Source organism: Felis catus, chromosome X, assembly GCF_018350175.1.
Source record: "Felis catus isolate Fca126 chromosome X, F.catus_Fca126_mat1.0, whole genome shotgun sequence".
Lineage (NCBI taxonomy): Eukaryota > Metazoa > Chordata > Mammalia > Carnivora > Felidae > Felis > Felis catus.
In genome coordinates, this window is record NC_058386.1 from 127,262,494 (window position 1) to 127,406,672 (window position 144,179).

The 144,179-nt window shown below is 38.0% G+C and overlaps 3 protein-coding genes and 1 long non-coding RNA gene across 8 annotated transcripts; 1 reads left to right on the forward strand and 3 right to left on the reverse strand.

The window, feature by feature from the left end:
• Positions 1–4,103: 4,103 nt before the first annotated feature.
• Positions 4,104–6,240, reverse strand: LOC101095239 (40-kDa huntingtin-associated protein). The gene has a single exon (XM_004001258.6). It carries the CDS (start codon positions 5,973–5,975, stop codon positions 4,848–4,850), a length of 1,128 nt encoding a protein of 375 aa, XP_004001307.3. The 5' UTR covers positions 5,976–6,240; the 3' UTR covers positions 4,104–4,847.
• Positions 6,241–6,542: 302 nt separating this feature from the next.
• LOC101098042 (histone H2A-Bbd type 2/3-like) lies at positions 6,543–6,999 on the reverse strand. The gene has a single exon (XM_004001071.5). It carries the CDS (start codon positions 6,997–6,999, stop codon positions 6,658–6,660), a length of 342 nt encoding a protein of 113 aa, XP_004001120.3. The 3' UTR covers positions 6,543–6,657.
• A 10,288-nt stretch (positions 7,000–17,287) lies between these two features.
• On the reverse strand, positions 17,288–92,099 carry TMLHE (trimethyllysine hydroxylase, epsilon). Of its 5 annotated transcripts, XM_045050599.1 has the most exons (9): positions 91,960–92,097; positions 87,666–87,857; positions 74,641–74,831; positions 54,988–55,164; positions 49,374–49,653; positions 39,453–39,572; positions 35,606–35,842; positions 20,020–20,158; positions 17,288–19,622 (listed from the first exon to the last, which is right to left on the reverse strand). In XM_045050599.1, the coding sequence occupies exons 3-9, from the start codon at positions 74,819–74,821 to the stop codon at positions 19,491–19,493; spliced, it is 1,266 nt and encodes a 421-aa protein (XP_044906534.1). In that variant the 5' UTR covers positions 74,822–74,831; positions 87,666–87,857; positions 91,960–92,097; the 3' UTR covers positions 17,288–19,490. The 5 variants fall into 5 exon arrangements, with proteins under 5 accessions (XP_044906534.1, XP_023105160.1, XP_019680085.2 ...); XM_023249392.2 differs by lacking the exon at positions 87,666–87,857 and having other exon boundaries at positions 91,960–92,099; XM_019824526.3 differs by lacking the exons at positions 87,666–87,857; positions 91,960–92,097 and adding an exon at positions 89,915–90,054.
• Positions 90,940–98,542, forward strand: LOC111558765. The gene is made up of 2 exons (XR_002739906.2): positions 90,940–91,807; positions 96,046–98,542. It is a non-coding gene; the product is annotated as an uncharacterized LOC111558765 (long non-coding RNA).
• The last annotated feature ends 45,637 nt before the right edge of the window (positions 98,543–144,179 follow it).

Below are 144,179 nucleotides of genomic sequence, written 5' to 3' on the forward strand. Positions count from 1 at the left end.
TATTACGAAAAGACCTACTATAAATATGTGTGTTAAAGTTTTTGTGTGCTAATATGCTTTCATTTCCCTTGGATAATTCCTAAAAGTGGAAGTGTTAGGTAATAGGTTAGGTGTATATCTAGCTTTATAAGAAACTGCTTAACTGTTTTCCAAAGAGTTTGTACCCTTTTATACTCCCACTATGTGTGAGGGTCCCAGTTCCATATCCTTGCCAACATTTGATGTTGCCAGCTGGTTAGTTTTGGCCATTCTACATCAGGTAGATAAATAGTGATATCTCATCGTGGCTTTATTTTGCAATTAACTAATGATAAAAGATCATTGAGCACATTTCAATTTGCCACAAGAGTGATGCTAAAATCTCTAACATGATTGGAATTTTTCTAATATCTGAATAACCATTCTAGCTTTCTATGCCTTCTGTTTTTATAATATATATTTATATATTCTACTTTTTAAAATATTGTTCTACTTTTAATCTTTGTGTCTTTATATTTAAGAGTATCTCTTTATAAAATTTTATTCTATTTAGGATAGACCTAAAAGATCTACCCCCTTGATAAATTTCTTTAGTGTATAATACATTACTATGGATTATAGGTACAATGTTATATGACAGATCTCTAGAACTTATTAATCTTGCTGACTTGAAGCTTTATGCCCATTGATTAGTAACTCTCCATTTCCCCCTCCCTTCAGGCCCTGGTAACTACCATTGATCAATTTGACTATTTTAGATTATTCATGTCAGTGTAATTGTGCATTATGAATACCAGCTATGATTATGTGATCAGTTACAGAAACAGGGATTGTAATTGACATGAATATTTTCCCTTCTCTTGTTATCAATGTTTGTAAGTTTGTATGCCTAAAATGTGCTTTCTTACCTCACTTATCCTCCTATAATATGGAGTGCATTGAATTTATATCATAGTATTTAAGTATTAACTTTACATCATAGTACTGAAGTTCCAGGATGTCAAGGAGAAGAGCAAATATTACTGAAGGACTGTGCATCCTCTACTGGGGAAAGAGGTATTGTAGTTTTGGTTGTACACAGGATCGTTGTACCACATTAGGTCTAAGTAGAATCTTGTTATTATCTTTATTAAGAGTTTAAGAATGTTTTAAGGAGATGGGTCTTGGTGCCAAGTTGATAAAGGGTGTACCTGTGATGGTTAATTTTATGTGTCAACTTGACTAGGCCACTGTACCCAGACATTTGGTCAAACATTACTTTTGATGTTTCTGTGAGGGTATTTTGTAGTTGACATTAACATTTAATAAGTGGACCTTGGGGTGCCTGGGTGGCTCAGTCGGTTATGCACCCGACTTTGGCTCAGGTCATGATCTCATGGTCTGTGAGTTGGAGCCCCGCGTCAGGCTGTGTGCCGACAGCTCAGAGCCTGGAGCCTGCTTTGGATTCTGTGTTTCCCTCGCTCTCTGCCCCTCCCCCACTCTCTCTCTCTCTCTCTCAAAATTTAAAAAATTAAAAAAAAATAAGTGGACCTTGAGTAAAGCAGATTACCCCCCCACATGACAATGGGCCTCATCCAATCAATTAAAAGCCTTAACAGAGGGGGCACCTGGGTAGCTCAGTTGTTGGGCATCCAACTTTGGCTCAGGTCATGATCCAGTGGTTCATGAGTTCAAGCCCCACATCAGGCTCTGTGCTGACAGAGCAGAGCCTGGGGTCTGCTTTTGATTCTGTGTCTCCCTCTCTCTCCCACCCTCCCCTGCTTGTGCTCTCTCTCTCTCTCATAAATAAACATTTTTTTAAAAAAGCCTTTGGGCGCCTGGGTGGTGCAGTCGGTTAAGCGTCCGACTTCAGCCAGGTCACGATCTTGCGGTCTGTGAGTTCGAGCCCCGCGTCAGGCTCTGGGCTGATGGCTCAGAGCCTGAAGCCTGTTTCCGATTCTGTGTCTCCCTCTCTCTCTGCCCCTCCCCCGTTCATGCTCTGTCTCTCTCTGTCCCCCCCAAAAATAAATAAATGTTGAAAAAAAAAAGCCTTAACAGAAAAAGACTGACTTCCTTGGAAGAGAGGAATTCAGCCATTAAGCCTGCAAACTGCCTTGGGACTCCAAATGCACCTCTTTTCTGGGTCTCCAGGCTACTGGCCTATCCTGAAGATTTGGGGCTTTTCAAGCCTCCACAGTCTTGTGAACCAATACCTTAAAATCAATCTTTCTGTTTGTACATACAAACATATATATATGTGTATATGTGTGTGTATATAAACATATGTAAGTATCCACACACATATACATAGAGAGATTCTATTCATTTTATTTCTCTGGAGAACTCTAATGTTGTTCATACATCCAACACTAAGCTTTCTAGTAATCCTCCCCTGCCACTTCCTCAAGGCAAGGAGTTAGACCAGAAGCCTAAGGAGGCTTTTCCTGGAGCCCAAATCCAAATACTATCACCAGACACATTCCATAACTCCTAAACATTTTTGTCATAAAACAGTAAGGCAGCCAGCCAGGCCCGTAGCACAGATGGAGAGGAATACACCAGGAAAAGCAAAAGCAGGAAAGAGCATGCAACCTAACAACTTTCTTTGTAAATTCCAGTTTAAGACTGGCTTATTTCACAGAGCATTATACCTTCTAGATGCATCCATGTTGTTGGAAATGTCAAGATTTCATTCTTTTTATGGCTAATATTCCAGTGTGTGTGTGTGTGTGTGTGCATATGTGTGCTTCTATACATAGATCTTTTTTTCCCATTCATCTATGGATGGACACTTGGATTGCTTCCATATTTTGACTATTATAAATAATGCCACAATAAACATAGGAGTGCATATATCTATTCAAATTAGTATTTTCATTTTCTTTGTGCAAATACCTACTAGCACAATTGCTGGGTTGAAGGGCAGCTCTACTTTTAACTTTTTGAGGAAACTCCACAGTTTTCCAGAGTGGCTGCACTAGTTTTTATTCCCACCAACAGTGCAAGAGGGTTCCCTTTTCTCTACATCCTCGCCAACATGTTGTTTCTTGTGCTCTTGATTTTAACCATTCTGACAGGTGTGAGGGGCTATCTCACTGTGGTTTTGACTTGCATTTCCCTGATGATGAGCGATGTTGAGCATCTTGCCATGTGTCTGATACCCTAGCCACGTTTGCAAAAAATTGGATGAGGTTTTTAGGGCTCCGAAAGACCCTTCCTGGCAGACAAGTGAGAGCACAGGAATGCTGGCTGAGTCTGTCTCGATGGGCCTGTCCCACATTTCCTTACCTATTGCTCCCACATTGTTGAAACAGAAGTAGGAAAGAATACGCTAAAAGTCCCGCCCCTTTTGCGGCACTTAACTCATGGTGACAACCTGTACACATCCCCTGCAATGCACACAAAATAAGGCAAATCTACCGCCAAGCTGTGCCCTTAAATCTCACTCCAAAATATTAGTACCGTACACAACTTCAGCGTAAAGGATGCATTTTCCCAAACCTGAATGATTGAGAAGATTCCATTCTGAAGACTTCTCGTTATCACTCCCAACACCGTGAAGAAAATAAAATGGAATTGAAAAAGCCCCCAGACTGTAATGTCTGCATGTAACATTCGGGCCAAAAAGCTTTGGAAATGTAGTATTTTGAGATGGGATACCACCCTGCTCTTGCGGAACAAAGACACTGTCTTTCACATACATGACCACACAATACCAAAGAACCGTGCAGGTTTTACACATTGGAGTTAAAGAAGAGGTACAGAAAGGTCCCTACTACAAATACAGGATTGTCACATGGATTTGGCATACCTCTCAGAATAGAACCTGGAACCAGAACTGTGAATTCCAATGCACACCGACACATTTGCTAAACACATTTGTTAGAACATTCCCGCCCCACCCCCAACCCTGCACCAGACACATTTGCATGGTAGCTCTCTTAAGTAAGGACCACTTAAGCACCACATCGCAAATGATCTCTGTAGATTCACTGCGGGGCACAGCCTGAATCCCAGGCACACTGTCCATTTCAAATGAATGAATGCATCATGGACCTGAAGGAGAACTGTTTTTCTACCTCCTGCTTCTGGATGGGCAGAGAAGCTATTCCCATGTTATAGATGAAGTAAAGCTAAACCACAGGTTAGGGGCATCAGGATGGCTTTATTGTGGATTTAGGGCTGGAGCAACAACAATGTACTAATCAAATGATTCTCACAAATATGCATGGGGCAGATGAAACTACTTGGGTGATCCCACAGATAGCCGTCAATATACGCTAAGAAATGAGATCACAATAAAAAAAAAATCCTATAGCTTAAGTATTTAGGCAGAACTGTGAAACATGAAATCCTCTGCCACAAAGATGTAGGGGGAGTTGGGTGGAAGAAGTAAGGGATAAACGGGGTTCTTTTTATTTCTACTGAGACAGAGAGCATGGGTGCAGCAGGGGAGGGGCAGAGAGGGAGACAGAGAATCCCAAGCAGGCTCCCAGCTGTCAGCGCAGGGCCCCAAGGTGGTGGGGGGAGGTCTCGGACTCACTAACAGCGAGATCATGACCTGAGCAGAAATCAGACTCCGGACTGAGCCACCCCAGGCGCCACAAGAGGGTTCTCATTCTTATGTTGCAGCCTTGGGGAAGAGAGCCCTGTCTTCCACTCTGATTCTATCACGTTGTCCTGGTTGTTTTTCCCTCCCTCCGTTATGGAAGTCAGTCTTTGGGACACAGGTACTTCCCAGTGAACTATATTGCTACAGTGGCCAGAGGAGTACGAGAAACCAAGGTAGAACTTTGCCGGCATCCACGACTTGTATTTCCCCCCGAAACGCCAAGGGAGACGCACGACGTTTGGTAGCAAGCAACGAGTGCCTTCGTTCACGTGAGTCCTCAGATGCCCTGTCCCGAGGGGGAGACGGTTTCTTGCAGAACCAGGTGAAGGAGGTGGTTCTGCTCGGCACTCAACAGTGGCCACATCTCCACTTGCAGCGACTTGACGGCTTCCGTGTCCTTTTCGTGGGTGGCCATGACCAAGGACTGCAGCAGCAGGAACAGCTCGTCAGGAAGCTGGCCGCCGCTCTCCTGCCCGTGGCCGTCGAAAGCCTCCCAGGAGTACTTCTCCAGAGTGTGGGCGTGCTCCGGCAGGAGCTTGGCGGGCGGCGGTTGCAGCAGCAGCAGCAGCAGCACGCGGGACACCTCGCAGCGGACCAGCACGTCGGAGAAGGCGCCCAGCGTGGCGGGAGAGGGCGCGGGCGCAGGGCCGCCGTTCGCAGGGAGCAGCGCGGCGGGCAGGGCCGGGGCCGCGCCGGGCCCGACCTGTGGCCCCGGAGGCGGCGGCGGCGGGGGCGGCGGGGGCGGCGGCGGCACCGGGTGGCTGCCGTGCTCCCGCGCCAGGCGCTGCATGCGCGTGAAGACCGCCAGGGCGCCGTTGTAGTCGCGCGCCAGCAGCTGGCAGGAGGCGGCGTCGCCAAGCGCCTGCAGCGCGGCCAGGGGCAGCTGCGGGAGCTGCAGGTGGGCGGCGCGCTGGAAGTGGCCGGCGGCGGCGGCCGGCTGGCCCAGGTCGCGCAGGGCGGCGGCCAGCTCCAGGCAGAGGGCGGCGGCGGCGGCCGGCTGGCCCAGCTCGAGGTGCAGGCGCACGGCGGCGCCCAGGGCGTTGGCGGCGGCCTGCAGCGGCTCCCCGTAGGCCGCCGGGCAGGCGAGTCGCTGGCGCGCGTCGCGCTCCTGCCGCAGGAAGAGGCGGGCGGCCTCGGTGAGCGCCAGCGCCTCCCCAGGCCCGTGGAAGAGCGCCTGCTGGCAGCGCGCCACCGCCAGCTGGCACCAGGCCGCGTAGGGCAGGCACTCCTGGGCGCGCAGCTCCCGGCCCAGCTGCCCGAACTGCTCGCCCGCCTCCGCCACGTTGGGCTTCCGCAGGAACCGCTTCTTCAGCTTGCTCGACACCTGGCGGTACCGCGCCAAGAAGTCCCCGGCCTCGGGGCCCGGGCCCGCAGCGCCGCCCAGGCCGGGCGCGGACGCCGCCATGTTCGCCGCCACACGCAGACGCAGACGCGGACGCCGACGGTCGGACGTGCGGGCGCCCGGCGGCGACGTGCCCTGCGTCCGCGCTCGGGCAGCCAGGCGCCCCGTTGCCCCGGTGATACGCAAGCGACGGGCCCCGCAGGAGAGGCCTCGCCCCGCGCGGGTCGTGTGTGCAAATTGTGGACCCTGGGGCGGGGCCTGGCCAGGTGCCCCCTGTGGCTGGGTGACGGCCTGTTTACCCGCGTGGCCGAAGGCGTCTCCCAGAATCTGTAACCGAACCGGCCCGAAACCCAGCTCGCCGTCCCGCGTGACCCCAATTCCAACCTGGCAGGGTTCTCGCTCGCCAGGTCCCCCCGCCCCGGTCACTCGTCACCCCTCCCGTCAAAGCCTCCACCCGAGCCAGCCTCTCCCGCCCAGGGCCACCGCCTGCATGATCCCGGAGACAAGCTGCTCTGCTGGGTCTTCCCCGACCACACCCCCCGCCCCACGCCCCCACCCCACCCCCCACCCCCGACGAGGGACGTCCCACGACCACGCCCCACACACCAGCAACAGAAGCACTCACACGGGTTCCTCCAAACACTTTATTGGCTTTCAGTGACTGCCTGAGGCACCAGGCCGGCCGGGGCCCACCCCGGCCATGAGTAGGCCTGGCGCCTGCCGGACCCCACGTCGCGTGGGACAGCTAGTACCAGCCCGGGACCGCCTGGGAGATGATGGTGGACTGGAAGAAGGCGCTGAGCAGCGGGTGGTTGTGGACCACCATGTCCAGGACATCCGGGGTGATGAGCCTCCTGCCGCTGTTCCGGGCCTCGATGCCGGCCAGCTCCAGGACCTTGGCCGTCAGGGACTGGATGACGGCCGCTAGGAAGATCGGGGCGGACGCGCCCAGGCGCTGCGAGTAGCGGCCCTCCCGCAGGAGGCGCTCCATGTGGCTCACGGAGAACGTCAACTCGGCTCGGGCAGTGCGGGAGCGGACCCGGCTCTGGCCACTGGACGACCCTCGACGGCTCCTCCTCACAGGCATGCTGGGCCTCGGCTGCGCTTTCTCGGACGGGCCTCGGTCTGGCGTGCGCTGCGGGAAGCGGTCGGGTGCGGCTGGATGCGGTCGGGTGCGGCTGGATGCGGTCGGATAGGGCTGGATGCGGTCGGATGTGGCTGGATGCGGTCGGGTGTGGCTGGATGCGGTCGGATAGGGCTGGATATGGTGCGATGTGGCGGGAAGCGGTGTAAAAAGCCAGTTGGCCCGAAGTTTCCGACCGGCAGGGTTCCAAAGCCGCTACTCTATATCCTAGAGATCACAGACCGACCCCATCATTGGTCGGGTGCGCGTTTTGGGACACGTACATCCGGTGAAGTCACTGCTTTCCCATGGGCCCCCGCTGTAGAGAAACAGTGCTGGACGGGAGCCTGCTCCCTGGAACCCCTGTTTGAAGGAACGCTGGCTTTTGGCTGGGCGGGCGCATTGTGCACACCCAACACCCGTGTAGGAGCCAGCGGCCCCGAGTATACACTAGAGGGGTCGGGCGACCACCACGACCGTCTAGTTCCAAACCGTGGCAGCACCCCTCAAAGAAACCCCTGTACGTGTCAGGCAGCCAGTCCTCACCGCACCCCCCCCCCACCCCCGTCCTCGGGAGCCCTCAGGCAACCGCTAGTCGGCTTGCTGCCCATAGGGGTTCGCCTGTCCCGGACACTTACTTCTTTCTGCACGCGGGATCGGGATCGCTGGGCGAATAGGCAGCTTTCTGTGCCTGGTTGCTTTCCCGTAGCACAGCGTTGTCACTAGGGTTCGTTCGTCCGTGTGGGAGCGTGAGTCAGCGCTTCAAGCCTTTTCACGGCTGAGTAATATTCCACCGCAGGGACACACCGTGTGTGGCGGCCTATCCCAGTTCATGGGTTGACAGGCAGCTCCGCCATTCTCACCTTGCGGCAGATGTGAACAGCGCTGCGCCGAACATTTCCTGCACAGGGTTCTGTTTGAGCACCTGTTTCTGATTCCCTAGGGTAGGAAATTGCACTGGGCGACTGAGGGGTCGGGTGCTAATTCTGCCGGTAACTGACTGAGGAGCCGCCCAGCGGATTCCCACAGCAGCTTTGCGTTCCCAGCAGCAGTGTGTGAGTCCCAGTCCTTGCGCACCCTCGCCCCAACTCGTCTTTTTGCCTTTGTTTTGCTTTCTTGTGCCTAGAAGAGCCAGCCTACTGGCTGCGAAGTGGTGCCTCATGGCGGTTGTGATTTGCATCGCCCTGTTGGCGCATGATGTTGAGCGTCTTTTCGTGTGCCTCTTGGCCATTTGCACATCCACTTTGGAGGAACGTCTGTTCAAGTCCTTTCCCATTTTTTAACTGGGTTGTTCGTTCGTGCTTTCATTGTTGACTTGTAGGTGTTCTTTATGCATTCTGGAAAATACACCCTTATCCCATGTGTGATTTGCAAATGCTTCTCCCATCCTGTGCGTTTTGTCCTTTCACCTTCTAGACAGAGTCCTTTCATGCACAAAAGTTGTTGGTTTGGATGGTGTACAACTTATCCTCTTTCCACCACCCCCCTTCTTTTGTGGCCGCACTTTTGCTGCCATATGTAAGGAACTGTTGTGTAGTTAAAGCCAGGGGGGTTTATATCTATGTTTTATTCCAAGAGTTTCATAGTTTCATCGCTTACGTTTGGGTTTGTGATCCGTTTTGGAATTCATTTTCATACGTGGTGTGAAACTGGAGCCCACGTTCATTCTTTTTTCTGTCAACATTCAGTTTTCCCAGCACCGTTTGTTGAAGAGATTGCTCATTCCTCCATTGAACGGTCTGGGCCCCCTTGTTGAATATCAACTATTCATAAATCTATGGGTTTATTTCTCACTGTAAATTCAAAAACATTGACCTACATGTCTACCCCTATGCCAGTACTACAGTTTACGATTGCTGTAGTTTTGAAGTAAGTTTTGAAAGTGGCACGTGTGGATCGCACAGCTTTGTTCTTCTTTCCGGATTGTTTTGGCTGTCTCTGTCCCTTGCATTTCCATATAAATTTAGGATTGGCTTTCATGTCTGCAAAAGATCACTGAAAAGGGTTTTAAAACGTTTTAAATGTTTATTTACTTTTGAGAGTGATAGACAGAGTTCAAGTGGGGTAGCAGCCGAGAGAGAGGGAGACACAGACTCTGAAGCAGGGTCCAGGGTCCGAACTGTCAGCACAGAGCCTGATGCAGGGCTCAAACCCACAAACTGTGAGATCCTGATCTGAGCTGAGGTTTGCCACCTAACCAACTAAACCACCCAGGCTCCCCGATCATTGAAATTTTGATAGAGACTGTATTGAATCTATATATTGCCTTCGAGATTATGGCCATCTTAACAATATTAAGTATTCATATCACTAAAACAGAATGGCTTTTCATTGATTTAGGCCCTCTTTAATTTCTTTCAGCAATGTTTTCCTTTTAGCAAATATAATCTTGCACATCTATTGTTAAATTTATTCCCCAGTATTTTATTATTTTCGATGATATTGTAAAAGGGATTCCTTTCGCTTTTTGGTAAGTTTTTATTTAAATGTCAGTTAACATATGATGTATAATTAGTTTCAGGTGTGCAATATAGAGATTCAACACTTCCATAAAACATCTGGTGTTCATCACTTGTGCACTCCTTAATCCCCATCACCTATTTAACCCATCCCCCCACCCATCTTCCCTCTGGTAACCATCAGTGTATTCTCCTTAGTTAAGAATTTGTTTCTTGGTTTCCCTCTCTTTTCCCCTTCTATGCTTGTTTATTTTTTCTTTTTTTTAAACGTTTATTTATTTTTGAGACAGAGAGAGATTGAGCATGAATGGGGGAAGGTCAGAGAGAGAAGGAGACACAGAATCCGAAACAGGCTCCAGGCTCTGAGCTGTCAGCACAGAGCCCGATGCAGGGCTCGAACTTATGGGCCACGAGACCATGACCTGAGCTGAAGTCGGATGCTCAACTGACTGAGCCACCCAGGTGCCCCTATTTTTTTTCTTAAATTCCACATAAAAGCGAAATCATATGGTATTTATCTTTCTCTGACTAATTTTGCTTAGGATATTATTCTCTAGCTCCTTCCATGTCATTGCAAATGGCAAGATTTCATTCTTTTTTATGGCTCAGTAATGTTCCATTGTATTTATGTGCAAACCCCATCTTCATAATCCATTCACCAGTCGATGGACATTTGGGCTCTTTCCATAACTTGGCTATTGCAAAGAATGCTGCTATAAATATCAGGGTGCATGTATCCCTTGAAATCAGTATTTTTGTATTCTTTGGGTAAGTACGTAGTAGTGCAATTGTGAGATGTAGGGTAGTTCTACTTTTATTTTTTGAGGATCCTCCACAATGTTTTCTAGAGTGGCCTCTCTGTTACCCCCATCAACAGTGCAAGAGGGTTTCCCTTTCTCTGCATCCTCTCCAACACCTGATGTTACTTCTGTTGTTAATTTTAGCCTTTCTGAGAGGTGTGAGTTGATCTCTCATTGTAGTTTGATTTGTATTTCCCTGATGATGAGTAATGTTGATCCTTTTTTCATGTAGCCATCTGTATGTCTTCTTTGGAAAAACATCTATTCATGTTTTCTGCCAATTTTTTAATTGGATGATTTGCTTTTTGGGTATTGAGATTTATAACTTCTTTATAGATTTTGGATACTAACCCTATATCAGGTATGTCGTTTGCAAGTATCTTCTCCTATTCTGAACACTTGCTTTTAGTTTTGTTGATGGTGGCCTTCACTGTGCAGAAGATTTTATTTTGATGAGGTCCCAGTAGTTTATTTTTGCTTTTGTTTCCCTTGCCTCAGGAAACATATCTAGTAAGAAGTTGCTATGGCCAGGGGCACCTGGGTGGCTCAGTTAGTTAAGCGTTCGGTCTTTGGTTTTGGCTCAGGTCATGATCTTGTGGTTCGTGAGTTTGAGCCCCACGGTGGATTCCATGCTGGCAGCATGGGGCCTGCTTAGGAGTCTCTCTCTCTCTCCCTTTCTCTCTGCCCCTCCTCTCATCATGTTCTCTTCCTCTTTTAAAATAAATGAATAAACTTAAAAAAAAAAGAAGTTACTATAGCCAATAAAAGTAGTTATTGCCAGTGTTCTCCTCTCAGATTTTGATGGTTTCCTGTCTCATATTTAGGTTGTTAAACCATTTGAATTTATTTTTGTGTATGGTGTAAGAAAGTGGTCCAGTTTCATTCTTTTGCATGTTGCTGTCCAGTTTACCCAACACTGTTGAAGAGATTGTCTTTTTCCCCTTGGATATTCTTTCTTGCTTTGTCAAAGATTAATTGACTATAGAGTGGTGGGTTGACTTCTGGGGTTTCTAATGTCTTCTATTGATCTATGTGTCTATTTTTGTCACAGTACCACATTGTTTTGATTACTACAGTTTTGTAATATTACTTGAAGTCAGGAATTATGGTGCCTCCAGCTTTTCTTTTCTTTTGAAAGGTTGCATTGATTATTTGGGGTCTTTTGTGGTTCCATACATGTTTTAGGATTGTTTGTTCTAGCTCTGTGAAAAGTGCTTTTAGTATTTTGATAGGGATTGCACTGAATGTGTAGATTGCTTTGGGTAGTATTGACATTTTACCAATATTTTTTCTTCCAATCAATGAGCATAGAGTGTTTTGCATTTCTTTGTGTCTTCTTCAATTCCTTTCATAAACTTTCTATAATTTTCAGAGTACAGATCTTTCACCCCTTTGGTTAGGTTTATTCCTAGGTATCTTATGGTTTTTGGTTAATTTGTGAATGGGATTGATTCCTTGAGTTCTCTTTCTCAGAAAGAGAGAGAGTTCATTATGAACTGCAACAGATTTCTGTGTGTTGATTTTATATCCTTTGACTTTACCGAATTCATGTATCAGCAGTTCTAGCAACTTTTTTGGTGGAATCTTTTGGGTTTTCTATGTAGAGTACCATGACATCTGCAAAGAGTAACAGTTTGACTTCCTCCTTGCATTTTTGATGCCTTTTATTTCTTTCTGTTGTTTGATTGTTGTGGCTAGGACTTCTAGAACTATATTAAATAACAGTGGAGGAGCCAACATTCCTGTCTTGTCCCTGAACATAGAGAAAAAGCTCTCAGGTTTTCTCCATTGAGGATGATATTACCTGTGGGTTTTTCATATTTGGACTTTATTATTTTGAGGTACGTTCCCTCCAGACCTACTTTCTTGACAGCTTCTATCATGAATGGATGTTGTACTTTGTCAAATGCCTTTTCTACATTCACTGGAACGATCATATGGTTCTTATCCTTTCTGTTACTGATGTGATGTACCACATTGATTGATTTGCAAATACTGGACCAACCTTGCCTCCTAAGCAAATCCCAGTTGATTGTGGTGAATGATCTTTTAAAATGTATTCTTGGATTTGGTTTGCTAGTAGGATTTTTGCATCTATGTTCATCTGGGAAATGGGCCTGTAGTTTTCTTTTTTAGTGGAGTCTTTGGTTTGGGTATCAGGGTAATTCTGGCCTCCTAGAATTAATTTGGAAGTTTCCCTTCCATTTCTATTCTCTAGAATGGTTTGAGAAGAATAGGTATTAACTCTTCTTTAAATATTTGGTAGAATTCACCTGTGAAGCTATCTGGCCCTGGGCTTTTGTTTTTTGGGAGATTTATTACTGATTGAATTTCTTTTCTGGTTACCAATCTGTTCAAGTTTTCTAATTCTTCCTGTTTCAGTTTTGGTTGTTTATATGTTTCTAGGAATTAATCCATTTTTTCCAGGTTCTCCAAGTTGTTGGCATAGATTTTCATGATATATTCTTATAATTGTATTTCTGTGGTGTTGGTTGTTATTTCTTCTCTCTCATTTGTGATTTTATTTATTTTGGGTCCTTTCACTTTCCTTTTCAATAAGTATGGCTAGGGGGTTACCAATTTCATTATTTTTTTTTCAAGGAACCAGCTCCTGGCCTCATTGATCTGTTCTAGTGCTTTTTTATTTTCTATATCCTTTATTTCTTCTCTAATCTTTATTATTTCCCTTCTGCTGGCTTTAGGCTTCATTTGTTGTTCTTTTTCTAGCTCCTTTAGGTATAAGGTTACATTGTTTATTTGAAGTTTTTCTTGCTTTTTAAGGTAGGCCAGTATTGTTATATACTTCCCATCTTGGGACTGCTTTTGCTGCATCCTTAAGGTTTTGGATTGTTATGTTTTTTCATTAGTTTCCATGTATTTTTTTAATTTCTTTGATTTCCTGGTTGACCCATTCATTCTTTAGTACTATATTATTTAACCTCCATGTATTTGTGGTCTTTCCATTTTATTTTCTTGTGGTTGAATTCAAGTTTCACAGCATTTTGGTCAGAAAAATGGTATTATCTCAATCTTTTTGTAGTTTTTGAGGTCTGATTTGTGACCTAGTGTGTGATGTATTTTGGCAAGTGTCCCATGTGCACTTGAAAAGAATGTGTATTCTGCTGTTTTAGGATGGAATGTTCTGAATATATGTTAAGTCCATCTTGTCCAGTGTGTCATTCAAAGTCATTGTTTTCTTGTTGATTTTCTGCTTAGATGATCTGTCCATTGATGTAAGTGGGGTGTTAAAGTCTCCTACTATTATTGTATTATTATCAATGAGTTTATTTATGTTTGTTATTAATTGTTTTATATGTTTGGGACCTTCCAAATTGGGTGTATAAATATTTACAATTATTAGGTCTTCTTGTTGGATTGTCCCCTTTATTGTGATATAGTGCCCCCTTCATCTCTGTTACAGTCTTGGTTTAAAGTGTAATTTATCTAAGTATTGCTACTCTGGCTTTCTTTTGATGTCCATTTGTATGATATATGTTTCTCCATCCCCTAATTTCAATCTGCAGATGTCTTTAGGTCTAAAATTTATCTCTTGTAGGCAGCATTTGGATGGGTCTTATTTTTTTTAATCCATTCTGACACCCTATGTCTATTGATTGGGGCATTTACATTCAGAGTAATTTTGATAGATATGTACTTAGTGCCATTTTATTACATGTTTTGCCATTGTTTCTGGAGATTTTCTCTGATCTTTCCTTGTCTTTGTCACTTTTGGTTTCTCCTTTGCATTCAGAGAATCTCCTTTTTGCAGGGCTGGTTGAGTGTTCATGATCTCTTTTAGTTTTTGTTTGTCTGGGAAAGTGTTAATCTCTCCTATTCTGTAAGATAGCCTTACTTGATAGAGTTTCTTGGCTGTGGATTTTTCCCATTCAGCACGTTAAATGTATCATGTTAAGTCCTTCCTGGCTTGCTGAGTTTCATTGTGAAATCTCCAGCTAGTCTTATGGGTTTTTCGTTGTAAGTTAAGGAATTATTTTGTCTTGCTGCCTTTAGGATTTTTCTTTATTGCTATATTTTTGCAAATTTAATTACAATATGTCTTGATGTTGGTCTGCTTTTGTTGATTTTGATAGGAATTCTCTGTGCCTCCTGGATCTGGATGTCTGTTTCTTTCCCCAGATTAGGGAGGGTTTCAGCTATTATTTCCTCAAATAAATGTTCTGCTCCATTTTCTCTCTATTCTTCTTCTGGGACTCCTATAATATGAATGTTATTATGCTTGGTTGAGTCTCTGAGATTCCTAAATCTATTCTCATGTTCCATAATTCTCTCTTTTGTTCAGATTCATCATGTTCCATTATTTTATCTCTTATATCACTTCTTAATTCCTCTGCTTCTTCCATCTTGTGTTCATTGCATCAAGTCTGTTTTGAATCTCATTTATTGCATTTTTCAGTTCTGTTTTTTGCTCAAATGATATTGGTGATGATGATAAACAATTACTAAGTACTATTTATTGTGTACTGCTCACTATGGTACTCACTTTATACACATGACCTCATTTCATTCATCACAGCTTTATTAAGTAGATGACATTTTTAGCCCCACTTTGCAGATGAAGAAACATAGGCTCAAGGAAGGAAAGTGGCTTCCCCAAATTTACCAGGTTAGTCAGAGGCAAAGATAGAATTCAAACCCAGTTTGGTTCAAGTCCATGCTCTTCCTATGACACTACTCTGCCTCAGTCAAGGCATCAGAGAGGGATCTAGAAAGCAGAAGCTGAGAAGATACTGAATACCTGAATTGGATGGAGTGGCCATCATCAATGGGACAAAGGATCAACCATGGAGAAAGGTGGGGCTAGCAGAGAAACACCTTCACTGACTTCACAGGTTCACCATAGCATTGACCCTTGTGATCTTCACTTGTGCATAGGATAAATTACTATGTTTATCTACCTATAAAAAAGTAGGTTAGAACACCACTATGAAACTAACATGGCTTACCTAACTTAAGCCACCAACATGGCTTAAGATGATTTTTACAATTGTTAAAGATGCCTTCCAGGAAGGAAGCTTGGATTCCACTAATCAAGCTAATACTTTATATTCTGGTGCAGAAGTGCTCTGAGCAAGATGGAAGACAAAAGCCAGACTCACTGCTTAAAGCCAAGGAGTAGGATAGAACTACCCACAAACCCACCAACCCCTGAATGTAAATCTGACAACAACAATGAAAGAGAACCAAAAAATAAACTACTACCATATCTGCCAGGGTCTTTGGCTGTGGTGAGCTGTAGGCTTAAGGAGGTGAGGGCACAGACATGGACCAACTTTACAACTAAGCCACCAGCTGGTCCTGTGAGTAGATCTTCAATATGCCCTAGAGTTCCCTGGGGCAGTGATGGGAATATTTCCTGTAAAATGGTTTTGACCTAACAACTGACATATTTTGCACAGTGTAGAAAGAAGGAAAAAGTACTGAATGGATTGATTTCCTTCTATCATCAACCTTCTACCTTTGGAAGAAGTAAAATTAGAGAATGTGAAAAACACTTCTTTTTAAAAAGTGGGGGGGGGGTTGGATGTTTACAAACTATTTGTAAAACATCTAGATATTCTTATGGTTCTCTTAAGATTCTGTTGGAAGGAACTTAATAATGAAGATGATGATTACTATCTATGAATGATCAGCTAGACTGTAAATAAGCACAGGGGGAAGTAATTAATATTTATTTTGGAATATGGAATATTTTTTTTTGCTTTTTAAAACTCACTTTTATTTATTTTTTATATTAAATATAATTTATTGTCAAATTGGTTTCCATGCAACACCCAGTGCTCATCCCAACGGGTGCCCTCCTCAATGCCCATCACCCACTTTCATGAATTAAAAGCAGTTTCTGTGGCCAGATTTTCGAGGTTCTAACAACCTCTGACACTTATTTAGCCATGTGATCTTGGGTAAACCACTTAATCTCTCATTGCCTCTATTTATTCATTTATAAAATAGGTTGCTATGGGGATTAAAAGCAGTTATAACAGTGTCTGGCACACGGAAAGCACTATGAAAGAGTTAGCTATTATTATTGGTCATCATTATATGCTGTAAACATATTATTTAATAATTACAAATTTGTTAGAAAAACCTGTGAGGTAGGTATTTTCCTTACTCTACTCATATGAGAAAACTTAAGCTATGAGAGGTCAAACAAAATTACAGAGTGACAGAGCCTTTAGATGTTGCCTAGTCCAAGGCCTCCCTCCATTTTAAAGTGAAGAAAAGGGGGTGTCCAGGTGGCTCAGTCAGTTGAGTATCCAGCTCTTGGTTTTGGCTCATGTCATGATCTCACGGTTTGTGGGCTCAAGCCCTGTGTTGGGCTCTGTGCTGGGTTGGATCCTGCTTTGGATTCTCTCTTTCTCCCTCTCCCCTGTCCTCTCTAAAAATAAATAAATAAAGTAAAAAAATAAAGTGAAGAAGAGAAAACTGAAAAGCAAACTATAGCTAAAATAGAGCCTAGAACTCAACAACAAGGCTCTTCCCTTCAGTGATTCTCAAACTTTGATGGGCACCAGAATGCCCCAGAGGGCTTTCCAAAACGCAAACTGCTGGATTCTACCCCCACAGTTTTTGATTTAGTAAGTCCAGGGTGGGGGCTGAGAATTTTCATTTCTAACAAGTGCTCAAATGATGCTGATGCTGCTGGTCTATTTTGGGAACCACTATAACACACCATAGTTTATCCATCTTTTTTCCTTTTCATCAAGGACTACACAGGTTGTGAGGGCACAGAGCACTCATACAGAAATGGGAACCAGTGATGAACCTAAGAAAAAGACATAGCTAGCAGCAAGAGGGTAGAGAGAACAATAGTCCTGGTTTGTGTGGTACTTTCCCAGTTTTAACACTAAGTTCTGAAGCCCAGGAAACCCCTCAGTCCTGAACCCTCCTTAATAGTTTGTTACTCTAGATGAAGGTAAACAAAAGTGCTGGTTAACTGCCAAACACAAAAGGACATATTTACTAAGAACATGGTAATTTCTGGTGAATTTATTTGAAAATGATTTATTAATTTATTCTTATTCCAACAAATTTGTATTATGTAGTGATTATGTTAGGTGCTATGGAACACTATGATAGGCGCAGTGCTCCTGACCCACGGATCCCATCCCACCTTAGCAAAAGGTAAAAGTAACTTTACACTGAGCTTGGTAGACAGAGACTCCATGCTTACATATTCAGGGACACAAGAAAGAGATGTAAAAAAGAAACATCTCACAAAGAAAGTTTTCAATGCACCATGGGCAATACTCAAATGATTACCTTCCTTCTTTCTTCCTGTGAAAAGAGTACATTGTAGAAAAGTATGGATTGAAAATTTAGGCAAGCGAGGGTGAAATAATTAATGAATCAAGGTCCTAGGTGAGACAGAAGGTAAAGGAAATCCTTTAGCGAGAAAGACTGATCTGTATCCCTGTCTCTCCAGAGCCCTGAATATGTGATTTGCTTGTTATAAATCAATGCTGACTGTAGTTAAAATATAATTTTCAAGGCTAAGTTAAGCAAGACTTCAAAAAAGGTAAATATCCTGATGAATACTAATGGTGACATATTTCAGGAGTATATAACAGTAGGGAGAATAGACTGCATGTTAAAGTGTTACTTCTGCTCTGATTGCTAACGGGTATATTCTTTAAAACCTAGACTTAATTATCAATCTTTTGACCTAAGGATGACAAATTTCATGAAGACCCTTAAAGATTCCTATATACTACAAATAAAATGGAGAAATATTTTGAGAACATACTTTAGGACACTGGATGAGTCAATAAGATAATGCATAAATTACTAAATGTGAACTAGGGACTCTTTGTGAATATTAGATTAGACTCTACTCTCTATCAGAATATTGGTTTTGATTTGTGACTTCTATCCTCACTAATAATGCTTTTTTTCCTCTTGTGCACATAGTAGCCTGGATTCTCTTTCATCATTCTATAGTGGTCAATGAAGTTATTGTACAGCTTCACTTTCAATGAAACCTAGGGGAAAATAAGCCTCATACCCATCTCTCTGTCTCTCTACCTATATGTAAAGGAAGCCATTAAAAAAATAAAAGAAACAAGGTATTAAACTTAACCCTGTCAAATCTTAGCAATTAAAACGTGTAATATTTTAAGAGAAGAAAAAAAAGATCAGCAGAAATGGAGAAAACAGATTGCATCCTAAATTCCGTCAAAAGAAAAAATGCAAGTTTGGATAGTGATGTCCAATTCTTTGGAAGCACATTATCTATCATGATGAGTTCACTGAACAGTCTTACAGACTAACCCTCTGTACTCTCTTGTGGCGTATGTGTGTATATATGCATTATCATATGGAACCTCAGAAGTCTCTAAAAACTTTCTGTAATTATCCCTCACACAATTATTGAACTGATGGTTTTGTTCCACAGGAGCTATTGTGACTTCATAGTTTAACTCCTCAAGAGATGACGTGGATGGAGATAACTCTTCTTGTAAGATACAAACACGTGTTTGTATTTAGTTACTCCCTTATCACAGAGCTTGTGTTATGAAGCAATTTCTGTAGTATCTGTAGTTATAGGACACTGTAGGTATAAATGTAGGGTTTCAGTTAAACTCTTTAATCCACAGGTCTACGTAAAGGACTGTCCTAAGGTATCCTCCAGCTCACGGGTTCTTAAAGAGTGGTCTGAAAACACCTGTAAGGATCCTTGAGACCCTTTTAGTGGGCCTGTAGTTTAAAAACTATTTTTATGATAACACTAAGGTGATATTTGCCTTTTTAACTCCCATTATCTCATAAATGTACAGAGGCTTTTCCAAAGGCTACCTGATGTGTGATGATGTCATCTCTCTGATACTGAGAGGGATGTGTGATTTTGTGTTCTTGAATTTTAAACATTTTCAGTCTTAATATCTAATACAGTTAGTATCAATAGATATAATCCACATCCAAGAACTTTTTGGGGTCCTCAATGACTTTTAATAGTGTTAACGTGTCCTAAGACCAAACATTTTGCTTTATCCTGCTTTATAAAGGCTTTGATATTCCTAAAATGCTTTCCTTTCTAGCTGATCTAGTTGCAACTTCTGTTTTGTGTGATGAGATAAAGAGACAATTTGAAGTAGATATTGACACAATATTATTCTGCTGATATGAAATTCTGGTAGGCAGGGTGTCGGGTGTGTTCATAATCCTAATGCTGTCAATTTTAAGCCTGAAGCCCCAAGAGACGAGCAGTGTTTAATACATCATCCCTTGTTAAATAGCAGCCACAGAGTTGGCGATAGCCAGTGAAGGATTCCCTGCCATGTAGGACACGCCAGTTGTCTATAAATAGAACCTGTGAATGGGCAAAAACAGAGAATAAAACACCATCAGAACAAGGGCAGACCAAAGGAACTCTAAATCAGAAGAGATCACTTAAAAAAAGCTTTAGGTTGTTCTCTGATTACATTTGATGACATATTTTTCTTTTTGAGATTCAACAAACATTTGGAACTTAGGATGTGCATGGCCCTGCAGCAGGCTGGGTGGAAGTTACAAAGATAAGTTACAGTAGGTAATAGGTCCTGCACTTGACAAACTTGTTTCTTGAGTATTCTTTTACTCAAGAATACTTGAGTATCTATTGAGTATCTACACTGGCTTCATTTTATTGTTATTTGACATCTTTAAATCAAAATTATTTGACATCTTTAAATCAAAATTATTTGACATCTTTAGAGTTTGGCACCCACCCTGCCAGGCTTTAGTTTGACCCAAAACTCATTCTCAGGTCTCCTCAACTCTACTGTCAGAGTCCGGTGTGCTGTATACCAACGATGGACAACATCATAAGGCACAGTATTGATGACAGCTCTGTCATAGTTGTTGTATCTAAGATGAAATCACAAGAAGAAAAGATATCCTCAAACACATGTTAAAGACACCTTTTGCTTATTGAACAACTCTATATAAGGCCTTTTCTATATTCATTACTTGTCCTAGATAAGGTGAGAATAAGTCAACGTTTTCTTAGGAATATAGGACTGTAGAGAGGAGCTCCACTGCCTATTGACCATATATATATTTTTTCTTTGGAGAATCTGGGGGTAGGAGATAGAAGTAAGTTCTAGCTGGTTTCTCTTCTTAGGATATGATGTTTTAGCTAAAGTACATTCTCTTGGCCAAATTTTACAGAAGCACTGGGGAAATATCTGAGCTTTCTATTCATCAAGCTGAGGTGGGCAAGAGAGGTGATACTAACATGGCTTTATTTTTAACAGAATGACTTAGAACTTCTAAGTGTTTCCCTTTGGGGGGAAAAGCCAAGCTATAGCTTAGTGGACAGTTTACCCAGGGATCTTTATTAATTCATTCATGTAAGTCTAACATTTATATGAGCAGCTCCTATGTGCTAGGCGATGTCAGGTGTTAAAGACACAATGATGAACATAGCAGATGTGACCCCAGCCTTTGGGGAGCTTGCATTCTATTAAGAAAGACAAATGAAGAACAAGTAATAAATACATAGATAGTTACAGATGCTATAAAGAAAAAATACCGTAATGTAATAAAAAGTGATTGGGAAGTCTATTTCAGATGGAGTGTTAAGTGAGGACTTTTTTGAAGAAGTGATATTTAAGCTGGTACCTGTATGATAAGAAACCAACAACATGACATGCTGAGGGAAGAGTGTTCCAGGAAAGAGGAATAGCAAGTAAAAAGCATTAGGATGGAAAGGAGTTTTATTATGTTTGCAGAACAGCAAGAAGGCCATGTGGCTGGAGCTAAGTAAGCAAGGGGAATAATAGGAAGGAATAATGTGGAGGAGATGGCCATAGGCCAGATCATGTATAACCTTTTAGGCCATGGTAAGGACTTTGGGTTTTATTCTGAGTACTATGGGAAGCCACTGAAAAGCCTTTGCTAAAAATATTGGATTTTTTTCTTTTTTTTTTTTACTTAAGTCAAATTAACCTTTTACTGAAGTATCGTACATATACATAAAAGTACATAAATCATAAGCCTGATGAATTTTCATGATGTGAACACATTCCTTCCCCTAGCATCCAACTCAATAAACAGATCATTACCCATATCCCAGAACACTCCCTTGTCCCCCTTTCCCATCTTGTCTCTCCCCTAACTCAAGGATAACTACCATCATGACTTCTGTCACCAAAGATTAGTTTTGCTTGTTTATAAACTTTATATAACAAAAAATACTACAGAATGTACTCTGCTGTGTCTGGCTTATTTCATTTAATATATTTGGGAGATTTATCATTGTTGTGTTATAGAGAAGTAGATCATTTATCCTTCATGCTGTATAGAATTTTATTTTGTGACTATACCATAATTTATTCATACATTCTACTGTTGATCGATATTTGAGTAGTTTCCAGTTTGGCACTTTACAAATAGTGCTGGTGGTGCTGATCCTTGATGGCAACATAGGAAACTCCCAAACTCACCTCCCCCCATGCACATACCAAATCTATAGCTACACATGGCGAAACTTCCTCTGAAAGAAATCCAGAAACTAGCTGAGTGACTCCTAAACATTGGGCAAATGAAAAAAAAAAAACCTCACATCAAAATGGGTGGAAGATGCTGAGACACAATCTTACTATAAACCCCACCCCTGGTGCAGTAATTAGGAGGGAACTCAATTCCAAGCTTCTCTCTGAGGACTGAAGAGTTAAAAGTTTCTTAATTGGCTGTCTACCCAAGGCTTAGTGCAAGGGAGCATACAGATATGCTCAGATCCTGGTCTTGCCTAGAAAGAAATCTACTTGTATACTTTAAAAGCTGCTAACCAAGAGTCTGGCTTCTAATTAGTTTGCATCTAGGTGCTGACTGAGATCCTCCCTTTTGGGAGACTGACAGGTCTTGACACGCCATCAACTACTGGGAGGCACTAAGAACAAAAAAAAGTGGCTAAGACAATCATATAAGTTTGAGGAACAACCAAGAGCTAAGGCTGAGCTGATTTATGAGATCCATATCCTACACAAGACCACTCTGTCAAGAGTGGGAGAGGTGGCTGTTTTATCTAATATGCAGGAACCAACACAGAGTGAAAAAAATGAAGAAACAGAAGAATATGTTCTAACAAAAGAACAAGGTAAAACTCCAGAAACAGACCTTAATAAAATGGAGATAAATGGTATATTTGACAAAGGGTTTTTAAAAATGGCCAAAAGATGCTCACCAAGGTCAGGGGACCAATGCATGACAAAGTGAGAATTTTAACAAAGAGATAGAAAATGTTAAAAAGTAACAAACACAAATACACGCTGAAAAATACAATAACTGAATTTACAAAGTTAATAGAGCAGACTAGATAAAGTGGAAGAAAATATCAGCAAACTCAAAGGCAGAAAAGTAGAATTCATTCAGAGGCACAGAGACCCCTTCCCCCTCCAAATCAACTCAAGGAAGTCCACACCAAGATACATAGTAATTAAAATGGCAAAAAAAAGTGATAAAGAAATTTTAAAGCAGCAAGAGAAAAAAGACAGTTAAATACAAAAGAAACTCCATAAGACTATCAGCTGATTTTTCAGGAGAAACTTTGCAGGAAAGAGGGAGTGGAACGATATATTCAAAGTGTGAAAAGGAAGAAATCTGCAGCCAAGAATACTCTATCCAGCAAGGCTGTCATTCAGAATAGAAGGAGAGAGAAAGTTTCCCAGATAGACAAAAACAAAAGGGGTTCATGACCACTAAATCAGCCCTACAAGAAACATTAAAAGGGGCTTTTTGAACAGAAAGGAAAGACCAAAAGTGAGAGTACGAAAGTAAAAAACAAAAGCATTAAAAATAAGTATTTCTCTAAAAATCAGTCAAGGGATTCATAAAAGAATGTAAAATATGACACCATATATCCAAAACATGGGGAAAAGAGGGGTAAAGAATTGGTTCAAACATAGATGGCCATCAACTTAATATAGACTTCAATATGCAGAAAATGTTATATACAACAAAATCATAACCACAAATAAAAAACCAGTAATAAATATGCAAAGAATAAAGAGAAAGGAATACAAGTGTATCATGAAAGAAAACCAATAAAGCATGAAAGATTGTTGTCTGATTGCTGAGGCTAAGACTTCCAGTACTATATTAAATAGTAATGGTAAGAGTGGATATCACTGTCTTCTTCATGACCATAGAGGAAAAGTTTAATTAGTTCTTCCCCATTGAGGATGATACTATCTGTGAGTATTTCATATATGGCCTTTATGATGTTGAGTTATGTTCCCTCTCAACCTACTTTGTTGAGGGTTTTTATCAATAATGGATGCTGTATTTTGTCAAAGGATTTTTCTGTATCTATTGAGAGGATCATATGGTTCTTATCCTTTCTTTCATTAATGTGGTATATCACATTGATTGCTTTACAAATATTTAACCACTCCTGCAGCCCAGGAATAAATCCCACTTGGTCGTGGTGAAGAAGTCTTTTAATATACTGTTGGATTCAATTTGCTAGTATCTTGTTGAGAATTTTTGCATCCATGTTCATCAAGGATATTGGCCTATAATTCTCCTTTTTAGTGGGGTCTTTGGCTTTGGAATCAAGGTAATGCTGGCCTTGTAGAATGAGTTTGGAAGTTTTCCATCCATTTTTTTTTTGGACCAGGTTGAAAAGAATAGGTATTAATTCTTTATTTTTAAAAAAAATTTTTAATGTTGGGGCGCCTGGGTGGCGCAGTTGGTTAAGCGTCCGACTTCAGCCAGGTCACGATCTCGCGGTCCGTGAGTTCGAGCCCCGCGTCAGGCTCTGGGCTGATGGCTCAGAGCCTGGAGCCTGTTTCTGATTCTGTGTCTCCCTCTCTCTTCCCCTCCCCCGTTCATGCTCTGTCTCTCTCTGTCCTATAAATAAATAAACGTTGAAAAAAAAATTAAAAAAAATTTTAATGTTTATTTTATTTTTGAGAGAGAGAGAGAGAGAGAGAGAGAGAGCAAGCAGGGAGAGGCAGAGAGAGAGGGAGACACAGAATCCAAAGCAGGCTCCAGGCTCTGAGCTGTCAGCACAGAGCCCAACGTGGGACACGAACCCACAAACTGCAAGATCATGATCTGAGCCGAAGTTGGACGCTTAACTGAATGAGTCACCCAGGCCCCCTTAACTCTTCTTTAAATATTTGATAGAATTCACCTGTGAAGCTATCTGGCCCTGGACTTTTGTTTTTTGGGAGATTTATATATATATAAAATTATAAAAAATTTTTATAACTTATATAATTTTATAAAAATTATAAAAATATATAAAATTATATATAATAATTTTATAAAATTTTTAAAATAAAATTTATATAATTTTATAAACAATTATAAAAATATAATTATATATAATATAATATATATATGTAAAATTTATTGTCAAATTGGTTACCATACAACACCCAGTGCTCATCCCAACAGGCACCCCCCTCAATGCCCATCACCCACTTTCCCCTCTCCCCCACCCCCATCAACCCTCAGTTTGTTCTCAGTATTTAAGAGTCTCTTATGGTGTGCCTCCTTCCCTCTCTATAACTTTTTCCCCCTTCCCCTCCCCCATCATCTTCTGCTAAGTTTCTCAGGATCCACATATGAGTGAAAACATATGGTATCTGTCTTTCTCTGCCTGACTTATTTCACTTAGCATAATACCCTCCAGTTCCATCCACCTTGCTGCAAATGGCCAGATTTCATTGTTTCTCATTGCCAAGTAGTATTCCATTGTATATATAAACCACAACTTCTTTATACATTTGTCAGTTGATGGACATTTAGGCTCTTTCCAAAATTTGGCTGTTGTTGAAAGTGCTGCTATAAACATTGGGGTACAAGTGCCCCTATGCATCAGCACTCCTGTATCCCTTGGGTAAATTCCTAGCAGTGCTATTGCTGGGTCATAAGGTAGATCTATTTTTAATTTTTTGAGGAACCTCCACACTGTTTTCCAGGGTGGCTTTTTGGGAGATTTTTGATTACTGACTCAGTTTCTTTGCTGGTTATGGGTCTGTTCAAATTATCTATTTCTTCCTGTTTTAATTTCAGTAGTTTGTTATGTTTCTAGGAATTTGTCCATTTCTTCCAGATAGCCCAGTTTGTTGGCATATAATTTTTCATAATATTATCTTATAACTCTTTGTATTTCTGTGGTGTTGATTGTGATCTCTCCTCTTTCATTCATGATTTTATTTTTTGAAACTGTTCTCTTTTATTTTTGATAAATCTGGTTAGGGGTTTATACATTTTATTAATTCTTTTGAAGAACCAGCTTTTAGTTTTGTTGATCTGTTCTGTTTTTTGTTTGTTTGTTTCCATATCATTTATTTCTGCTCCAATCTTTATTATTTACCTTCTTCTGATGGTTTTAGGCTTTATTTGGTGTTCCTTTTCTAGATGCTTTAGGCATAAAGTTAGGTTGTATATTCGAGATTTTTCTTGCTCCTTAAGGTTGGCTTGTATTGCAACTTCCTTCTTAGGATGGCCTTTGCTGCATCCCAAAAGTTTTGGACTGTTGTGTTTTCATTTTCATTTGCTTCCATGTACTTTTTAAAATTTCTTCTTTAATTTCCTGATTAACCCATTCATTCTCTTTTTTGAATTTAAAATTTTTTTTTCAACGTTTATTTATTTTTGGGACAGAGAGAGACAGAGCATGAACGGGGGAAGGGCAGAGAGAGAGGGAGACACAGAATCGGAAACAGGCTCCAGGCTCTGAGCCATCAGCCCAGAGCCCGATGCGGGGCTCGAACTCACGGACTGCGAGATCGTGACCTGGCTGAAGTCGGACGCTTAACTGACTGCGCCACCCAGGCGCCCCTCTTTTTTGAATTTAAATTCAAGTTAGTTAACAGGCAGTGCAGTATTGGTTTCAGGAGTAGAACCCAGTGATTCATCACTTCCATAATACACCCAGTGCTCATCCCAACAAGTGCCCTCCTAATGCCCATCATCCATTTATTCTTTAGTAGGATGTTCTTTAACCTCCATGTATTTGCAATCTTTCCAATTTTTTTTTCTTGTGATTGACTTCAAGCTTCATACAATTGTGGTCCTAAAATATGCATGGTATGATCTCAGTCTTTTTTGGTACTTGTTGAGGGCTGACTTGTGACCCAGTATGTGGTCTATTCCGGTGAATGTTCCATGTGCACTAGAAAAGAACGTGTATTCTGCTGCTTTAGGATGAAATGTTCTGAATATATCTGTTAAGTCCATCCGATTGAGTATGTCTTTCAAAGCCATTGTTTCCTTGTTGATTTTCTTAGATGATCTGTCCATTGATGTAAGTGGGGTGTTAAAGTCCCCTACTAGTATTGTATTATTATCAGTGAGTTTTTTTTATGTTTGTTATTCATTGATTTATATATTTGGGTTCTTTCAAGTTTGAGGCATAAATATTTACAATTGTTAGATCTCTTGAAGGATAGATGCCTTAATTATGATGTAATGCCCTTCTTCATATCTTGTGACAGTCTTTAGTTTAAAATACAGTTTTTTTCTGAAAAAAGTTATGGCTATTATGGCTTTCTTTGACATCCATTAGCAAGATAGATGGCTCTCCATCCCTTCATTTTCAATCTGCAGGTGTCTTTAGGTCTAAAATGAGTCTCGTGTAGGCAGCATATAGATGGATCTTTTTTAATCCTTTCTGACACCCTATATCTTTTGATTGGAGCATTTAGTCTATTTATACTCAGAGTGATTACTGAAAGATAGTAATTTAGTGCCTTTGTGTTACCTGTAAAGTTGGGTATTTCTGGTGATGTTCTCTGTTCCTTTCTAGTCTTTGTTGCTTTTGGTCCTTTTTTCCCCACTCAAAGAGGCTCTTATAATATTTCTTGTAGGGCTGGTCTAGTGGTCATGAACTCCTTTAGTTTTTGTTTTCCTGAGAAACTATCTTTCCTTCTATTCTGATTGACAGCCTTCCTGGATAAAGTATTCCTGACTGCATATTTTTCCCATTCAGCACATTGAATATATCCTGCCACTCCCTTCTGGCCTGCCACATTTCTGTGGACAGGTCTGCTGTGAACCTGATCTGTCTTCCCTCATAGTTTAAGGACTTTTTTTCCCCTTGCTGCTTTCACACCTCTTTGTGTATTTTGTGAATTTGACTATGATATGTCTTGGTGATGGCTGGCTTTTGTTGAATTTAACAGAAGTCCTCTGTGCTTCTTGTATTTCGATGTCTTCTGTTCCCTTCCCCAGGTTAGGTAAGTTTTCAGCTATAATTTACTCAAATAATCCTTCTGCTCCTTTTCCTCTCTCTTCATCTTCTGGGACTCCCATTATATGAATGTTATTATACTTTAAGGAGTTGCTGAATTCCCTAAGTCTAAATTTGTGATCCAATACCTTTTATTCCCTCTTCTTTTCAGTTTCATTATTTTCCATAATTTTATCTTCTATATCATGCATACATTCCTCTGCTTTGTCCACACTTGTTGTCTTGGCATACATCTGGGTTTGCATCTTGGTTATAGCATTTTTAACTTTGGACTGACTAGTTTTTGGTTCTTTTATCTCTTCAGTAAGTGATTCTCTAGTGTCTTCTATGCTTTATTCAAGTCCAGCTAGTATCCTTATAATTATTGTTTTATATTCTAGTTCAGACATCTTACTTATATCTGTATTGATTAAATCCATGGCCATTGCTTCTTCCTGTTCTTTATTTTAGGGTGAATTCCTCTGTCTTACCATACTTTCAAGATATAAAAAGGAAACTAGATTATAGATGTGCTTTGGTATGCTTGTTAAAAGAAACTAGATTAAAAAAAGGTTTTTCTAATTGCTTTTTTTGTATCCCAAGGGCAGGGGGAACCAAAGGAAGCTAGATCGTATTCCCCCTAGAACTGATGCTTTGTAGCACTCTATGATCAGTACACCTGGTGCCTGTGAGGGTTTGTGCTGGTCTGCTGGGGGTGGGGCCTTCTGTGCTAATTCTTAGATGGATTTGCCCTAGTGAGGATGTACCTGTAGGTTGCAGGGGGGCGGGGCTTGGTGTAAGTGGCTCTGGCCTCCATTTGGTGGCACTGTTTTGCTCATTGAAGTAGGTCAGTGCTGATGGGTGTGGTGAAAATGGCATCGCCCTGTTTTCATCCCTGGATTGGGGAATTCACACCCACCTCTCTTCAGGAGGCCCTCACAGAAGAACAATCACCTCTCTTGTGTCTCTGGCTTCCACCAGATCTCCGCATTAACCCTGCTTGCATCTGAGCTGTCTGCCTACCAGGCAGCACAGCACTCCTGTGTTTTATCTCAGGCACACAGCTGGGTTTCAAAACTCCGTATTTTAGGGGCACCTGGGTGGCTCAGTTGGTTAAGCGGCCGACTTCCGCTCAGGTCATGATCTCGTGGTCCGTGAGTTCCAGCCCCGCGTGGGGCTCTGTGCTGACAGCTGGGAGCCTGGAGCCTGTTTCAAATTCTGTGTCTCTCTCTCTCTGACCCTCCCCCGTTCATGCTCTGTCTCTCTCTGTCTCAAAAATAAATAAACGTTAAAAAAAAACAACTCCGTATTTTAGAGATCTGCATGGCGGGGACCCATGCTGACCCTCTGGGGGAGGTTCTTGCTGTGCTGTGGCCAGTGCTGGCTTGTCCCAGAAACCGGTTGCACAACCATGCAGTAGTGCAGAGTTTTTGGTAAAGCGTAGCAGAAAGCCAGCACAAAGGCTTGTTGCCCTCAGCCAGTGTTCCTGTTCCTATGTTAGTGAACAGGGTAGGTCAGTGGCATCTGCCAGGTCTTTTGCCCCTAAAGAGGCTGTGCAATCTCTCCCAAATGCGCTCCAAGCAGGGTAACTGCTTCTCCCTGTGATACCCAGGAGATCCTCAGACCACGAATTTTTACTCTCAGTCCTTAGATTTATTTCTTCAGTGTTCAAAATGATTTGATATTTATCAGCTGTATTTGAGGGAAAGGGCAAGCCTAGGGTCTCCCGACACCTCTGCCATCTTAACTCCCCCCAACATTTTTTCCTATTTTTTTAGTTTTTATTTAAATTCCAGTTAGTCAACATACAGTATAATATCAGTTTTGGGTGTACAATTTAGTGATTCAATTCCATACAATACCTGGTTCTCATCACAAGTGCCCTCCTTAATCCCCATCAACTATTTAACCCATCTCTCCACCAACCTATTATCTGGTATCCATCAGTGTGTTCTCTATAGTTAAGAGTCTGTTTCTTGGTTTTCCTCTCTCTTTTTCCCTGCTATGATTGTTTGTTTTGTTTCTTTAAATCACATATGAGTGAAATCATATGCTATTTGTCTTTCCTGACTTGTTTCACTTAGCATAATACTCTTAACTCCATCCACATCACTGCAAATGGCAAGATTTCATTATTTCTTATGGCTGAGTAATATTCTGTCTTCTTTATCCATTCATCAGTCAATGGATGAACATTTGGGCTCTTTCCATAATTTAGCTATTGTAAACAATGCTGCTATAAACATCGGGGTGTATGTGTCCCTTCGAGTTAGTATTTTTGTATTCTTTGGGTAAATACCTAGTCATGAAATTGCTAAATCACAGGATGATTCTATTTCTTTTTTTGAGGAACCTCTCTACTGTTTTCCAGAGTGGCTGCACCACTTTGCATTCCCACCAACAGTGCATGAGGGTTTCCCTTTCTCTGTATCCTCACCAACATCTTCTGTTGCTTCCTGTGTTGTTAATTTTAGCCATACTGACAGATGTGACGAGATATCTCATTGTAGTTTTGATTTGTATTTCCCTGATGACAAGTGATGTTGAGCATCTTTTCATGTGTCTGTTGGTCATCTGTATGTTTTCCTTGGAAAAATGTCTACTCATGTCTTCTGCCCACTTTTTTCTTTCCAATTTTTAACTGGATTATTTGTTTTTTGGGTGTTGTGTTTTATAAGTTCTTTAGCAACATTTTTCCAGATATGTCTCCTGAGGCAGGGGAAGCAACAAGAAAAGTAAACTATTGGGACTACATCAAAATAAAAGCTTTTGCACAGTGAAGAAACAATCAACAAAGCTAAAAGGCCACTTAGGGAATCAGAGAAGATATTTGCAAATGACATATCTGATAAAGGGTTAGTATCCAAAAATATATAAGGAACTTATGCAAGGAAGAGATACACGCATGCCTAGCCAAATTATGGAAGCAGCTCAAGTGTTCATCAATTGATGAATGGATAGAGAAGATGTGGTGTGTGTGTGTGTGTATGTACATATATATATATATATATATATATATATATAAATGGAATATTATTCAGCCATATATAAGAATGAATCTTACCATTTGCAACAACATGGATGGAGCTAGAGAGTATAATGCTACGTGAACTGGTCAGTCAGAGAAAGAAAAATTGCATATGATTTCACTCATATTGGAATTTAAGACACAAAACAAGCAGAGGGAAAAAAGAAGAGAGACAGACAAACCATGAAACAGATTCTTAACTATAGAGAACAAACTGATGGTTACCAGAGGGGAGGTGGGTGGGTGGGGATGGGAGAAGTAGGTGATGGGGATTAAGGAGTATACTTGTCATGATGAGTACTTAGTAATGTATAAAATTGTTGAATCACTATATTGTACACCTGAAATTAATATTGTATATTAACTGCTCATTAATTAAAATAGAAAAAAAACAACAAAAAGAAACTAATGTGTGGTATTTATTTCTTGATTGAACCCATAGTATTAAATATACACACGCAGACATGCACACACACACATACACGTTGTGTGTGTATAGTAATAAATTGTGACCAAGCATAGTTTATCCTTGGAGTACAAGGCTGGTTTCACATTTGAAATTAATATAACTTACAATATTAACAGAATAAAGAAGAAAAATCACATAGTTATTTTCATTGATGACTGACATGAATATAAAGGATTTATTAAAATTTAATACCCATTTATGATGTAAAAAAATCTCAGGAAACTTGGAAGTGAAATTCATCCAGAATATAAAAGACATCACCAGCACTTAAAAAAATTTTTTTAAACATTTATTTATTTTTGAGAGTGAGAGAGACAGTGTGAGCAGGAAAAGGGCAGAGTGAGAGAGAGGGAGACACAGAATCTGAAGCAGGCTCCAGGCCCTGAGCTGTCAGCACAGAACCCGACATGGGGCTTGAACCCATGGACCGTGAGATCATGACCCAAGCTGAAGCTGGACGCCTAACCGACTGAGCCACCCAAGTGCCCCTAGACATCACCAACACTCTTATAGCTAATATCATACCGGGCAAAACACTGAACACTTTCATCCTAAGGATGTCTGCTCTTGCCACCCTTATTTAACATAGTGCTGGAGTTGCTAGCCAGTGCAATAAGGTAAGAAAAACAAATGAATAAGCATATAAATTGCAAAGGAAGAAATAAAACTATCCCTACAACATGATTTTGCATATAGAAAAATTTTAAGAAACCCCAAAAAACACAAACTTAGAAATAATGAATTACTTTAGCAAGGATATAGAATAAAAGGCTAATTTAAAAAGAAATCAATTTTTAATATAATGCAGCAGATAATTTGAAAATAATATTAAAATTTTATTTTATAATACCATGAAAATATAAAAATACTTAGGAATAAAATTAACAAAAGAAATATAAGATCTGTATATTCAATACTACACAACACTGCTAAGAGAAATTAAAGAAGACCTAAATAAATAGAAAGATACATCAGGTTCATGGATTGGGAGACTCAAAACTGTTAGTTTGTTAGTTATCGCCAAAATGATCTATAGATTCAAAGCAATCCCAATCATAACCCTAACAGGCTTTTTCCTAGAAATTGACAGGCTGATTTAAAAATCTGTATGGAAATATAAAGAATCTAGAACGAGGGTTGGCAAACTATGGTCTGTGGGCCAAATCCAGACCACTGACCACTTTTGTAAATAATATTTATTAGAACAGTCACACTCATTCATTTATATGTTGTTTATGGCTGCTGTTGTACATCCACAACAGTATTGAGTAGTTGCAATAAAGACCATATATGTCACAAGCCTAAAATATTTACTATCTAGCCCTTTACAAAAAAAATCTGTAGACCCCCGATCTAAAATATCCACAATAATGTTAAAAAAGAACAAAGATAAACATATTATCTGACTTCAAGAATTACTGTAAACTTAAAATGAAGTACTGGGACCTCATCAAAATAAAAAGCTTCTGCACAGTGAAGGAAACAATCAGCAAAACTAAAAGGCAACCAACGGAATGGGAGAAGATATTTGCAAATGACATATCAGGCAAAGGGTTAGTTTCCAAAATCGATAAAGAACTTATCAAACTCAACACCCAAAAAACAAATAATACAGTGAAGAAATGGGCAAAAGATATGAATAGACACTTCTCCAAAGAAGACATCCAGATGGCCAACCGACACGTGAAAAACTGCTCAACATCACTCATCATCAGGGAAACACAAATCAAAACTACAATGAGATACTACCTCACACCTGTCAGAATGGCTGACATTAACAACTCAGGCAACAACAGATGTTGGCGAGGATGGGGAGAAAGAGGATCTCTTTTGCACTGCTGGTGGGAATGCAAACTGGTGCAGCTACTCTGGAAAACAGTATGGAGGTTCCTCAAAAAAATTAAAAATAGAACTACCTCATGACACAGCAATTGCATTACTAGATATTTATCCAAGGGATCCAGGTATGCTGTTTTGAAGGGGCACATGCACTCTGATGTTTATAGCAGCACTATCAACAATAGCCAAAGTATGGAAGGAGCCCAAATGTTCAACGATGGATGAATGGATAAAGAAGATGTGGTATGTGTATATATATATACACACACACAATGCAGTATTATTCGACAATCAAAAAGAATAAAATCTTGCCATTTGCAACTATGTGGATGGAACTAGAGGGTAGTATGCTAAGCGAAATGAGACAGAGAAAGACAAATATATAACTTCACTCATATGAGGACTTTAAGATATAAAACAGATGAACATAAGGGAAGGGAAGCAAAAATAATATAAAAACAGGGAAGGGGACAAAACATAAGAGACTCTTAAATATGGAAAAAAAACAGAGGGTTACTGGAAAGGTTCTGGGAGGGGGGATGGACTAAATGGGTAAGGGGCATTAAGGGATCTACTCCTGAAATCATTGCTGCACTATATGCTAGCTAACTTGGATGTAAATTTAAAAAAAATAAAGAAAAAAATTAGTATAAACTTGCACTAGCTGAGACAGTGTGGAACTGTCATAAGGATCCACCAATACATAATGGAATCAAATAGAGGTCCCAGAGACAAACCCCCATTTACATGGCCATTTGATTTTTGACAGAGTTGCAAAGGCAATTCAATGAGGCTACAACACCTGGATACCTATATGTAAAAACTATGAACTTCTACCTATACCTCACCACATAGAAAAAATTAATTTGAGATAGATCACAGATTTAAATGTAAAAATAAAACTATAATACTTTTAGAAAGCATAGGAGAATGTCATCATGTCATAGGGGTAGTTAAAGATTTCTTATGCAGGTCATAGAAACAATGACTGTTAAAGAAAAAAATAATCAATTATATTTTATTAAAATTAAAATTCTCTCCCCATTAAAAGACACTGTTAAAAAATAAATAGGTAAGTTACAGCATAGAAAATAATATTCCTAAAACATATATTCAGTAAGTTACAGCATAGAAAATAATATTCCTAAAACATATATTCAGTAAGAAATAGTGACCAGCATATATAAAGAACTCCTACAGCTCAATAATGAAAAGACAACTCAATGAAAAAATGGGCAAAAGATTTAACCAGGTATTTCAGAAGATATATAAATGGCCAATAAGCACATGGAAAGATGCTCAACATCATCAGTCATCAAAAAAATGCAAATTAAATCCCAAAGAGATAACCACCATAATGGCTAAAACTAATGGGACTGACAACAGCAAGTAGTGGCAAGGGTGTGGAGCAGCTACAATCCTCATACACTGCTGATGACAATATAAAATCAAACAACTACTTTAGTAAAAGTTCTGGCAGTTACTTATGAAACTAAACACTCACCTACTCTATGACGCAGTATTCCACTTGTAGCTATTGACCTGAGTGGAATGAAGACACATATCTACAAAAATACTTTTCTATGAATGCTCATGGCAGTTTTATTCATAATAACCCCAAATTAGAAACAGCCCAGGTGTTTGTTAATAAAAGCATTTATTCTATGGTATGAATTTCTATAACAGGCCAAACTAATCATTGGTGGCAAAAATCAAAACCATGATCTCCTCTGGGGTGGCTGTGCAGTGTTGGACTAGGAAAGAGTATAAGGGACTTTCTGCAGTGACAGGAACATTCTATATCTTGATAGGTGTTTGGTTTACATAGGTATATGCATTTGCCCAAATTCAGCAAGTGTATATTTGATATTTTAAAACATAATTTTATGTAAGTTTTATTTCAAAATTAAAAATTTGTAAACAAATATTGAACTTTACTTAAAGATATAAATGCTGAAGCATTTAGGGGGATATGTAGTCATATCTGCAATGTACTTTGAGATGCATCAAAAATGAGATTAATAGATAGACAGGCAGGCAGATAGGCAGATAGATAAGAAAACAAGCATATAGCAATACCTTCCTGGTAGAATCTAGGTGGTGGGCCTATGGGTTTTACTGTAAATGCTTACAACTTTTCTATATGTTTAAAAATGTTTCTCGTCAAATGTTGGAAAAAAAAATGTTGGAAAAAATACCTGCTCACTGTTCTAAGCAACGGGGATACAAGAGATGACTAAGAGAGAGTTTTCTAGAGGAGGTTATCCGATGGCAGTGAATTAGTATTTATGCAGTTCCTATTAAAATCCAGGGACAAAGGCAGGAGAAACAGTTTATTTTTATATTTACAACTGAGTGTGGAGGAGCAGACTGAAATGAGTGGAGATGATGGGTTCAATTTTGAATATGATGTGCTTTATGATGCTATAAGATACCTAAGTGGCACTATCTAGTAGACTGTTGGATATACAGGTCAGGGGATTTGCATAAATGTGGGCTACAGACAAGTGTGGTCATGATGCCTTTGGGTACTCTAGCTGTTTGGTCACTGAGCACAATTTAATCACTTTTTTGATTTTAATAATGTTTTCATTTTAAAATCTAGTATTCTTTACCTGTTGGCCTATTTATTATTCCATGGGAAGTATAATAACAGAAATTGTTAATAAAGAGACTTAAAATAGCAAGATTAAAATGTGGTCAGTATAAGGATTTTAGGGATTTTCATTACATTTGAAGGCTAATAATGGGTAAGTACATTACAGTGGGGGATAGTTCTTTGGTGCTCACCTGATCAAATACAGCTCTTTATTCCATGGGTAGGTATTTAAGACTGGCCCAACCCCAATCATGTGGTTGTGACATTCGCCAACATTTTCAATATATTCATGCCTCAGTGGCACTTTGGTGAGGAGTTCAAATTCCTCAGGTGCCTTTTGAAGTACCTGATCTGCTGCATAGAATCCATCTACCAGCAGTGTCCTGCCACCTGTTCCTTCATGCTTAAGACAGTGAAACACTTGAATGCTGAAAAGGGAAAAATTAAAGTCTTCTGTTCAGTGGAAAAAAGAGAACATATCAAAATTTTAGAAAATTATATATGAAATAATTACTGAATCTACTTGTGTCATTTTCATTTCCTAACTATCTTTCCATATAGCCAGTTGTACTTTTTTGTGCTTTGAAATACTAATACTATTACAGGTTTCTTCTAAACATATTCAATATGAATTAAAGCCTATATGTGACAGACCCTGGAAATACAGACATGAATAAGATATAGTCTCTGTTTTAAAGAAGCCCGAAATTAAAAAAAATATGTATCAAAAATAAACATTAAAAATTATAAAAACTCAAAAATAAACATTAAAAGAATTTTTTAAAAATCTCAAAAATAAACATTAAAAAGTTTTTTATCTCAAAAAATAAACATTAAAAAAATTTAAAAAATAAAAAAATAAAGAAGCTTGTAGTTTAGTAGGAAAAGATGAAGCATAGAAATATCAATAAGATTATGATAGGAACTATAATACAGTTATATACAAGATATAGAGGGGCCACAAAGAAAGGACATTTTTTACAAGGTATATTCAAGGAAGAGAGCAAGAAGTGTTTATCAGCATAGAACAGAGAATCACAAAAGGCTTTTAAACTGGGAAGCTCTATGGTCACATTAACATTTTTAAGACTTGATTAGGATGATAGTATGGGAGATGGACTTGTGGGAAGCAAGATGACAAAAAATGTAGAGAACAACTTGATGACTGAAATAGACAAAAATACTGAGGGCTTGAGCTTAAAGAAAGGTGTAGAAAAGACACACCAAAGAGATACTATAGTAGATTTGATGACTAATTAAATGTGGTGGACAAAGAACAAGCAAAAATCTAGAATGACTTCAGGTTTTTCACTTGAGTAACTTGTCATATGCAAAGATGGAGAATTGTAATTGGATTATAATGAGGGAGTATGAGGGGTTGAAGTTAAGTTAGGGGCCATGTTGAAATAGTTGAGTCATTTGTGGCTGAAAATGTTAACAGGGAAAGGAAAAGTGACTTAATGGGCTAGAAAACTCAACTAGAATTCCCAAATTAACAAGGGGAAGATAAAATTAATAAAAATTTAGTAAAATAATAAACATAAAAGTAAATAACAAAGTAAAATAAGTAATAAATATGAATGCAGATAGAAGGAATAAAATCAAGGAGAATCTAATATAAACACAATTAAAATGAGAAAGGTCAGGGGTGCCTGGGTGGCTCAGTCGGATAAGGGTCCAACTTCGGCTCAGGTCATGATCTCACAGTTCATGAGTTCGAGCCCTGCGTCAGGCTCTGTGCTGATGGCTCAGAGCCTGGAGCCTGCTTCAGATTCTGTGTCTCCTCTCTCTCTGTGCCTTCTCCACTCATTCTCTCTCTCTCTCTCTCTCTCTCTCTCTCTCTCTCTCTCTCTCCCTCTCTCAAAAATAAATAAATATTAAAAAAATCAAATGAGAGAGTTCAGTTCTGGTTTTTGAGCTTTCTGTGAAACATCTAGGTCAAGATTGTTTAGTAGCTAGTTGAAGTTATTTAACTCAGAAGAGAGGTGGATTTTGTAGTTGTCGGTAGGTGATAGCCAAAGCCAAGATCATGGAAGAAGTCATTTAGAGAGATCATTTCAAGTAAGAAATGGACCGAGGAAAAAAGGCAGCACAGGATGCTGAGGAAAAGTGGTCAGATGTAGGAGGAAAACTAAAAAAAGAAAGGATATTTAAGAAGAGGTAGTGGTTAATGGCATTCGCCAGGGGTCAAGTAAGATGTAGACTGAAAGGTACACACTGGGTATGGCAATAAGTTTCTGGTGACTTTGGAGAGAGTAATTTTAATTGGGAGGGGGTTGGATGAACTAGCTGACTATGAATTTGAGGAATGAATGGGAAATGAAAATAAAAAGATATTGAAGGTAGATGATTCTTTTAATAAGTTTAGATGTGAAGGGGAGGAATAAGGCAGGGCTGTAACTAGAGGGAGACAGAGTCCAAAGAAGATATGAGAAGCTGATAGGAAGGATTCAATAGGTATGAAAAGGGTGAATATGTAGGAGAGAGAAATCTCCAAGGAGGCCGGAAAATATGAGATCCAGAGCAAAGGTAGCTTCAAAAAGGACAAGGCATATAACAATGTTGATGATGATGATGACAATGGCTAAAGTGATAATAATCATAGCTAGCATTTCATGACCACTTAATATGTTTCAGGCAGTATGCCAAGTGCTTTAAATACATTATGTAATTTAATCCCTGAGCAATACTAATGAATAGGTTTTATTACTAGTTTCATTTTACCAACGAGGAAACTGAGGCACAGAGAAGTTATTTGTCCAAAATCACAAAGCTAACATATGTGCCAGCTGGGATGCAGATCCAGATCTGTTGATGACATGGCCTGAACTCTCAACCACTCTTACTATACTGCTAATGTACTTGGTCCTTGTCATTGAATAGAAAGGGTTAAATTAAAGGCACAGACAACTAACTGCTTATCTTTGGTAGTGAGTTGCTCAAATTTGAGAAAAGGGTTTTTCAGTATTTGAATGTCAACCTCTGTCTAGTTGTTTCTCATCCCATTTCCTCTTTCTTCCTTCTGCACCCCCTAGAATGAGGATGCAGGCTGTTGGGATCTTCATATATTGATAACATTGACAAGGACCCTCTAAAAGCTGCTTTATTCTTCCTCTCCTGAACCAAATATTCTTAAGTTCCAAACTCTTTACGAAAATCTATGTAGCCACAATCAATTGCATATTATCACCCGCTCATATGCTCTTTATAAATGCATATGTACACTCACTTTAGTAGTATCTTTGTGCCTCAGGCTTATCATCTATATATGCAGGAGCAAGATCAATAACAACAAAATAACAACTACAAAGTTACCTCTAATAAGTGGCAAATAGTAGATAAGTTCAGTATGGTATTTATTCATCATGTCACATAATTATCATTTTATTTTTGTGGTGAGAACATTTAAGATCTACTCTCTGTTAGCTACAATGATAATCAGATTACAATATATAACCACTATACACTTTAAATGTATATAATGTTTTATATCAGCTATTAATTTATATAATGTTTTATGTCAACTATATATCAATAAAGGGGAAAAAGTATGGTATATCTTTAGCTCAGCAACTTCTGGTTCTATGTGAAAAAATTTTCATTAATTCCTCCTCTGCACCTTCTTATAAATTGAATTCAAATTCCTGTTAACACCACCCAAAGCAGCTGTGTATAGAATATTGACCTCTTTGCAATATAACTAAATATAAGAAAACTGTGCAATTCCAAAATTAATGGTTAGGCAATACTTTTTTATGTTATTTGTAATTACTTTGACAAAATGTAAATTAAGCAAAATTAAGATCCACTTATGTAGTAAGGTGTATTTTCAATCATTTCAAAAAACTTATTCTTGTAAGTTCTAAGACTGAGCAAGGGTATTTAAAAATGACCATGTTGCTAAGAGAATAAAAAGAAATAGTCATAAACGTCAGCAGCAGATATGATATTGGTTCAAATAGAATGGAAAATGATTAAGAAATTATTCAAGACCATCACATGTAAAGATCCTAATATGGAAAATTCGAATCCACTTACCCACAGGGCTCCTGAAAATAGGCAGTGTCAGTGTGCCGATCCAAAGCCAGCTTGGTGTATGCAGTGTCACCCCTGGAGAAGTCTGAAGTGAAATACCACATCCTCCCATAGATGGTTTCTCTGTCAAATGAAATGAAGAAAGATTTTTAACTATTTGAAATTTTTAATTTTGTCTTTTACAACTCTAATAACTTCTTTAGTTATTCACAAATAACATTAGTTTTTTGGCTCCAGATTTCTGTCCGTAAGGTGTAGATGACCTTTGAACACACCACCAGTCTTAACAATTCTGTAACTGATTAATATTTTAGGAAGTTGGGGGGAAAACTGAAAGAACAGTTGATCCTTGACCAACACAGGTTTGAACTGCATGGATCCACTCGTACATGGATGTTTTTTCAATAAATACATTATTGTAAATATATTTTCTCTTCCTTATGGTTTTCTTTTTTTTTCAAAAAATTTCTTAATGTTTATTTATTTTTGAGAAAGAGAGAGTGCAAGTGGGGAAGGAGCAGACAGAGAGGGAGACACAGAATCTGAAGCAGGCTCCAGGCTCTGAGCTGTCAGCATAGAGCCTGACGCGGGGCTCAAACCCATGAACGGTGAGATCATGACCTGAGCCAAAGTCGGATGCTTAACCAAATGAGCCACCCAAGCTCCCCATGATTGTCTTATTAACATTTTATTTTCTCTAGCTTCCTTTATTGTAAGAATACAGTATATAATACGTATAACATATAGAATACATGTTAATTGTTATTGGTAAAGCTTCGGGTCAACAGTAGGCTATTAGCAGTTAAGTTTTGGGGGAGTCAAAAAGTTATACATGAATTTTCAACATGTGGTGTGGGTGGGGGGGTCAGTTCCCCTAAGCCCCCGCATTGTTCAAGGGTCAACTGTATATTGTTGTTTCAAAGCTTAGGGAACCATTCCTCTTTGTTTATATGCCTACTTTTAATAGCTTTCACATTCAAGGTTCTTTCCTATGCTCACTTTCCTTACATAGAAAAAGATGTCTTTATGCAGATGCTTTTAGAAGTGGTTAATGTAGGTCCTCACCCATCTTTTGGACAGGGAGGAATAAGAAAAAGAGAAGATAGTTTCTGTTAGCAAGTATTTAGTGAGATGCTGTATCACTGTTGCTGTATCTTTCCTTGAGATATACATCATGGGTTTTGATTTTACAATTATTTTCCTGGTGGCTCACATCTGACCAAAGGTCACTTTAATTCTTTACTTTTCAGTGTTCATCTTATTTTCTGAACCCTCAAAGGCCAAACAGGAAACATCCTTTCTCATGGACTATAATCCCTAAAGCCCTCTCAATTTATTTGCAGCACAGGTTCATTACTTGAAAGTTCTTAAAATGTGTTTATAACTAAATGGTTCAAAATGTTGATTATGCTGTACAAGGATAGGGCAAATGACCCAGCACACTATCTGCTACATAATGAGCTATATCTAGCCCTTATCAAGTAAAAGGAAAGTACTAATTATAACAAAGTATGTTTACATCACATTTAATACTACACAAGATCAATCCAAGTACTACATAGAAATGCAGACTGGCAAGTGGAAACAACACTGTATTTAGGATCAGGAAGCCTGACCTATCTGAATTCTAGTATTTTTTAATTAATTACTGAATTGTTATTAGTGAACATATTCTGGTAGCACTGTTATATATACATCACACTATTTTTTTAATTTTTAAATTAAAAATTAAATTAAAAATTTAAATTTAAATTTAAATTCCAGTTGGTTAACATACAGTGTAATATTAGTTTTAGGTGTACACTAGAGTGATTCAACACTTCCATACAACACCCACAGCTCATCATGACAAGTGAACTCCTTAATTGCCACCACCTATTTAACCCTTCCCCCTTCACCTCCTGTCTGGTAACCATCAGTTTGTTCTCTAGAGTTTTTTTCTTCGTTTGCCTCTCTCTCTTTTTACACCTTTGCTCATTCGTCTTGTTTCTTAAATTCCACATATAAGTAAAGTCATATGGCATTTGTCTTTCTCTGACTGACTTATGTAGCTTAGTATTACACTCTCTAATTCCATGCATGTCATTACAAATGGCAGGATTTCATTCTTTTTTTTAATTTAAATTCAAGTTAACATACAGTGTAGTCTTGGCTTCAGGAGTAGAACCCAGTGATTCATCACTTGCATATGACACCCAGTGCTCATCCCAAAAAGGGCCCTCCTTAATGCCCATCATCCATTTAACCCATCCCTCCACCCACCTCCCCTCCACCAACCCTCAGTTTGTTCTCTATAGTTAAGCGTGTATTTCTTGGTTTGCCTATCTTTTCCCCCTATGTTCACCTGTTTTGTTTCTTAAATTCCACGTATGAGTTAAATCATATGGTATCTTTCTCTGACTTATTTTGTTTAGCATAAAACACTCTAGCCCCATCCATGTCATTGCAAATGGCAAGATTTCATTCTTTCTGATGGCTGAGTAATATCCCATTGTATGTACATACCACATCGTTATCCATTCATAAGTTGATGGACATTTGGGGTCTTTCCATAATTTGGCTATATTGGTAATGCTGTTATAAACATCAGGGTGCATGTGTCCCTTTGAGTCAGTGTTTTTTATCCTTTGGGTAAATACCTAGCAGTGCAATTGCTGGGTCATAGGGTAGTTCTATTTTTAATTTTTTTGAGGAACCTCCATACTGTTTTCCAGAGTGCCTGTACCAGTTTGCATTCCCACCAACAGTGCAAAAGGGTTCTCCTTTCTCTGTATTCTCACCAACATTTGTTGTTTCGTGTGTTGTTAGTTTCATCCATTCATTCCAACAGATGTGAGGTGATATCTCATTGTAGTTTTGATTTGCATTTCCCTGTTGATGAGTGATGTTGAGCAACTTTTCAAGTCTCTGTTAGCCAGCTGCACGTTTGCTTTGGAAAAATGTCTACTCATGTCTTCTGCCCATTTCTTGACAAGATTATTTGGTTTTTGTGTGTTGAGTTTGATAAGTTCTTTCTACATTTTTGATACTAACCCCTGATCAGAAATGCCATTTGCAAATATCTTGTCCCATTCTGAACACTGCCTTTTAGTTTTGTTGATCATTTCCTTCACTGTGCAGAAGCTTTTTATCTTGATGAAGTCACAATAGTTCATTTTTGCTTTCATTTCCCTTGCCTCTGGAGACATGTCTAGTAAGAAGTTCCTAAGGCTGAAGTCAAAGAAGTTGCTGCCTCTGTTCTTCTGTAGGATTTTGATGGTTTTCCTGTCTTACATTGAAATCTTTCATCTATTTTGAATTTATTTTTGTGTATGGTATAAGAAAGTGGTCCAGTTTTATTCTTCTGCATGTTGCCGTCCAGTTTGCCCAACACTATTTGTTGAAGAGACTTTTTCTCATCTTTCCTGCTTTGTTGAAGATTAATTGACCATAGAGATGTGGGTTACTTTCTGGGTTTTGTATTCTGTTCTATTGATCTATGTGTTTGTTTTTGTGCCATTACTATACTGTCATGATCACCACAGCTTTGTAATAGAACTTGAAGCCCAGAATTATGATGCCTCCAGCTTTGCTTTTCTTTTTTAAGATTGCTTTCTAATCCCAATAGCTTTGGCTATTTGGGATCTTTTGTGGTTCCATAAAAATTTTAGGATTGTTTGTTCTAGCTCTGTGAAAGATGCTAGTGGTATTTTGATAGGGATTGCATTAAAGGTGTATAATATAGACATTTTAACAATATTTGTTCTTCCAATCCTTAAGCATGGAATGTTTTTCCATTTCTTTGTGTCATCTTCAATTTCTTTCACCAGTGTTTCCTAGTTTTCAGAATAGAGATCTTTTACCTCTTTGGGTAGGCTTATTCCTAGGTATCTTACCTTTTTTGTGTGCAATTTTGTGTGATTCCTTGATTTCTCTTTCTGTTGCTTCATTATTGGAGTATAGAAATGTAACACATTTCTGTATGTTGATTTTATATCCTGTCACTTTACTGAACTTGTGTATCAGTTTTAGCAAATTTTTTGGTGGAATCTTCTGGGTTTTCTATAATAGAGTATCAGGTCATCTGCAAATAGTGAAAGTTTGACTTCTTCCTTGTCTATTTGGATGCCTTTTATTTTTTTATGTTTTCTGATTGCTGAAGCTAAGACTTCCAGTATTATGTTAAGTAACAGTGGTGAGATTGGACATACCTATCTTGTTCCTGACCATAGAGGAAAAGCTCTCAGTTTTTCCCTATTGACGATATTTGCTCTGGGTTTTTCATATATGGCTTTTATTATGTTGAGGTATGTTCCCTCTATCCCTACTTTGTTGAGGGTTTTTTTTTTATTTATCACGAATGGATGTTGTATTTTGTCAAATGCTTTCTCTGCATCTAATGAGAGGGTCATATGGTTCTTATCCTATCTTTTATTAATGTGGTGTCATGTTCATTTATTTGTAAACATTGAACCACCCCTGAAGCCTAGGCATAAATCCCACTTGACCATGGTGAATGATTCTTTTAATGTACTGTAGGATTCGATTTGCTAGTAGTTTGTTGAGAATTTTTGCATCCATATTCATCAGGGAAATTTGCCTGTAGTTCTGTTTTTTAGTGGAGTCTTTGGTTTTGGAATCAGGGTAATGCTGGTCTTATAGAATGAGTTTGGAAGTTTCCCTTCCATTGCTATCTCTTGGAACAGTTTGAAAAGAATAGGTTTTAACCCTTCTTTAAATGAATGTTAGATTTCACCCGTGAAGCCATCTGGCCCTGGACTTTTGTTTGTTGGGAGATTTATTACTGATTCAATTTCTTTTCTGATTATCAGTATGTTCAAGTTTTCTATTTCTTCCTGTTTCAGTTTTGGTTGTTTATGTTTCTAGGAATTAATCCATTTCTTACAGGTTGTCCAATTTGTTGGCATATGGTTTTTCATAATATTTTCTTATAATTGTATTTATGTGGTGTTGGTTGTTATTTCTCCTCCCTAATTTTGATTTAATTTATTTGAGACCAATCTATTTTTTTTTGATAAGACTTGCTAAGTGTGGGGAATAAGTTTTGGAATTCCCTGAGCTTGTACCAATGGGTTAACAAGGCTTACAATGAAAGCATCCAAGATTAGGCAAATAGGGCGAAAGTGCTCCCAGCATAGAACAAGACAGAAAGCTGCTGTCACAGGACTTAAGGTCCAGAATAGGTAAACAGGTAAACAGGGCTATAGACTGCAGCACGGTGAAATTGCCCAGAGCGGAGCTAATTAGCAAAAGAAAAGTGCCTTGTTGATCCTAAGGTAGCCTGCTCTATCTCTCTTATCCTGTAGGCAAGCTAAGATATACAGACGTGGTGCCTTGTGCCTGCTGTAAACCATCTGCTTGGCACCGTGAGTTTGTTTTGTATGGACCCAAACCCCTAACACTGCACATCTTCGAAACCCCTTTTCTATCACACACGGGTTAATGTTACTGTTTCATTGTCTCTTTCTGCACATCCATCACGTTTGTAAGCCTTCTGATCCTAATAAAAACTGAGCAAGGACCCTTATTCGAGGCTCTTGTCACCTCCCGGACATTAACCTCTCTCATATTCAATTCTGCATCCACTCTCTTGCTGGACAAGAGAGAACTCCAGACTCAAAGTCTGCAACAGCTAGGGGGTTATCAATTTTATTAATTTTTTCAAAAAATCAGCTCCTGGTTTCACTGATCTGTTCTACTGTTTTGTTTTGTTTTTTAGTTTCTATATCATTTATTTCTGGTCTAATATTTATTATGTCCCTTTATCTGCTGGCTTTAGGCTTCATCTGTTGTTGTTTTATTGCTGCTTTAGGTGTAAGTTTAGGTTGTTTGAGATTTTTCTTGCTTCTTGATGTAGGCTTGTATTGCTATATATTTCCTTCTTAGGACCACTTTTGCTGAGTTCCAAAGATATTAGAGCATCATGTTTTCATTTTTCATTTGTTTCCATGTATTTTTATATTTCTTCTTTGATTTCCTGGTTAACTCACTCATTGTTTAGTAGCATGCTGTTTAACCCTCATGTGTTTGTGGTCTTTCCAATTTTTTTCTTGTGGCTGACTTCAAGTTTCATAGTGTTGTGGTCATAAAACATACATGGTATGATAAAAGTCTTTTTGTACTTGTTGAGGTCTGTTTTTTGACCTAGTAAGTGGTCTATTCTGGAGAATGTCCCATGTGCATTTGAAAAAACTGTATTGTGCTGCTTTGGGATGAAATGTTCTGAATATATCTATTAAGTCCATCTGGTCCAGTGTATCATTCAAAGCCATTGTTTCCTTGTTGATTTTTTGCTTAATTTGTCCATTGGTGTAAGTGGGGTGTTAAAGTCCCCTACTATTATTGTATTCTTATCAATTAGTTCCTTTATATATGCTATTGTTTATATATTTGCATGCTTCAAGTTGGGGGCATAAATATTTATGATTGTTATATCTTTCTATGGGATAGTCACCTTTATTTTGATATAGTGCCCTTCTTCATTTCTTCTTACAAAGACTTGTTTAAAATCAAGTTTGTCTCATACAAGTTTGGCTATTATGGCTTTCTTTTGATGTCCATTTGCATGATAAATATTTCTCATGTTCAATCTGCAGATGTCTTTAGGTCTAAAATGAATCTCTTATATGTAGCATGCAGATGTGTCTTCTTTTTTTATCCATTCTGACACCCTATGTCTTTTGATTGGAGTGTTTAGTCCACTTACATTCAGAGTGATTACTTATAGATCTGTACTCAATACCATTTTATTACTTGCTTTGTCATTGTGGAGATTTTCTTTGATCCTTTGTTGTCCTTGTCAATTTTGTTCTCTCCTTTCCACTCAAAGAGCCCCCTTTAATATTTCTTGCAGGGTTGGTTTAATGATCACAAACTCCTTTAGTTTTTGTTTTTCTGGGAAAGTCTTTATCTCTCCTCGTATTCTGAATTATAGCCTTGCTGGATAGAGTATTCTTGGCTGCAGGTTTTTCCCATTCAGTACTTTGAACAAATCATGCCATTCTCTCTGGCCTGCCAAATTTCTGTTGAGAAATCTCCAGCTAGCCTTATGGATCTTCCCTTATAAGTTAGGGACTTCTTTTGTCTTGCTGCTTTTGGGATTTTTTTCTTTATCACTATGTTTTGCAAATTTAACTACAATATATCTTGCTGGCCTGCTTTTTTTTCATTTTTATGGGAGTTCTCCGTGCCTCCTGATTCTGGATGTCTCTTTCCTTCTCCAGATTAGGGAAGTGTTCAGCCATTATTTCCTCAAATAAATCTTCCCCCTTTCTCTCTCTTCTTCTGGGACCCCTATGATACAAATATTATTACATTTAATGGAGTCACTGAGTTCCCTAAGTCTATTCTTGTGATCCATCACTCTTCTCTCTTTTGTTCAGATTCATTATTTTCCATAATTCTATCTTGTATATTACTCATTCATTCTTCTGCTTCTTCCATCCTTGTGGTCATTACAACCAGTTGGTTTTGAATCTCAGTTATCACATTTTTCATTTCTGATGGATTGTTTTTTAACTCTTTTATTTTGTGGTAAGGGTCTCCCTGATGTCTCCCATACTTTTCCAACCAGCAAGTATCTTTATGATTGTTGCTTTAAATTCTCCATCAGGCATATTAAATTATGTCTGTCTGTTTCAATTAGACCCCTGGCCATGACCTCTTCTTATTCTTTCTTTGGAGATGAATTCTTGTCTTGGCATTCTGTCTAGGTCTCTGTCTTCTTCTTTGTGTTAGAAAAGTCTGTTAGTTTCTGCTCCTGAGTGTAAATGGCTGTATGAAGAGGTCATATAGCATCCAGAGCCTGGTGCTTTAGGGAGTGTCTTTGATGTGTGTTGTGTGATTCTGCTGCTGTGTTTTGGCTGCTCTCTCCCTCAGGTCAGTTCCTGCAGAGGCTCTTCTTGCATGCAGTGGGGAGTGTTTGCACCTTAGCCAAAGTGTGGTGCATTTTAACTAGGTGTGCTCTGGTCTCCTTGTTAAAAGGGGCCTGATGCTACTTCCACTAGAACTGAAGCCTTGAACAACTCTCTGGTTGGGAGACATGGTGTGGGCAGGGGTTTGTGCTGATCTTCTGGGGGAAGGGGCCTGCTGTGCTGATCCTAGGCACGCTTGCCTGAGAAAAGCAGTACCAGCAGCACAAAGTGTAACTTCGTGTAAGCAGGTTAGTCAGTTTGTGTTGGCACTGTGCTGTTTTCCTGAAGTTGGCTTATGCTGAGGGGCGAGGGAGGAAAATTGTGCCAGCCTGCTCCTTTGTCCCTGTAGAAGGGAGTCCATGCTTCCTGCTCTGAGAAAAGCACCCCCAGAGGAGCAAATAATTTTCCGTTGTGTGTCCTATGTGTTTTTCAGATCACCGTTTTAACACTGTCTCTGAGTCATATGCCTGCTTGGAGCAGCACAGTATACTCTGGGATCTATCTCAGCCAAGCCTGCTGACTTTTAGAACTCCAAAATTTGGGGACCTGCTGTGGCAGGGGCCTGTGCTGGTCCTCTGGGAAAGGGTTTTGCCACACTGAAATGGATACAGTTTGACATGGAAGGGTAGGTGTACCAGAGCACGTGGGTGTGGGATTTGGAGCAAGAAGGCTAAACAGCTAATTTCCCGGTTAGCTACCCTCTGCAGGTATCTCTATGCCTATGCCGAGGGGCGGGAGAGGAAAATGGTGTCATCTTTTGTCCTCAGAAAGGCAATGTCACCTCTCACAGATGTGCTCCAAGAAGAGCGAATAGTCTCTTCTCGTGTGCCTTACTTAGTAGTTCCTCATATCGAGCCATCTATCCCCAGGTTGTTTGCCTGCCTTCTCTCTAGGAGTCAGGCAGTGTCCTCAGGTTTCTATCCCAGTCAAGTCTGGGGACCTCTAAAATTCCAGTCTTTGAGCCCCATTGGTTGCAAAAACTCATGAAAATCAGCCCCTCTTGTTTTCCCGGCCAATGGCTGTGCAGAAGTGATCTCCTTGTGCTTATCCCTGTGTGCTCCACTCTCTCTCACATTTCTCTGCAACCAGGGCCCTCTTCCTCCCACAGCACCTACAGTACGTTTCTCCCCCAAATTGCGTCTCTGCACTTCCTACCTTCCTTGATGTGGCCTCTTCTCTCCCTCTAGTTGTGGTTTGTTCTATCACTCCTCAGGTCAATTTCTTGGGTATTAAGAATGATTTGATAGTTATCTATCTGTGTTTGAGGGACAAGGCAAAGATAGGGTCCTCCTAGTACACCACCATCTCAGCTCTACCCCAAATCCCAGTTCTACTACCTACTAGCAGAACAATACTGGGCAAGCCACCTACTTAATATATGTGGGTCTCAAGTGGCTCAGCAGAACAGGAGATAAAATATACACTTATCATGATTTCTATAATGACCAAAAGAAAATAATGGTGTAAATTTGTTGGTTACGTGCTATATTGTGTAAGGCAGTATTATTAACAACTAGTCTCTGAATCAAGCCTTAGCAATCATAGTAGGTCAAAACTGGATGATCTTTAGACACCATTTTATTCAATCCTCTAATTGTTCAGATGGGAAAATCAAGGCCAAGGGGGTAGAGGTGGAGGTGGAGGGTACAGGTGTGAGTGTAATGGAGTTGCCTATGTTCACACAATCCCCTGATGGTGGAACTCAGAATACTACCTGATTCTCTTTATTCAAAGTTAGTCCTCCTCCTAGTGTACAATGGTACCTGTCACTTTGAGGACCACTAAGCTGAAAAATTTTACAGTGACTTTGAAGTCTTCATCATATTTAACATGTAAGTGTCTTTAGAGATTAGAAATCTGGGCCTCAAATAAAGCACTATAAATGGGAATCACTTTATTCAGACCACAAAATATTCATGATTAAAAACAAGGTGACCATACCCTGTTGTTATTTTACTGGTATTAATGCTCTGGAAATTATTACTATAGATATTAGAAACTAATAAGTTACCTGATCAAGCTGATCCTTTCAGCCAACTTCTCTGTGTGTTCTTGAGTGGGAGGGACATTTTCTACAAATGCAATTCCATACAGCAGAAAATTTTGCAGAAAGTTCTTTAATCCATCATTTGTTTCTAGGAAGCTCTGGAAATCTACAGATGGAACTTGGGCTTGCTGGTAGATTTCAGCATTCCATAAGATTCTAGGCTGGATGACCTTTTGTTTCTGCCCTTCATAGCTGTTTTTCACCAGCCAATCCAAATCATATTTAGTCACATGACCATCTGGCCCTTTTAAGGGAAAAATAAAAGACATTAAAATAATAGTTATAAGTACTGCCAATAATTTACTGGTTAAGAATGTTATTTTTAGCAACCAATTACCCAGTGCTATATTGTTTATGGAACAAAATTAAAACAAGTGCCTAGAATTTTCCTGAGAACAGAAATATTTGTAGGTTGAGTAGTATGAATTAATAAGTGAATGAATGAACAAATACATCTTACCAACTAGAATGGACTAAATGAATTAGGGTAGTTTGACCTAATGATATGACATCAATATAACAGGATAATGATTTCATAAGTGACTTTGCCCACTGTGCCAAAAAAAAAACCCAAAAAGTAAAAAAAAAATCCCCCCCCCCAAATGCTTTAGAAAATCTTCAGTATATGCAAAGGGTATAGCAAGGGGAGTAAAAGGCTTTGCTGGCATCTTATCTTTTCTCTTACTTCTTTTTACTTCTCTTTCTCTGTCTCTGTTTCTCTCTGTTTGGCTTCCCACCCCATGGCAATAAAAGTATCATAAAGAATTTGTAAAGCATAAAACATATGAGAAAGATTTTAAAAATTACCTATATTTACCATTCTACCATGCAGATGAAACCACTGTTAACAGCCTGGCATCATTCCTTCCACTTTTTTCCCATGTACCCTGCCTTTGTAACTTAATATTTTAAGAGTGATTTTATCAATAAAAATTTAAATCTTTGGGACACCTGGGTAGCTCAGTCAGTTGAGCATCCAGCTCTTGATTTTGGCTCAGGACATGATCTCATTCATGCTAATGGGATCGATCCCACGACAGACTCTGTGCTGGCAGTGTGCAGACTACTTGGGATTCTCTCTCTCTTCCCCTCCTTTGCTTGTGCTCGCTCTCACAAAATAAATGAATAAACATTTTAAAATTTTTAAATCTTCATCCTATGATTGTTTCATAAATTCATAGACTCTTAACTATAGAGAAGAAACTGATGGTTCCCAGAAGGGAGGTGGGTGGAGGGATGGGTGAAATAGGTCATGGGGATTAAGAGGGCACTTGTGATGAGCACCGGGTGTTTTATGGAAGCGCTGAATCACTAAATTCTACACCAGAAACTAATATTACACTTTTATGTGAACTAACTGGGATAAAAATAAAACTTAAAAAATGAAATCTTCAAAAAAATTCTTATAATTTGCAGAATATGGACTACCAAGATTTACCTAACCAATTTTCTCTGGAGCATGTAGGGTTTTTTTCTTTCATTTCCTTATTATTTAATAGTGACATCCTTGTTTATAATTCTGATAATTTTCTTAAAATAGGAACACAGAAGGTGGAATTGTTAAATCTGAAGATCTAAACTTTTACGAGTCTTGATGCATTTAAGTTACTTTATTAGAAAGTCTACCAATTTCAGAGTGCCTGGGTGGCTTAGTCAGTTAAGCGTCCAACTCTTTATTTTGGCTCAGGTTATGATCTTACAGTTTGTGAAATTAAGCCCTGCATTTGGCCCTGCACTGACAGTGTGGTGCCTGCTTGTGATTCTCTCTCTCTCTGTCTCTCTCTGCCCCTGCCCTGCTCCTGCTCTTTCTTTCTCAAAATAAATATTTAAAAAATGTTCCCACAGTATTTTTAAAAAGTATACCAATTTCCATTCTCTACAGCAATATATATGTACCTATCAAAATAGAGTATGCTTATTTTTTAAAGATAGTTTTTCCAATTTGGTAGGTAAAGCTCTTATTGTAATAATTTTAATTTATTCATTTACTAATAAGGCCAATAAGAACATTTGTTAGACATTTATATTTGTTAGACATACATCTTTTATTTTTATTTTTAAATTATTATTACTTTATTTCAAGTTTTTATTTAAATTCCAGTTAATTAACATATAATGTAATATTGGTTTCAGGAGTAGAATTTAGTGATCCATCACTTACATACAACACCCAGTGCTCATTGCAATAAGTGCTCTCCTTAATGTCCATTACCCATTTAACCTATCCCCCCATCCACCTCCCCTCCAGCAACCCTCAGTTTGTTGTCTATAGTTAACAATCTAGCTCTTGGTTTGTTTTTCTCTCTCTTTTTCCCTTTGCTTATTTATTTTGTTTCTTAATTTTCACATATGAGTGAAATCATATGGTATTTGTCTTTCTCTGTCTACTTATTTCATTTAGCATAATACTCTCTAGCTCCATCTGTATCATTGCAAATGGCAAGATTTCATTCTTTCTGATGGCTGAGTAATATTCCAGTATGTGTGTGTGTGTGTGTGTGTGTGTGTGTGTGTGTGTATATACATCTTCTTTGTCCATTCATCAGTCAATGGACATTTGAGGTCTTTCTATAATTTGGCTATTGTTGATAGTGCTGCTGTAAACACTGGGATGCATGTGTCCCTTCAAGTCAGTATTTTTGTGTCCTTTGGGTAAATTCCTAAGTGCAAATGCTGGGTCATAGGATAGTTCTATTTTTAATTTTTTTGAGGAACCTCCATACTGTTTTCCAGAGTGGCTGCACCAGTTTGCATTCCCACCAACAGTGTAAGAAGATTCCTCTTTCTCCACATCCTCGCCAGTACCTGTTGTTTCTTGTGTTGTTGATTTTAGCCATTCTGACAGGTGTGAGGTGGTATCTCATTGTAGTCTTGATTTGCATCTCCCTGATGATGAGTGATGTTCAGCATCTTTTCATGTGTCTGTTAGCCATCTGTATAGACATATTTTTTAAATGCAAGGGTTACCAAACTATGGCCCACAGGCCAAATCTGCCTGGCAGTTGTCTTTATCACACCTGTTTTGGAACACATGATACTCACTTGGTTACATATTGAGTATGTCTGCTTTCACCCTACTGCTGAAGAATTGAATAGCTGAACAGTTGTGACAGAGACTGTACAGCTAGCAAAACCTAAAAGTTTTTACTATCTGGCCTTTTACAGAATATTTGCTGACTCATGCTTTAACGATCTGCCTGTTCACTTCTTTCTCACATTTTTCTATTGAAATACTAGTGCTTTTCTTTACAAACTGGCAATAAAATACCTTATACATTAATAGGTTTTCAGTCTCTGTAATGCATGTTGCAAATGTTTTGCATAGAAATAAACCTTTCTATGGCATGGGTTTTTTTTTACTATAGAGAAATCAGTAGTCAAAAGTATTGATTGTAAATATTGTTTCCTCCAAAGCTTTTTTCTTTTCACTTTTTATTTTGAAATAATTATAGATTCACAGGAAGTTGCAAAGAAATGCTTTTATTCAGTAAATAAATTCAGTAGTTGCAGGATACAAAATTAATATACAGAAATCTATTGTGTATCTATACATTAATAATAAAGTAGCAGAAAGAAAAGTTAAGAAAACAATCCCATTTACAATTGAACTGAAAAGAATTAAATACTTAGGAATCAATTTATCCAATGAGATGAAAGGCCTATACTGTGAAAAGTATGAGACATGAATGAAAGAAATTGAACAACAACAACAAAAACCAGAAAGTAATCCAATACTCATGGATTGGAAGAATTAATATTGTTAAAATGTGGATACTACCCAAACCAATCTACAGATTCAATGTAATCCCTATCAAAATACCAACAGTATTTTTCACAGAACTAGAACAAATAATCCTAAAGTTTGTATGAAACCACAAAAGACCCTGAATAGCCAAAGTAATCCTGAGAAAGAAGAGCAAAACTGGAGGTATCACAATCCCAGATTTCAAGATATACCACAAAGTTGTAATAATCAAAACAGTGTGGTACTGGCACAAAATAGACATTTAGATCAATGGAACAGAATAGAGAGCCCAGAAATAAGCTCATGAATATATGGTTAATTAATCTTCAACAAAGGAGGCAAGAATATGCAATGGGAAAAAGACAGTTTCTTTAACAAATGATGTTGGGAAAATTGGAGAGCAACGTGCAAAAAAATGAAACTGGACCACTTTCTTACACCATACACACACACACACACACACACACACACACACACACCAAACTCAGGATGGATTAAAGACCTAAATGTAAGACCTGAAACCATAAAAATCCTAGAAGAGAACAGAGGGAGTAACTTCTTTGTCATCGGCCATAGCAACCTTCTTCTAGATATGTCTCCCAAGGCAAAGGAAATAAAAGCAAAAGTAAACTATTGGGACTACATAAAAATAAAGAGCTTCTGCACAGCAAAGGAAACCATCATCAAAACAAAAAGGCAATCTGGTGAATAGAAGATATTTGCAAATGATATGTCCTATAAGGGGTTAATATCCAAAATATATTAAGAACTAACAAAATTCAACATCAAAAAGCAAATAATCTGATTAAAAACAGAGAACTTGAATAAACATTTTTCCAAGAAGACATCCAGATGGTCAAAAGACACATGAAAAGATGCTCAAAACCTCTCATCATCAAGGAAATGCAAATGAAAACCACAATGAGATATCACCTACACATGTCAGAATGGCTAGCATCAAAAAGATAAGAAATAACAAGTGTTGTCGAAGATGTGGAGAAAAGGGATCACTTATGCAGTGTTGGCAGGAATGTAAATTGATGCAGCCACTGTGGAAAACAGCTTTGTGGTTCCTCAAAAAATTAAAAATAGAAATACCATCCCACCTAATAATTCCACTGTTGGGTATTTACTCAAAGAAAACACTAATTTGAAAAGATACATGCACCCCTATGTTTGTTGCAGCATTATTTACAATAGCCAGGATAGGGAGGCAGCCCAAGTGACCACTGACAGATGAATGGATAAAGAAGATGAGATATATATACACACAATAGAATGTTATTCAGCCATAAAAAATGAGATCTTGCCATTTGCAAGAACATGGATGGACCCAGAAGGTATTTGTTAAGTGGAATAAGTCAGACAGAAAAAGACAAATACCATATAATTTCACTTATATGTGGAATCTAAAAAACAAAACAAACGAACAAAAAACCAGTTTCTCAAATACAAGATAGCAAATACAAACTGGTGGCTGCCAAGGGGGAGGAGGAGGGGCAAAGTAGGTGAAGGGGATTAAGAGGTACAAACTTCAGTTATAAAGTCAACAAGCCACAGAGATGAAAGGTATGGCGTAGGGAATATACAGTCAATAATACGGTAATAATGTTGTATGGTCTTGGATGGTGATTACATGTATGGTGAGCACTGAGTAATGTACAGAATTGTCAAATCAATGTTATACACCTGAAACTAAGAAGATATTTTATGTTAATTATACGTCAATAAAAAAATAGAATTCTCTGTTTTGGAATGAGGCAAACCAGTTTTTGCAAATAATTGTTCCTTAGAAGAATACTCCAATGAAGGCAAAGTCTGTTGTCTACTCACAAGTGAAAAAGAGTGTGGTCTCATCCAGACGAATGGTCTTTGGCTTGATGCATAAATCTACACTGGCAGTGTCCAGGCTGCGCTGGTGGGTCTTGGAGTTGTAGCAAGATGCTGAGCGGCAGTGGTCTCGAAGCCACACATAATCAAAGCGCATCACGGTGTTTGCATACTGCAGTTCTAGGGGAAAGCATTCTTTCAGATTATTTAATGTATTATTTTACAAAAAGAGATAATTATTTATTGAGGAAAACTTAAAAACAATCAATAGTCAGAAAACTTCCTTCAAAAAGTTTTCTACCAAGAAACAAGCAAGAGCAATGAGAGGAACACGAGCCTCTCAGAAAACATCCTATACAATCTCTAGAATTAAAACAGTGACGTTGGGATAGGCAGAGCAGATAAAACAACACATGCATATAAAATGTCCAAAAATACACCTAAATATAGGAACTTGGTATCTAATAAACTGATAGTTATACACTAGGGAAATAATGACTTTTAAAATAAATGGCGTTTGGACAACTAGGTAGCCATTTGGAAAAAAAGACAATATTGGGTCCATAACCATATTGTCACCAGTCTCCAAGATAAACTCAAAACATATCAGAGTTCTAAATTTGGAAAAGGAGGAGAGGAGAGAAGATGGTGGCATAGGAGGACGCTGGGCCCATCTCCTCCTGCTGATCCCTTAGATTCCACCCACATCTGCCTAAATAACCCAGAAAACTGCCGGAAGACTAGCAGAACGGACTCTATGGAGCCAAGCGTAGACGAGAGGCCCACGGAAGAGGGTAGGAAGGGTGGAGAGGCGGTGCGTGCTACAGGGACTGGCGGAGGGAGCCAGGAGGTGGAGGGGCAGCCCCCCCCTCCCCGGGCAAGGCAGAGCCCCCAAGTCTGGCTTGCAAAAGCAGAGGGACCGGAATCTGTGAGTTCTGACAGCCAGCGGGACTTAACATGTGGAATGTTAAAAGTCAGCAGCTCTGCTCGGAGAGCGGGAGAGCGAGAGGACACGGGGAGGGAGAGTTGTTGAGCCCCGGAAGACAGAGCTCAGCTCGGCAGGGAACAAAGGTTCTGGCAAGCGCTATATCCCTCTCCCATCCCCCAGCCAAAATTCCAAAGGGAACCAGTTCCTGTCACCAAACTTGCTGGCACTGCGCAAATGCCCATTGCTGTGCTTCTCTGGACCCATCCCTCCGACAGGTCTGCCTCCCTCCCGGTGCTGCAGGGCCTCTCCCACAGGGGACCACCTATGGAAAAGTAAGCTAAGCCTGCCCCTCCTGCCCCTGTGAACCTTGTGGATCCACCCCGGCTAATACGCCAGATCCCATCAAAGCAGCACCACAAGCCTGGCCGTGTGCAAATAGCCCAGACAGGGGCCACACCACTCCACAGTGAATCCTGCCCCTGGGAGAGGGGAAGATAAGGTACACACCAGTCTGATTGTGGCCCCACTGGTGGGCTGGGGCCAGATATGGGGTCTGACTGCAGCCCTGCCCACCAACACAAGTTTCTCAGGACAGACAGCACACGGGAGGTGACCTGCAGTTTGGAGCCACCCCAGGGACTACACAAAATGACAAATGGAAGAATTCTCCTCAAAAGAAACTAGAGGAAGTAGCCACAGCTAACTAATTGATCAAAAACGATTTAAGCAATACAATGGAACAAGAATTTAGAATAATAGTCATAAAATTAATCGCTGGGCTTGAAAAAAGCATAGAGGACAACAGAGAATCTATTGCTACAGAGATCAAGGGACTAAGGAATAGTCATGAGGAGCTAAATATTGCTCTAAATGAGGTGCAAAATTAAATGCAGGCGACCACAGCATGGATTGAAGAGGCAGAGAGAATAGGTAAATTAGAAGATAAAATTATGGAAAAAGAGGAAGCTGACAAAAAAAGAGATAAAAAAAATTCAGGAGTATGAGGAGAGATTCAGAGAAATAAGTGATGCAATCAAGCAGAACAATATTCGTATAATAGGAATTCCAGAAGAGGAAGAGAGAGAGAAAGGGGCTGAAGATGTACTGGAACAAATCATAGCTGAGAACTTCCTTGATCTGGGGAAGGAAAAGGCATTGAAATCCAATAGGCACAGAGAACTCCCTTGAGGCATAGCTTGAATCGATCTTCTGCATGACATATCATAGTGAAACTGGCAAAATACAAGGATAAAGAGAAAATTCTGAAAGCAGCTAGGGATAAACAGGCTCTAACCTACAAAGGGAGACCCATAAGACTAGTGGCAGACCTATCTACTGAAACTTGGCAGGCCAGAAAGGAATGGCAGGAAATCTTCAATGTGATGATGAACAGAAAAAACATGCAGCTGAGAGTCCTTTATCCAGCAAGTCTGTCATTCAGAATAGAAGGAGAGATAAAGGTCTTCCCAAACAAACAAAAACTGAAGGAATTCATCACCACTAAACCAGCCCTACAAGAGATCCTAAGGGGGATTCTGTGAGTAAAATGATGCAACGACCACAATGTACCAGAGATATCACTACAAGCATGGAACCTACAGACATCACAATGACTCTAAACCCATATCTTTCAATAATAACACTGAATGTAATGTAAATGGACTAAATCTTCCAATCAAAAGACATAGGGTATCAGAATGGATAAAGAAACAAGACCCATCTATTTGCTGTCTACAAGAGACTCATTTTAGACCTGAGGACACCTTCAGATTGAAAGTGAGGGATGGAGAACTATTTATCATGCCACTGGAAGTCAAAAGAAAGCTGGAGGAGCCATACTTATATCAGACAAACTAGACTTTAAATTAAAGGCTGTAACAAGAGATGAAGAAGGGCATTATATAATAATCACAGGGTCTATCCATCAGGAAGAGCTAACAATTATAAACGTCTATGCGCCGAATACAGGAGCCCCCAAATATATAAAACAATTAATCACAAACATAAGCGACCTTATTGGTAAGAATGTGGTAATTGAAGGGGACTTTAATACTCCACTTACACTAATAGATAGATCATCTAGACACAGGACCAATAAAGAAACAAGGGCCCTGAACGATATCAGATGGACTTGACAGATATATTTACAACTGTGCATCTCAAAGTAACAATATACTTTCTTCTCGAGAGCACATGGAACATTCTCCAAGATAGATCACATATGGGTCACAAAACAGCCCTTAATAAGTATAAAAGAATTGAGATCATACCATGCACACCTTCAGACCACAATGCTATGAAACTTGAAATCAACCACAGGAAAAACTCTGGAAAACCTCCAAAAGCATGGAGGCTAAAGAACACCCTACTAAAGAATGAATGGATCAACCAGGCAATTAGAGAAGAAATTAAAAAACATATGGAAATAAATGAAAATGAAAATACAACAATTCAAATGCTTTGGGATGCAGTGAAGGCAATCCTGAGAGGAAAATACATTGCAATCCAAGCCTATCTCAAGAAACAAGAAAAATCCCAAATACAAAATCTAACAGCACACCTAAAGGAAATAGAAGCAGAACAGCAAAGACACCCCAAACCCAGCAGAAGAAGAGAAATAAAGATCAGAGCAGAAATAAACAATATAGAATCTAAAAAAACTGTAGAGCAGATCAATGAAACCAAGAGTTGGTTTTTTGAAAAAATAAACAAAATTGAAAACCCCCTAGCCAGAATTCTCAAAAAGAAAAGGGAGAGGACCCAAATAGATAAAATCATGAATGAAAATGGAATTATTACAACCAATCCCTCAGAAATACAAGCAATTATCAGGGAATACTATGAAAAATTATATGCCAACAGACTGGACAACCTGGAAGAAATGGACAAATTCCTAAACTCCCACACACTTCCAAAACTCAAATGGGAAGAAATAGAAAATTTGAACAGACCCATAACCAGCGAAGAAATTGAATCAGTTATCAAAAATCTCTCAACAAATAAGAGTCCAGGACCAGATGGCTTCCCTGGGGAATTCTACCAGACATTTAAAGCAGAGATAATACCTATCCTTCTCAAGCTGTTCCAGAAAATAGAAAGGGAAGGAAAACTTCCAGACTCATTCTATGAAGCCAGCATGACTTTGATTCCTAAACCAGACACAGTCCCAGCAACAAAAGAGAACTACAGGCCAATATTCCTGATGAATATGGATGGAAAAATTCTCAATAAGATACTAGCAAATCAAATTCAACAGCATATAAAAATAATTATTCACCACGATCAAGTGGGATTCATTCCTGGGCTGCAGAGCTTTTTCAACATTTGCAAATCAATCAATGTGATACATCATATTAATAAAAGAAAAGAAAAGAACCATATGATCCTGTCAATCGATGCAGAAAAAGCATTTGACCAAATTCAGCATCCTTTGTTAATAAAAACTGTCAAGAAAGTCGGGATAGAAGGAATATACTTAAACATCATAAAAGCCATTTATGAAAAGCCCACAGCTAATATCATCCTCAATGGGGAAAAACTGAGAGCTTTCCCCCTGAGATCAGGAACACAACAGGGATATCCACTCTCACCACTGTTGTTTAACACAGTGTTGGAAGTTCTAGCATCAGCAATCAGACAACAAAATGAAACCAAAGGCATCAAAATTGGCAAAAATGAAGTCAAGCTTTCATTTTTTGCAGATTACATGATATTATACATGGAAAACCCGATAGACTCCACCAAAAGTCTGCTAGAACTGATACATGAATTGAGCAAAGTCGCAGGAAACAAAATCAATGTACAGAAATCAGTTGCATTCTTAATGAAGCAACAGAAAGACAAATAAAGAAATTGATCCCATTCACAACTTCACCAAGAATCATAAAATACCTAGGAATAAACCTAACCAAAGATGTAAAAGATCTGTATGCTGAAAACTATAGAAAGCCTTTGAAGGAAACTGAAGAAGATACAAAGAAATGGAAAAACATTCCGTGCTCATTGACTGGAAGAATAAATATTGTTAAAATGTCAATACTACCCAAAGCCATCTACACATTCAATGCAATCCAAATCAAAATTTCACCAGCATTCTTCTAGAAGCTGGAAAAAGTAATCCTAAAATTTGTATGGAATCACAGAAGACCCTGAATAGCCAAAGTAATATTGAAGACGAAGACAAAAGCAGGAGGCATCACAATCCCAGACTTCAGTCTCTACTACAAAGCTGTAATCATCAAGACAGTATGGTATTGGCACAAAAACAGACACATAGACCAACGGAATAGAATAGAGACTCCAGAAATGCAGTTGCATGGCCAACTAATGTATGGCCAACTAATCTTTGACAAAGCAGGGAAGAGTATCCAACAGAAAAAAGACAGTCTCTTTAACAAATGGTGTTGAGAGAACTGGACAGAAACATGCAGAAGAATGAAACTAGACCAGTTTCTTACAACCATTCACAAAAATAAACTCAAAATGGATAAAGGACCTGAATGTGAGACAGGAAACCATCAAAACCCTAGAGGAGAAAGCAGGAAAAAAAAAACCTCTCTGACCTCAGCTGCAGCAATTTCCTACTTGACACATCTCCAAAGGCAAGGGAATTAAAAGCAAAAATGAACTATTGGGACGTCATGAAGATAAAAAGCTTCTGCACTGCAAAGGAAACAATCAACAAAACTAAAAGGCAACCAATGGAATGGGAAAAGATATTTGCAAATGACATATCAGACAAAGGGCTAGTATCCAAAATCTATACAGAACTCACCAAACCCCACACCCGAAAAACTAATAACCCAGTGAAGAAATGGGCAGAAAACATGAATAGACACTTCTCTAAAGAAGATATCCAAGGGGAGGGTGGGTGATGGGTATTGAGGAGGGCACCTTTTGGGATGACCACTGGGTGTTGTATGGAAACCAATTTGACAATAAATTTCATATATTGAAAAAAAATAAAGTCTTATAGGAGAGGAAAAAAAGAAGATATCCAGATGGCCAACAGGCACACGAAAAGATGCTCAGTGTCACTCCTCATCAGGGAAATACAAATCAAAACCACACTCAGATACCACCTCACGCCAGTCAGAGTGGCTCAAATGAACAAATCAGGAGACTATAGATGCTGGCGAGGATGTGGAAAAACGGGAACCCTCTTGCACTGTTGGTGGGAATGATAACTGGTGCAGCCGCTCTGGAAAACAGTGTGGAGGTACTTCAAGAAATTAAAAATAGATCTACCCTATGACCCAGCAATAACACTGCTAGGAATTTATCCAAGGGATACAGGAGTGCTGATGCATAGGGGCACTTGTACCCCAATGTTTATAGCAGCACTTTCAACAATAGCCAAATTATGGAAAGAACCTAAATGTCCATCAACTAATGAATGGATAAAGAAATTGTGGTTTATATATACAATGGAATACTACATGGCAATGAGAAAGAATGAAATGAAAATACTACATGGCAATGAGAAAGAATGGTCTTTTGTAGCAACGTGGATGGAACTGGAGAGTGTTATGCAAGTGAAATAAGTCATACAGAGAAAGACAGATACCATATGTTTTCACTCTTATGTGGATCCTGAGAAACTTAACAGAAGACCATGGGGGAGGGGAGGGGAAAAAAAAGTTAGAGAGGGAGGGAGCCAAACCATAAGAGACTCTTACAAACTGAGAATAAACTGAGGGTTGATGGGGGTTAGGAGGGGAGGGGAAAGTGGGTGATGGGCATTGAGGTGGGCACCTGTTGGGATGAGCACTGGGTGTTGTATGGAAACCAAGTTGACAATAAATTTCATATTAAAAACAATAAATAAATAAAAATTAAAAAAATTTAAGAAAAAATATTGGAAAAGGAAACCACTGAAATATTTTAAAAGGAAACACAGGTGGGTAGAGGTTATAAAGGAGGTACTTATACTATTCTTTCAACTTTTCTGTCAGTTTGAAGTTATACCAAAATAAAAAGTTGCCAAAAAATTAAAGACTTTCCTATATACTGGGTTACTAATATAGGAAAGGTAAATGAAAACGAGATCAAATTTGTTAGAGGAACAAAAAGTATATTGCAGCTGGAAATAAGCAAAAATGTGGAAGACCGCTTACAGAGAAATATGCTCAAAGAGAGGCAGATTCAATAATGAAAAGATACAAATTCTCCAACAAATTAATGCACAAAATTCCATGTACTTCCAGTCCAAATTCACATGGAAATTTTCATGTACTGGACAGGCTAATTCCAAAATTCATATTCAGGATTAATAAATTTATAATTTTGAAAAAGAAGAAAGGCAAGGGGGTAACTGTCTTACAAAATACAAAAAACATATATAAAGCTACAGTCATGTAAAAAGTATGATATTTGAAAAAAAAACAAGGAGGGAAACCATAAGCGACTCTTAACTCTTATAGAGAACAAGCTGAGGGCTGCTGGAGGGAAGGTGGGTAGGGGATGCACTAGATTTGGGATGGGGATTAAGGAGGGCACTTGTAATGAGTACTGGGTGTTGTATGTAAGTGATGAATCACTAAATTCTACTGCTGAAACCAATATTACACTATATGTTGACTAACTAGAATAAAAAAAAAGTATGGTATTTGTGCAGAATAGATGAACAGGTTAAGGGAACATAATAGAGTTTCAAAACAGCCCCAAGTATACATGGAAATATGTTTATGTTAAAGGTGTCATTTCATAACAGTAGAGAAAAGATATATTATTCAATAACTAGTTTTGGAGAAAAAGAATATTTGACAAATTTGACTCTGGATTCATATCATTCAAAACAGTAAATTACTGATAGATCAAAATATAAAAAATAAAATTATTATACAGTGACAATCTTGAGGTAGGAATGGCCATTTTAATATATATGAAAATCATAAAAGATAAATTTGTCTATATGAAAAGAAACCTGTTTTGCAAACAATATAAAAAAACAATGTTAAGTGGCAAGTTCCTGACCTACCTAGGATCCATGGAATAATAAAATTGTGTGTATGTGTGGGTAGTCCTACATTTTTCCATTGAGAGGATCCATAGCTTTCTATAGAATTCCTATGCAATTCATAAGCTAAAAATATTGAGAACCCTGTCCTTGAAGTGACAAAAGTGATTAACTTCATTTAGATGGGTCATTACACTGAGCTAATCCAGGATGTGACAAGTAGCCTGGGGGTCACATAGAGCCTGTAGCCTGTTTTCATACAGCTTGCAAGATAAGAATGGTCTTTACATTCTAAAAATGTTGTAAGACAAAAACAAAACAAAGAAGACCATGAAACAGATATGTACACGACCCATAAAGCCAAAAATATTTACTATCTGGCCCTTTACAGAAAGTGTTTGTTGGCTCCCAAAATAATTCATAGCCATAAAATCGTTTATCACCTTCTCTTCCACTTCTGGTGATTTCACAGAACTTGCTAATATCACCAACTCAATAACTTTTTAAACATTTTCCGTCAACCAACCCTTCCTTGTACTCTATGCGACAGTCCATATAGGCCAATATGCCATCTTCTCTGCAGCCTTTAAGTTCTTGTACATGCAGCTCCCTCTGACTGGAACATTTATCCTCACCTTCTCACCCCTCTTTCCTTGCCTAAATCATATTCCGTATTCATGACTCAGTTCACAGGTTATATCTTATAAGCAGTCATATGTAACTCCTCAGTTTGGGTCAGGTACTTCTCCTCTTTGTTCTTACGGCACCCTATATATCGCCTAAAAGCATTTATCATGCTGTCTTATAATGGTCTACAGGTTTGTCTTTACCAAAGACTAGGACCACCTTTAAGATACTGAATGTGCCTTCTTCATCACTGCATGCTTAGCACTTATCACAACGTCTAGCTTCTAGACGTTGTGCCCATTAAATGTCTGTTGAGGAAATCAATAAGCAGTGCTGAAGCTGCCTTACTGGTAACTCCAATATAGGTTACACATCAGAAATGAGAAGGATCCTCTCATTGAAATGACCTCTATGAATGACCTTCTCTTGCTCTGTTCAACATCTAGTAATCTTGACTACTACCTGCCATACATATACTGTTTTCAGTTCAGGAGTTGCTAGGCACATACAGTATGGTAGTAGAATCCTACTTCCTATGTGGCTAGACTTCTCTCTTGCAAGCTCCAGAACATCCCCTACATTTTAGTTTAATTGCTGTGCTTATTGTCCATCTTCCCATGACTGAGTTCATTCTCGTCTTTGCCCTTGCCATTTATCTCCTTGAAATTATAAGCTCCCCTAATTAAATGACCATCTTTTCCTTCAAAATCTGGCTACAAATTCATTTATTCAAGGAAGCTTCCTTGAACAACCCTACATTTTCTTTGAAATTAAGTATTTGGTAGGTAACAACTTAATGTGCATTTGCATATGGCATAAGGTATTCATACTTCTTATATTTATTTACTTATGTTTCTTGGATACCACATCTTACATCTTGGGTCTCTAGAAATTCTCGGCTATACACAAAATTGACACTAAACAAATGTTTCTTAACTAGGCCAAAATGTCAATACAGAAAAGAAACTTGGGATTCATCTTAACTCATCTTTCTCATAATCTGCATTTGATCGATCACCAAGGTGTGCTGCTTCTACCTCCTAAATCTTTTTAAAATCTATATGACCTTTCCACTCCTTTCTCATGCCACATTTAGGCAACCACTGTCTTTCACCGTGGGCCTCCACAAAGAGATTTTTTAAATCGGAGTTGTGAAATCAGATTGTATTTTGGAAAGAGTGTTCTAGTTTTTGCTCAACAGGGCAAGACAATGCTGTAATCATACTAGTAGGATAGTTGTTCCCTTGCTCTTCTGAAACTCATGCTGTCCTATATGACTCTACCCTTCTTCATTACTCTAGTCAAATATCTCCTGAGCCCCTCTATTTTTAAATAAATAAATAAAGATCAGTTTATTGCCATTCCTCTCCTGTCAGCATTCTTAACAACTTCATCACCATTAATTGTAATACCTTTATAATTTTCATTTTTAACATCCTATCCTACATCTTGTTCCTTTTCAGTTCAATTATTTGTGCACTCCTCACTCTGATACTCTTTCAACCCCACAAAGAACTCTAATCCATTGACCACAACCTCCTTTTTGTCATCCATCATCTTGTCTTCTTTAATGTTTTCATTTCTCTCCTTATGGAGCCCAGATGCAATGGTCCTTCATTTTAATCAATTCCCTGAAAACACCCTAACTCCCTTGCCCTTCTCTCTCCTTCCACCATACTTCCCTGAAAAAAGCCCACTCCTTTTTTTCTAAGTCCCACTCCTAAAAACCTCAAGTCCCTACTTTGTCTGTGCCTGTAGCCAAGCAGCTGAACATTGTCAGAGAAAATTTTCTAAACCACAATGACTATTCTCATTTTAAAATCATCACCAAAAATCTCAAATGAGTACTCACCACTGCCAAACAATCCTTGCATAATTTCCTGGGAAAGTCACTCACTCACTCTCCAAGAAGACTATTTCACACTGTCTCCTCTCTCCTCAAACTGCTAGCACCGCCTCTCCCTTCCCATTTTCAACTGATAACTTTGCTTACTCCTTCAAAGAGAATATGGAAGCAATTAGAAGAGAATCTCTACAAACTCATGTTCCTTCCACATCTGCCCACTTACCTGCACCTGTGCACATTCTACCTTCCTTCCTGTTACTATGGTTGAGACATCTGTGCACGTAACTAAGGCTAACACTTCCATTTAGGAATTAGACCCTATCTCTTCTTTCCCACACAGGTACTACACTTCTGAAATTGCTCCACCCCCTTTTTTGCATTATCAAAGTTTCCCTCCCTACTGGATCATTCTCATCAGCAAACATGTTGTAATATCCCACCATCTTAAAACGATGTTCCCCTTCACTCTGTGTACCCCTCCCATTACCACCCCACCTCAATCATATTCCCTTTCATAGTGAAACTTATGGCTTGATGTTTCCACTACCTTCTCCAATTTCCTCTTACTAAACTTGTTTTAAGTTTTAGAATGGTTTTAGATTTACAGAAAAGGTACAAACAGTTCCGATAAAGTCCTTACCCAGTTTCCTCTATTATGAATATCTTATATTAGTTTGGTAAATTTGCCACAACTAATGAATAAATATTGATACACAATTTATTAACAAAATCCCATACTTTATTTGAATTTTGTTAGTTTCCCCCTAATGTCCTTTTTCTATTCCAGAATCCCATCTAGGTCCCACCGTACACTTAATCATGTCTCTTTAGGGTTCTCTGCTGTGACTTTCCTTGTTTTTGATGACCCTGACAATTTTGAGAGGGATTTTGTTATTAGAGTGCTCCCCAATTTGGGTTTGTATGATGATTTTCTCATGGTTGAAGTGGGGTTATAGTATAACCTATAGTATAGGTTTTTGGGAGAACCTACACAAGTGAAGTGCCCTTTTCAACACATCATATCAATGGTACATACTAGTAATAGGACTTATTACTGATGGTGTTATCCTTTAACACCAGGCCAAGATAGAGCTTGCCAGATTCCCTACTTAGAGTTATTCCTTCTCCTTCCATATTCTATTCTTTGGCAGCAAATCACTAAATGCAGCCTACATGCTAGGACTGGGGAGTTAAGATTGACCTCCATAGTGGGAGGAGGAGAAATGACTACATAAACTATTTGAAATTCTCCTGTATGGGAGATTTGTCTCTACTCTCCCCATTTATTTGATCATTTGTTTATATCAACATGGACTCATGGATATTTATTTTTTATCTCGGGTTAGAATCCAATATATATTATTTATTTTCTTGCTCAAATTGTTCCAGCTTCGGCCATTGGCAACTCTTTTAGTTGGCTCCTGTGTCCCTTTAATATCGTTTCATTTTTTTTTAGCACTTCCTTATTTTCTGGCACTTCAAGTTTCTCCAGGTTTATCTTGTATTTTCCCTGACCAAGCCCTAGAATAAGTCATTTCACCCAGGAGGCTTGGTTCCTTTTATTGGAGAACAGCATTAGAAATCAAGATCTGGTCACTGAATGCACTCACTGCTACTGAGGTATCACTGCTTCTAGGCTCTCGCAACGGACAGAGCTAGGAAATACACTATCTATGTGAAAAAACATCTATAATGATTTCTGCATGTATCCATCTGTATCTATATTAAGCTATACATGAGTTCATATTGATATCTCCAACTCTAATCCAGAACCACACGATTCATTCTAGCATTTCCCCTGTGCTTATTTGTAACCACGCTCTCTGATGCTGAGAAACCTGGTTCCCACTGTCTGCCATGCTCTTATGTGTTTAATCCTGACACATATACAGCAGTTTTAGAATTGTAAATCTGTTTTCATATAAGAAACAACTTTAAAAACTAGAGTATAGTGTTTATGTATAGCTCCTTTTGTCTTTAGCCTTACGGTTTCCAGTCAAAGCACTGTTTTCCAACATTATATAGGCCACCACCTTTCCGTCCATTCCCTTCAATAGTTACATATTTATAATACAGTTGGATTCATTTATCACAGGATGTATTCCATCCTCAGATCTGACTTCCTGGTTGATTTTCTAAAATTTGTATACATTTAAATTTGTATACTTTCACTTTTTGCTATAAACGTCTATAGGTTTTTTTTTCAAATGTAGTTATTGCTACTATATTTCCATACAGATTGTTTCTACCGGCCTAAAAATATCCCGTATTACACTACCTCCTCCCAACACCCTGGCAACCACTGATTTGTTTTCTGTCCCTATAGTTTTGCCTTTAACAGAATGTTATATGAATGAAATCATACAGTATGTAGCCTTTAATGGTCAGGCTTCTTTCAGGTAGCAGAATGCATTTACGATTCATGCTGTTGTGTGAATTAATAGCTCATTAATTGTGTGAATTAATAGCTCATTACCTTTTATTGTTGAACAGTATTCCATTGTATGGATGTACTACGGTTTATTAATCAACCTTTGGAAGGATATCTTGGCAGCTTCCCACTTTTGACAATTATGAATAAAGCTGTTATTCATGTGCGGGGTTTAATTTTAGAGGAAACTGCCAAACTGTCTTCCAGAGTGGACATACCATTTCTGTATAATCACCAGCAATGTATAGGACTTTCTGTTGCTCTGCACCCTTGCCAGCATTTAGTACTGTCAGCTTTTTATTGGGAGGGGGGTTAGTTATTCCAGTATGTGTGCATGATATCTCGTTTTGGCTTTAATTTGCATTTACATAAAGAAAATAATGTTGAGCATCTTTTCACATGTTTATTTACCATACTTACATCCTCTTTAATGAAATGCCTGTTCATATCTTCCCACCCTTTTGTTTTTTTAAATTTAATGTTTATTTATTTTTGGGAGAGAGAGAGACAGACTGTGAGTGGGGGAGGAGCAGAAAGAGAAGGAAACACAGAATCTGAAGCAGGCTCCAGGCTCTGAGCTGTCAGCATAGAGCCTGATGTGGTGCTTGAACTCCTGAATCATGAGATCATGACCTAAGCCAAAGTCAGACACTTAACCGACTGAGCCACCCAGGTGCCCCAAGATCTTCCCACCCTTTTAAAAAGTGGGTTGTTTTCTTACTAAGTTTAAGAGGTCTTTATATATTCTGCATGCAAGTCTTTACTCAGATATGTGGTTTGCATAAATTATCTCCAAGTCTGTGGCTTTTCTTTTCATTCTCTTAAAAGTGTCTGCCAGAGAAAAAATGTTTTGAATTTTGATAGAGGCCAATTTATCATTTTTCCCTTAATGGGTTATACTTTTAAAGTTATATCTAAGAACTCTGTTTAATCAAAGGTAATACTTTGTTCTGTTTTCTTACACAACTTTTATAGTTTTGCATTTTACATTTAGACCCATAATCAACTTTGAGTTAATAGTTACACCAAGTATGAGGTAAGTGTCAGCATTTTGATTTGATTTGTTTTGTTTTGTTTGCACATGGATATCTAATTGTTCCAGCACCACTTTTTGGAAAAAAAATATGCATAGAATTGGCTTTGTATTTTTGTCAAAAATGATTTGACCGGGGCGCCTGGGTGGTGCAGTCGGTTAAGCGTCCGACTTCAGCCAGGTCACGATCTCGCGGTCCGTGAGTTAGAGCCCGCGTCAGGCTCTGGGCTGATGGCTCAGAGCTTGGAGCCTGTTCCTGATTCTGTGTCTCCCTCTCTCTCTGCCCCTCCCCCGTTCATGCTCTGTCTCTCTCTATCCCAAAAATAAATAAACGTTGAAAAAAAAATTAAAAAAAAAATAAAAAAAAATAAAAAAATGATTTGACCATATTTGTATGGGTCTATTTCTGGGTTTTCTCCATCTTGTTCCACTAATCTGTGTATCTATCCTTTTGCCAACACCACAGTGTCTTGATTATTATAGCTTTACAGTAAGTCCTAAAATCAGGTAGTTTGAGTCCTTTGACTTTTTTTTCAGAATTGTATTGGCCAGTCTGGTACCTTTGCCTTTCCACATACATTTTATAACCAGTTTGTTGATATCTATAAAAAAAAGCTTGAGTGGGATTGCATTGAATCTATAGATCATATTGAGAATTCTCATTTTAACAATATTGAGTCTTCTAATCCATGATCATGGAATGCCTTTCCAGTGATTTCATTCTTTCATTTCTTCTATCAGTGTTCCACAGTTTCCTGAATACAGATTCTAAAATATTTATTTAAACTAAGTACTTATTTTTTGGTGCTATTATAAATGGTATTGCTTTCTTAATTTCAAATTGCAGTTGTTAGTTGTTATAGGAAAACAAATGACTTTTGTATATTAACCTTGTATTATGCAACTTCATTAAACTTACTCTCATGATTTTTTTGTAGATCCTTTGGGGATTTCTACATAGATAATCATATCATTTGCAAAAAAAAAAGAGTTTTATTTCTTCCTTTCTAATATGCATGCCTTTATTTTTCTTGCTGTATTGCACTAGTTAGGATTTCCAAAAACAATGTTGAATACAAGTGGTGAGAAAAGGATATCCTTCTCTTATTCCTGATCTTAGGAGGAAAGAATTCAATCTCTTGACATTAAGTATGATGTTCGTTGTATGTTTTTCATATATGTCCTTTATTGGGTTAAGAAAGTTCCTTTCTATTACCAATTTGTTTAGCTTTTATAATAAATGGGTATTGAGTTTTGTTAAACTGTTTTTCTGAACCTAATGAGATGATCATATAGTGTTTCTTAGCCTATTCATATGGTGGATTACACTGATTTTTTTTTTTTTAATGTTGAAAGAGCCTTGTATTCCTGGGATGAATCCTAGCTGGCCTTGATCCTTTTTATATATCATTGGATTTGATTTGTTAATATTCTGGCATGATTTTTATGTTTATGTTCATGAAATACTCATCTATAGTTTTTCTTTCTTTTACTGTCTTTGTCTAACTTTGGTATTAGGGTAATGATGACCTCAAAAAATAAGTTGTGAAATGTCCTTTATTCTTCTATTTTCTGGAGGAGAATGTATAGAATTGGTGATATTTCTTTCTGAAATGTTTGGTAGAATTCATGAGTGAAACCATCTTGGCCAGGTGTTTTCTTTTTTGAAAGTTTTTTTTATTACTATTTCTTTAAAAGATTTGGGACTATTCAAGTTATATAATTTTTCTTAAGTTTTGGTATTTTGTGTCTGCTCAGGTCGCCATAACAAAATGCATAGACTGGTTGGCTTAAACAATGTAAGTTTATTTTCTAATGGTTCTGGAGGCTAGAAGTCCAGGATCAAGGCACCAACTGATTTGGTTCCTGGTGACAGCTCTCTTCCTGGTTTATATAGATGGCTACCTTCTTACTACATCCTCATGAGAGAAAGAAGGCTGGGGGGGCAGTGGGTAGGGAGATATCACTGGAAAATATCACTACTCTTCCTCTTTTATAAGGATAGTGCATTTGGGCCAGGGTTCTATCCTCATCATGTCATTTAAACACCCCCTTAAAGACCATCTTTCTAATACAGTAATATGGGGAGTTAGGGCTTCAACATGAATTTTGGTGGGAGGGAACAATTCAGTCCATAGTAGTGTATTTGTAGGAATTGGTCCATTTCATCTGAATTATCAAATCTATGGGCATAATGTTGTTTCTGGTATTCCTCTTATTGTCCTTTTAGTATCTGTAGGATCAGTGATAAAAATTCTTGACATTGGTAATCTTTCTCTCTTCCCTTCTTTTCTTGGTTAGTCTGGCTAGAGGCTTATCTGTTTTATTGATATTTTCAAATAAACAGTTTTGGGTTTATTGATATTCTTGTTTTTTTCTCCCCATTTTCTATATCATGGATTTCTGCTCTAATTTTTACTATTTCCTTCCTTTTGTTTGCTTTAGGTTTAATTTGCTCTTCCTTATCCAATTTCCTAATGTAGAAGTATAGGTTATTGATTTTTGACCTTTATTCTTTTCTAATATATACATTTATTGCTACATATTTCCCTCCAACCACTGCTTTAGCTGCTTACCATAAATTTTGATAAGTTCTATATTCATTTTCATTTAGTTCAAAATATTTTTAACTTTGAGACTTTATACCGATATATTTTTTGGAATACAGCTTAATTTCCAAATATTAGAGACTTCTATCTTTTTGTTATTGATTTCTAGTTGATTCCATTATGGTCAGAGTACATAGTCTATGCTTTTAGATTCTTTCAAATTTGTTGAGCTTTTTTATGGCCCAGAATGTGGTCTGTCTTGGTGGATGTTTCATTTACATTTCAGAACAATATGTACTTTACTTTTCCTGGATGGACTGTTCTATAAATGTCAATTAGGTCAAGTTGGTTGATAGTGCCATTCAGGTTATTTATATCCTTACTGATTTTCTGGCTGCTTAATCTATCAATAACGGTGAAGAAGGAGGTTTTAACATTTCCAAGGACAATTGTGGATTTGTTTATTTCTAATTTTATATCAGTGTTTGCTTTATGTACTTTGATGGTCTCTTGTTAGGTTCTACATTTTTAAAATGGTTACATGTTCTCTTAAAGAACTGATCCCTTGGGGCGCCTGGGTGGCGCAGTCGCAGTCGGTTAAGCGTCCGACTTCAGCCAGGTCACGATCTCACGGTCCGTGAGTTTGAGCCCTGCGTCAGGCTCTGGGCTGATGGCTCAGAGCCTGGAGCCTGTTTCTGATTCTGTGTCTCCCTCTCTCTCTGCCCCTCCCCCGTTCATGCTCTGTCTCTCTCTGTCCCAAAAATAAATAAACGTTGAAAAAAAAATTAAAAAAAAAAAGAACTGATCCCTTTATCACTATGTCATGTGCCTTTTTATCACTAATAATCTTCCTTGTTCTGTAGACTGCTTTGTCTGAAATATAGGTACTATTTGTTTGATTATCATTTGCATGGTGCTTCTTTCTCCATCCCTTAGTATCGTCCCACAGTGTGTGAATACTGTATGTTTTTGTCTCTTCTCCCTGTCTCTCTCTCTCTCTCTCTCTCTCTTGCATTTCAGTATGGGTAATTTCTACTGACCTATTTTTTACATCTACTGATTATATCTTTGAATATGTCAAGTCTACTGATGAACCCATTAATGTCATCCTTCAATTCTGTTGCTATGATTTTGATTTTAAAACTTCTTTCTTATATTTTTCATCACTCTGCTGACATTATCCATCTGGTCTTTATTTTGTCTCCCATCTCCATTATCCATTAGAGTCCTTAACATATTAGCCATTAATTTCCTGACTGATAATTTCCACACCTGTGTCACATGTGAGTCTAGTTCTCATTGTGCTTTGTCTCTTCAAATTGTTATTTGTTGCCTTTTAGCATGCTTTGTAATTTTGTTGTTGTTGAAAGGCACATGTGTTGTATAAAGCAGTAGCCGCTGAGGTAAATAGGACTTTAAGGTGAGTATTTATACCAATCTGGCCAAGAGAGGGGCTAGAGCTGATGTTTTTGTCTCTATGGGTACCAAAGGCATTGAATTCCTCTAGTGACTTTTTTTTGTCTCTCTTCTTGGCCTTGGCCTTTCTCTTTGTGCTGTATCTCAGAAACTGCCTGTCTGTTGCAGCTCTCCCAGCTATAATCCACTGTTATTTTAACTGGGGGCTTATTATCAGGTTATAATGCATAATGCACAATGTATAATGTATGGAGGAGAAGGGCACTATCTAATATTTGGATTAAGTCTCAGTCTTTGGAGTAAACAGTGGGCCTATGTCTTTGGGTATAGCCTTCACAATTGTTTTTGTCCCTTTTCAGGGTTATAGGTTGAACAGTATTCCCCCAAAAGATGTTGAACCCATAATTTCTAGCTCCTGTGAATGAGACTTTATTTGGAAATAGGGTCTTTGAAGATGATCAAGATATGATGAGGTCATATGGTACTAGGTCATATTACACTATTGACCCTAAATCCCACAGCTGGTACCCTTATAAGGAGAGATATTTGAAGACACAGAGGACACACAGGGAAGAAGCCATGTGATGACAGGCAGAGAGTGAAGTGATGTTGCCATAAGTCAAGGAACACCAGGGATTGTCAGAAACTACCAGAATGTTGAGGAGGCAAGAAAGAGTTCTTTCTTAGAGTCTTTGGAGGGAATATATCCCTACCTGCCTTGGTTTCAGGCTTCTATCTTCTAGAACTGTGAAAAAATAAATGTCTCTTTTTGCTGTTTAACTTTTTAAAAAAGTTATTTATTTTGAGACAGAGAAAGCACGAGTGGGGAGGAGCAAAGAGAGAGGAGGGAAAGAGAATCCCAAGTAGTCTCTGCACTCTCAGTACAGAGCCTGGCAAGGGGCTCAAACTCATGAACTGTGAGATCATGACCTTAGCCAAAGTCAAATGTTCAACTGACAGAGCCACCCAGGCTCCCCAGATTCTGTTGTTTTAAGCCAACTAGTTTACGGTAATTTGTTATAGCAGTGTTAGGAAACTAATAGGGTAAAGCTTTTTTCCCCTCTGCCACCTAATACCTTACCTGGCTGTAGCATTCCCAGTCTATGCCTTTGAAACCCTCTTCCCTATATACTGAGGCTTTCTTTTATTTTATTTTTCCCATTATATGAGAGAGAGAGACAGAGCGGGACTGGAGTAGAGCAATGTTCCCTTCTCTTTTGCTAGGATGAGATTATACTGTTGCTGTATATTATTCTTGTCTTTCTTGCAACCTGTAGGATAATCTTGGAAATAAATGGCTAGAGGCCTTTACAACTGCACAGAAAATATTTTCAGTCCACATGAGAAGTATCTGATATTGAACAATGTGAATATAGTTAACACTTGAACTGTACACTCAAACATGGGTTAGATGTTACATTTCATTTCTGTGGGATACATCCAGTGGAATGCCACTTGGCGATCAAAAAGAATGAAATCTTGCCATTTGCAACGATGTGGATGGAGCTAGAGTGTACATTATTCTAAGCAAAATAAGTCAGTCAGAGAAAGGCAAATACCATATGATTTCACTCATGTGCAGTTTAAGAAATAAAACAAACAAGCAAAGGGAAAAAAAACAGAGTCAACCCAAGAAACAGACTTTACTATAGGGAACAAACTGATGGTTCCCAGAGGGCAGGTGGATTGGGAGATGGGTTGAACAGGTGATGGGCATTAAGGAGTGCACTTGTTGTCATGTGCACCAGGTGTTGTATGGAAGTGTTGAATCAATTCTACACCTGAAACTAATATTACACTATATGTTAACTGACTGGAATGAAAATAAAACTTAAAAAAAATGAAGTATCTGTCTCCATATATCTTACCAAAATGATCTTCGTGTTGCTGCCAAGCACAGTTCAGAGACTTGGAGGCCGTATGGTGCCAACGGATGGCTAATGGAAACAAGCTTTTGAAGTTGGGCTGTTGGAAGGCTGAGCATGTGACTCCTCTGCTCAGCAGGTTCTGGAGCCTGCCATGGAGATGGGACAGCCTGCAGCACCACATCTTAGAAAATCTGCCAGTGAGAAGAGAGAGTAACAGTATTAAATAACCTTTATGAAGCTGTAGGAATAACACTACAGAGGTAACTATATGAAAGAATAGATTTAATTATCTCAATTCAGGATTAAAGGAAAAATTCTGAAAAGCTAAGCATAAGTGGTCTATAACCATTACTTCCATTTTCTCACTACATAGTCTTTTTGTATGTCTTGTAATCTTGCTTCTAACATACTATTTAACTGAAATGGTTCTTTAAAAATTCACTAATTAAACAAATTTTTTAAATGTTTATTTATTTTTGAGAGAAAGAGACATAGTGCAAACGAGGGAAGGGCAGAGAGGGAGACAGAATCTGAAGCAGGCTCCAGGCTCTTAGCTGCCAGCACAGAGCCTGATGTGGGGCTCGAAATCACAAGCTGCAAGATCATGACCTGAGCTGAAGTCTGACACTTAACCGACTGAGCCACCCAGGCACTCCCGAAATTCAGTAATTTTAACGTTACCACCACATAGAAGAATTGCTTTACAGGTCTAATCCTTTTGGCCCTCTCCACTTGTGACACTATTTATTGATCACTCTCACCTGACTTCTTGAAACTTTTTTTCCCACTGATTATGCATGATTGTGGGCAAGTTACTTAAACTCTCAGTCACTCTGGTTTCCTGTTTTGTAAAATGAGGATAATAATAATAATACTTATTTAATTTGTCTATATAAAGACTAAAGTACTTAGAATTGTGTCTGTCCCATATTATTATTATCATTATCATTTTTATAATGATTATTGTTAGGGATAAAATATATCTGTTGGTAAAACTACCTTGACAAACCTGCTTAGAGTTGGTGACTCCCTGAGTGTCATGGTTTCAGAAAGATTAATAAAAAAACTTCATTTGCATAATACCTTTAAAAGAATTAATTTGTTCTGTGAGAAAAGAGGGAGAAAGCCATCCAACTACAGAGAAGCTGTATGGTGCTTGATGTGAACCTTTTCAATAACCCCTTAAGGTCACTAAACCCATAGAATGATTGCTTTCAGTGGTATGTGCGTGTGTGTGTGTGTGTGTGTGTGTGTGTGTGTGTGTGTGGTGTAAGCTGAGGAAGGAACTGAATGTCACGTTGATGTGGGACGACATCAATGATAAACACAAAGGCCATAGCTAGAGATGTAACTGCATATTCTGATGACTTGGGGTGATGACTTGGGCATATTCTGATGACAGGCTAGGAAATGAGGAACTAAAGTCAAATTTATTGATATTTTATGGGTGTAAGCAAGGAGCAGAGCATGGCAAGGCCTCTGCTGGTGTCTTGGTTACATTTATGTTCTCTACTGTCTCTTGTTTCTCAACCTCCTACCTACAGAGGCTGGCAAATTATAGTCCATGCCTAGTTTTATATGTCCCACAAGCTAAGAATGGATTTTATATTTTTAAAGGATTGTAGGGGTTCCTGGGTGGCTCAGTAACTTGAGCATCTGACTCTTGACTTCAGGTCAAGTCATGATAACAGGATCATGAAATCAAGCCCCATGTCAGGCCCCATGCTGACTGTGGGGCCTGGTTAAGATACTCTCTCTCCCCCTCCACCCCTCTCCCTTGCTCATGCTCACTCCCTCTCTCTCAAAAATAAATAAAAAATAAAAGGTTGTAAACAAGAACAAAAAATAATATGAGGCCAAGACCATATGTGGCCTGTAAAGTCTACAATATTTGCTATTTGGTCCTTCAAAGTACAATTTTTCCAACCCCTGGTTTAGTGCTCAGTTCTTTTTTTTAAGTTTATTTATTTTGACAGCAAGAGAGATGTGGTTGGTGGTGGTGGGAGCAGAGAGAGAGGGAGAGGGGGAATCTCAAGCAAGCTCTACATTATCAGCATAGAGCCCGATACGGGGCTTTCGTGAGATCATGACCTGCTGAAACCAAGAGGTGGATTCTTAACACACTGAGCCACCCCTAGTTGACACTAATTCTTAAACGAATACTCTTCTCCCTTTACATTGGATTGCTCCCCCAGAAAACCACTCTTAAGCAAGTATATGTATTCCTTTCTTCATTATTTCACTCAACAAATATTACTGAGCATGTGTATAACAGGTTCTCTCTCTCTCTCTCTCTCTCTCTATATATATATATATATATATATATACACACACATCTTTTTAAATGTTTATTTTTAATAGAGAGAGAGCATGAGCGGGGAAGGGGCAGACAGAGAGGTAGACAGAGAATCCAAAGCAAGCTTCAGGCTTCTAGCTGTCAGCACAGAGCCCAATGCAGGGCTTGAAGTCACAAACTGTGAGATCATGACCTGAGGTGAAGTCAGATGCTTGACTGACCCACTCAGGCACCCCTAGCAGGTACTTTCTTAAGTACTGGGAAGAGAAACATAAATAAGTCAGCAATCTCGGCCACCATTCAAGAAGCTCACAATCTAGTGGGGAAGAAAGACAAATATAGGGTGGTAACTACTGCTACTTGTGACATTTTTAAACACAGAATACAGTGAAAAACTGCAAAAGAGAAAGCAGTTAACTATGCCTGGTAAAACCAGGAGGACTCCACGTGATCTATATTATTTGAAGAAGTGTTTCATTGTTTTGTATTTACTTACAAAATAAAATTTGCTCACATGTAAAAAGAAAAAAAAGTCTAAACAACCCATAAATATAGAAGAAAATAAAAAGTGAAACCTCCTGTCTTCAATATTTGTCATTCCCATTTGTCAACAATCAACAATCAACAGTTTGGAGAACCAAATTCCAGATCACATGCATGTGAAGTCTCCACACCTTCTATTCTCACATACAAAAATACATTTTGCATTTCATAGTTTTCAGATCACTTCGGTAAATACTTAAGAGTGCAATTCATGGGGGTTCCTGGGTGGCTCAATTGGTTAAGCATCCGACTCTTGGTTTTGGCTCAGGTCATGATCTCACGGTTCCATGGTGCTGAGCCCCACTTCAGACTTTGCGCTGGCAGCACAGAGTTGGCTTGGGATTATCTCTTTCCCTCTATCTCTGCTCCTCCCACTTGTTCATGCTGTCTCTCTCTCTCTCTCTCTCTCTCTCTCTCTCAAAAATTAATTAATTAAAGCAATAAATAAAAAACTGACAATACCAAGTTATAACAAGGATGTGGAGGAACAGGAGTTCTGATTCATTGCTGGTGGAATGCAAAACAGTCTAGTTCCTTTGGATGACAGTTTCAGTTTCTTATAATGTCAAATATAGATATAGCATGTGACCCATCAATAGCACTCTTTTTTTAAAAAAGAGTTTATTTTTGAGAGAGAGGGTGTGAGCAGGGGAGGGACAAAGAGAGAGGGTGACAGAGGATCCGAAGAAGGCTCTGTGCTGACAGCAGAGAACCCAATGCAGGGTTCAAACTCATGAACTGTGAGATCATGACCTGAGCTAAAATTGGATGCTCAACCAACTGAACCACCCAGGTGCACCGTCAGTTTTTTAAATTTAGCTATTCTAATGGTTGTACATGACACCTCATTATTTTAATTTGCATTTCCCTAATTATATATGATGTTGTGCATCTTTTCATAGTCTTAATTGCTATTTGTATATCTTCTTTGGCCAAGTATCTGTTCAGATCTTTTGCCCACTGAACATTTTTTAAATTAAGATTTTATTTCTTTAGACAAGTCTTAGGTTCACAGCAAAATTGAGGGAAAGATACAGAGATTTCCCCAGACATGCATAGGCTGCACCCTTATATCAACATCCCCATCAGAGTGGTACATTTGTTATAACTGATGAACCTATAATTGACACATCTGTATCACCCAAAGTCAATAGTTCACATTAGGGTTCACTCTTGGTGGCCTACATTTTATGGGTTTGCACATGTATAATGACATGTACCATCATTATAGGATCATACAGATTAATTTCACTTTTTGACTGCCATAAAAATCCTCCCCGCCATGGATTTAATATGCAATGTTCCATTTTTCAGTTCATTTAAATATTTTCTAATTTACATTGTGATTTTTAAAATTTGACCAACAGGTTATTTAGAAGTATACTACATATTTTAGGGAGATTTTCTAGTTTTTTTTAATGTTTATTTATTTTGAGGAAGAGAGAGATAGAGTGCGAGCCAGGGAGGGGCAGAGAGAGAGGGAGACAGAATCTGAAGAGGGCTCCAGGCTCTGAGCTGTCAGCACAGAGCCTGATGTGGGGCTCAAACCCATGAACTGCGAGATCATGACCTGAGCTGAAGTTGGACGGTTAACTGACTGAGCCACCCAGGCACCCCTCTGGATTTTTCATTATATTCTAACTTCATTTCGCTCTGAAGTGAACAAAAGCAAGCAAACAAACAAACAGCTAGTATAAATGACTGTAATTGTTTCAAGTTTTTGAGACTTACTTTATGGCCCAGGATTACCATCTATTTTTCTTTGTGCATAAAAAGGACATTACAAAATCTCTCTATGTCTAGTAAATATTCCTATCTTAAAGTCAACTTTGAGCATTTCTTCACTAACTGACTTTAGAGCCTGAGATTTCCACATTAATTCAATCTTTGGATTTAGGCAACACAGGGATCCTGTTACCATGTGTTCTGGGTACCGGTACTTTTATAGATGTAGTGTGTCAGATTGGTTCAAATCCTCAGTAGGATTGACATTTGATGAAGAAACCAAGATACATCCCAGGTAGGTCTGCTTGTTGAGGGTGGCTTCAGTAAACTGCCACTGAACAGGATCCCAGGTGGCTATGGAAAGACCCCTAATGAGGGGAGCTCTGAAAATGGAGTGGCTATACTCTTTCCTAGAAAAAAAAACCCTTCAACTTTGTCTGTTATTAATATATCTCCATCTGTTGTCTTTTGGATGGTGTTGGCATTGTGTATTTCTTCCACCCTTTAACTTTCAATTTTCCTGTATTTGTACATTTAACTTGTGTCTCTTATAAATAGCACATAGTTATATTTTGTTTTTTAAACAGTTTAATATTCTTTGTTGTTTAATTAATGTGTTCAGTTCATTTACATTTAACACAATTATTGATATATTTGAACTTAACTCTAGTATATCAATATTTGCTTTCTATTTCTCTTGTCTGTTTTGTTACCTTTTCTCTGTTGTTTTCTTTTATACTTATTAGGTAATTTATATTATTCAATTTCCTCCTTTGTTTACTTGTTTATTATACATTCTTTTACTGGTTTTTAAAAAGGAGTTATTCTAGGACTTACAACATGTGTCTTTGACTTATTAAATTATAATGCAGATTAGAGAATTTATATTCACTCCATTTATATTCCTTCCTCAACTACTATTGTGTATTTTAATTAACACATATATATCCCACATAACATGACATTACTATTTTTGTTTTATACAACCAAGGGGCATTCAAACCTACTCACATATTTAACCTCTCCATCACACTTCATTCCATCTTATAGCTCCCAGCTTTTATTTGGGATCATTTTACTTCTGCTTGAAGATCATTAATATTACCTTTGCAGTTGGTGGCAGATTCCCTAAGTTTTGAACCATCTAAAAACAGCTTTTACTTCCATTTTTTAAAAGTTTATTTATTTATTTTGAAAGAGAGAGAGAACATTAGAAGGGGAGGGGCAGAGAAAGAGGGAGAGAGACAATCCCAAGCAGGCTCCACACTGCCAGCACAGAGCCTGACACAGGGCTTGATCCCACGAACCCTGAGATCATGACCCGAGCCAAGATCAAGAGTCAGATGCTTAACTGACTGAGCCACCCAGGCACCCCTACTTCCATTTTTGAAGGCTATTTTCACTGGATATAGAAATTTGGATTGGCAGTTACTTCCTCCAGCATTTTGAAGATGTCATTCCATTATCTTCATGTTGTTTCTGTCAAGAAGTTAAAGCCAATCTAACTGCTGCTCCGTATTAGGTATTACATCTTTTTTCTCCAACTACTTTTTACGTTTTTATCTTTTTCTTCATTTTTAGCAGTTTTTACAAAAACACCTAGATAAGGTTTTCTTTGTATTTATTCTTCTTTGAGTCACAGCACTTTTTGAATCCTTGACTTGATGTTTGTGATAGACAGAATTCTAAAGTGACTTCCAGTGATCCTTGTCAAATTATAATCCCTCCCCCTAGAGTATGAATATGATGGGATTTCACTTGAGTGATTAAGCAATGTATAATGCACAGATGACTTTTAGAAACATCCTTGGTTGGACTGTCCTTATCCAGCCATCCCTTAAAAGGGACAGGGATCTTTCTGGTGAGAGATGTGAAACCAGAGAGGGATTTGCTGTCAAGGAGATTCTCCATTGGCTTTGAAGATGGAGGGGACCACAGGGAAAGTCATGCAGGCAGTCTCAAGGAGAGGAGAGTGAGTAACAGATGGCATGCAAGAAGGAAACAGCAACCTCAGTCCTACAGCCATGTGGAACTGAATTCAGCCAACAATCTGAATGAAGCTGAATGTGCATTCTTAGCCAGAGCCTTCAGAAAGGAATGCAGGCTGGCCAATACCCTCATTTTAGCCTTTAATATACCGGCCAGTAATGACAAACCTGGTATCCTGATCTATAGAACTGTGAACTAATAAGTGGGTGTTAGTTTAATCTATTAAGTGTCTGGTAAATTGGTATGCAGCAATAGCAAAAGAATACAATGCTTTTGTTACTTTTAGAAAACTCTTAGTTACCATCTCTTCATGCTTCTGTACTAATTCTATCTCTCCTCTCCCTCTAGGGCTCCTATTACAAATATATCAGACCTTTACATGTACTAGGTGCCAGGCATTGTTACAAGTGCTGGAAATGTATCAGTAAACACAACAAATATTCCTGTCCTCAGGCCTCATGAAGCACCTTTTAATGGCCTCCGGATATCTACTGTACCTAAACTGGCTCCTCCCACAGTGTTCTTCCTCACAGTCAATTCCAGTAACATCCAATCAGTTCTATAACTGGTTCAATCTGAAATCTGTGCTTCAAACTGATACCTCCTCTTTAAAATTTCTCCCCTATGGGGGTGCCTGGGTGGCTCAGTTGGTTGGGCGTCTGACTTCAGCTCAGGTCATGGTCTCACAGCTTGTGAGTTTGAACCCCGCATCAGGCTCTGTGCTGGCAGCTTGGAGCCTGGAGCCTGGTTCGGATTCTGTGTCTCCTTCTCTCTCTGCTCCTCCCCGACTTGTGCTGTGTGTGTGTCTCTCTCTCAAAAATGAATAAACATTTTGAAAAATTTTGAAAAAATAAAATTTCTCTCTTATGGGCAATTATCAAATCATAACTTTTACTCTCTAAGAAATTCCCTAACCTGACCCACTGCATTATAGCTTTACTTGCCACCATCCCAGTCAAAGCCCACTGTTATTTCTCTCCCAAAGACTGTATGTAATAGTCTTCTAATTGATGTCTCCATATACACATTTGCCCTCCCTTCAAACCATTTTGCACACTATAGGAAGAGTGAACTAAAATAGACTTGTTGGTATGTAATTCTCTCTGAATGGATCCCTAAGGCCTTCAGGGTGAAGTCCATCCAAGTTTGTTATCATATTACATAATGCCTTCTTTTACCTGGTCCTGAGTTACCTTTCAGCCTCACTTCCTCCTTGTACTTCATTGCTTATTGTTTGCCGGACTCACTATACTCTTTCCTGATTCTAAGAAATTCATGTTCATGCCCTTTGTTCTCTCAAACAGAGTAGGAAACCCTGCCTTTTATTCATATTTCAAGAATCAGTAGAGATACCATTTCATTTAAGAATTCTTCCCTAAATTCCCAGAATGAAGCTTTCTTTTGTTCTCTCTTAATATTCTGTTTATGTCTCTATATTCCTTCTTTATACATTTTGATGAAACTATGTTTTTATGTCTCTCTTCCTAGTAATATTTGGATGCTCCTCAACAGGAAGATGTATGTCTCATTAATTTTTGTACTCTAACATCTAGCATGGTTCCTAGTGCTTTGTAAAACTCCATAAATGTTTGTGGGAATTCAATCGAATTACTTTTCTCCCAACTTCCTATTTTCTTTAAATCTGGTAAGATGTCTGTTGTAATTCTTCACTTTAGTCAGTAATGAAAATAGTCAGGTCAAACCAAAGGTAGGCTTTGCAGGAGGCCAACAGAAACTCTTCCTTTGCCTATGGTCTCTTAATCAGTTCCCTTTGAGTATGTAAATTTAATTAATTAATACATAATTATATTAATTATAAAACCCATCAAAATATAGATTTATAATTCTTGTTCATGAAGGTTTCATGAAAGAATTGTTAAAATCTTAATGAAATTTCATTCATTAATTCACTTAATGCACATTATGTCTGCCAAATTTCCATAAACTACCCCTAATAAGCTTTTTAAAAAAAATTACATTTGTGTGAAATGTCTTTGTTGATAACTTTGTAATTTTCTAAGTACACACTTACTTGAAAGCCTGTTCTAGAATCCAACCCAGGAGATACTTAGTTCACTGATTAATAGATTGAAAATTCTTCCTTGTCTTTGTTAGAAGTGGTAATATATTTACATAAATCCAGTCTTAAAGCACTTCTCCTATTCTCCATAATTCCTTTGATCATTGAGAGTAGTGTAATGATATCATCTGACTTATAGCTTTCCCATGCCAGGACACATGCACATTGTTCTTGTTCTTTTTGCAAATATGTATTTCTACCAACCTGAGGTGATTTTTGGGCCTTATGTTTCCAAATACTGATGCTTTAGGCACATACCACCTGTTATATTCATCCTTCTTTTCATATTATTTTTTTAAAAAGGGAACTATGAGCTCATTGTAAAACTTCCTATGTAGCCCCATGGTTTCCCTCATTTCTCCTTTAATAGAATAATTTGCTGTTTCATAGTCAAAATTATGTTTTTGAGAGCTTCCCAATCTTTAGAGTCTAAAACTATCTTAATGTAAATTAAGATCCAACAAGTATCAATCACAATAACAGAAACTTTTGGAGAACAGCCATAGCTAGAAATTCTAGTCAGAGTAGGCAATTACATAATAGGTCAATTTGAATCTTTTCATGGTTATTACTAAGGAAGAAGCATTACCTCCTGAAAGGCTTAAAGCCAAGAATCCATTTAGCTCCCGTCAATTTTTCCTTCCAATGTCTCTCAGATTTGTCCTCCTTTAGAAGCCTTCATCACCTCATGCCTGGACTACTGCCATAGGCTAGATGGTTTCTTTGCCTCTAGTCCATCCACATTCCAATCCATTTTCCATACTATTGCCAGATTAATCTTCTTAAAACACTTTCATCATGTCACTCTCCAGCCTGAGATCTAGCTCAAATGTCACCTTCTTTGTAAAATCTTCCTAACTGCCCTAGGAAGAGGTAATAGCTGCCTAGTCAATGTTTTCATAGTTCTTTGTGCATACCCTTATTAGTGCACTTACAACATGTATAATAATCACCTGCTTAAATTATTATCTTTCTCTCCCCTTTTGCTAAGAGCTCCTTGAGGGAAGGCAAAAGGATTGAGTCATCTCTTTACAATGGCACTCAAGGTTTTACATAATTGGCCCCATCTTGCCCCACCACCTCAGGGGCTTTACCTATGTTTCCTCTGACTATCATGTTCTCCCTCTTATTCTTTCTACTCATTCTTCAGGTCTCAGATTAAATATCAATTCACTGAAGAAAACTTCCCTAACACTTAACTAATTAATTAATCAACTCATTTAAAAAACATTTATTGGATGCCAACTTTGTTCCAGGCACTATTTTAGGCGCTTGGGATATATAAGTGAACAAAAAAGACAAACACTCCTCCTTTCATGGAGTGTATCTTCCAGTGGGAGGAGGGAGATGATTAAAGATAAACACAATACATAAGTAAACTATATAACACATTATAAGATGATAAGAGCTATGAAAAAAATCCAGCATGAAAAAGGGGTAGGCTGCAGGTAGTAGGAGGTTTAAATATGATGGTAAGGCTAAACCTCATTGAGAAAGATGACATTTGAACAAAGAGGAAGTTAGTCATGAAGATATCCAGTGTAAAGTAAGTTAGTGCAAAGGTTCTAAGCTGGGATTATATCAGATCTACTTTTATCCTCCTTTTAAAGATACTTTCTATTCATTTCCTTCATGAGTCATAATAAAATTTGCTAGTATCTTCTTTTTTCTCTCCCCTCCTTCTGACCCAGCCTCTGATTTAAACCTATATTTTCTTACCCCTGGTTAGTATCTATGTCCTCTTTCTACACCCATTTTTTGTTACTTGTGTAATATCTATATTTCAGAGTATAAAATATTTGCCTCTATTCTGTCATTTCATCTTCCTCACTTATTCTTAGCTTTACAAGTAAACATAGTTACAGCTCACCATTAAACATACGTCAAATGTCTCCTATGATTTCTAGGTTATCTGAAGCTTTTTTATTTCCATTAAATACCTTAGTAAAGCATCATGGAACTAATATTTCCTGAGTCTTGCACATTCATTATAGCTTGCATTTATGACTTCAAGTTAACTTAGTTGGATAGAAAAACCTTTGGCTCTCATCTTCCTGTTGTTTAGCTATCACATTTATAACAAGTAGTTTTCTAACATCACAACATTTGTAGATTTCTCCGAGGTTTCTTTGGAGCTCTTTCCCTGGAAGAACTCTAAGACTACATTTAAATACATATAGATATTTATTATAGTTACTATATGTAATAAATATTTATTACATGTTAATCAAATGCAGACTTTTATACATTTATTATATATAACCTTTTAATATATATTATATACATATAATTATATATAATATATAAAACATATTTATTCTATTTATATATGAAATTCATTTATGTTTACATATATGTATAAAACCCATTATATATACATATACATATATATAGTTAGTATATATATGTATATGTATATATACATATACTATATATGTATATAGTATATGTATATATACATATACTATATATATATAGTTAGTATATACACATATAGTAACCTTTTGGTGTGTATTCAGGAATCTGGTGTTCACGGGTGAGCAGACCCTTTGTGGAAGAAGTGCAACACTGGCCTGCTGCAGTGACCAGTTCTATCCAGAGTCTTTCAGAACATGGAGATTCCTTGAGGAGCTAGGTGAGGCCACCACAGTGCACTCTGGGCTGCATTTCTTCCACTTTTCCACTTCCACTTTTGGTCTTTTTTATAGGCATTTGAACCCACATCCTAATTAAGGCTCATCTACAGCCTAGACTAAGACGGAAAAGTTTCTTTGATGTATCACTATTCTGTTGGTGGAGTTTTTGCTAAACTGTGTGTAGATCTTTGAGGTTCTCCGTCCCAATTCTATGACTTGTAAGGACCCAAGGCCTTTTCCTGCAAGCATTGACACTCAAGCCAAGGTAGAGTACCTGACTAGACATTTTTGTGAAGACATCCAGATGGTCAACACACATGAAAAGATGCTCAACATCACTCACCATCAGGGACATGCAAATAGAAGCCACAATGAGATATCACCTTACACCTGTCAGAATGGCTAAAATCCAAAAGACAAGAAATAATAAGTGTTGGTGAGGATGCGTGTTGGTGGGAATGCAAATTGGTACAGCTGCTGTGGAAAACAATATGGAGGTTCCTCAAAAAATTACAAATAGAGGGGCGCCTGGGTGGTGCAGTCGGTTAAGCGTCCGACTTCAGCCAGGTCACGATCTCGCGGTCTGTGAGTTCGAGCCCCGCGTCAGGCTCTGGGCTGATGGCTCAGAGCCTGGAGCCTGTTTCCGATTCTGTGTCTCCCTCTCTCTCTGCCCCTCCCCCGTTCATGCTCTGTCTCTCTCTGTCCCAAAAATAAATAAACGTTGAAAAAAAAATTAAAAAAATAAAAAAAAAATTACAAATAGAACTAAACTATGGTCCAATAATTCCACTATTGGGTATTTACCCAAAGAAAACTAAAACACTAATTTGAAAAGATATATGTACCCCTATTTTGTTGCATCATTATTTATAATAGCCAAAATATGGAAGCAACTTAAGTGTCCACTGATAGACAAATGGATAAGGAAGACGTGGTGTGTGTGTGTGTGTGTGTGTGTAACAGAATATTGTGCAGCCACAAAAAAGATAAAATTTTGCCATTTGGACAACATGAATGGACCTAGAAGGCATTATCCTAAGTGAAATAAATCAGACAGAGAAAGACAAATACCATGTGATTTCACTCGTATGTGGAATTTAAAAAGCAAAACAAATGAATAAACAAACAAACAAAAAGCAGAATCAGACCTATAAAAACTGAGAACAAATTGATGGCTGCCAAAGGGGAGGGGCAAAATGGGTGAAGGGGAGTGAGAGATACAGGCTTACAATGATGGAGTGGATAAATCATGGGAATAAAGGGAACAGCACAGAGAATATAGTCAGTGGTATTGTAATAGTGTTTTATGATGACAGATGGTAGCTGCACTTGGGGTAGGCACAGCATAATGTATGGAGATGTTGAATCACTATGTTGTATACCTGCAACTAATGAAACACTGAGTGTCAACTCTACTCAAATTAAAAGAAATTTAAAAGTCACTCAAGCCCTAGGCTTTTACTTCTGGTTAGGTTGAAGAAAGTTACAAAAGATTGTTTCACCAGCCCTAAAAGTGAGAATCAGCCAGATAAGCTACAAGATCATAGTTTAAAAACCTCATCAGACTTTGGGTTTAAGTTCTGACATGTAAAGAGCTTGGATCTTGTCATTCCCGTCCTAACAATAAGAAAAAGGTGATCAAATTGAGAAACAATGGCTCTTCTTAGATTTAGACAACTGAGGTTGCAGGGCAAACTGCCACCCAAAATCTGGAGAGACTGGCAAAGCCAGAGAAGCACAGCCAAGATCTATTTACCTGGAGGAGAAACTCCATTCACTTAAATGGTAATTTTGATGAACTGCTGGAGGCTGAGTGTGGTCCACCTTGAGAAGGAGAGACTTCTGGGATCATAGTCTTAAGGGGGAACCCACACTTTCATGGGTTTTTACCTCCATGAATCCCACCAGGATCTTATGGTATAGGGTCCAAAACAATTCCTGCATGGTTCTGGCAGGGGAGAGGAGAGTAAACATTGCATTGTCCATAATAGAGTATTCTCCAAACAGAGCTGTCTCTATAACAAAGGCCTGCTCTCCAGAGGAAAAGACTTTAATCAGAGTCTTATCCCATCTGGGGAAAGGGCCCTTCTCTTACTTGAACCTTCTTAAGCCTTTCCATGTTACCAAAAGGGAGGTGGTATGAAACACTGTTAAGGACACAGGCCCACTGAAAAACTAAGATTTAATCATAAGATTATAGAATGCATCCCTTATCTCACACCTTAACACCATGCCATCAGACTTCAGTATAATAAGAGTGGATTATTAAATGAAGGATCTGCAAGATGTAGACTCTATCTGATGAGTAGTACTTAAGGCATAGGAGGGACAAAAGGGAGACAAAAATCAAGGACACTAGGAAAATGTGAAGTCTTTGACACCTACAGCTACCACAAACATTACATACAGCCCGACTTCCAGCCAGATTAAAACAAAACCTCATATTAAAGGCTCTTTATGTCAGTACCATTACACAATACATTATGCCTGAATTTAAACAAAAAAATTATAAGGCACATTAAAAGCAAAACAAACAAACAAACAAACCAACAAAAAACCCAAACCTAGTCTTAAGATAAAAAACAAGTATCAGAGCCAGACTCAGATATGACAGTTTTGAAAGAAAAGACATGATTAATACGTTAAGGGCTCGACTGGAAAAAGCAGGCAATATTCAAGAACAGATGGGTAAATGTAAGCAGAGAGATGGAAATTCTACAAAAGTATCTAAAGGAAATGTTAGAAATTAAAAAACACTGTAACAAAAATAAAGAATGCCTTAGATGAGCTCATCAGTAGACTGGACATGGTCAAAGAAAGAATCAGTGAATGTAAGCATAAGTCAAGAGAAACCTCCCAAACTGAAATTCAAAGAGAAAAACAAATTTTAATAAAGTTCAGAACAGAATACCTATGAACTATGGGGCAATTTCAAGAGGTGTGACATACACTTAATTGATTAGCAGGAAGTAAAGAAAGGAGCTGAAGGAATATATGAGGTAATAATGGCTGAGAATTTTCAAAAATTATTGACAAACACCAAACCACAGATCCAGGAAGGTCAGAGAATGAGCATGATAAATATCAAATAAAAAAATCTAGGGGTGTCTGGGTGGCTCAGTTGGTTAATCCAACTCTTGATTTCAGGTCAGGTCATGATGTCACTGTTCATGAGATCGAGCCCCACATCAGGCTCTGTGCTGTCAGCACAGAGCAGAGCCTGCTTTGGATTCTCTCTGCCCCTCCCCTACTCAGGCTCTCTCTCTTTCCCTCTCTCAAAATGAATAAATAAACAACAAAAAAAGAAAAAGTCTATACAGAGGCATGTGATATTGAAGAACCCGGGGTGGGGGGAGAATACCTTAGAGAGCAAGGATAAGAATTATGAGAACTTCTCTAAATATATTTAACAAAATTTGGAAGATGAAGTTTTGTTTTTAAATGGATAAGTAAGTAAGTCACAGAGATGAAAAGCCCAGCATAGAGAATATAGCCAATAATAATACAATAACATTGTGTGTTGACAGATGGTGACTGCATTTATCTTGGTAAGTACCAAGTAATGTATAGGATTGCAGAATCAATATGTTGTACATTTGAAACTAACATAACACTGTGTATCAATTTTATTTCAATGATAATTTTTTAATAAATGAATTTAAGAAACTATGTTGCTGGCTTGAAATTTGGAGTAGCAGTGGGGGCAAAGAGAAGTGGATAGGTTTAAAAATATTCAGGAAGCAGAAGTGAGAAGATTTTGTATTGATTCTATATTGGGAATCGGGAAGAGAGAGGATGCCTCCGACTTAGCATGCTTAAAGTGGAATTGCTGTTCGCCTCCGAACTTACTGTCTTCCTTCACTGCTAATCTCAGTGAGTGGATCAGCATGCTGGCACAGACTAAGCATTCATTGATTGTCTTTGGAGTGAAAGAATAAATGAATAGAGTAGAAATACGGCCAAAGCATTCACCAGTGCCTGCCAAACAGCCAGTCCTAAACTCACCCTCAAGGTCAGCTCAGCAGAGGTCTATCACAGTTTCCCTCTCACTTTATCAACCGTTTGGAAAATCGCCATATCTCAGGTCCAGAAGAACAGCCACCTTCACATCAGACACTCCTTGCCTAGAACCTGTAGGTGTGGCACAGACCGGGTTTTGCCAGGAGCCTCTTTTGTAATTTCTTTACATGAGGCCAATGGCACAGCGTACAACCCTTAGGAGCACAGGGGACGTTTGGTGTGGTAGAAACAGGGTCACAATGGCACCCAACTGGTGGATCTGTGTTCACCTTGGCTTGGATCAGAGACTCTTCCCACCAAACGGGTTTCTTAATCCAGCCTCTCCCCCCGACCCTCGGGCTGGCAGGCAAAAAATACAACTGCCAGAAACACCACAGACATCAAGTGATCAGCTTGGATATTTTATTGCTTCTCCCAGCCAGGGCTGACAAGCAGAGATACAGAACTGCTTGTGGTTCCTGGTACAGAGACCAAAACCAGGAAGTGATCTGTCCCAGTGCAGATTTCCCAGAAATAAGAATGAGATGGGGTATGTGGAGGATGCGCCTCAGACTCAACTAACCCAGTGACCATTCCCTTCATCATATTGGTTATGAGATAGAACACATCTTTAAGTATGGTGACAAATACATTCATGTCTCACGGTTGTGAAGACTACAGGATTTTGCATAGTATATGGCTGTCATTATCATTATAAGCAGTTTCTTAATGAGATGGAATTGGAATGACACCAAAATGTTGGTCCATAGTGTTTATAATTCTATCTCTAGAGTTAATGTACAATAAACTGTATGTAAGTTTTACTATAATGATTCCTCAAAGGACAATGCCAGCTAAGAAGCAACTCTAATTTTTTTTTAATGTTTATCCATTTCTTGAGAGAGAGACAGAGTGTGAGTGGGGGAGGGGCAGAGAGACAGGCAGACACAGAATCGAAGCAGGCTCCAGGCTCTGAGCTGTTAGCACAGAGCGCGACGCGGGCCCGAACCCACCAACTGCGAGATCATGACGCAAGCCGAAGTCGAACACTTAACGGACTGAGCCACCCAGGCGCCCCAAGAAGCAACTAAACGACTGCTATGTGGGAATGGATTATGGAAGTGTTTCTCCATATGAGAGCTCAAGGTTTTTGTTTGTTTGTTTGTTTGTTTTTTGTTTTTTGGGGTTTATTTTTTTTATTTTTTTTATTTTTGCAGCGATTGGGTAACAGGTAAACCACCCAAGTCTTTTATGAGGAGACTTTTGCTAGGCATTGTGTTACGTTCATTCAACTCATAATGTTTTGATCAATCATTTGGTTAAAAATCTTTAACAGTAAAGCATTCACAAAAGCATTCTTCCAGAGTGGACATTCACCTCTAGGGCATTGGATGAATGCTTTTTCCAGTTTTGGGGGCAGTCAGTAGTTAAAAACGTTGAAAAGGTTTTTCAGAATTGTTTTCGTAAGGGAGAGCACTTCCTCGCGTAAGTTCTCCGCTGCCCTGCCCTGCCACTCCCGACTCCTGCTAGGCATTCTTGCTCGGGAGGGGCAGAAGAAGGGTACAATGCGCAGACAACACTGGTGGATATTATAACGAAAGGAGTTCCACCTTCCACTCTACCGCCGAACAAAGTGAGACATGGACAGGCTAGGGGCTCTCTGAAAGCTAGACACCAAGTCGGTGACAGACCCAGGGCGGGGAAGTCGGATCGAGTTTGAAACAATGTACACTGGGCGTCACTCCGAACCCGAGCTTCCTTCAGCTCTCCCAGCTCTTTCCGAGCGCTAGGCCCATCTGGCCCTGCGCTGATCTCCGGGCTTTGTCGCGAAACTGGCATAAACCGTGACGACAGCCCTGCGGAAATGCACGAGTGGCCTTCTCCTCAGCCAGGGTTAAGGTAAGTACCACCGCCCTGGTACCGAGCAGACGGGGTGGGAACCATTCCCCTCACCCCGCCTCCCGTGCCAGGCCTTCAATAGAGCGCCCGGGCTAACCCAGCCACTGCACCCACCAAAGACACCCCTTCCCGATCCGTGGGACGGGACCCACCTGTCCTGGAGGTCGCGACTCCCAACTCAGCAAAGCGGGAGGAAATGCAAGCAAGTAGAGCTTTGGGAGGCAGCCCTGCACCCGCCTTTTGCTTTTTCCCAGAGACCATCTGCCCCGCGCTCCCCTCCCCCAGTCCGTTCAGGCCCAACTGCCTAGAGGCCCCGCCCCACTTCTTCCGGCCTTGTGGGTGCGCGTCCTGTGCGCCCGGGACCCGGACTGCTGCGGGGGTGTGCTACAGCCTTTGGTCCGGAAGGGTGGCGACGGGGTGCCCTAGTCGATGGCCTTAGTTTGACAGATTTGGAGCCCCGGGCACAGAGAGGAGAATACACGGACTCATAAAAGTATACTGGGTGTAACACCTAGGTTTCCTTGTTTGCCTTTTCTGTGCCCCTCCTGACTCTCCCCACTACTGAGGTTGCTTATCGAGGTTTGCTGGAACAAAAATTCTTCCACTTCCTTGCACCACTTTCTTGAACTTAAGCCACATACCACTCACTGCTGGACTCCCAGGAGTTCATTTGAGCTACTTGAATCCAGGGCCCCTGTACCGTGCTAAATACAATGAACATTAGAATGGAAGGAGCCATCACGAATGTACAGCTTATGCACTTAAAAATTTAAGAACAACACATATTACAAAAAGACCAAAAACTGCACTGAAATAGTATATACAATGAAAATGAAACCCAGAACAAAGGGGAAAAAAAAATCTAGAGCAAGAACAAACAAATATAACGTACAGACATTGAAAAATAAACTGACCGGTATTGCACTTATTACAGATGAAAAATAATTCGTCTAATATCAAAGGGTAATAAAGGAAATGGTTTGTAACAGCACCAATAAAAGAAGGAAATGACTTCATAATTTTGTCCTGAAAATCTTTCTGCCACATGCTCTACCCCTACTTGTTCTTTAGGAAAATTGCTACTCCTTATTTTGACTCAGTTTAGATATTACCTCCTCTATGAATCAGTCTGTCTCTTTCCAGATAAATTTCTATTCTTTTCCATGGGTTCAATATGCCCAATGGATCCAGTACAGGCCTTCGGTATAGCAAATATCACTCTGTATTATTACTTCTACCTTTGCATGCCTGTGTCTTTCAATGAACAAGTGGCCTCTTGAGATGGTAAGAAAAATATATATTTTTAAATAAATTTTAAATAATAAATTATAAAATTTATTTTCTAAGACCCTAGCACAGAACCTAACATATAGTATGTATTTACTGAATATTTGTTGAAAATTGTCTAGAACCAGTGATTAGACAGAAGAAAAGGCTCTAGCTAGTCTAGGATGTGAATTCATATACAGAGGAATAGCTGAATGTAGTGACTCTAGACTCAGGCTGGTTTTCATGCCAGTATTAATGAGTGCCTACTGTACAGCAGGTGTGATATCAAGCTCTGGGTGTAAAATGGTAAACACAAACCAGATAGTGTCCATGCCCTTATGGAGCTTAATGAACTGATAGGAATTGGCCAGGCAAACAGGAAAAGGAACATTCTACACAGAAGGGACAGCCTGATCAAAGGTCCTACAATAGGAAGGAGCATGACAGTATTAATTAGAGTGAGTAAGATCAGTAAGGGTAAGGTGAAATCAACAGATAGTAAGTACCCAGAAAGAGGCAAGAGGTTGGTAGATAAAGCCTGTTTAACAGTTGGAAAAAGAAGTCATTTGCCCTAGTAATATAACCAACATTTATTAAACCTGCCTTATATGCCAAATGCTGGGCCAAGTTTTTTTTGTAACAAACACTAATGTAGACAACATTATTATCTCTGCTTTAAGGGTAATGGAACAGGGTTACAGATCACTTAAGTGATTTCATCAGAATCGCAGAATAGTTAAGTTTCAGGGCTGAGATTCAAACCTAGGTAATCTGGCTCCAAACCTGAGGACAGGAACTATAATAAAAGCACAAGTAAAAACTACAAAGAACTCTTTCACAAAATATGTTCATTGTTCCCAGATATAGGACATCTATGAGAAACAGTAACCTGGAGTCAAACATTAATGCTCTAGACAGAAGAATTTGGTATAGATATTGGTTGGTATTGGCAGGGGTAGTGGTGCCTTTGGTAGGTGATACCATCAAGCAGCAATGATCATAACATTAGGCATCAGCAGCAAGCCAGAGTAGATGAGGAAGAAAATAGTAGATGTCCTGAGTGCTACTTTGTGAGACACACATGAGACCTTGGTCTCTGACCCTCAGTTTCTGATTTTATGAATGGGCATAATAATAGTCTCTATATTACAGGGTTGTGATGATTAAATAAAACAATGTGTATAAAGTACTCAGCCGTGTCTGACACACAGTAACTGCTCAGTGAGTACTGGCTGCTATGATTATGATTATTAATGTTATAATGATGCGTTTTAGTGAATGAAGGAAGGGAGCTATGACCAACCAGATAAGATGTGGTTCAGGTATAATCTGAGGAAGGTACCTTGGAATATCAGATAAGTATTGAGTGGGCGGTGAAACAAAAGTTAGTTTCCTCCTTTTGGCATCAATTGCATTTTTAGTTAGTGCTTACTATTCTGTGTTGCGATTGTTTACTTGCTGCTTTCCCTTATTACAATTCTATGTGCTTGTGTGTGTGAAGTAGCTAACACTGTCTAGCACAGAGTGGGAACTTAAAGAACATTTGTTGAGTGAGTGAATTAATGTCTCAAAAATCAATAGGTACAAATGTGCTAAAAAAATACACAATAGTATGTGGGTCCTTTATGTTTCAACCACAATGGTCTTCCTTGTGTTCTAGAATACACCAGGCTTGTTCCTGCTCTGCTTCCAAAAATATAATCTGCTCATCTGTTCGTCTCCACATGTACTGATAATACTTGAGGCTGAGGGTTGGCATTTTTTTTTCTGTAAAGGGTCGATAGTAAGTATTTTAGGTGTTGTGGGACACATACAGTCTCCGTTACTACTTGATTCTACCTTCATTGAGCAAAAGCAGCCACAAACAACACTTAAATGATGAGTGTGAATGTATTCCATTAAACTTTATTTACAAAAACAAGAAAGAGGTAGAATTTGGCCTGTGGGCTATAAGTTGACAGCCCTGCCCCAGACCAAATCAGCACCATTCTTGCATGAATGTTCTAGAAGGGTGATGTGTAGGAGCTCTCATCTTTGGCCAACTTATATATCTTACTTTTGTCAGCATCTGAATGAAGCTTTCGTACTCTCTAAATTGGTCACAACCTTAAGAGTTGTTGAAAAGTGATTCAAACTGTATATTGTGATTTTTGAATTTTGATTTATCAAAATGGTCCTTAAAGGAAGCTACTAGTGACCTTTGAAAAGCTTAAAAATAATTAAGAAAAGAAAGAAAAAATTCATATTAAAACTAACCTTTATTATATGATTAAAAGTGACTTTTAATCAGAAAATAAATATTCTGGACAAAGTGCAATGTCGAATTTGGCTGAGGCTTTGGTCTATGACAACAATTCTATATATTCTATACAGAAATAAGTAAATGCTGAAACATCACAGAAATCATGTAGGCCATGCAAAATTTTCCTCATCTACCAATGAACAAAAACATGGTAAACCTTAAAAGTGTTGTATTAATTTATGCCTGAGGATATGAGCAGGGTATGAACATTTCTGACTTAACAGAAATATGACTCAGCACAAAACCAGTAGCGTGTATAATAACTTTTGCAGTGAAGAGGTATTTCATTAGTTGAAAGGGACACAAATCTACCTGAAACTAACTTAAGTGAGAGAGAAATCTGTGGAAAGATATGGAGTTTGTCACAAAATTTAAGGAGTGGAACAATCAAAATTTGGAAAGGGCAAGATACAGTTAGGCCTCAAGAATGGTCAAATGGCAATTATTCAAATGCCATTATAGCTCTATCATTCTTTTATCCATATTCTTCCCTACACATTTGTGCTCACACTCTCTCCCTGTCTCTGTCCTCTCTCTCCTCTCTCTCCTTCCCTCTCCCTTTCTTTCTCTCTCCTTCCCCCATCTCCTTTAAAATCTTCCTTTGTTTCTCAAGTTCATGCAATAAGAAATATGGTTACTGATACCTTCCCAAATTTTCATCTTACAGCTTCAACCACTGGAGAGAGACATTATGCCACATTGGGTCCTCTGAAAAGCAGATGCCAAGATGGAGTTACAAGTCCAGAGATCTATTGTGGGTAATGATTAAGAAGATAAAGAGGAAGAGCAGGAGTAGGCAGGGGAGAATTCAGACCATAGTACAGGTCTGACACTTATTAAAGGAGAGGAAATTAAGGAGGAATGGGTACAAAATGCCTCAGACTGCAGTGCAACTCTGTGGAATTTCCAGCCAGCCCAACTGGGAACTCTAGAGCAAAGGTTACTAATTATAGGAATCCCACATTGAGCATAAATGTTCCTAATATCCCTTCTGTGCTCAGAAATTGCCTGGAGATGCCTGGGATGGGTATGGCCTTGGGTAAAATGATGCAAAAATATCCCCAAAGTGCTACAGCTGGAGGCTGTTGTCTAACTCCACTGCCCACAGTAGATTTTCTCTTGAAAGAAAATCTGAAAGGCACCTGCCACAGACACTGGGAGAGGGATTCATCATCAAGCTTTAAGTCATCAAGACCAATTAACTGTAGTTAAGTGACTGATGTCATATTATAGTAAAGGACAGTTTTCAAGGGTGACCAACCATCCCAGTTTGCCTGAGACTGAGAGATTCCCTAAAGATTTTCCTAAAACTATGATACTCCAAGGTAAACTGGGATGGTTGCTTTTCCTAGTGTTAATAGGCATGGGAAGGGCATTTAAGATAATCTTATAGGATTTTAAACTGTATGAACAATTGCATCTTACTGCATTTTATGGAGGAAATTCTCTGGTATAGTGGTTTTATTAGATTAGGGGAACTTATGAAGGTCTCAGAACTATTCCCATGAAAATGCCAAAGGTTTCATATTTTATTTCTTGTCATGTTCACTCTCTTGTGCATTTATACATGCCTAGTCCATCTAGAAAGTTTCTCTCACTGAAACCTGCTTACCCTTCTTACCACTGTTAGAGAGAAATGCCTCTTCCCCAATGCTTTGTTTTCTACAAGGAAGGATTTCCCCAAATAAGGATTAAGCCACATAATAAATTCTAAGCAACTATCATAGAGCATGACATAAAGTAACAGCTTGCATCTGTCAGGACTCTTAGCTGCATGCAACAGAAGCTGAATCTGCATGATTTAAACAAAGGAAAGTTTAATAAATCTATATTGTTAATGGCACCAGACTAGCACTCATGCTATTACAGAAATCATAAAACTGCATAATATATACAAAGAAACTGTTTACAGGCATTAACTGCATAATATATGCCAAGAAACTGTTTACAGGTATTGAAAAATAGTCAGCACATGACTGTGATTTACATTAGAAGAGAAACTCACAAGGTAAGCCCCCAGGATCACTCCATTCTTTGCCTGGTGTCAATTTTCTGACGCCAACATAGAAAGCTGCATTCCAAGATGAGTTTAGCATTCTCACTAAGCTCAGGAGGCAAGGATCAGAGTTCAGAGCAGCTAACCAAATTAAATCCATGGAACAAAACATTAGAGAAGACAAAGCTGTGAAGATGTTTGAATGTCTTGGGGTTTCCAACAAAGCTTTAAAAATAGGGAAAATAGAACTTACACTTCTTGGTTTCAAGACTTCTGTAAAACTACACTTATCAAAACAGTATTATATTGTAGACAAATAAGTCAATGGAACAGATTAGAATCCAGTAATATACCTACACATATATGGCCATTCATTCATTCATTCATTTATTTTGGGGGGGTTTGTTCAACCATTAACCAATCAAAGAACATCTGGGCTGTTTCCAGTATTTTTCTACTGTGAATAAAGTTGCTATGAACATTCATGTACAGGTTTTTGTGTAAACACAAGTTCTAATTATTCTGAGCTAAATATCCCTGAGTATAATTGCTGGGTTATGTGGTAGTTACATGTTTAATATTTTAAGATACAACCAAAGTGTTTTCCAGAGTGGGTAAAACATTTTACATTCTCACCAGTGATGCATGAGACATCCATTTTCTGTGCAACCTTTCCAACACTTTATATTGCCAGTATTTTTCATTTCAGCTTTTCTGATAGGTCTATAATGATATCTCATTGTGGTTTTAATTTGCATTTCCCTGATGACTAATGATATTGAGCAAATTTTCATGTGCTTACTTACTATATGTGTATTATCTTCAGTGAAATGTCTCTTCATGTTTTTTGCTTGGATTTTTTTATGGTTGAATTTTGAGAGCTCTTTATATGTTTAAGATACTAATCCTTTGTTGGGTACTTGAGTTACAAATATTTTCTCCCCTTTCTGTTGCTTGTCTCTTTCATTCTTTTGAGTATTCTATAGAGTAAAAGTTTTGGATTTCAATGAGGTCTAATTTGTCAGTATTTCTTTTGTTGCCTATGCTTTAGGTGTTAAAGTTTAAGAACTCTTTGCCCAGACCTATATCCCAAATATTATCACATGTTTTATCTGAAAGTTTTATAGTTTCATGTTTTGCATTAAAGTTTATGATCCATTTTGAGTAATTTTTGTAAGGTGTAAGTTAAGTTGAGGTTCATATTTTTGCCTATGGATGTCCAGTTGCCCCAGGACAATTGCTTGAAAGTCTGTCCCTTGCAGGGCTGGTTCAATATACACAAATCAATCAATGTGACACATCACATTAGTAAAAGAAAGGACAAGAACCACATGATCTTCTCAATAGATGCAGAGAAAGCATTTGACAAAATACAGCATCCTTTCTTGATAAAAACTTTCAAGAGAGTAAGGATAAAAGGATCATACCTCAAGATCATAAAATCCATATATGAAAGACCCAATGTTAATATCATCCTCAATGGGGAAAAACTGAGCGCTTTCCCCCTAAGGTCAGGAACACGGCAGGGATGTCCACTCTCACCACTGTTGTTCAACATAGTATTGGAAATCCTAGCCTCAGAAATCAGAAAACACAAAAATAAAAAGTATCCAAATCGACAAGGAGGAAGTCAAACTTTCACTCTTTGCAGATGACATGATACTCTATATGGAAAACCCAAAAGATTCTACCAAAAAACTGCTAGAAATATTCCATGAATTCAGCAAAGTTGCAGGATATAAAAGCAATGCACAGAAATTGGTTGCTTTTCTATACACCAATAATGAAGCAACAGAAAGAGAAATCAAGGAATTGATCCCAATTACAGTTGCACCAAAACCCATAAAATACCTAGGAATAAACCTAACCAAAGAGGTGGAAAATCTATACACTGAAAACTGTAGAAAGATCATGAAAGAAATTAAAGAAGACACAAAGAAATGGAAAAAGATTCCATGCTCCTGTATTCAAAGGACAGATATTCTTAAAATGTAGATACTATCCAAGGCAATCTACACATTCAATGCAATCCCTATCAAAATAACAGCAGCATTCTTCACAGAGCTAGAACAAACACTCCTAAAATTTGTATGGAACCAGAAAAGACCCTGAATAACCAAAACAATCTTGAAAAAGAAAACCAAAGCTGGAGGCATCACAATCCCGGGCTTTAAGCTGTATTACAAAGCTGTAATCATCAAGACAGTATAATACTGGCACAAAAACAGACACTCAGATCAATGGAACAGAATAGAGAACCCAGAAATGGACCCAAAAACGTATGGCCAACTAATCTTTGACAAAGCGGGAAAGACTATCCAATGAAATACAGTCTCTTCAGCAAATGGTGCTGGGAAAACTGGACAGTGACATGCAGAAGAATGAACCTGGACCACTTTCTTACACCATACACAAAAATAAACTCAAAATGGATGAAAGACCTAAACACAAGACAGGAAGCCATCAAAATTCTTGAGGAGAAAGCAGGCAAAAGCCTCTTTGACCTTGGCTGCAGCAACTTCTTACTCAACACATCTCCAGAGGCAAGGGAAACAAAAGCAAAAATGAAAGCAAAATTGGGACCTCATCAAAATAAAAAGTGTAAGCATGGCAAAGGAAACAATCAACAAAACTAAAAGGCAACTGATGGAATGGGAGAAGATATTTTCAAATGATATATCAGATAAAGGGTTAGTATCCAAAATTTATAAAGAACTTATCAAATTCCACACCCAAAAACCAAGTAATCCAGTGAAGAAATGGGCAAAAGACATGAATAGACATTTCTCCAAAGAAGACATCCAGATGGCTAGCAGACACATGATAAATTTTCAGCATCACACATCATCAAGGAAATACAAATCAAAACCACAATGAGATACCACCTCACACCAGTCAGAGTGGCTAAAATTAACAACTCCGGCAACAACAGATGTTGGTGAGGATGCGGAAAAAGAGGATCTCTTTTGCACTGCTGGTGGGAATGCAAACTGGTGCAGTCACTCTGGAAAACAGTATGGAGGTTCCTAAAAAAAATTAAAAATAGAACTACCTTATGACCCAGCAATCACACTACTAGGTATTTATCCAAGGGATCCAGGTGTGCTGTTTCAAAGGGGCACATGCACCCCAATGTTTATAACAGCGCTATTGACAATAGCCAAAGAATGGAAAGAGCCTAAATGTCCATTGACTGATGAGTGAATGAAGAAGACGTGGCATATATATATACATATATATATATACACACATAAATATATATATATGCACATACATACATATATATATACACACATACATACAGTGGACTACTAGCAATCAAAGAGAATGAAACCTTGCCATTTGCAACAACGTGGATGGAACTAGAGAGTATTATGCTAAGCAAAATTAGTCAGAGAAAGACAAATATATGACTTCACTCGTATGTGAATTTAAGATAAGAAACGGATGAACATAAGGGAAGGGAAGCAAAAATTATATAAAAAACAAGGAAGGGGACAAAACATAAGAGACTCTTAAATATAGAGAACAAAATGAAGGTTGCTGGAGGGGTTGTGAGTGGGGGGATGCGCTAAATGGATAAGGTGCATTATAAGGAAGACACTTGTTGGGATGAGCACAACATACATACATATGTTATACATATGTTATACATAACATATGTTATGTATACATAACATACATATGTATATGTTATGTTATACATAAGGGATGAATTACTGGATTCACTCCTGAAATCATGATTGCAGTATGTGCTAACTAACTTATATTTAAATAAATTAAATAAATAAATAAATAAATAAATAAATAAAGTGTACAGGGGCACCTGGGTGGCTCAGTCAGTTGAGCGTCTGACTTAAGCTCAGGTCATGATCTTGCAGTTCGTGATTTTGAGCCCCGCGTCAGACTCACTGCTGTCAGCCTGTCAGTGCAGAACCAGCTTCAGATCCTCTGTCTCCCTCTCTCTGTCCTTTCCCCACTTTCACTCTCCCCCAAAATAAATAAATATATAAAGTGTACAAGTTCAGTGGTTTAATATATTCACATTGTTGTACATCCATTAATACAATCAACTTTAGAAATTTTTCATTAACTTGAAAAGAAACGTAACCCTCCTTACTCCCTATTCACTCCCATCTCTCCCATCCCTGGGTATCCACTAACCTATGTCTGTCTCTACATATTTGTTTATTTTGAATAAATGGAATATTTATATATATTCCATTCCAATGGAATACACACACACACACACACACATATATATATATATATATATATATATATATATATATATACACATATAAAGGCTACTCTTACTCTATTGAATTACTTTTACAAAAATCATTTGGACATATTTGAATGGGTCTATTTCTTACTTTTAAATTCAATTCCATTGTTGTGTCTATCCTTCTGCCACCACCACACTGCCTTGATAACTTCAATTAACTTTTTCTAAAGTTAGCAATGCCATTAAATAAGGAAAGGAAGTGTCATAAACCACTGATTATTGAAGAAAATTAACCTTAAACTCTGCCTCATGCCATACACAAAATTTAATTTAGGATGAATCATAGACATAAACATAAATACTAAAACTATGAAGCATAAAGAAGAAAACATGAATGAATATCTTAATAATTTTGAGATAGGCAAATATTTCCTAAAACAGAAGAAAAACATAAAATAAAAAATTGATAAATTGACCATCAACATTAAAAACTTTTGCACATCAAAGATATTATTATGAAAATGAAAATATAAGCCATGGACTAGGGAGAAAATAGTCATAATGCGTACACATTACAAAGATCAGATAATTAGAATACATAAAGAACTCTTAAAGGTAAAAAGTGAAAACACAGGGACACCTGGGTAACTCAGTCAGTTAAGCATCCTACTCTTGATTTTGGCTCAGGTCACGATCTCATGGTTGGTGAAATTGAGTCGCACATTGGGCTCCATGCTGGCAGTTCAGAGCCTGCTTGGGATTCTCTCTCTCCCTTTTTCTCTTCCCCTACACTGCTCTCATGCATGCTCTCCCTCTCTCAAAATAAATAAATAAACTTAAAAAAATAAAAACACAAAAAAAAACCCAATTAGAAATAGGCAAAATACTTGAATATATACTTTACAAAAGAAAATATAAATGACTAATAACACATGAAAAGAAGTTCAATGTCATTTACCCCTTAGATGAAGGGGGGAAAATCACAAAACAACACACCAACTAAAATATATAAAAATTTTAAATAATGATACTACCAAATGTTAGTGAGAATGTGGAACAGTTTGAGCTCTCATAACTTGCTGATGGCAAAATAAAATGCACAATTGCTTTAGAAAACTATTATAAATTTAAACACATACTTTCTTTTTATCAGGTTTTAAGTTAAATTCCAGTTAGCTAACATACAGTGTAATATTAGTTTCATGTGTACAATATAGTGATTCAACACATCCATACAACACCCAGTGTTCATCACAAGTGCACTCCTTAATCCCCATCACCTACTTCATCCATCTCTTCACCCACCTCCCTTCTGGTAACCATCAGTATGTTCTTTATAGTTAAGAGTATGTTTCTTGGTTGGGCTCTTTGTTTCTTCTTATTTTCCCCCTTTGCTTGTTTGGTTTCTTTAATTCCACATATGAGTGAAATCATATGTTATTTGTCTTTATGTGACTGATTTATTTTGCTTAGAATAATACTCTCTAGCTCCATCCATGTCATTGCAAATGGCAAGATTTCATTCTTATGGCTGAGTAATGTTCCATTGTGTATATATACCAAATCTTTTTTTCCCTGCAGGTCTAATATTAGGGTTTGATTTAGAGTGACTATATGTGCCTATTGTCCTGAAGTTCAGAGACCTTTTCAGAAAGACAAGTTTATGGTTATGGTTATGGTTAGGTTTAGGAGTTACTGGTTAGCAGTTAGGGGTTTGGGTTAGGGTTAGATTTAGAAATAAGGTTACTGTTAAAGAGTATGTGCCTCATATCCTGCCATTCAGAGACCTCTCCACAGGTTAGGTTCAGGGTTACAACTAGGGTTATGGGCAGATTTTATGGGTGACTGGTTAGAGGTAGCATTAGGTTTAGGGTCAGGATTAAGGTTAGGGTTAGGGTTTGTATTTGGCATCTTGCAATTCAGAGACTCTGCAGAGAATAAAACCTCAGACTTCTGTTGTGATGAGAATAAACATGACAACCATCCACTGAGCTGAGGTAAAGAGGGGATTTGGCACTCTAAATACTCTTTAACTGGATATTGATCTCTCTCTTTGGATCTCTATCTTCACACCTATTTTCAGAAATACCACAAATTCATTTTTTAAGTGTTTATTTTTATTCCAGTTAGTTAACATGCAGTGTAATATTAGTTTCAGGTATATGATATAGTGATTCACCACTTCATACCATACCTGCTGCTCATCACAACAAATGCACTCCTTAATCTCCATTACCTATGTAACCCATTCCCCACCATCTTCCTCTCTGCTAACCATCATTTCATTCTCTATAGTTGATAGTCTGATTTTTTGTTTGTTTCTGTTTCAGTTTTTTTTCCATTTGCTCATTTGTTTTGTTTTGTTTTGTTTCCATTTGCACATTTGCAGAATCAGAAGGTTCTGCAAGGCCTCAGCTCTGGTGGAAGTAGTGACAGGTCTCATTTCACAAGCAGACCAGAGCATACTTAGTTAAAACTCGCCACATTCAGGCAACGGACCAAACACTGCCCTCTGCAGGCAAGGAGAGCCTCTGCCCATGACTGACCTGAAGGATAGAGCAGCCAAAAACACAGCAGCAGAGTGCACACTGCATACACCAGAGACACTACCTGAAGTCTCAGGCCCTGGAAATTATATGACCTCTTCTTCATAGCCATTAGCAGGAAACATAACTGGCTTTTCTAACACAGAGAAGAGGACAGAGACTTAGACAAAATTCAAAAATGGTGGAATTTGTCTCAAATGAAAAAACAAGATAAGGCCATGGCTAAAGATCTAAGCAAAACAGATATAAGTAACATGCTTGATAGATAATTTTAAAAAGTGTCAATCATAAGGATACTCACTGGGCTTGAGAAAAGAATAGAAGGTATCAGTGAGACCCTTACCACAGAGATAGAAAGTTAAAAAAAAAATCAGTCAGAGATGAAGAACGCAATAAAAGAGATTGGAAACAGACATGATGTAATGAACAGCAGGCTGGAAGAAACAGCAGAATGAATTAGTGACCTAGAGGACAAAATAATAGAAAATAATGAAGCTGAACAAAAGAGAGAAAGAAGAATTATGGAACACAAGAATAGACTTAGGGAACTCAGTGACTCCATCAAATGTAATGACATTTGTATTATAGGAGTACCAGAAGAAGAGGAGAGAGAAAAAAGGGACAGAACATTTATTTAAGGAAATAATAGCTGAAAACTTCCCTAATCTCAGGGAAGGAAACAGACATCAAAATATAGCAATAAAGAAAAATCCTAAAAACAGCAAGACAAAAGAAGCCCTTAACTTACAAGGAAACCCCATAACACTAGCTGGAGATTTCTCAACAGAAACTTGGCAAACCAGGAGGGAGTGTGATATATTCAATATGTTGAGAGGGAAAAATTTGCAGCCAGGAAACTCTATCCAGTAAAGCCATCATTCAGAATAAAAGGAAAGGTAAAGCGTTTCCCAGTCAAATGAAAACCAAAGGAAATCATGATCACTAAACCAGCCCTGCATAAAATATTAATGGGGACTCTCTGAATGCAAAGGAGAGACAAAAAGTGACAAAGACAACAAAGGATCAGAGAAAATCTTGAGAAATGATGATAAAACAAGTAATAAGTGGCAATAAATATATATCTATCAATAATTACTTTGAACGTAAATGGACTAAATGCTTCAATCAAAAGACATAGCGTGTCAGAATGGATTAAAAAAAAACCAAGACTCATCTATATACCGCCTACAAGAGACTCATTTTAGACCTAAAGACACCTGTAGATTGAAAGTGAGGGGATGGAGAAATATTTATTATGCAAATGGATTTCAAAGAAAGCTTGAGTAGAAACACTTTTATCAGAGAAACTAGACTTTAAAACAAAGACTGTAAAAAGGGACAAAGAAGGACATTATATAATCATAAAATAACAACCCAACGAGAAGATATAACAAATGTAAATATTTATGCACCCAACACGAAAGCATACAAATGCACAAAACAATTAATAATGAACAAAAGAAACTCATTGATAATATCACAATAATAGTAGGAGACTTTAACACCCCTCTTACATCAATGGACAGATCATCTAAACAGAAAATCAACAAGGAAACAATGGCTTTGAATGACACACTAGACCAGATGGACTTAACAGATATATTCAGAATATTCCATCCTAAAGCATTATAATGCACATTCTTTTCAAGTGCACATGGGAAATTCTCCAGAATAGATCACATACTAGGTCACAAATCATGCCTCAAGAAACACAAAAAGATTGAAATCATACAATGAATTTTTTCTGACCACAACACTATGAAACCTGAAGTCAACCATAAGACAAATTTGGGAAGACCACAAATATATGCTGCTTAAACAACATGCTACTAATCAATGATTGGGTCAACCATTGAATCAAAGAAGAAATTTTAAAAATACATGGAAATAAACGAAAATGAAAGCACAACAGATGAAACTGTTGGAGTGCAGCAAAAGTGGTCCTAAGAGGGAAGTATATAGCTATACAAGTCTACCTTAAGAAGCAAGAAAAATCTCAAATAAACAAGCTAAACTTACACCTAAAGGCGCTAGAAAAAGAACAACAAATGAAGCCTAAAACCAGCAGAAGAAGGGAAATAAATATTATAGTATAAATAAATAAGATACGAACTTAAAAAACCCAATAGAACAGATCAATGAAATGAGGAGCTGGTTTGTTAAAAAAATTAACAAAATTGATAAACCTCTAGCCAGACTTAATAAAAAGAAAAGAAAAAAGACCCAAATAAATAAAATCACAAATGATAGAGGAGAAATAGCAACCAACACCACAGAAATACAAATGATTATAAGAGAATATCATGACAAACCATATGCCAACAAATTGGACAAACTAGAATTAATGGATAAATCCCTAGAAACATACAAGCTACCAAAACTGAAGCAGGAAGAAATAAAACTTGAACAGACCAATAACTAGCAAAGAAATTGAATCTGTACTCAAAAAGCTCCCAAAAACAAAAATTGAGGGCCAGATGGCTTCATAGGAATTCTACCAAACATTTAAAGAAGGTTTAAAACCTATTCTTCTCAAACTGTTCCAAAAGACGGAAAAGGAAGGAAAACTTACAAACTCATTCTATGAGGCCAGATTTACCCTGATACCAAAACCGGAAAAAGACCCCACTAAAAAAAAGGAAATACAGGCTAATTTCCCTGATGATTATGGATGCAAAAATTCTCAACAAAATATTAGCAAACCAAATCCAACAGTACATTAAAGATTCATTCATCATGATCAAGTGGGATTTATTCCTGGGCTGCAAGGGTGGTTCAATATTCACAAATCAATCAACATGATACACCAACCTAAATATAAGATAGGATAAGAACCGTATGATTCTGTCAATAGATGCAGAAAAAGCATCTTTTGGCAAAGTACAACATCCATTCATGATAAAAACCCTCAACAAAGTAGGTTTAGAGGGTACATACCTCAACATGATAAAGGTCATATAGGAAAAACGCACAGCTAATATCATCCTCAATGAGGAAAAATTAAGAGCCTTTCCTCAGACAACACAAAGAAATAAAAGGCATCCAAATCTGCAATGAAGAAGTTAAACTTTCACCAGTTGCAGATGACATGATATTCTATGTAGAAAACCTGAAAGACTCCACCAAAAAATTGCTAGAAATGATACCCAAATTCAGTAAAATCATAGGATATGAAATCAACATGTGAAAGAAATGTGTTGCATTTTCTTTAAAATTTTTTAGCCTTTATTTATATGAGAGAGAGAGAGAGAGAGAGAGAGAGAGAGAGAGAGATCGTGAGAAGGAGAGGGTCAGAGAGAAAGGGAGACACAGAATCCAAAGGAGGCTCTGAGCTGTCAGCACAGAGCCTGACGTGAGGCTCAAACTCACGGACTGTGAGATCACGACCTGAGCTGAAGTCGGACGCTTAACTTACTGAGCCACCCAGGTGCCTCGTGCATTTCTTTTTTTTAATGTTTAATTTATTTTTTGAGAGGGAGAGGGTGCAAGTGGGGGAGGCGCTAAGAAAGAGGGGGACAGAGTGGGGATAGAGGATTCAAAGCAGGCTCCATGCTGACAGGCTGATGCCAGTGAGCCCAATGTGGGGTTTGAACTCACCAATGGAAATCATGACCTGAGCCGCAGTTGGATGCTCAACCGACTGAGCCACCCAGGCGCCCCAAATGTGTTACATTTCTATACACCAATAATAAAGCAGAATAAGGAGAATTTAAGGAATCAATACCATTGTTATAATTTCACCAAAACCCATAAAACAGCTAGGAATATACATAACCAAAGAGGTAAAAGATAACATTGATGAAAGAAATTGAAGATTACACAAAGAACTAGAAAAACGTTCCATGCTCATAGATTGGAAAAACAAATGTTGTTAAAATGTGCATATTACTCCAAGCAGTCTACACATTTAATGAAATTCCTATCAAAATACCACCAGCATTTTTTACAGAGCTAGAACAAACAATCCTAAAATCTGCATTGAATGATGAAAGACCCTGAGTAGCCAATGTAACCTTGACAAAGAAAAGTAAAGCTGAAAGTATCACAATTTTGGACTTCAAGGTATATTACAAACCTGTAGTGATCAAAACACTATGGTACTGGTACAAAAATAGACACATAGATCAATAGAACAGAATACAAAACCCAGAAATTAACCCACAACTGTATGGCCAATTAATCTTCAACAGAGCAGGAAAGAATATCCAATGGGAAAACAACAATCTCTTCAACAAATGGTATTGGGAAAACTGGACAGCAACACGCAAAAGGATGAAACTGGATGATTTCCTTACACCACACACAAAAATAAATTCTAAATGTATGAAAGACCTAAATGTGAGACAGGAAGCCATAAAAATCCTAGAAGAGAGCACAGGCAATCACCTCTTTGATATCGACTATAGCAACTTCTTTCTAGATATGTCCCCTGAGGCAAGGGAAACAAAAGCACAAATAAACTACTGGGACCTTATCAAAACAAAAACCTTCTGCAGAGGGAAGAAAAAAAAATCAACAAAACTGAAAGGCAACCTACATAGTGGGAGAAGATATTTGCAAATGATATATCTGATAAAGGGTTATTATCCAAAATCTATAAAGAACTTATAAAACTCAATACCCCCAAAACAAATAATCCAGTTAAAAAATGGGCAGAACAGATGAATAGACATTTTTCCATGGAAGACGTACAGATAGTCAACAGACACAGAAAAAGATGTTCAACACCACTCATCCTCAGGGAAATGCAAATCAAAATTACAATGAGATATCACCACACACTTGTCAAAATGGCTAAAATCAAACAACGGAAGAAACAAGTGTTGGTGAGGATGTGGAGAAAGGGGAACCCTCTTGCACTGTTGGGGGGAATACAAAGTGGCACAGCCGCTGTGGAAAACAGTATGGACATTCCTCAAAAAGTAAAAAATAGAACTACCCTAGGATTCAGCAATTGCACTACTGGATATTTACCCAAAGAATACAAAAATAGTAACTCAAATGGGTACATGCACCCCAATGTTTATAGCATAATTATCTACAATTATGAAAACAGCTCAAGTATCCATTGTCTGATGATGAATGGATAAAGAAGTGGTATATACATACAATGGAATATTACTCAGACATAAAAAAGAATGAAATCATCCCATTTTTAATGACCTGCACTGAACTAGAGAGTATAATGATAAGTGAAATAAATCAGTCATAGAAAGACAAATACCATATGATTTCACTCATATGTGGAATTTAAGGAATAAAGCAAATGAGCAAAGGGGAAAAAAGAGGGAGAGAGACAAACAAAGAAACAGACTCTTAACTATAGAGAACAAACTGATGGTTACCAGAGGGGGGAGGTGGGTGAGGGATATGTTAAATAGGTGATGGGGATTAAGCAGTGCACTTGTTGTGATGAGCAGTGAATGTTGTAAGGAAGTGTTGAATTACTAGATTGTACACCTGAAACTAATATTACACTGTATGTTAACTAATTAGAATTTAAATAAAAACTTGGAGGAAAAAAAAACTTAAAAAAATATGTTTTCCCTTTTTATGGCTATATAATATTCCATTATGTATCACATGTCTTGGCTATTATAAATAATGCTTTAATATAATGGTGGTACAGATATGTTTTTGAATTAGTGTTGTATTCTTTGGATAAATGCCAAGAAGTGGAATTGCTGGATATATAATAGTTCTATTTTTAATTTTTTGAGGAATATCCATACTATTTTCCATAGATGCAGCACCAATTTACATTCCCAAGAATGGCACACAAGAGTTTCTTTTCTTCCAAATCCTTGCCAACACTTAATTCTTACCTTTTTGATAATAGCCATTCTTACAGGTGTGAGGTGATATATCATGGTTTTGATTTGCTTAAAAACATTTAAAAAATTATTTTTAATGTTTATTATTTGAGAAAGAGAGAGAAAACAGGGGAGGGGCAGAGAGAGAGAGAGGGAGACACAGGATCAGAAGCAGGTTCTGGGCTCTGAGCTGCCAGCACAGAGCCTGACGTGAGGCTCAAACCCACAGGCCGCGAGATCATGACCTGAGCTGAAGTCGGCAGCCTAACCGACTGAGCCACCTAGGCACCCCACCCTTTTTTTAAATTTGTTTAAAAACATTTTTAATTTGAATGTAACACAAGTTCAGAAAACTGGGCATAGTATAAGTATGCAATTCAGTTGATATTCACAAAATGAAACCACCTGTGTCGACACAAATTCAGTCAAGAACTAGAATGTTGCCAGTACTCCAGGAGACTTCCTCAGAAAAATAAATATCCTGACTTATCAACATAAATAAGTTTTGCCTGTTTTGACTTTATTTATTTATTTCTTTGTTTGTTTATGTATTTATGTATGTATGTGTGTATGTATGTATGTATGTATGTATGTATTTATTTAGTACAAGCAGGGAGAGGTAGAGGGACAGGAAGAGAATCTTAAGCAGGCTCCATGCCCATCATGGACGTTCTTGGCTCGATCTTATGCCCATGAGATCATGACTTGAGCCAAAATAAGAGTTGGACATTTAACCAACTGAGCTACCCAAGTGCCCCTGTTTTGAACTTTATATAAATGAAACCATGTGTGTGTGTGTGTGTGTGTGTGTGTGTGTATTTGTGTTGTTTTGTCTCCATTCCCAAAATATCATGTTTATGAAATTCATTATTAATTTTGTGTACAGCAACAACTCATTCATCCTCATTGCTGTGTAGAATTCCATTGTGTGACCATACCACAATTTATTCATCCATTCTACTCTTGATGGGCATTGAGGTTGTTTCCAATTTGGGAATGTGAAGTATAATACTGCTATTAACACTCTTGTACATGTCTTTTGTAGTATACGTGCATAAATTTTTGTTAGGTACATCCCTAGGGATAGAATTGCTGGGTCATAGAATATACATACATTCAACTTTAGGAGATACTGTCAAATTGTTTTTCAATGTTGCCTTGCAAAGGGATGTCTATTCTTCTCAAGATCTACTGTCCTACTACTTTTTGCCACTAGACTTGTAACTAGGATCAGATCTCAATGTGCTGATGGGCAAATGCAATCTGACTCAAGAGGAAATAATTTATACTTGGTCAAAATTTAAAGATTTTCTAAGTTATAATACCATAAACCTGAGGGAATATATACTGAAATGGATTCTAAAAGTGTTTTACCAAGAAAGATGGAATCTAACATTGTATCAGGCCAAATGTATTGATATAAGTATACTTACCAGAGATTCTGGATTTAATGCATTAGCTTTTGCAGAAGGAAGTAGCTTTAGCATCTTAATGTGGACTGAATGATGGCCTATATTTAATGAGGTTACGGTGCTAGAACTTCCATGGCATAATGTAGAGAAAATAATCCAGAACCTTAGGAGGACAGAAAAGATGGAGTGAATTTATCACATAAAGTTTCTACACTCACCAGCACCACTACCACAGCCAACTGTCAACACTTAACTACAGGAGAAGATGAGAATAAATACCATAATTGGAAATGAGGACAAAGCAATGATCATAGTGCTTTAGTCCTCAAGGATCTTTGATGATAGCTAATTCATCAATGTCCTTAGGAATACAATAGATGAACATACTATTAAAATGATACTTTAAATAACAAGAAAGCTCCAGTGTGAGAGAAACTTTACTGGAATTACTAAAATGGAAATCCGTGTTCTCTAAGAACCCAGTTCCAAGACCTAAGAAGTTCCCAGACAGACCCAGAGCTCTGTGATTGAAGGAGAGGCTAGGTCCCTTGGGGACAAACCCTACAGCATTGCTATACATACTGTACTGTAAATCTTATCCCAAACTTTACCCAAAGGGACCTGTGGCCATTCACCATAGTGACACCACTGGGGAAAAGGAAATATTCATACACGTTGGGGGATACTAGACACTGTCTTTGAATTAATGTTAACTTCTAAGGACCCCAGTCATTATTCTGGTCCACAAATCTAAATGTGAGCTTGTGGCAGTAAGATAGTAAGTGGAGTTTTGACCTATGTTTTAATGACAGTGACTAAATAGGTAGGATAACACACTCTGTGGTTGTTTCCCTTAGTTCTTGAATATACAATTGAAATAGATACATTCAGACAATGACAGAATCTCCATATTTGCTATTTGATCTATGAAATGAGAGCTATTGTTGTAAGAAGAGACAAGTATAAACCTCAGGAACTTTCCCTTCATACCAGGATAGTAAACCAAAAGGAAAACTTAAATGCTTGTGGAAACCATAGGAATTAGTAACACCATCAGATACTTAAAAGAAGAGGGGTATTGATACATATCACATTCTCATTTAACTCTCCTGTTTGGACTGTGCAGACATAGGATGGAACTTGGAGAATGACTGTGAACTTTTATAAACTTCATTAGATGGTAACAGCTGCATTCTAGATGTGCTTTATTTACTAGAGCAAATCAACACATCCCCTGACATATGCAGCCATTGACCTAGAAAATGCTTTTTCTTTATATAAGTTTGCAAGGATCACAAGAATCCGTTTAGTTTTACCTGACTGGGCTGACAGTACACCTTCACAATCTGGCCTCATGGCTATATCAACAATTTTCCTCTGGGCCATAATATATAAATATGCTAACTCTCGTCGTATTCCACAAAATATTATACTGGTTATCTACATTGATAGCATTACAGTGATTTTACCTGATGAGGGGAAAAGTAGCACAGACTTTAAATGCCTTATTTAAATATGAGAATCAGAAAATGGGAAACAATTACCATAAAATTGAGAACACAAGATCTCAGTGAAGTTTCTGGTGGTCAATTGGTCAAAAGCATTTTGAGATATCTTCTCACAGGATTATAGGGGTATTGTTGCTACTGAGTGCCTGACATGCCAGGAGAAAAGCAGAACGCTTAGCTCCACTCCCTTAGAAGGGACAAGCCATCCACCTGGTGGCATAGGGTTGCTTCTGTCAAAGGAGGGGGAAGCCATTGTCCTCACTGGAGTAGACATTCACCCTGGGTATGATTTACTATAATGCTTCTGCTAGCTCTACCATGTGTGCACTTGTGAAATGCCTTATTCACTATCATGGTATTTTAATGACATTGATTCTGAACAATAAACTCATTTCATAGCAAAAGAAGTACATAAATGGGCTCATGCCATGGAATTTATTTGTCTTACCATATGCCATATCACTTAGAAGCAGCTGGACTGATTAAACAGTGGGTAGACTACTGAAGACTCAGTTGTGGCATCAGTTGGAAGATAGTACCCTAAGTGCACGTACCCATGTACTTAGGAATCCAGGAATGAATGTGGAAGTGGCTCCCCAGTAACCCACTTGCAGAATTTTTGCTTCTTGTCCTTGCCACTTTGAGCTCTGCTGGCCTGAAGGTCTTATCTACCAAGGGAGGATTGTTTTCAGCAGGGATCACAACAATGGTTTTATGAGATCAGAATTTGAGACTGCCACCTGCTATTGCATATTTGGAGGTTCTTATGCCAACTGAACCAACAATTAGGAAAGGGAGTTACTCTACTGGCTGGAGTGATTGATCCTGATCTTCAAGGGAAACTGGGTTGCTGGCACACAACAGGGTCAGGGAGGACTATGGCTGGTGCCCAGGAGATTCTCTGGGGCACCTCTATAGTATGTCTGTGCCCAGTAGTAAAAGTTAATGGAAAACTACATCAAAGAGAAAATAGGTAAGACCATTAAAGGTTCAAAACTTTTAGAAATAAAACTGTGTATCTCCCCACAAGGTGGCACAAGTTGGGGCAAGGAATATTTGAATAAGTAGTGAAAAAAGAATGCTTTAGATACTAACTCAGAACCAGAGGATATATAAATGGAAATGAAACATCATTTTTACTTGCTTTTTTTAAATGTATGTATTGTATATAAAATATATGTGTATTTGGCTAATTTCTTTTTCTCTGTCTGCTTTCTCATTATTTTTTTATAAAGATTGTTGTTAGAGGTTAACTTTACAACTTAGCCTTTAGGTAACAGAAATTTCAGATGAGCTGTGCCTGAATTTAAGGAGAAATCAACATAGTCCAGAGATGTATACAATGACTATTGGAATTTTGTCACTCCTCACTTGGAGAGACTATGACACTGTCTCGTTTGCATGAAGGATAATTACATCTTGTTAATCAAATACAGAGTTATTCTGTTGGTGTATGGAATTGAAAATACATGTAGAAGGATATGAATGAATGCTTACTAGGCAAATGGGTTGACTGCTGGTTATTAAGAAATTTTCTCTTAAGATTCAAGCCCACATTCTGTATTTTGCTTTGTGAATATTGGGGCTAATGTTATGCAAACCACATTTATGTTTTGACTGCTAGGTCCCTGGTAGGCATTGCCAATAGGGAGTGCTAGAGCAGCATAAATTCCTGCATGTAGTAGCAGCTAAATCCAGTTTGCAGTTTTCCCAGTGTTTCCAGAACCAGCCTCATTACATCCCCTCAGACACTCCACCACCAGCTGGAAGCACCTCCTCCTCAGAAGTCTTTCACTGGGGACTGTCCTCTGCAATCAGAGACACAAGCATCAGCAGGCCTCAGAGATCTGAGTTTCACATCTCAGGATGTCTTCTCTTCATTTCTAGGACTTAATAATTCCAAACTTTCCTCTTAGTTTCCCAGCCCTAGGGGTGGTAGCTGCTTCCTATCATTATGATATCTACGATAACTTATTGTTCTCTTTTTGCTTTTTTATTTGTTCAATGTTTGGTCAATGTTTAGTGGTTTCTGTAGTTTCTGTCTCTTGACTGGACCCTGATTGATACAAGCAATTTATAGGCATAGCAGCAGGTGTAGAGTGCCCTTTATTCCACCAGCCTAACAACAGAATTAGTAGTCAATGATAGATTTTTTAAAATTTTAGCCTTTTTTGTAGGTGTGTAAGCTATTACATTGTGGTTTTTTGAATTTTTTTTTGAGGGAGTGTGAGAGCATAAGTGGGTAGGATCAGAGGAAGGGAGAGAGAGAAAATCTTAAGGGAGCGATGCGGCGCTCACAATCTCACAACTGTGAGATCATGACCTGAGCCAAAATCAAGAGTCTTAAAAAAATTTTTAAAAAAATCAAGAGGCTTAAATGACTGAGCCACCGGGTGCCCCTCATTCTGTTTTAACTTAAAATTTCCAGGTGATTTGGGGAACCTGGGTGGCTCAGTCGGTTAAGCGTCTGACTTCGGCTCAGGTCATGATCTCGTTCTTGGTGGGTTTGAGCCCTGAGTTGGGCTGTATGCTGACAGCTTAGACGCTGGAGTCTACTTCAGATTCTGTATTTCCCTCTCTTTCAGCCCCTCCCCGACTCACACTCTGTCTATCTCAAAAATAAGTAAACATTAAAAATTATCCAGATGATTTATAAAGTCAATGCATCTTTTTTTTTTTTTTTTTTTTTTTTTTTTTTAGTGGCCATTTGAAAGCCCCTTTTAGGGGAAAGCATGACTTTTTTTTAGTTTGAATATAGTTGGCACACAATGTTATATTAGTTTCAGGTATACAACATAGGGAGTCAATGTCTCTATACCTTATGCTACACTCACCATAAGTGCAGCTACCATCTGTCACCATACAATGCTATTACAATACCATTGACTATATTCCCTATGCTGAATCTTTTATTTCTGTGACTTTTTCATTCTGTAACTGGAAGCCTATATTTCTCACTCCGTTTCACTTCTTTTTGCCCATCTCCCACCCCTCTCCTCTAGCAACCATCAGTTTTTTTCCCTGTATTTATAAGTATGATTCTGCTTTTTGTTTATTTATTCATTTTTTCTGGTTTTTGGATTCCACATATAAGTGAAATCATATGATATTTGTCTTTCTATAATTTATTTCACTTAGCATAATATCCTTGGGTCCATCCATGTTGTCACAAATGGCAAGATCTCATCCTTTTTTATGGCTGAGTAAATTTCCATTATATATGTGTGTGTATGTATATATACACACATACATATATTTATATATATATGTATGTATGCATATGTATATATATGTATATATATACGTAATCTCCTTTATTCATTCATCTATGGATGAATGCTTGGGTTGCTTCTATATCTTGGCTATTGTAAGTAATGACGAAATAAACATAGAAGTGCATATTTCTCTTTTTCCTTTTTATTTTTTTAAAGTTTTTATTTAATCTCCAGTCAGTTAATATACCCAGGTGCCCCTTGGATACTAACTCTTTATCAGATATGTTATTTGCAAATATCTTCTCCCACTCTGTAGGTTGCCTTTTAGTTTTATTAATTGTTTCCTTTTCTATGCAGAAGCTTTTTATCTTGATGAAGTCCCAATAGTTTATTTTTGCTTTTGTTTCCCTTGCCTCAGGAGACATATCTAGAAAGAAGTTGCTATGGCGAATGTCATAGAGATTGCTGCCTATGTTCTGCTCTAGGATTTTTATGGTTTAAAATCTTCATTTAGGTCACAAAGTCACTACTTTCATGAGCAGAAGACACAGCTGACTTTCTTAACACACAGAAACAGAGATAGAGGGGCAAACAAAATGAGGAGACAGAGAAATTTATCACAAATGAAAGAACAGGACAAAGCCATAGCCAGAGATCTAAATGAAACAAATATAAGTAACATGCTTGATAGAGAATTTAAAGCAATGATTATAAGAATACTCACTGCACTTGAGAAAAGAATGGAAGACATGAGTGAGAATCTTAACATAGAGATAAGGAATAACATAATGGAGATAAAAGGCTCAATAAACAAAATGAGAAAAACACTTGATGGAATGAACAGCAGGCTGGAAGAAGCACAGGAACAAATTAGTGACCTAAAAGACAGAGTAATGGAAAGTAATCAAGCTGAACAAAAGAGACAACAAAAAATAATGCAAAATGAGAATGGACTTAGAGAACGCAGTAACTCCATCAAATGTAATAACATTATATTATAGGAGTCCAAGAAGAAAGAGAAAGAGAAAGGGGGGCATAAAATTTATTTGAAGAAATAAGAGCTGAAAATTCCCCTAATTTGTGGAAGGAAACAGATATCCAGATCCAGGAGGCATAGAGAACCCCCAATAAAATAAACAAAAGCAGACCCACACCAAGACAAATTGTAATTAAATTTGCAAAATATAATGATAAAGAAAAAAATTTAAAGCAGTAAGACAAAAGAAGTCATTAACTTACAATGGAAAGCTCATAAATTTAGTAAGAGATTTTTTAGCAGAAACTTTGCAAACTAGAAGGGAGTGGCATGATATATTCAAAGTGCTGAGTGGGAAAAATCTGCAGCCAAGAATACCCAGCAAGGCTATCATTCAGAATAGAATGAAAGATGAGTTTTCCAGACAAACAAAAACTAAAGAAGTTCATGACCACTAAACCAGTCCTGAAAAAAAAATACTAAAGGGGACTCTTTTAGTGAAGAGGAAAGACCAAAAGTGACAGTATACAGGTAGGAAACATACAAAGAGTAAAAATGAATATTTCCTTTTTAAAATTTTTTTAATGATTATTTATTTTTGAGAGAGGCAGAGAGAGACGACAACACAAGTGGAGGAGGGGGAGAGAGAGAAGGAGACACAGAATCCGAAGCAAACTCCTGGCTCCAAGCTGTCAGCACAGAGCCCGACATGGGGCTCGAACCCATGAACTGTGAGATCATGACCTGAGCCAAAGTCAGACGCTTAACTGACTGAGCCACCCAACCCAACATCCCCAAAATGAATATTTCTGTAAAAAATCAGTCAAGGAATTCAGAGAAAAAAGGATATAAAATATAATAGCACATACCTAAAATACGGGGATAAAAGGAGAAAAGAATGTGTTCAAACTCCAACTACCATAATCTTAATAGAGACTGCTATATGCAGAAGATGTTATATGTAAACCTAATGGTAACCATATGTCAAAACCCACTAATAAACATGAAAAGAATAGAGAAAAGAAATCCAAATACATCTCTAGAGAAAATCAGTAAAACATGAAAAACCGAAAGGTAAGAAAGGATCAGAGAAAATCTTCAGGAACAACCACAAAACAAATAAGATGGCAATAAATAAATACATATTTGTCAGTAATTAATTGGCATGTAAATGGACTAAATACTCCAATCAAAAGACATAGGGTGGCAGAATAAATAAGAAACAAGACTCATCTATATACTGCCTACATGAGGCCCATTTTAGACCTAAAGACACCTGCAGACTGAAAGTGAGGGGATGGAGAAACCTTTGTCATATGAATGGATGTCAAAAGAAGGCCAGGGTAGCAATACTTGTATCAGATGAAGTCTAATTTAAAACACAGACTGTAAAAGGAGACAAAGAAGGACACCTTATAATAATAAAGGGGACAACCCAACCAGAAGATGTAACAACCGTAAATATTTATGCACCTAACATTGAAGCACACAAATACATAAAATGGTTAATAGCAAATGTAAGGAGCTAATAGATTATAACACAATAATAGTAGGGGATTTTAACACCCCACTTACATCAATGGATTGATCATCTAAACAGAAAATCATCAAGGGAACAATAGCTTTGAATGACACAGTGGGCCAGATGGATTTAACAGATACATTCTGAACATTTCATCCTAAAACCACAGAATACACATTCTTTTCAAGTGCACACAGAATATTCCCCATAATATATCACATATTAGCCCACAAGACAAACCTCAACAAATTCTAGAAGATTAAAATCATACCAAGCATCTTTTCTGATCACAGTGCTATGAAACTAGAAGTCAACCACAAGAAAAAAAATCTGGAAAGACCACAAATACATGGAAGTTAAATAACATGCTACTTAAAGAATGAATGGGTCAACCATGAAATCAAAGAAGAAATAAAAAAATACATGGAAACAAATGAGATGAGAACACAATAGCCCAAAACCTCTGGGATGAAGCAAAAAAAAAATATTACTCATCCATAAAAATGAATGAAATCTTGCCATTTGCAATTACATTGATGGAGCTAGAGAGTATTATTCTAAGCAATGTATTGAGCAAAAGTGCCAGACACAGCAAAGTACATACTATATTATTCCATTTATATCAATTTTTTAGAAAAAGAAAATCTATGATAGCAAAAAGTCAGAATAGGGGTTACCTTCTGGGAAGAGACAAATGAAATATAGAATCAGAAAGCACCAGAGGAAATTTTGTGTGCTAGATATGCTCTATATCTTTATCTACATAGGCATTACACAGGTATATATACATATGCATGATTTTATTTAACTGTGCACTTCAGATTATTGCTCCTTATGCATTTTATACATCTTATATCTTGAGATACTGCGGTAATTCTTATATTAAATATCTCCTCACTCCTTTGTTTTGAGCCTTTTAAAAAAAAACCATGAAATGTAACACTACCTTGGGGCTTCCAGAATAACTACCTGTCCTTGGGCCCCATATTGTTCCTGTGTCTTCTCTGTTTAATTGCTGATCCTATTTCGCTTTTCTCTTTTGCTTGGGCCGATCTCACAGAATATTTCAGTCTCTATGTTCTAAGCCATACCTATCAGTTCTAGGATATTCTATTTCTGTCCTCTTCCCTATTCCATGATTTAGGATTGCCCGTATTATAAAGGCCCAAGGGCTCAGGGGTACTTGTAGAGGATTTTTTTTAAGTGTCTTTCAAATTTAAAAAATTAGGTCATCATAGACAGTGAGCCATTAGTAACCTTAATGCAATACTGGCTTCATTCCAATGATTTGCTTTAGGAGATAAACAACATAGATTAGGCAAGTAATAAAGGGATTATTTCTGGGCTTTAAGTACTGACTGAATAATTTCTAATGTGTCTCTAAATAATCATCAACGGCTTTTATAGAGTTACCTTTAGACTAATTCTCCTTTACCCTTTTTTCTCATCCTTCCTCTATCCTTCTCTTCCTATTCTGTCACATCATGCTATCCATTTATACTATTGTATTTCTCATTCATCTTCTACAAAGTTTTGTGTTTCTCATTCATCTTCTACAAAGTTTTAAAATTTATCCTTGGAACTCTCACCCTCCACATTCTAAGCGTTAAAGTATTTAAGGTATACAATATGTATAATCCAAATTAATCTCCCACATTATTACCTGTATCTCTAAGAAACTGACTTTAAATTGAAAATATCACACCTTACAAAAAGATGTCATAAGTATTTTTATAATTCCTATGCTGATATATTATTTGCTAATTACAATACAGACCACAGTACTATTTAAATTAATAGCTAGACATGTTTAGGATTACAAAAACTTTGTTAAATTAAAATCCACAGAAAAATAATTAAATTTACAGTGACAATATCTAAACATTCCTCAGTAAATTTTATTGCAGTGTGAATGCAAATGTGTAGATTATCATTCTAAATTAATTAGACACCCCATGCTTGCAAGCTCAGTCAATTGAGTTCTGACATATACCAAGTTTGTGAAGGAGGTAAAAATGGTGTAGTGGAGAAAGCGCTTGACTAAGTCAGGAGAATGAGTTCTTATTTGGGCTCTGCTACTATCTGTATTTTTGAGCAAGTACCATAATATCTTTTGGCTTCAGAATTGTCTCTTCTGTAAAACAAAGAGGTTAGAGTAGAAAATTCCCTTTATTTGTATTTTGCTTTATAGTTTAAAATTATTTTATGAGAACTACCACATCTGACCTTATAACGACCTGTGAGTTAGGCAAAGTAGATATTATTTTTTTCTATTTAAAAAATTAGGCCCAGATTGGCAAAAGAACTTGTTCAAGGCCATGCAGAGTACAACCAGAACTAGAAACTTTCTATTTTAATGTTCTTTCTCTACTACCATACTAGCCTTTTAAAGTCTTTTAGGGGCCAGATTCACTGATCATCCTCAAATAGAGTTCCCTGAGGAAAGCCATACTGATTACCAGTCCATGATTTTTCCTTGTCCTCAGATGCAAGCTCATGGCAACCTTTTCCTTTTATGTAACACACTTGGTGTACTCTGTGCCATTTACCTCCATCTATATTCTGCTAAACCACTGTACTCCCACCGTCTGAGGTTTTGGAAGGTGCTAACACAATCTGCTAGGGTATGATACTTTATTTTAGAGGTGATGAGGAAGCTGAGGCCTTGGGAATGTAGAACTAAGAGACATAGGGGGAATTATAGGCTGAGAAGAGAAAGATAGTTACTTATTTTAAATTGTTTTCTTCTAGGATGCTCATGATTTAAACAGTAATCTTTTAGCCTGATAACATTTTTTGTTAATCACTCTCTTTCCTGAGTCATTCTGATCCCTGAGGCAAAGAGCCAGTTTTCTTCTGCAGGAAGGTTATTGCTTCTCCTAATGTCTGGGGGATGGGAATATTTTGAGGATTGGTATTTGGGCTTGGTGAGGAAGCAGGAAGGGCGTGCCAAGGGCTAGGACAAATCATTCTGTCTTCTTATGAGTGTCATTCCAAGTCTTAACGATTACCCAACTATTTCATTCAAACATTTGTTTTGAATAGACATCCATGATCCTCCCTCCCTCCCTCCCTCCCTCCCTCCCTCTCCCTTCCTTCCTCCCTACCTTCCTTCTTTCCTTCCTTCCTTCCTTCCTTCCTTCCTTCCTTCCTTCCTTCCATCTATTATCTATCTATCTATCTATCTATCTATCTATCTATCTATCATCTACCTAATCTATCATTTTAATATATCATCTATCCATCATGCTGTGCTCTGTTGGGCACCAGAATGCAAATACAAAAGCTCAAGACCATTTCATGCCTTCAATGACCTTATGTCATGAGCACAACACATGACTATGAGCATGATATGCTTTCAAACTACTACATGTATATAACATTGTTTTCTCCTTTGTTCACTAAATATGAAGTAGGTTTGAAATGATGTTGCTATCGCTTCTATGAAAAGCATTTGTTGGTTTTAGCAAATCTGCCTGGTATTCTCAAGAGGGGACAATGCAGTGGGAGATGTTTCTGGCCACAGTTTGTCAGAAATGCTGCCAAAGTGTGGAAGTTTGTCAGAAAAGCTGCCAAAGTGTGAAATCAGCCAATGTTTCTTTGGTGCCCTTCCAACTTCCCTGACTACTGGCTCTCAAATTTCCAATGCCTTCAAACTGTCCCCCAGCTTTTCAGGCCCTCTTCTTATTGCATCCTATCCAGATCAGCCTTCCTTGGACAGTTCCTTCTTGGAGTTTTCTATTTAGTCTTTTGCTGGTCAAAATGTATCTATACTCTTTTTCACAAGTCATGGACTTAGAAAGATTAACCCTTCAGAGGTAGGTACTTATTCAGGATACAATTAGAGGGCAGTCATATTTGCCTCTGGTCAATGCTATGATTAATACAGAAAGAATGGGACTTATCCTCCTAATACCAGACCGTTAGAGCTGTAGCCTATGTCCTTTATCTTCTCTGCCATCTTTCTCTAAGTCAAGTTCACAGCAGCTATCTTATTTTGCTTCAATTCAAGATTCTATTGATATTTTACTCTAATTATGGGTTCTGTAATTGAGAAAAAACCCTGGACTAATTTCTAGTGACAATTCTAACTCTATATTGTACAATTTAGTCATCTTAGTTGAAAGGAACCAAGAACTCATTTTGGACTGTGGCTCCCATTCTTTTTCACATCACGACACAAAAAGAAAATAATATTTGTATATCTCACTGGGACAAAGAGGTAAGGCTGTTTGCAGCCAGAGACAACTGGCATGGAGATTCCAGCTACCCAAAGCTCTATCTGGTCACCATGAGAGTTGAAGGAATAAATATTTTATTGCATCCCTATAGCACATTTGTGGAGAAACACTTGTGCCAAAAACATACCAATTGGGAAATTTTGAGATTTATTTATTTTTCACCTATCCTGTCATGCTGAAGATGAATTTCTTGTACAAAATCTTTCCAAGTAGATTTCCATTTTCTCTTTGTACATGTCCAGTGTTGGGAAACTCACTGCCTGTCAAGGAAGGAAATCTGTTCCATTGTTGGCTAAGTCTAATGGTTATACAGTTCTACTTGTTATCAAACTAAAAATTGTCTCTCAAAATAGAGCACATCCCTTCAGGATGGATTTGGTCAGAGCAAATTTAAGTAGAAGTTTCACATCTTCCTTCCTCTGTATACTATATTTTTACTAACAAAGACTGATTTTAGTAGCTTTTATAGTAGCTTTTATTTTTGTAAATTGTTGATTCATAGGATTACTGTCAGCTAAGACCTCTACACTTTTTTATTTTTTATTTTATTTATTTATTTTATTTATTTTTAATTTTTTTAACATTTATTTATTTTTGAGAGACAGAGAGACAGAGCATGAGCAGGGGAGGAGCAGACAGAGAGGGAGACACAGAATCCAAAGCAGCACCAGGCTCTGAGCTGTCAGCACAGAGCCCAACGCGGGGCTTGAACTCACAAACCATAAGATCATGACCTGAGCTGAAGTCGGATGCTTAACTGACTGAGCCACCCAGGCGCCCCTACACGTTTTTTAAACAACATTTTAAATGTTTATTTATTTTTGAGAGAGAAAGAGAGAGTGTGAGAGGGGAGGAACAGAGAGAGGGAGACACAGAATCTGAATCAGGCTCCAGATCTGAGCTGTCAGCACAGAGCCCAACGTGGGGCTTGAACTCACGAACCATGAGATTATGACCTGAGCCGAAGTTGGACACTTAAACGACTGAGTCACCCAGGTGCACCGTTACATTTTTTTTTTACATATGAAGCCATTTTTTCATATATGAAGCTCTTCTTTTTTTGAATATGAAATTTATTGTCAAATTGGTTTCCATACAACACCCAGTGCTCATCCCAACAGGTGCCCTCCTCAACCCATCACCCATCCTCCTTTCCCTCCCACCCCCCATCAACCCTCAGTTTTTTCCCAGTCTTTAAGAGTCTCATGTTTTGGCTCCCTCCCTCTCTAACCTTTTTTTTCCTTTCCCTCCCCCATGGTCTTCTGTTAAGTTTCTCAGGATCCACATAAGAGTGAAAACATGGTATCTGTCTTTCTCTGTATGACTTGTTTCACTTAGCATAACACTCTCCAGTTCCATCCAGATTGCTACAAAAGGCCATATTTCATTCTTTCTCATTCCCACATAGTATTCCATTGTGAATATAAACCACATTAGGGAAATACAAATCAAAACCACGCTGAGATATCACCTCACGCCAGTCAGAGTGGCTAAAATGAACAAATCAGGAGACTATAGATGCTGGCGAGGATGTGGAGAAACGGGAACTCTCTTGCACTGTTGGTGGGAATGCAAACTGGTGCAGCTGCTCTGGAAAACAGTGTGGAGGTTCCTCAAAAAATTAAAAATAGATCTACCCTATGACCTAGCTGCTAGGAATTTACCCAAGGGATACAGGAGTGCTGATGCATAGGGGCACTTGCACTTACCCCAATGTTTATAGAAGCACTTTCAACAATAGCCAAATTATGGAAAGAGCCTAAATGTCTATCAACTGATGAATGCATATATGAAGCTCTTAAGCCAAGTCTGTTCTATCCCATGTATTTGAAGGATTTTTCCAATTATTGCATCTCATTTTTTATTTATTTTTTTTAATTTTTTTTCAACGTTTATTTATTTTTGGGACAGAGAGAGACAGAGCATGAATGGGGAGGGGCAGAGAGAGAGGGAGACACAGAATCGGAAACAGGCTCCAGGCTCTGAGCCATCAGCCCAGAGCCCGACGCGGGGCTTGAACTCACGGACCGCAAGATCGTGACCTGGCTGAAGTCGGACGCTTAACCGACTGCGCCACCCAGGCGCCCCAACATCTCATTTTTTAAAAAAAAATCTCAGGTCCATTTCAGCTTTCTTCATCCCTATCCAAGTTGTCCTCAAAAATGTTGAACTACCAATCTCCCTGCATTTGATACTTTCTATCTCTTCACTTAACATTTCTAGAGCACCTTTTATGTGATGAACAAAACACCTACAGTTTCCTTCCTCATGGAGCTTTTGATTAATTCAGTAAACAGAACTATTTTGGTGTAATTGTTCAATTAGTTGTGAGCACACCTAATTATGTTGTCACCTTTCCATTTTTTTCATAAACATCTCATGTGCAACTTTGTCAAATACTTGGATTATTCAATCCAGATACAGTATATATACAACATTCACCTTATCTACTAACTAGTAAACCTTCAGAAGGAAGTGCAACATGTCCATAAAAAGGTATGAAATTATAAATTGGAAGATTTAGCTGTCACCAATAAGTACACAGGAAGAGTTTGTGGGGATGCGTCCCTGGCTTGCTTGTGGAGAAAGGCTCCAAGGGCAGCCAGAAATATGTCTTTGCATGGAAAGAGAAGAGGAAAATTTGGGGGATCATGCAATGAGAAGGGAGATGTATCAGAGTAATTGAGGATGACCAGCACATAGCTTAAAGAAATGACAGTAACTCCAAAAGTAAGAAGTAAAGCAGTCAGTTGAGGCTCGCCAGGGTGGGAGGGACAAAATTTTAGGTGTTAGGAGACACACAGCCAAGATGGCCATTTTAAAACAGGAATGTTTTCTACAACTTTGGTCATTACAAGTGATACAAAGGACATCCAAAAGACTATGAATTAAGCAGTGTGGGAGAGATGTGTCTGGCCAGCTACACATGCCAGCTACTGACAATGTTGTTATATATTGTTTTCTGTTAATGAGCTTCTTAATGTAACATTGTGCCAAGGGTGTACAATATGCAAAATATGATACTTAGGGGGAAAAGAAAGCTGCTTGGTTCAATACAACAGATATTTCTAGCTGTACTATATAACAAAATAGAGTTGTCATAGTACCTTAATTTGGGCCTTTTCTTCTATCAAAAATCAGCATGGAGTTTTCAGTAGGAAATTAGAATCTTCTGTCAAAACCATTGGTCACACATGTTAGTTCCTGGTGATCAGCACTTTTTTTCTTCTCATCAATACTTACTTTTGGTAATCAGTTCTAAAGCCCTGACAAAACTTTACATTGAGATCACAGTTTATAAGTTTCAAAATTTTCCCCTTATTCTTTTGAAACTAAGGACTATATTATCCAGCCTCTATTTTTTAACAGACTTTATATTTTTTATAGAGGTTTCATATTCACAGCATGAATGAGCAGAAAGTACAGAGATTTTCCGTAAAATCTCTGTCCCACACAGGCACAGATTCCCCTGCTTTTAACATCCCACACTAAAGTGGTATGTTTGTTACAACTGATGAACCTACATTGACATATTGTTATCACCAAAAGTCCATAGTGCATATTAGGGTTCATTCTTGATTTTATGCATTCTGTGGTTTAGACAAATGTATAATGACACCCATCTACCATTATAGCATCATATAGAATAGTTTCAATGCACTAAAAATCCTCTGTGCTCTGACTTTTTATTCCTCCCTCTCCCTGATCCCTGGCTACCACTGATCTTTTTACTGTCTCCATGGTTTTGCCTTTTCCAGAATGTCATATTGTTGTAATAATACAGTATGTAGACTTTTCAGATTGCCATCTTTCATTTAGTAATATGTATTTAAGTTTCCTCCATGTCTTTTCATGGTCTGATAACTCATTTCTTTTTAGTGCTGAATAATATTCCATTGTCTGGTTGGATCACAATTTATCCATCTACCTACTGAAGGACATCTTGGTTGCTTCCAAGTTTTGGAAATAATGAAAAAAATCTCTATAAACATTCGTATGTAAGTTTTTGTGTAGAAAATTTTAACTCATCTGGGTAAATACCAAGGAGTGCAATTGATGGATCATATGGTAAGAGTATTTTTAGTTTTTAAGAAAATGCCAAAGTGTTTTTCAAAGTTACTGAACCATTTTTGCATTCCCATCAGCAATAAGTGTTCCTGTCGTTATACATCCTTGTTGAATTTTCAACATTCTCATAGGTGTGTAGTGATATTTCTGCTATTTTAATATGCAATTAAATGGGTCTATTAAATGAACATCTTTTCATATGCTTATTTCCTATCAGTATATCTTCTTTGGTGAAGTGTCTGCTCATTTCTGTTGCCCATTTATTTTTTTAATGTTTATTTAATCTTGAAAGAGAGAGAGAGAGCATGAGTGGAGGAGGGACAGACGGAAATCTGAAGCAGGCTTCAGGCTCTGAACTGTCAGCACAGAACCTGACACGGCTTGAACTCATGAACCGTGAGATCATGACCTGAGCCTAAGTCAGACACTTAACCGAATGAGCCACCCAGGCACCCCTTTTTTGCCCATTTAAAGAATTGTGGTAAGAACACAGAATGAAATCTACCTTCAACAAAAGTTTAAGTGTACAATACAGTATTTCTAACTATAGGCACTATGTTGTGCAACAGATTTCTAAAACTTATTCATCTTGCATAACTTATCGGTTATGGGTTACCCAGACCCTGGTAACCACCATTCTACACTCTGCTTCTGAGTGTTTGACTGTTTTAGATATCTCATATAAGTGGAATCATGCAATATTTGTCTTTCTGTGATTGCCTTATTTCACCTAGCATAAGTGGATCCTGTCCTCAGGATTCATCCATGTTGTCATATATGACAAGATTTCCTTCTATATAAGGCTGAATAATATTCCAGTGTACATATTTAGTGCATTTTCTTTTTTCATTCATCTGTCAATGGACATTTAGGTTGTTTCCATGTCTTGGCTTCTGTGAATAATTCTGCATTGAAGATGCAAGTTCAGACACATTTTTGAGATCCTGATTTCAATTCTTTTAGATATATACCCAAAGTGGTATTGCTAGATCATATTGTAGTTTTATTTTTAATTTTTGAGAGGCCTCTATATGTTTTCCATAGTGGCTGCACCATTTTATATTCCCATCACAAGTTTACAAGGGTTCCAATTTCTCCACATTCTGAATAATACTTATCAGCATACTATAATACTTTGATACTTTGATCAACATACAATAATACTTTGATAACAGCAATCTTAACAGGTGTGAAGTGATGTCTTATTGTGTTTCAGATTTTCATTACCTTGATGATTCATGATGTTGGGCACCTTTTAGAGTTCCTCTTCCATTCTCCAAAAGTCTTCAAAGATCACCAAGAAGGGTCTCATCCATAAATTTCTCAGTATGAATATGATTCATCTGGTCAGAAGACTTGAGCCTATTGAATGAACTACATACTTTTCTCTGTTTCATTACCTATATTAGGCTTAAAATCAGTCTTTCCAAATTGTAATGTTCAGTGTAAAAATTGTCTTTGGCAGAGAGGATGGGGCAAAATGGTTACTGAGTAATTCTGATCTTTTTAAAAATCACATTAACATATGGCCCAAGTATTTTACCCCTGTGAATCAGCATATATGAATGGTACTCAAAGGATAAATCTTGGTGATATATATTGTAACGGGAATCAGAAGACCTGATTTTTAATCCCACTGCCTTCTCTATGTTCATACTTGCTGTTCTGATTTTGGCAAGTTACTTCTCCTCCATGGACCTTAGTGTCAAATGAGTTGGAGCAAATGACCCTAATATCTTTTATAGATTCTGTGGTTCTAAGGGTCTATTAGAATATAAAACTTCTGTTGTAATGGATGCTTACCAATTATGTCATCCATTGTCCCTAAAAACATCATGGACTCCTTTTGTGTTCTTCCTGTTTTTTTTTTAATCCTGCCCATTTCTAGAAGTATTTTACCCAATTCAGATCAGTGATTATAGATGTTAATTGATTCATAGAACTATATAGTTTCATCTCTCATAGTATGTTCACAGTGAGAAACAACAAATTGCAAAGAGTCATTTGCAAAGATGCCATTAAGTTACCAGTAACATCAAATTTAGAGAAATATTTATTAATAAAAAATATTGGTGCAATGTTTGGAAATATCTAATTACCTGGATATAGACTTTTAGCACGTTAGATGTTGCAGGTGAATAACTGATGTTCTGGGATGTGGAGACCAACTTTTCCACTCTCCTCTGGTTTCCAAGAGGAAAGGTCTTCCCTAATCTCTCCTGTTCCCTCACCTACTTACTGTATGTTCTCTCACCTACTTATTCTGGTGACTTACCTGACTGATGAATTTGGGAGCATAAACTTAGCATGTGTAACTGAGCCTCTTTCTCCTTCTGTTCCTTTGGCTGCCAGCTGCCCACATGCATTTGTGTCTGTTTCTTCCTTATTTTACAAGGGCAGGCTTTCACATAAGGATACCTGTGGTTGTATAATATTGCTTGCAAATGGATGAGTAAGCCTGACTGATTCTTTGGTGCATTAAGGAATCTGCATTCTCCAATATTAGTTTTATCAGTAATAAAGCTGATGTCTTTATCTCCATGTGCATGACTTCCCTATCTTTCATTTGGTTCCAAACTCTGGCAAAGAAAGGAGGACTTATATTGTGGCCCTCTAAAACCCATATAATCAGGAAGTAGAACTCCTACAAACCTACAAAGTGAATGCAACCTCCGTGGACCTCAGTCATGCTCCATTATGTATCTGTGGAGACATTCCAATGAATGTCTTATCAGAACACATATGTTGCCTATTTTCCTGGCCAAGACTTTGTGGGTCTCCTGATCATAATATTATTTCATTACTCCCATTAACAGAATGAAATGGCTACTGGACACTCCAGTAACTGGAAAACTCCCACCAGAAAGACAGCACACAAGGTGTGGTTCTTATATATTAAAAAAAAAAAAATCTTAGACTTTTTCCAGGCTGTAATAGCACCTCCCACATAAGCCTGTAGGCCTTTTTTAAAACAATGCAGAGAGAGATTTCCAGGAGTCTCTCAGCACTGTCACATTGAATGAAGGCCTGAGCTGAAATATGAAGCTTCCTACAGATTCTAATGGATTGTTACTTCTAGACTGAATGGACTTGTTGTCAAAGGGGATGCTCAGTGTAACAGAAATTCTTCTCTCCTTATCTTTATTGTCTGTGCTCTGAATGTGGGAAAAAACTTTCTACCTCCCAAACTCTTAAAATGCAGTTAGGAGAAAATTCCTATAATTTTATTTTAGGAGAGAAAAAGAAACTTTGATCACTTCAGTAAATGACTCCAGTACCCTTCAGAAGGGACAGGAAAAACCATGCTGAGTAAGATGCTGGCCTTTTATTTGTGATTCTGTTATGTTAATCTATAAAGTATCCAATTCTAATGTCCTTTTTTTTCTGGCTGGAGAAATCCCTTAGCAAATACTTAGCAAATTAACAGTATATGTTCCTTTGCCAAAGCTCCCAAATCATCCCTTTCACTTGGAGCAAAAAAAATGGACCAAAAGTGGGAGAGAAGGAGTAACTACACTGTTAAAGAACTAAAAAGAGTGGCTTTTGGATGATGTTTTTAATATTTCTTGAAGTAAAGACAGGAAATTGCGATGTCTTGCAAACTGTGCAAGCCAAGTCAGTCTAGGCTACATTTTATTTAAATGTGGTTGAGAAATCTGTAGTCTCACTTATTACTGTGTGTTTTATTTTTCCTTATTTTCTTAGCAAAGTCTATTTTTTAAAGATTTTTTTTGTTTTTTATTTTAATTCAAGTGTAATTAATATAGAGGTCTACGTTACTTTCGGGTGTACAATATATTGATTCAACAATTCTATACACTACTCGCTGCTCGTCATAAGTGTATTCTTTAATTCCCTTCACCTATTTCACCCATCTCCCTACCAACCTCCCCTCTGGTAACCATCAGTTTGTTCTCTATAGTTAAGAGTCTGTTTCTTGGTTTGTTTCTCTTGCTCTCTTTTTTTCTTTTTGCTCATTTTATTTTGTTTTCTAAATTCCACATATGAGTGAAATCATATGGTATTTGTCTTTCTCTGACAAACCTATTTTGCTTAGCATTATTCTCTTTAGCTCTACCCATGTTACCAAAAATGGCAAGATTTTGTTCTTTTTTATGGCTGAATAATATTCCATTCTATATATACCACATCATCTTGTGGACACTTGGACAGCTTCCATAATTTGGCTATGGTAAATAATACTCCAATAAACATATAGGTGCATGTATCACCTTGGATTAGTGCTTTTGTATTTTTTGGGTAAATACCAGGTATTGCAAATACTGGATCATATCGTAGTTCAATTTTTACCTTTTTGAGAACTCCCCCTACTGTTTTCCATGGTGGATGCACCACTTTGTATTACCACCAACAGTGTTCTTGTGATTTTGATATTTAGGCATTTGGCCAGGTGTGAGGTGATATCTCATTGTAGTTTTGATTTGTATTTCCCTGATGATGCGTGATGTTGAGCATCTTTTCATGTGTCTGTTGGCCATCTGGATGTCTTCTTTGGAGAAATGTCTGTTTATGTCTTCTGCTTGTTTTTTACCTGGATTAACTGTTTTTCGGGTGTTGAGTTATAAAGTTCTTTATATATTTTGGATACTAACCCTTTATCAGATATATAATTTGCAAATATCATCTCCTATTCAGTAGGTTGACTTTTAGTTTTGTTGATTATTTCCTTTGCTGTGCAAAAGCTTTTTATTTTGATGAGGTTCCAATAGTTTATTTTTGCTTTTTTTTCCCTTGCCTCAGGAGACATATCTAGAAAGAAGTTGCTACAGCTAATGTCAAAGAAGTTACTGCTTCTATTCTCTTCTAGGATTTTTATGGTTTCATGTATTACATTTAGGTCTTTAATACATTCTGAGTTTATTTTTGTGTATGGTGTAAAAAAGTAGTCCAGTTTCATTATTTTGCGTGTTGCTGTCCAGTTTTCCCAACACCATTTGTTGAAAAGACTGTTGTTTTCCCATTGGATATTCTTTTCTGCTTTGTCAAAAATTGACCATAGAGTTGTGGGTTCATTTCTCAGTTTTCTATTTTGTCCCATTGATCTATGTGTATATTTTTGTGCTAGTACCATACTGTTTTGATCACTACAGGTTGTAATATACTTGAAGTCTAGAATTGTGATGCCTCCAGCTTTACTTTTCTTTTAAAAGGTTGCATTGGCTATTTGGGATCTTTTGTGGTTCCATACAAATTTTAGGAATGTTCGTTCTAGCTCTGTGAAAAATACTGGTAGTATTTTGATAGGGATTGCATGAAATGTGTAGATTGCTTTGGGTAGTATAGACATTTTAACAATATTTGTTCTTCTTATCCATGAGCATGGAATATTTTTCATTTCTTTGTGTAATCTTCAATTTCTTTCATCAATGTTTTATAGTTTTAAGAATACAGGTCTTTAATTTCTTTGGTTAGGTTTATTCTTAGGTAACATTATTTTTGTGCATTTGTAAATGGGATTCATTCCTTAAGTTCTCTTTCTGCTGCTTCATTATTGGTGTATAGAAATGCAACAGATTTCTGTACATTGATTTTGTATCCTGCAACTTTACTGAATTTGTGTAGAAGTTCTAGCAATTTTTTGGTGGAGTCTTTCAGGTTTTCTATATAGAGTATCATGTTATCTGCAAATAGTGAAAGTTTGACTTCTTCCTTGCTGATTTGGATGCCTTTTATTTCTTTTTGTTGCCTGATTGCTGTGTCTAGGACTTCCAGTACTATGTTGAATAAAAGTGGTCAGAATGGACATCCCTGTCTTGTTCCTGACTATAGAGGAAAAGCTCTGTTTTTCTCCATTTAGGTTAATATTAGCTGTGGGTTCTTCATATATGGTCTTTAGTTATGTTGAGGTATGTTCCCTCTAAACCTAGTTTGTTAAGGGTTTTTATTAAGAATAGATGTTTTACTTTGTCAAATGCTTTTCCTGCATATATTGACAGGATCATATGGCTCTTATCCTTTCTTTTATTAATGTGATGTATCATGCTGATTGATTTGTGAATATTGAACTACCCTTGCAGCCCAGGAATAAATTCCACTTGAGTGTGGTGAATGATTTTTTTTTAATATTTAGTTATTTATTTTAAGACAGAAAGAGAGGGAGAGAGAGAGAATCCATACTGTCAGCATAGAGCCTGATGTGGGGCTCAAACTCACAAACAGTTGAGATCATGACCTGAGCTGAAATCAAGAGTCAGACGCTTAACCATCTGAGCCACACAGGTGCCCTGGTGAATGATTTTTTAAAATGTATTGTTAGATTGGGTTTGCTAATACTTTGTTGAGGATTTTTGCATCTGTGTTCATCAGGGATATTGGCTTGTAGTTCTGTCTCTCTCTCTCTCTCTCTTTCTTTTTTTTGTGGTGTCTTTATTGGGTTTTGGTATTAGGGTAATTTCTGGCCTCATAGAATGAGTCTGGAAGTTTTCCTTCCATTTCTAATTTTTGGAATGGTTTGAGAAGAATAGGTTTTAACTCATCTTTAAATGTTGGTAGAATTCCCCTATGAAGCCATCTGGTCCTGGACTTTTGTTTGTTTGGAGGTTTCTTTTGTTTGTTTTTTTGTTTTTTCATTGATTTAATTTCTTTTCTGGTTATCAGTCTGTTCAAATTTTTTATTTCTTCCTGTTTCAGTTTTGGTAGTTTATATGTTTCTAGGAGTTCACCCATTTCGTCTTGTTTTTCCACTTTGTTGGCACATAATTTTTCATAACATTCTCTTACAATTGTTTGTATTTCTGTGGTGTTGGTTATTTCTTCTCTTTCATTTGTGATTTTGCTTATTTGGATGCTCTCCCTTTCTTTGATAAGCCTAGCTAGAGGGTTATCAATTTGATCCTTTCAAAGAGCATCTTGGTAAATTGATCTGTTCTATTGTTTTTTAAGTTTCCATATCATTTATTTCTGCTCTAATCTTTATTATTTCCTTCTTTCTGTTGGGTTTTGATTTTTCCCCTTCTATTCCTAGCTCCTTTAGATGTAAGGCTAAGTTGTTTATTTGATATTTTTCTTGTTTCTTGATGTAGGCTTGTATTTCTTTTGTTGTTTTTTTTTTTTGCCTTTGTAATTTATTTTTTGTTCTTTTATAGTTTACAACTTTGTTGGAAATTAACATTTTTAAAAAAATTTTTAAATGTATATCAAATAGCATATAGTGCAACGATTGCAGGAGTAGATTCCTTAATACCCCTTACCCATTTAGCCCACCCCCCACAACCTCTCCAGTAACCCTCTGTTTGTTCTCCATATTTAAGAGTCTCTTATGTTTTGTCCCCCTCCCTGTTTTTATATTATTTTTGCTTCCCTTCTCTTATATTCACGTGTTCTGTGTCTTAAAGTACTCATATGAGTGAAGCCATATGATATTTGTCTTTCTCTGACTGACTAATTTCACTTAGCATAATACCCTCTAGTTCTATCCACGTAGTTGCAAATGGCAAGATTTCATTCTTTTTGATTGCCGAGTAATAACTCTTTATCCATTCATCCATCGATGGACATTTGGGCTCCTTCCATACTTTGGCTACTGTTGATAGTGCTGCTATAAACATTGGGGTGCATGTGCCCCTTCAAAACAGCATACCTGTATCCTTTGGAAAGATGCCCAGTAGTGCCATTGCTGGATGGTAGGGTAGTTCTATTTTTAATTTTTTGAAGAACCTCCATACTGTGTTCCAGAGTGGCTGCACCAGTTTGTATTCTCACCAGCATTGCAAAAGAGATCCTCTTTCTCCGTATTCTCACCAACATCTGTGTTTGCTCGAGTTGTTAATGTTAGCCATACTGACAGGTGTGAGGTAGTATCTCATTGTGGTTTTGATTTGTATTTCCCTGATGATGAGTGGTGTTGAGCATTTTTTCATGTGTCTGCCATCTGGATGTCTTCCTTGGAGAAGTGCCTATTCTTGTCTTTTGCCCATTTCTTCATTGGGTTGTTTTTGGATGTTGAGATGGATAAGTTCTTTATAGATTTTGGATACTAAACCTGTATCTGATATGTCATTTGCAAATATCTTCTCCCATTCCATCAGTTCCCTTTTAGTTTTGCTGATTATTTCCTTCACTGTGCAGAAGGTTTTTATTTTGATGAGGTACCAATAGTTCATTTTTGCTTTTGTTTCCCTTGCCTCTGGAGATGTGTTGAGTAAGAAGTTGCTGCAGCCAAGATCAGAGAGTTTTTTTCCTGCTTTCTCCTCAAGGATGTTGATGGCTTCCTGTCTTACATTTAGGTCTTTCATCCATTTTGAGTTTATTTTTGAGTATAGTGTAAGAGAGTGGTCCAGGTTCATTCTTCTGCATGTCGCTGTCCAGTTTTCCCAGCACCACTTGCTGAAGAGACTGTCTTATTCCATTAGGTATTCTCTCCTGCTTTGTTAAACATTAGTTGGCCATACGTTTGTGGGTATATTTCTGGGTTCTCTATTCTGTTCCATTGATCTGAGTGTCTGTTTTTGCTCCATGAAGGCCTGTATTTCTTTTTTTTTTTATGAAATTTATTGACAAATTGGTTTCCATACAACACCCAGTGCTCATCCCAAAAGGTGCCCTCCTCAATACCCATCACTCACCCTCTCCTCCCTCCCACCCCCCATCAACCCTCAGTTTGTTCTCAGTTTTTAACAGTCTCTTATGCTTTGGCTCTCTCCCACTCTAACCTCTTTTTTTTTTTTTCCTTCCCCTCCCCCATGGGGTCCTGTTAAGTTTCTCAGGATCCACATAAGAGTGAAACCATATGGTATCTGTCTTTCTCTGTATGGCTTATTTCACTTAGCATCACACTCTCCAGTTCCATCCACGTTGCTACAAAAGGCCATATTTCATTTTTTCTCATTGCCACGTAGTATTCCATTGTGTATATAAACTACAATTTCTTTATCCATTCATCAGTTGATGGACATTTAGGCTCTTTCCATAATTTGGCTATTGTTGAGAGTGCTGCTGTGAACATTGGGGTACAAGTGGCCCTATGCATCAGTACTCCTGTATCCCTTGGATGAATTCCTAGCAGTGCTATTGCTGGGTCATAGGGTAGGTCTATTTTTAATTTTCTGAGGAACCTCCACACTGCTTTCCAGAGCGGCTGCACCAATTTGCATTCCCACCAACAGTGCAAGAGGGTTCCCGTTTCTCCACATCCTCTCCAGCATCTATAGTCTCGTGATTTGTTCATTTTGGCCACTCTGACTGGAGTGAGGTGATAGCTGAGTGTGGTTTTGATTTGTATTTCCCTGATAAGGAGCGACTCTGAACATCTTTTCATGTGCCTGTTGGCCATCCGGATGTCTTCTTTAGAGAAGTGTTTATTCATGTTTTCTGCCCATTTCTTCACTGGGTTATTTGTTTTTCGGGTGCGGAGTTTGGTGAGCTCTTTATAGATTTTGGATACTAGCCCTTTGTCCGATATGTCATTTGCGAATATCTTTTCCCATTCCGTTGGTTGCCTTTTAGTTTTGTTGGTTGTTTCCTTTACTGTGCAGAAGCTTTTTATCTTCATAAGGTCCCAGTGAAGGCCTGTATTTCTCTATGCTTACGTCTTAGAACAGCTTTTGCACATCCCAAATGTTTTGGACTGCTGTTTCATTTGTATTTGTCTGCATGTAATTTTTGATTTCTTCTTTGATTTCTTGGTTGACTCATTAATTCTTTAGTAGCATGCTTTTTAACCTCCATGAATTTGTGCTCTTTCTAGTTTTTTTCTTGTGATTGAGTTCTAGCTTCATAGCATTGTGGTCAAAAAAGATGCATGGTATAACCTTGATCTATGTGAATTTGTTAAGATTTTTTTGTGGCTAATGTGATCTATTCTGGAGAATGTTCTCTGTGCACTTGAAAAGAACGTGTATTCTGCTGTTTTAGAATGGAATGCTCTGAATATGTCTGTTAAATCCATCTGGTCCAGTATGTCACTCAAAGCCATTGTTACCTTGTTGATTTTCTAATTGGACAATATGTCCATTGATATAAGTGGGGTGTTGAAGTCCCCTACTATTATTGTATTGCTATCTATTAGCTACTTTTGTGTTTGTTATTAACTGTTTTATGTATTTGGGTGTTCCAGTGTTGGGTGCATAAATATTTATAATTCTTATATCTTGTTGGATTGTCCCCTTTATTATTATATAGTGTTCTTTTTTGTCTCTTGTTATAGTCTTTGTCTTAAATTCTACCTTGTCTAAGTATTGCTACTTTGGCTTTCATGTGACATCCATTTGTATGATAAATGTTTTTCCATCCCTTCACTTTCAATCAGCAGGTCTCTTTAGGTCTTTAATGAGTCTCCTGTTGGCAGCATATAGATGGGTCTTGTTTTTTTATCCACTCTGTCACCCTATGTCTTTTCATTGGATTGTTTAGCTCATTTACAAAATAATTATTGATAAATATGTGTTATTGCCACTTTCTTACTTGTTTTGGTTGTTCTGTAGTCTTTCTCTGATCATTTCTTCTCTTGCTGTCTTTCATGTTTTGCTAGCTTTCTTTAGTGATATACTTGGATTCTTTTCTTTTTATTTTTTTCATATTTATTATTGGTTTTTGATTGTTGTTATCACTAGGTTTGCATATAACATCCTCTATATATAGAAGTTTATATTAGGTTGATGGTCATTTATGTTTGAACCAATTCTTTATTCCTCCTCTCCCAATGCTTTAGGTATATGGAGTCATATTTTACATTCTTTTATTTTATAAATCCCTTGACTGATTGTTAGAGAAATACTTATTTTTACTGCTTTTGTGTTTTTTACTTTCCATACTCTCATTTTTGGTCTTTCTTTTCCACTCAAAGAGTCCCCTTTAATATTTCTTATAGGGTTGGTTTAGTTGTTGTGAACCCCTTTCATTTCTTTATATCTCCTTCTATTCTGAATATTAGCCTTGCTGTATAGACTATTCTTGGTTGCAGATTTTTTCCTTTTTGCACTTTGAATATATCATGCCACTCCCGTCTCTCCTGCAAAGTTTCTCCTGATAAATCCACTGATAGCCTTATGGAGTTTCTTTCGTATGTAACAGTCTTATTTTCTCTTGCTGAATAATTTTTTTTTCTTTACCACTACTTTTTGCCATTTTTATTACTATGTATCTTTGTGTGGACTTCCTTGAGTATCTCTGTGTCTCCTGCATCTGGATGTCTGTTTCCTTTACCAAATTAGGGAAGTTTTCAACTATTATTTCTTCAAGTAAGTTTTCTGCCCCCTTTTCTCTCCCCTCTTCTCTTGGGATCCCTATAATGTCAATGTTATTATGGTTGATGGAGTCGTTGAGTTCCCTAAGACTATTCTCATTTTGCATTACTTTTTTTTTCTCTCAGCTGCTCAGCCTGATTACTTTCCATTACTCTGTCTTCCAGGTCGCTAATTCACTCCTCTGCTTCTTCCAGCCTGCTATTTATTCCACTAAATGTATTTTTAATTTCACTTATTGTGTTCTTCATCTCTGATTGGTTCTTTTTTAATCTCTTTGTTAAGGCTCTCACTGATAGCCTCTTCTCTTTTCTCAAATCCATTGAGTATCTTTATGATCATTACTTTAAATTCTCTATCAGGTATATTACTTATATCCATTTTGCTTACATCTCTTGCTGTAGTTTCATTCTGTTCTTCCATTTTGGACATATTTCTCTGTGTCTTCATTTTGTCTAACTCTCTGTGCCCATTTCCATGTTTAGGAACATCAGCTATGTCTCTTGCTCTTGTCAGTAATAACTTTATGAAGAAGAGGTCCTGTAGTGCCTTGCTGTGCAGTGTCCCCCTGTTTCCTGAGGCCTGGTGCTTCAGGGAGTGTCTCCTATGTGTGTTGCATATGTTCTGTTGTTTAGTCCTTGCTTCTTTTTCCTTCAGTCCAGTTGTCTGCAGAGGCTCTTTTTGCCTGTCATGGGTGGTGTTTGGTCCTCAGCAGGGGTAGGATGCATTTTAACAAGATGTGTGGTGTTGTGCTGGCAAAATGAGACCTTCTACCACTGCTGGAACTGAGATCCTGCAAATCTCACAGGTCAGGAGATGAGGTGTTGGTGGGATTTGTGCTGTTCTGGGACAGGAGGCCCAAGCACTAGGATCATTTGGGGACTCACTGGCAACTGAGGTAGCCTTGCCCATGTCTGTCCTGCCTCTGGACCCCTTCCATGTTGGGCTCTGGTTGTCACTGTGGACCTTACCTGGATCATGGTTAGCATTCTTCTGGCTGGGCTTAGCAGTGGCTTTCCTCACATCCAGCAACTCTTCACCAGTGTGTGGGACTCTTTCTTGCTCTGCTGTGGAGGTCACCAGGGTGGCCTCCCAGGTCTGTGGGCAGAGGCTCTGGGTGAAGTGGGTGTGGCCTAGGTTTTCTGTCTTCCTGGTAGGCCACCTCTAACTACCCTAAGTCTGTCTCCTGGCATCCAACACAATCTTCCCTCTACCACCCAATTGCTTCATTTGGGAACTCCAATCCCTGTTAATTAGAATTCTGAGCCCAGTTGGACTCACAGTCTGAATAGGGGCAGGTGGGCTTCTACTGAACATTGGGGATGACACCCTAGCTGCTCCCTGCAGGCTGTACGCTGGGCTCTGAGGTGGTGATGGGATTCTCTACTTTGTTATTGGTGACACTTCACCTAAGTACTTAAAAAAAATCAATAAAACTTCATTATTTACTCACATGTATTTATAAAATATATGTATGTATTTATAAAAGACTTAAAAATATAACTACATTTAAAAATAATCAGATGCACCTGGATGGCTCAGTTGGTTGAGTGTCTGACTCTTAAGTTTGGCTCAGATCATGATCCCAGGGTTGGATTCTGTACTAAGCATGCAGCCTGCTTAATATTCTCTCTTTCTCTCTCTCTTTCTTGTGCCCCTCTCCCCCACTCGCATGTGCTCTCTATCTCTAAAAAAATTAAAAATCACTTTACTTAATATTATTAAGTATATAGTAAATGTTCAAATTTCCAATTCTCATAAATGTAAAAATATTTTATAGAATTTTTTTTAAAAATTAGAATCCAAGTAAGGTCTATATATTGTGATTGTTGTCTTTCTTAAGTTTGTTTTTCAAATTTTTGTGTAAAATTTTACACATGTTTAGATTCAGGTAACCATCACCATAATTAGAATATAGTACAGTTTTATTACTCTAAAAATTTCATTTGTGCTATCCCTATGCAGTCATCTCCTCATCCCCACCCATAACCCCTGGAAACCACTTATTCCTCGTTCTCTATTCCTATAGTTTCTTCTTTTACAGAATGCTATCTAAAAACAATTGGTATATAATCGTTTGAGCTTGGCTTTTTTTTCACTCAGCATAATACCTTTGAGAATCAGTCATCTTTTTTCATATATTGTTAGTTGTCCTTCTATGTTGTTGAGTAATCTTCCATTTCATGGATGTATCACCATTTATCCATTCACTCAAAGAACAATTGAGTTGTTTAGTTCTTATGTACTGCATATATTTAGATCATGTTACAATCCAATAATGTTTGTCTTTTAAATGGTGTGTTTAAATCATTTGATGTAATTATTGATATGTTTGTAATTAGGTCTACTATTTTATATTTGTTTTATTTTTGAACATTTTTTAGTATTCCATTATAATTTAGTTAAAACACTTTTAAGTATTGTACAGTATTCTTAGTAGTTGCTCTAGGGATTACCAAATGTATTCTTTTCACAACTCATTTAGAATCCATAAATTTAGAAAAATTCAAATCAATTTCTTATTAATTCAATTGAAATGTAGAAATCATTCCACTATATAGACACCTTTACCTTCCACATATTTATGCTATAGTTGTCTTATACATACATTGAAAACCCTCTCAGATATTTACCATTTTTATTGCTTGTTTTTCATTCCTGTTGATCTAACTTTTCTTCTGGTATCATTTTCTTTCTGTTAGAAGAACTTTTTAGCAATTCTTCTACAGCAGGTCTCCTGTTTCAAATTCTCTTAGTTTTTCTTCATTTGAGAATGTATTTATTTCACCTTTATTATTAAAGATATTTTCGCTGGATTTGGAATTTTGAGTTGACAGTTCTTTTATTTCAGCACTTGAAAGATCATGTACCTCCTTCTGGATCTCATGGTTTTGGATGTGAAGTCTTGTTTTTAACCTTTCACCAAAAAGCTGCCCATGTCCATGATTGTACCATGTCCAGAGTCAGGCAGAAAGAGGACAAAGAAAAGGAAAAAAGCAATGGGATTTATTTCTGCCCTCTTGGACCCACAACTCCATCCAAAGGAGAGGAACATTCCCCTTTCTGAGTTTTGGCTATTGCATCCCCCACTTGCTAACCAATATTACTGACACAGGATTGCCTAGAGGCTGGGGCACAAAAGAATGGAATAAAAGGAGGCAAAAAATGAGAGATTCCCCACCTTTGAGCTTTAGGTATTCTTATCCTACTCCTTAAGGCAGATTTCTTTTGAATCTCTTTTTGTACTACAGTATTCACTTCTGAGTTTGGAGTTGCATTGAGTCCCCTCATAAGGGAACACCAGAAGAAAAAAACATTGTACTGGTTTGAGGTACTTCAAATTCTGGTGTTCTTCCATATGTTTACAACTGAAAATCATTTGGAAATTGATCAGGGAATGTTCCATGTTCAACCTGGCTTACTTAGCTCTGATTCTCTGACCCACCTGCCTTCCACCTGTCAGTGTTGGCCAGGCTGACCTGTTGCAGACCCCAGAATACCTCCATACTAACAGGAATAATTACCTGTACCATTAAGACTGAGTGGTATTTCAGTTATGACTCACATTTGAAACTGATGAAAAACTCGATCTAAATTGGCTTTTTCAAAAGGGCAATTTGTTGGTTCATGTAACAGAATAATCCAGGGATTTTAGTTTTGGGTAATATGACCTAATCCAGGACCTCATAATGTCATTAAGACATGAACTCTCTCCATTTCTCAGTTAGGCTTTTCCTAACATTGTATTCATTTTCATATAGCTTCTTCCCTCATTGTGGCAAGATGGTTACCAGTAACTTCTCATTTACAATGTTATGACTTTAAGTCCAGCAGAATAGAGAATGTGTCTTTCTCTATTTCTTGACCAATACTCCTAGTATTATCGCTGAGAGAAGCAGAATGGTTTAATTGAGTCACACACCAATAATCTAATCACATATAGTGGCCTGGGAGAGTGATTAGCCATGCCCATGTTACATGTATACTCTGGAGACCAGAGATAAAGTTAGCTTTACTCAAAACACATAAACATAGCACATCACTGATCAACAGGAATGATCTTCTCAAAGTAACATCAGGGTGAGACTACCAGATAAAGAGGCGATAGATGATGAGAGAAAGAATTAGCAGGTATATACTACACCTGGAGGTCTAAAAGTCTGGTTTCTGGAGTAGCAGCAGCATAACCTAAGAACATGCTATAAATGCAAGTTCTTGGGTCTCATCCAAGACCTTTTGAATCAGAAACCATTGGCATGGAGTTCAGAAACCAGTGTTTTAACAAGTTCTTCTGGTGATTCTGATGTATACTCATGTTTGAGAACCACTGAACTAGAGAATAAGAAGATAAAAGGCATGGAGGAAAGTATAAGAAGGAGGGTTAGCCCTGGCCCTCCCTAACCTTAACCCTAACCCTAGATACAAGAAAAAAAAAGAAAAGAAAAGAAGATTTAGTATTTATGTGCAATGGAATATTACTCCAGAATAAAAAAGAATGGAATCTTGTCACTTGCAATGACAATGATAGAGTTAGAAAGTATTACACTCAGTTGCAGAAAGACAAATACTATATGGTTGCACTCATATGTGGAATATAAGAAACAAATGATCAAAGGTAAAAAAAAAACGAGAGAGAGAGAGAGAGAGAGAGAGAGAGAGAGGCAAACCTAGAAGCTGACTTTAAACCATCAGAGAACAAACTGATGGTTACCAGAGGGGAAGCGGATGAAGGCATGGGTTAAGTAGGAGATGGGTATTTAAGAGTGCACTTGTGGGGCACCTGGGTGGCTTAGTCGGTTAAATGTCCTGTAGCTCAGGACATGATCTCACTGCTTGTGAGTTTGAGCCCTGCATCAGGGTCTGTGCTGACAGCTCGGAGCCTGGAGCCTGCTTGGGATTCTGTTTCCATCTCTCTGCCCCTCCCCTGCTCATGCTGTCTCTCTTTCTCTCCCAAATATAAAATAAAACATAAAAAAAATTTTAAAAAAGAGTGCACTTGTGATGAGCACAGTGTGCTGTATTGAAGTATTGAATCACTATATGTACACCTGAAACTAATATTGCACTGTAATGTAAATTTTAACTAGAATTTAAATTAAAATACAAAAAGTAAGGACATTAACTTTATCTGCAATATTTGTGATTGTCAAAATGAGAATGTGTTCATGTTTTACTTAGGTATTAATTTCTTTTTAAAGAAGAGAAGGCCTAGGTCTTTGAGGAACACTACATTTAAAGGATAGGCAGAAAAAAGTAATTTTGCAAAAGAGATTGCAAAGAATATTCAGAGAAGTAGAAAACCAGGAGAGTGTGGTAACAAAAAGTCAATGAAAGATAATATTTTAGAACATGTTTACTTATTTGTTGGATAGCTCCCAAATTATAAGGCAGGGTCTAAGAGAGCAGAGACCTTGTTTGTCTTTTTTTTCTGCTATATCCCTAACACCTGGAATATAGTATTCACTTGTAGTGGGAATTTCTAGTACTTGCCAATCTCCAGTTTTCCTTTCTTTCTCGGTTCAGGAGAAGATTACACTTCCCTGCTCCCTTGCAGTTAAGTGAGTACATGTGACTAGTTCTTGCCAGTGGGCCAAAATTTTGATTATTTATGTAAAATCAGCCAGTTATGTCTTCCCTGACATGGTAACTAAGAAGATCATATGTTCCAGATGGTATAGCTAGATGATGGTACAGCTTTCATTACCCTGAGTCTCTAAGTGACTGTATAAAGATAACAACTCTATTGACCAGTTTTGGATATATAGTATGAGCAAAAAACTAACTTTTGTCGAGTTAAATCAGTGTCATTTGGGGGATATTTGTTACTCCAATACAATCTAGTCTATTCTAACTGATATGACATTCAATAGATGTTTGTTTGATGAATGAATGAGGTAGGGAGGAAGACCACAAGCCCAGTGCCCAAGTATTTGGTGAATGAGGAGAAGTGGAAGTTTAGATGAGGTCAAAGAAATATGCTGGAGGCACAAATTGGCATGCAGATAATAATTGTGATTCAGGTCCCCAAATCTTCAGCATATAGAGCAAAGACACCTGGAGTTTTATAGACTACAA

Excerpts from the sequence above, each read along its gene's own strand:
- LOC101098042 (XM_004001071.5), bottom strand. The coding sequence starts at position 6,999 with ATGCCTGTGAGGAGGAGCCGTCGAGGGTCGTCCAGTGGCCAGAGCCGG.
- TMLHE (XM_023249392.2), bottom strand. The coding sequence starts at position 74,821 with ATGTGGTGCTGCAGGCTGTCCCATCTCCATGGCAGGCTCCAGAACCTG. Across the intron at positions 35,843-39,452 it reads TATTTTCAGGAGCCCTGTGG|CATTCAAGTGTTTCACTGTC; the intron begins GTAAGTGGATTC and ends TTCCCTTTTCAG. Across the intron at positions 19,623-20,019 it reads TCAAACTAAAGCCTGGCAGG|GTTCTATTTATAGACAACTG; the intron begins GTGGGTGCCAAA and ends GCCCATTCACAG.
- LOC101095239 (XM_004001258.6), bottom strand. The coding sequence starts at position 5,975 with ATGGCGGCGTCCGCGCCCGGCCTGGGCGGCGCTGCGGGCCCGGGCCCC.